Here is a 136,637-nt window from a genome sequence, read left to right as displayed (position 1 = left end):
CAGTGGACGAGCAGACCATTATAAGAGGGATCATATCACAGGGGATATATATAGGAGAACGGACGCATGCGCCGCGTGGCAAAGAAAGCTGTACCACAAGATGTCGAAGTAATACAGGTACAGATACCGCGTTTTTCTGTGGAGGAGTCGCATCCTCTTGTCCGGGCCCGTTTACAGGACCTCTAATGAAGTTTTTTGTCCCAGAGCAGCGCGCGGGCAAGAGTGTAGCGGAGTGGTACATCCAAGTTCTGCGTCCCTTTTCGGGGTGTACGACGGCAGAGTTCCCATCTTGTTGCATGCCATCCGAAGTTTTAGCGGTGTTCGAGGCAATCGGCCGGCAGAGTTTGGCTTCATGTTGGAAGTTTAGGAAGAGGCCAGTGCCATTTGGGAAATCTCTACGCGCACTGCACGCACTACGCGAGATTCATGGTGCACCGCTTGCGTCACCCGGTTATTTTCAGTTTTGCTGAGGGTGCCATCGCACGAAGCATCCGATAGGAACAATCTTAGCAAGCAAAGGTGCATTCAACCATTTGTGAACACATTCCTTTGAAATGTAAAAGCATGCGCTGTCACTCCAGCAGAGCTCCTCTCCCTGCACGTTTCTCGGGGCGTGTCTGGGTGGCTTGACGCTCCGGCGGAAGCACACGTTTGGGATTCTCTCAAAGGACCATTCAGGCTTGTCAACGGTGTGCCGATATTCAACTGAATTCTTACGGAGGTGCAGTCTTCATCCAGGGGCAGCGTGTAGCGCGTATGGGTTTCTACGCCGTCGTGTGCAGCGGTGACCGCAAGAAAGCCATACTATCCAGGATGATGTTTACGCATTGAAACGAAGCCTTTTTGTGTACGATGCAAGGGAAGACAACCCCATTTAATTTGATTTTCGTCAATGGCAGCTTGCCCTCTCGTATATACATTTCTGACATAGAACCGCCCGCCTGTTCTCCCTATCGAAGGCTGTGCAAGATGGCGCTGGGAGGCCTTAGGTGAAGTTCTCCTGGAGAGTTCTGTCCGCCGTAGCTGTGGGCTGCCGCTTGCAATGATTCGCGGAAACGATACTAAGTTGTGAACCGTATGTCAGCTTTCTACCCTGGCAGCACGACCCCCCACAATCCCGTAGCTGTAGGTCCGCAGGAACAAGTCTTCTGGTACGTATTCAGAAATTGCGCGAGCGGGTCTGTGGATCGGGCGACATCTCAACAGCACGGCTTCTGGTAATGTACACGCCTGCTCGACAGGCTACGCCGAAGGGACACGTAACCGAAGTCTGAAAATGCACAGCAAATCGTCATTGGTTGTGTGGCATTTCCATTGGCAGAAACAAACTGCGTCATGTGTAAGTTCCTGATTAAGCAAGACAGTACACGCAGACTCCTCTCAGACTCTAGTGTGGTAGCATAGCTCTTGTGACACAAAATGCCCAAACAGCCCCTTCCTGCAGGTGCCCTCGGGAGGTGAGCTGCTTCAGCCCGGGCTTGTTTTTCTCTTGGAACAACGGGAGGATGCAAGCGGTCGTCACGGTTGTACCGACGCGCTACAGAAGGGAGCCTTTGCCACAGAACTTTTTTGACACTCTCCTTAATCGAATGTCAGAACCGAACCGACTGCGATCATATTTTTTGATGCGACAGTAGGCCGGAAGCGGTTTACGGCGATTGTGGAGAAAGGCAGATATGGCCTGAATTACCATATCCTCTGTAAAAAGCAGGCACTAAGAACATAACCGAACCACCAATATATATTGGTACAAAGAAGTTACCATATTCTCCGTACAGAGCAGGCATTGAACATAACCGAACCACCACTATATTGGTACAAAGAAGTTACCATATCCTCCGTACAAAGCAGGCATTGAACATAACCGAACCACCACTATATTGGTACAAAGAAGTTACCATATCCTCCGTACAAAGCAGGCATTGAACATAAAGATCACAGCTAGGCCATGTATCGTTATTATCACATTATAAGTAGCTATCGTCTCTGTACAAATGATCCGCGATCCAGAAGACTTGGTATTCTGTTCTAATTCCCCGTGGTAAACACAGTCAACGAATGGTGGAAGGAGCATTCATATGTCATGCAGTGTCTTAGGAGAGAGACTCTACATTTAGCATTCCTCTACAGCTACGGTAACTGTTGTGTTTAAATAGCGGGCTCGTCACGTAACAAATATAAAATCGTACTGTAGATTCTATGTATGTACCGTAACTATAACCATGGTGACATCCAATGTTCACGCTCATGGATTCAGTGTCCAGGACTACCTGGCGCTTAATAACGGGCAATCTGGTATCCTTCTTGGCATAACGTTGTGTAGTTATATGAAGCGTACATTCCTTAATATCTGGAACAATAGATTATGGTTAGGTAGTGGAACAAGTAGAGCGTCTGTTGCCAGTGGGGTGGTGGTGTACTGCAATCATAAAGAACTTGGTTGTCTGTCTCTCATAACCGTAGTCATCTTCAGTATTCTAGGAACTAAGTCAAAGTTTAGCCAGGAAGTTAGCGTCTAAAATATATAACCGATAGTCTCAACTTAGATGCACAGATGGACATAATTAATCCTTGTACGGTTTGTACCTACTTGACTCCTCAGTTTAAGTTAAGGAGTCCTTTGTTTACAGCAAAAAATACCGGTGCTTCTCCATATTTGAGCTTCTAGTTTGTAGTTTTCTTAGGTAGTATCTTATTAATTTTCATCCCTGTGCATATCCTTGGTTTCAACTTTATGCCAAGAAGGATACCAGATTACCTTGGAAGAAGAGGCTTGATAGTACTACCGTAAGTACATAATATACAGTCCCAGCAGTGGCGGTTAAACTATAGAAGAGTCGAGTATTATCCATGCGTACCAGGCGTAAAAAGCGGATGTCCATCTGTGCATCTAAGTTGAGACTATCGGTTATATATTTTAGACGCTAACTTCCAGGCTAAACTTTGACTTAATAAACCAGCCTGACAAGGACATGAGTCTACTGGAATTTATAAAACAGGGTTGAACTGTGGGTTAGTTTCAATGCCCAAGGCAGAGCGATTGCTGACGCGGTGCTCCCCATCGAACGGCAGGGCGGTTGTCATACTGGAACATGGCTGTCACACCGTGTCCTGTGCTCTCAGCAGCGCGGGGTCCTGTGCGCTTCAAGGTCCTCAGAATCGCCACTTTCCGAGAAAGAGTGTGTGATATAAAATGCGACCAAAAATAACTCTGGAGGGCAGCGATGACGCGACCCACTTGAAAACTTCTACGTCACAGCGACAGGGACATGGTACACGACCAGATCGTTGCGCTGGCAAAGCACTGGCAAGAGAAGTGTCGCGGAAGCCCACGCTACCCAGCAGAAATCTGCTTCGTAACGTTGCTGAGCGCTTCTTGCGAATTCCTTTTTGCTGAAGGAGTCTTTCTGAATCAGGAAACGCTACCACCCACAGCGGGTGCTGCTCATCCTCATAAGAATGCCGAGAGTGGCTCTGCGTTGCGGACCGTCGAGGTTTTCATAGCGGTATGTGCCCTCCCCATCCGTGGCACATCGCCAAAGCGCCTACGCAGCACTACATTTGTTGAAACGGGGCATGACCTGTAGGCGTGACGAAGAGCCACACGAACATAAATCTGGCTCTGTCTCCGCAGCCAATGGGATTTTCCTCCACATATTGGTGCACAATATAAGATCGTGCCTTTGCCACATAGGCGACAGCCGACGCAGCCTAGGCTTTCGCATGCGTGCGGCTCTTTACCAAGCCGAGCGTAACAAGATTCAGTTCACCAGTTGTGGACCGTATCAAGAGTTTTCCTTCATCGCCAAGTTGAAACGGAGAACTATTCATACATGATCCACCGGGTCGTTAACTCAAATGCGCAAGTTCTGTAAGCAATCGTCTAGCTCGACGACTCAACTTCCTCGTTCAAATACCGGTGCAGCGACTTGCGACACACCAGCAATAAAATGCAAAAGCAACCGTGCGCGTCATCCAAACACTACAGCCCCATCAACGCTTCATCCCATGCACGGTTCATTCGAGCCCCCTCGGGTCGAGCAGCGTGACTGAAAATGCTTTCAAATACCCAACTAAATACCAGTTTACCCACGTACAGAATGTTTTACATCCACTCCTCAGTCAAGCCCTTCAAATCGCCTAATTAAATACGCCGGGATACGAACGAGGGGAAACGCCAAAATTGCTGTGGCATAGCTAGGTTGAGGATCCCGAATAGCCTCGCCGCGGAGGCTTCCAATCAGGGTCAAACGGTCTCCGCGCTTGACGCCGTTTCCTTCAACTTCCACACCCTGTCGAGCAGTACCACCTCGCGACTTCATCCCTCCTCCCTCCCGATCCATGTGGACTCGCTGACTGGCGTCGAGGCCTTCAGCGCTGTGCGCGCCGGCGAAACACCCGCCGGCGTGACTCCGATGTTCGACATTCACCGGTGCGCGAAGCTCGTTCCGCCCGTAGACGTCGTCGGCTTCTTCCCGCTGCCGAGTGATGAGCACCTGTGTTCTGGCTGACAACCGCGTTAACTCGACCCTCTCCGCCCACAACAGAGAAAGAATCATGTGATAGGCAGCGAATATGGCGAAACACACAAGAATCCCAAAGGTGATATCAACTGTGTAGTGGCAGAAAGAGAGGTCGATTATGATGATGTTTACAGCGCCATGGAAAATACAGTATACCCCCAAGAGATTCCAGTCGCGCATCCTTCTCCAGAATGCCCGCAGCCAAGAAACACATCCATTTTGGCTTTTCTTGTTCGCCTGAAGGGTGTCCGGGTCCGACCGAGGAGCCCGCGAACGGCGCTGTTCTGCGGCACGGCACGGACCTCCTTGGATTCCACCTTCATCACCCCGGTGACGGCGACCGCACGCTGCTTCTTTTTGCGAGAAAGTTTGGGCGCTTTTGGCGGTCGATGGCGCCGTCTGTCTTCCCTCGATTCGGTCTGATACAACCGAGGCACCTAGCTCGCACCCCTGAAACTCCTCTCCAGTCTCAGCCAAAGGGCAACTGGCGCCGCTTTTTGAGCGCGCCGTTTGCCCCGATGGATCACTGCATTCGATGCAAACCCGGACATCTGGCTCAGCAGCCACATCCGACTCTGTACGCGGGTCCTGTTCACCCACGTCGCCGCTGTTGCGCAGAATCTGTTCCCCACCAGCATCAGACTGGAGTGAGCGCGGAATCGGCGGCTGCTCATGACCACATACGGAATGTGCCGCGCTGAGGCCACGAACGCTGCCGTCCGTACTGCACACAGGCACCAGTTCCTTCGAACGCCCGTCTCGCGACTGCGCCGATTGTCGACCGCGCCATCGACGCCATGCATCTCTGAGCTTGTCCCGCAAAAAGTAAAACAAAATGAGGTCTTTCTCCGGGTCGTCATGCTTATTGCAGTTGTTGTAGAAAAGCCACATCGACAAACACAAACACGTGGTGAGAGTGTGGCCCGAGATGATCATGTCTGTACACAGAGAAACCTGGAAGGTGGCTGCCAACACAACCCGCTTCACGAATTCCTTTGCAGTGCTGAGATCCGGAGCCGTGCACGACTCGTCTGGCGCAGGCATCGTAGTTACAAAAATCGCTATCGTCCGCAGCACGTATACAGACATGAGGACGGCGACGAAGCGATAGATGATCATGATGTTCAGCGGCATGCGCACAAAGAACGCGTGTCGGACGCCAGTGATTACGACTAAAGCGACAGTCAGACAATCTGTGACCAGCTGGGGAAGATGCGAGGAGGGTTTGCCCCCCATAATCCAGTCGTGAACGCGATCCTTCAGCTTGGGCTGCGGATCAACCATATAAAAATAGTCGGAACTGACCCCCGCGATCGCCATGACAATATCAACAACGACGAAGTAGACAAATAACCAAAGAAATCGAACGACGAAGAAGCGGAGAGGACGCGCCGGATTTGGCGCAATCCAAAAGCATGGCCACGACTGTCTGCCGGGCAACGCCTCAGGCGCCGCCAACCCCTCAGGCGCCGCCAGCCCCTCAGGGGCACGCACGTGCAAACCGCATGGTTCGTCTGCTCCCTTGCGTCGCTTCTCGCTGGAGAAACAAGGTCGTAGTTTCCGTCCCTCTGCGTGGTCCGGCGCCGTTTCCACATGCATGCTCCACGAGAGAAGTGTTTCATCTTCAACATGATTGCGGCCCCCCGGCGTAGCCGCACACGTTTGGTACGACGATGAATACGGGGGGTTCTTCTGCATCGCTGACAAAGCTGAAGACTTTTCGTCTCCTCGCTCGCACGGAGCCGGCGGATGATCGGCGCTAGAAGGATTCGCCGTTCTGTCAAAAGTCAGCCCCCTCCCCGAGACACGCAGGAAACCATGTTGCTCAACAGAGGGCCCACAGGAAGATGCGACAACGCCGCAGGTCGCCTCCCCAGTGTGGGATGGGGCCCTGACGGCGTGTGCTCCGCCGAAGCACGCTATATTCGGCATTCCGGCACGCAGACGGCAGAGGAGGGCTGCCCGGGAGCCGCCAGGCCGGCCTCACGGCTGCATCGATAGAGCCGGTCAAGACGCTCAGAGGCAGCACAGCGGCAAGCAGCCCGTACAAGCTATGGGACAGGTGCGAGGCGAAGGAGGCGGCGAAGACCGCACTAGAAAACTCTGTCGGAACCTGGAAATCGCTTTCGAATCTGGAGTGGGCAGAGAGAGCTCAAGTATAGAGCCCTGCAGCCCGACGCGAATTCCTACTGCATACGAAGCTGTCGAAGGGATCCGCGGCAATGATATTCGCCCGCGAATCCTCCTCCTACGAACTAACAGACACGAATGGACACACTTTGCGGGTGACGTTCGCGGAGCGTCGATCAGACACCTGATTTGCCTTATTTTCCCCATCAACAAGTAAGAGCACGAAAGAGCCACTATTTTCCCTTTCCCCTCAAAAAACGACGCCATCCACTTTGACAGGATACGTTTGCAGCAGAAAAACCAGTTCTGAATTTCATACGAGACTGGGAGTCCCCTGGCCAAAACGTGACGACCGCGCCGAAAGAAGAGCGCGTAGACAGGCGTACGCGTGACTCTACCTCGGCGGAGTAACAACGAGGAAAGAAGCATCTAGTTTCCCCCGTAGTCACGATGCAGGCAGCCACTACTACAGAAAGTCATGCCGCTGCGCTGCTGAAGAAGTGTTAGGAAGTCATGCCGCTGCGCGGCTGAATAAGTGAAGTGTTTTCCCCCTGGCGGAGCACCGGCATGCGCGATGCTCGTCAGCTGGAAGTATCACTGAAGAAAGAGATGCCGGCGGCGCCTGGCCATACGTTACTCCCCGCGAGAGACACTTCGAACTGATCCTTCAGACTGACGTTGTACTGTCGACGAAAGAGTTTCGTTGCGTTTGCACTTTTTTAAGACGCGCGGATGCTCACAAATCAACGCAACGAGCATGGTAGTGTGGCCGGTGGTGCGCAGAGTCCGCCTGAGCAAAAAGCTCGACGAAGTAACTAACGGGGGAACCCAGCATACAGGGACGAATATGAACAGGATTCACCCAGTTTCACCACTTGTGCAACAAACACCGGAGGACGTGCAATGAGTTCTTACGTCTCTTCATACACGTGAACTGGGTACAACGTTTTGCTATGTGCTCCTCCACCCGGCATGAACAGGAATTGCCACCCCCTCTACCGGACAAGTTGACCAGTCACATTTTCAGGGCGCTCGCAAAAAACAAATCTAGCCACACCGCATGAAAGAGGGTTTCAATCTGCCCCGAGGCTGTGCAACGGAAAGTTACTCCTCCTGACTTCGTCCACATTCGCCGTCCTGGGCGGCGCACCGCGCGAACCCGTTTCTCCCGGGCATCTTGATGGCGAGTCCCACTAGAATGCCACGCCGCACCCCCCCCTCACACTCGCACCAACGGTGGACAACTCAACAAAAGAAGTTTATGGCGGAGTCCGTGAGTTTAGAAGAGGGGAAATGAATCAAGGGTCGGAACAAGAAAGTCGTCCAAGCTGCGAGGCAAGCTGCTTCGTTCGGCTGCAGGGCCGACTACTGCGAGAAACCGGAGAGACGCAGTCCATCCCGCGTCGACGCGGTCTTTTCCCGCTTCTCGTAGGACGTACTTTAGGGTTTTCAGCAGGTAGTATGTCTGCCTCTGCTGCGTTGCTTCATGTTCTGGACTGGAAGATGATATTTACGACTGTACGTCGAACTGTTGAAGGTCCGACGTACACCACGCACCGCGTGACAGTGAGTCCTCTTCGCCCTTCCAACGAGCAGAATTTCGTTCCGGGGCTTGAGGGATTCACACGACATCGCCACCCCGATTACTAGAGAAGAGTGAAACGGAAAGGGGCAGTGGAGGCTTGGTAGGATAATACGGTAAACAAAGTCCGTCATGGTATAAGCCAGTAGTCCAACCCATAGTATATACTTCGCAGAAAAAGCGTCTGCTTTGTACGGAGGACATTGTCACTTCTTTGCACCAAGTATATTGATGGTTCGGAAGTGAAATATCACTGCCAATAATAAGCAAGAAGATCATACTGGAAGATGCAGGAGAAAACTTACCGTGGCAACATGAGCCTCCAGCAGGGATGAGGTTCGATAACTGGCGTTTGAAAAGAGGAGGTGCACAGCGAGCGGTCCCATTTCTGGATTGCTACTGCCTAACTATACGGAGCTCCGTCTGCTATTGGCAACCCCCTTTGGTAGATGTCACGTCGGCGTAGACCCATTCCTTGCGTTGCATGCACGTGGACAGCGTGGAATGGCAGGGCCTACCCGGCCAGCCAGCACAAGGAAAAACTCTGACGGCCCTACGAGGGCGGCGTGACTGCCGACTGGGTAGGTTCGCTGGAGCGTCGTAGCAGTGGGAATGGCACGATGAGTTGGTGTCCTATGTTTCCCTTACAAGGCATTGTATACTGATAAACGGCTGCCACTACTGGCACAAACGTGCCGACGGCAAGTCCCTTTTTCGTGATGGGCAATAACACCAAGCGCCTGAAGGAGAGGGAACTCGCCACTATGTTTAAATATGCCTTTAGGCGTAAGTTTCTGGTTCTCCAATTCTCTAGCTTGCAGACGGCATCGAACTAGTGTAGGATAGGGTTATTGAAGGAACTGAGAGCAGAGAGGAACATCCCGCACACACCAAAAGAATGAGTGTAAGAATACTCGCCAGTGCCGCCTATCACATGGAGTGTGTCGAGAGCCTACGTAGGGGAGCCTTGTGTCATCTGTCGTCAGTCCTGTCCTCTGGAGGCCTGCTTCAGCATCGCTTGCGCCATCGAGGTCTTCCTCACAAAGATATACCTGTGCGGGCACTACCACGGAAACTACCGTGTAACACCTCCCGGCGGTGTAGCACGTAGGCACTCTCTGAGAACTCCAGAAGTTCGAAAGGGGTTGGTTGCCTTACAGAACTATGTGCGACACTGAAGATCTAAATAGCCCGTCGGGCGTGGGGTCCCGGGAAGTTTAGGGCTGCTTCCCCGAATCGCCAAGACACACTGCATTGCAGATCGGGTGGTGCGGCGTCTGCTCAGGTGTTAGCAGCGAAGAGTCTCGGCGCCCGTGAAACAAACTTGAATCGAATAAACGCTATCATCGTTCATAAGCGAGCAAAGTCCCCCACAATATTGGAAGGGGGCTCTGGCGCGACCACCCCGGCCGAATGCTGCAACCCAAGGGCACGCTGCGCCGCTATCTGACGCCCTTCCGGTCGTGTCTCGCCTAGCCGGTGGGCGCGAGCCCAAGGTGCGCTCGATGAAAAGAAAGCGGCCGCAGCACAATTCGTGACCACGTTCCCCATGTTTACACGGATATTACAATCATGTCACCTGCTCCCAGTGTGCGTGTCTGCGCTTCCGTTCCGGACAACCAGAGCCGCCACATGCGGAGGTCCCTGATCTAGCCTGAGGTGTTCGGGACACCGTGTCAACTTTTCCAGCTTCCGGTGTAAAAAAGCGACGTTTCCCGACGGTAATGACGGGGGCACCGAAACGTTTTTGTTTTTCTCTCCGACGACTTTTTTGTTTCCCCTGTTTTAGTGTGACGAGCACGTCAGCGGCCGATGCACACAACAACATGTGGTAAAGTTCTTTTCTCGCTTCTTCCAGGGTCGGCGTTTGAGAAGTCCTGTTGTATCGTATCCATTAACCAGCTGTGCGCATTGGATGACCTTCCAGTGACCTGTTACGTTGCTGGAACCAGATAGAGGCTCGTCGTTACGTGAGCCGTCGCGACATTTGTCATCGTGACCGTCAGGCGCGCTGCGTTGTATGTGTTGCTGAGTACAATTTTGTTGCCCTATGCAGTCCGTGTCGATTCTCGGCATTCGCGCCTGCTGCTTTTCCGCTCAGGTTGCCAGGGCCCGAAGCTTTTTCAAGGGTGCTGTCTCTCCCCTTCCGTCATTCGTTTGTAAAGCAGGGTATCAGCGCGGGGGTGAGCAAACGGCCGCCTTTAGCACGCGCCTTGAATCGCCAGCCTGCGAACCGCTGCACCTGACGCGATTCACTCGACACTTTCATCCGGCGTCGAACTCAACTAGGGGCGTCATGGCGTCTGAAAGCTGCCCGCGTAAAGCGGCCTGTCTCACTGGAGCCACAACAAAACAACTGCGGTCCGCCTTTGCATTGTGCTCGGAGACCGTTGTGACGTGCCTCGAGGCGCGGATCTCTGCAAAAAAGGCCTCCGCTCGTGCTCAAGAATCTGTTGTCGCCTTAGGCCAACAGGTGAGTGCAGCGGTTTCATTTCAGGGGAACGTCCGGTCCGCTTCAAGCAACACGAATCCCGCGTCAGCGCACTCACTGCGTGCCCATGCACGCACATCAGGTGGACGCGCAGCGAATGCACGTGTAGGCGGGTGCATTGAGCGAGACAGGTTGAGCACGAAAACGTGAATGGAAGATGGAAACATTCATCAAGTGCGTTCAGAGACGGATTCGGCCCTGGGAGGTCTCCCAGCAGCTTTCGCGTGAAAGCCTTCTGCAACTGCAAACAGAAATGTACACTAGGGCAGACACGCCCATCTGGGGCGAAGGCGAACCAGGAAAGGACGGTCGACGTAGAGTGACCGATGTGGGTGCGAGTACATCTGTGCGCCTTGTGACTGACAGGAACGTGTGTATTTTTGCCGTGAGCTACCTGCCTATCCTCGGTGATGGTATGCGTGCACGCAAGCGGTGTCTGTTCAGAAAATCCTCAATGAAAAGCGCTTCGTAGGCCTGACGGCAGGAGCTCCTGACTGCAGCTCCTTATCGACGTGGCCGCTCGGGGCCCTCCCGTCCCTCGCGGTGCTCTCTCCCTCCGGTAAGGCAACCAGCAGTGCCTGTCGTATTGAGGGTCGGTCGGAGCGTTAGAAGACTAGTACCCGCTGGTCTACCGCTGTTCGTGGTCTTCAATCGCCTGTAGCGGCTGATAGACGGGCAGGTAGGAGCAAGTGAAAATGAAGAGACTCACGACATTAGTTGGCGCGCGCGACCTCTGAAAAGCAGAATTCCGAGCATTCCATAGCTAGCTTTGCACTTCTGTGTTGGAAGGAGCTGAGACGCCACGCCTGCTAGGCGTGCGACGTTGCCCTGCCTGGTGTGTGCGCTTATGTGGAGCTTTTCCACCTGTACTCCAGTTTCTTTGCTGCCCGCTGCGCACGTAGTTGCTTGGTAGAGTGTTCTGCCACCTGATTGTGGTGCTAGATAAGTCTACGCGGAGCTATAGTTGGCGGAAGACAAGTGACGCCTGTCGCGTCACTTGTCTTCCGCGGATGTCCACGCTACACCGATCTACTGCGCAAGCCGTTTGGTGAAACATGCCACGCTGTTGGACGCAAGTGCGACGGCCACTGCGGGCGTCACACGCTGAAAGAGTCCAGACCCCGGGTTGCCACAACGTTCATGTCTCTTCCACGTGCAGGCGATTTTTTTGCATGCGTCGTCGAGACCTCGTCGCGCTCGAATGGCGAGCATCAGCCATCTGTCACGGCTAGTTCACAGCCTGAATACCGTGTCGAGCTCTTCGGCAGAGGCGCTGCCCATGTCGGTCCCGTTACTGCGATGCGGGCGCCAGCTGGTACAAAGCCGTGGCAAGGTTCCGTCGGTGGTGGCGCGTTTTGTCCGACAAAAGAGGAGTTGTAAGCCAGCGCCTTCACTGCTGCGCATAAGTGGGGCTTGGAGTCACGCAGCTGCTAGGAGTCAAAAGCCGACACGCTTGCCGCCTTATTCAAACCGGGAATCGCCGTCTGATGCCATCACGTGCGGGCTCGCTCAGGTTCATATACACGGCTGAGGCGCCAAAGAGCGACAGACGAGGTGGCTGCCCAGAGGCAGGTAGTGAGGCACGCTGCAAGGACGCGACATGCCCGGGCAGTGGTGAAGGCACTTTGGACGCGTACGAATATAAAGCAGACTGGGGCGAGCAGCTGGTTGGAAAGCGCAAGGGCCGCCTGTTTCTGGCTGACTTCAAGCGACGCAGCGTCAAAATGCTGAAACCGCCCACAGAGGCGACCGCTTGCGGCCAGGTGCGTCCGCTCATTCATCTGACTGCGTTTGACGTGCTGGTTTCGAAGAACTAGACCTCATCAGATGCTCTCATTCCAGCGGATTCTCGACAACCTGTACAGCTGTGTACTGTAGAACAGGGTCGCTGTCAACCGCTGGAGGGGGGGGGACGTTTGATTCCGCTCGAGGCTTGCCGTAAAGCGATCGTGTCGGCAAAATGCATGGAGATATCCCCGTTGTGCAGTCGTGTCTAATGCGCCTTATGCGTACAGCCGCGCTGGCTTTCGGATGGCTCCGGCGTCATCTGCACTAACTGGGATCTCGAGCCCTACTGGTGAGGACTTTTCGTTAGCTGGGCACGTGTTTCCAGCTTCCACCACAGCACTTTAAAGCGGTATATCGTATGCATGCTGTCATTGGCGATCACTGGGCACAGCACACCATCTACCACTTGCTATTTAGCAATACTTAGTATCTCACTGCTCCTGAGCGCGTTTATTCGATCTCGACCTGATCAACGTTTGGTGATATCTTTGGAATGAATGCCGCGCCTACTGGTCTAGATAGAAGTGTAACAGATGTACGGCTTTTTATGTGCAGCCTTGGTCTCATCTACTGTATGAACCGACCAAGCAAGCTTTACCTCGCGCAGCTCTCGCCCACGACTGCAGGCAGTCGTGGCCCTGAAGCCGGCGAAACTGCAGACGATGGTAGCGCAGAGTCCCAGGCGGAATGCAAATGGGTGCAGATATCCGGCGAAGAGGATTTTGCGGCCTGGAGCCCTTCTGTACTGCGAGACGCGACTAAGGATGACTCTAATACCCAGCGGGTCGCTTACCTCTCCCTTGAGAAAGGCAGAGTGAGTTACGTGTAGTGGCATGTTTAGTGAGGAGTGACAACGCGAACGTTCGTCCATCCCAGACGGCTCCCCAGAGCCCCGTGGTTCATCCCGGTGGGCACACAAACGGCACATGGCTAGTGCGCGGCTCACCCAACAGCGCCGTGCCGCAGCATCCAAAAGGCATGATTTTGGATGGGATTACTTTTAACACCGCATAATATCTTATGAAGATACCAGCAGACATGGAGCTCAGAAGTTACGAGCAAGTGACTGACAGAGTCAACCGAGGATCATGTAATGAGGCTGGAAGCAGGGCCGGCGCGTCGATTGCCACCATGAAGGCGGAAGCCTTCGAATCTCAGGGCTCCTCTCAGGGTGAACTGCAACCGTCGTAGAGATCTGGACCAGGCCGCCGAGTCCTTTCTTTGTCTCGCTTTCGCTAGCCTGTTCGATCTCGAAGCGGCTTCTTTGCAAGCTGGGTCGACCTTTGGTTCGTGTCAAAAACCCCTCATGTTGCTTTTCCTTGTTTCCGCAGCCGGAGACGCTTCCCCATATGTGTGCACCACGCATCAAGGCCTTGACTCTGCGCCGCGACGACGCCTCCTCAGCGTGGAAGGTTGTTGCACGAGAAACACTCGCCGAACCGCTCGCCATTGAGCCGAGCGTAGAGCCACTCTGGTCGTGCAGCCAGACTGCGTATTCTGGAACGTATACGGATCGTCTCGGCCCCTGGGTTCACGAAAAGTTTCTGTTTGTCAACACGTTTATCGGAGCGCGACAGGCGGTGGTAGTTGTTGATACCCATGGAGGTAGGGCTATCATCAGCGACTACGACACCATTCTGAAGTAGCGTTCGTATCCTTGAAACTTCGCATCCAGACGTTCGCATACAAGTTAAATATCTCCCTTGCGTCTCACCATGCATCACACTGGAAACTCCTTTTCAGTCAAGGTCGCAGCTTCCCCCCATTTGCCGTTGCATACGGGAGCGGGAGTGTGTGAGTCTCCATGCATGTGTCTCCTCGCTCTTCTCCGTCAGTCTGGCCGTATTGATCGAGCTGCACATCCAGCGCGCAGGTTGCCACGCGTCTTGCAGCTTGCGAAGCTTACAGTGCACAGTGCATATCGCTGGGGTGTGTGCCCGATGCATGGTGACAACAGCTGGCAGAGGAGGTAACGTGCCGCCTCTCAGGGCGACAGTCTTCTCAGGAAACCGAGCCGACTGATATTCCATCCAACTTGGTTGTGACAACAACTTTACCTCTCGGTGTTTTCTGTCGATTTTGCTGCCTGCAGAAGGGTGTTTGGGCGAAGTCCACTTCGACTCCACTTCGCTTCAGTTGAGAGCTCTGTCGAAACTTGCAGATGTCGGTCAAACTTGCTCTAGCTTCTCCTTGCGCCTGCATGATATCACACCTGACTGGCTGCTGCTTGAAGCGAGTTCGCTCGCTGAAACTCCTCGTCTTCTCCTGGCGAAGCTCTCCCTGTCGTCATCTGGCCTTGGCGTTGACGCCAGTCTTGCTGGCTCCATTTGCCTCGGAGGCTCGTCTGACCAGGTGCGCATGCAATAAATGACCTAGTGACAGGGCGTGGAGACTTAGGGGCCGTCGGAACATCATCGGTCCTATGGCTGCTTGGTGCGTACCCTGGGGGAGTGGTGGCAGGTTCATGAATAACCGTTCTCTGCCTTTTTGGTCTAGTCCCTACACAAAGCTATCGACTTGATCACGCCTGCCGCCGATATCACTTTTTCTCCAAGGCATGTTTTGGGACTGATCCACGTGTCTTTGCGTCGCATCTGGAAGCCCCTACGCGGCGTTCCTGCATCCTGACGGCCTGCTGAGGCTTGACACCTTCGGTTTGTTGCGGATGCTTTGGCTTCCATTTGATATCCGGTGACTCAACAGTTTCCTAGTCTCACCTTTCCGCATACCGGTTCCGTGTGAATTCGCTATCGCTGCGCTTGCATCTCTCTGTGCCTGTTGTTTAGGCGCGCCTCCCGTGGAGTCCTCAATCGTTGTTGAGGAATCACCTGAAGAGGCTCGAATGTCGCTACCTGTCCGGCGGCCGCCACACTCTCCTCAGGTGGAAGGAATCGCCGCGGAAAGACGGCAAGCGCGCCCTTGGCGTGGTTCTCCACGGCGGCCCTCACTCCGTGGCGGCAAACATTTTCAGTGCCGAGGCAACATTTCTAACTCTGATAGGTGAGTCCAGTGGCGTTTAGGTCCCGACCACCTGTTGCTCGGAGGCTCACGATTCCAGGCGTCGCACGCATATCTCTCGCAGATACCGCCAGCACGCCGCCAGGCGTGGGTCTTTGCGGCGAGCTGCGAGACAAGGCGACTCTGCTCTGCGTAAACGGTGCCGTGGAAAGTGTGATGAAGTCAAGCGCGTGACTCCAGCTGTCAGTGAGACTGTGCTGGCAAACCCTGTACAAGTGTTGATGCAGGTGCGGACAGGTTTCGTCAGCAACATACCAATTCCCGTATTTTATGAGACTTGTGAGTTCGGTTGCAGGCTTCGATGTGTTTGCCGTCAACTATCGCGGCTCTCTTGGTTTTGGGCAGAAAGAGCTGCTTTCTCTCCTCGGTAAGCTTGCAGGAGAATCCGGTTCATTATCCGGCGCAGGCTACATAGAGGGTTCATTACCCTGCATCCGCTGAGTCGTGGTGTATGCCGCATATTCGGGCTGTTTGATATGCCGTGTGTGACTACAGCGAAGTGTGGGTCCGATGTTTGACGCCGTTGCCCAGTTGCGGTGTGCGGTTTCGAACCTCACGAGTTCACCGTGCTCTGCCGTGAGTGTAGCACGTGGTGCGCGCCCTCAAGATGGCAGGCCAGTCCTTGTGGTTCCTCGATCGGATGGGTGGTCGGCCTGCACCTTTAGGCAACGTTGGAACGCAGGATGTGAACGACGTGAAGCAAGCAGTCGACGAACTTCTTGACAGGTACGAGCACACGTGGGGTGCTGTGATTCACGTTCGCGCTGGGTGTCAAGTTTGGCCGCTGACCAACTCATTAGACAACACCAAGCGTAGCTGCGGCACGGCGACGCGCCGTGCCCTCAGGGCTCAATCGGGGCCGGCGGCGAATCGTGGGCTGGGAATATGCACGTGAGTAAGCTCAAAAAACGAGGATGCCAGACCGCAGGATGTCCACGATTCGGACTGTCGAGCGCCTTGCACACCCTCCTTCAGCAGAGGCTTGCGCTAGTGGGCACACACAAAAGCCGAACAGCGGGGGGCCTGGCAGATTCACTGCATTGACCGGGACTCTCCGGCCTGGTCTTCGCGTCCCGCGTGTTGAGCGTGTCGAATGTCTCGCGGCCGTCCGTCGCTTCCTGCGCCGATCAGCGACCGCCACGCGTACTCAGCGTCCCGGACAGTCGTCGTGGGCGGCTCCCACGGCGGATTCCTTACGTGCCACCTCATTGGCCAGGCAAGTTGTGGAAGACGGGAAGGGAAGAGTGCCTGCATTTATCGCTTTGCAGGCTTGCTGAAGCTGCAGATCTCGCGGTTTGCTGCCCCGCTATTTGACAGACTTGGAGATGACACAAATGACCAAACAGGTTTCGACAACGCGGCGTGCAGCGTTGACCCGGAGGGCGAGCCTAGCGGTACGTAGGTCCCTTGTCTTCGTGTGTGCAGTTTCCTGACCTTTTTGCGGCGGCCTCGACGAGGAACCCTGTCACCGATTTGTCTTCAATGGCAAGAGCCAGCGACATTCCAGGTAAACAGTCCCTCTAGATTGGCACACGAGGATTCCGTCTGCGTGCGCCGTGCAGACGTGTGAGTGGAGAGAGCAGAGTCGGCAGCCACCAAACCAGCTATTCGGTCGCAAGGGCTATCTTGAGGCGATCCGTCCGCTACTCTCAATTATACATGTTTGTAGAGATACAGACTCTTTACTTCAGGACAGAAAGACCCCATGAGAACTTAATGCGTGCCCTGGCATATTCTACCGCCGTACGCGCTTAGCATATGCGTTGGAAATGCAAGTAACTGAGTGCGTCTGCTTCGCAGGGTTGCCGAGCCAGGTGCAGGGGGGCTGAGCAAGATGTTTTTTTTTGCCCAAGAGAATAGTGTACTGTAAGCGTACGCTTTGGTATTCACTCCAGTCCCTGATCCTCTAATAAAACGCAGATCGGTGACGATGGCCGCGAGGAGCGGTGGGAGCGTGTGATGAGTCATTAGCGCTGAAAGCGTGTCTCGAGTATTGTGGAGTCCCGCAGATTGGTGCGTCGCTGAAGGGTGGGGAGAGCAGTTTCATCCAGGCAGCAACCTCTCCGAGAGTCAACTTGCAGCTCTGTTCAAATCGTCGCCTATCGCACACGCACAGCATGTCAGAACGCCTCTGCTTCTCGGCATCGGAGGGTCTGACAAGCGAGTAAGGATGGGCAAACAGGGTTCGCTATTTACGTAGGGAGTAACGAGCTTCGATTGTGAGTGACAACATACAGAGCATGAGTATATCAACAATTTCTGATTGCCGTTGCAATCTGAAGGTTGTTTGGGTAGAGGGACTTGTTGCGTACTGGTACGCATCGCATCCTAAGTCCGGCTCCTACCTACAAAATGAAGTGAGGTGGTAAAGGGGCGTAGCCAGGAAGACAACGCTTCTGAAATGGGCAGACTACCTCGGCTGCTTGGTGTGATTTGGCTTGTATGTTGTAGAGCTCTTTTCAAGCGCGTCGTCGTGCTTTTTGCGTCCGTGTCATCAGGTTCCGCCCTTCCAAGGCGTCGTGTTCCACAAACTCTTGCTTGGACAAGGTCAGTCAACTAATTTTTCATGCCATGCAAGCGGCAGCAGGGATACCCGAAACAGTGAGGTCCCATCATGTTTCCTGTGTCTAGTAGCGTCGCCCATCTTCTGTCAAAGAAACTTTTTTCTGCTCATTCAATCGCTCAATGCATTCGTGTCTTCGCAGTTGATCGAGCGTTTTGGAAAACCTGTGTTCGGTTTGGTTTGTCCCGTATAAAACACGTTGTGGATATATATGATACAGGTTACACGTAGATCTATATGCAGATAGGCTAGCGCTTCTCTTGGCTATAAGCGGCTTTTCTGACGTCGCTGCGCCGTTTCTCCGATGCGCAAGCACATGCGGGGAAGCTGTTTCACATGTTCGTTTCAGGCAAAGTCAGTCGCCTGCTTTTTTATCCGGAAGCGGACCATCGAATCGAGCAGCCGCAATATGCAGAAGACTACTGGGTCAACAGCGCTATCTGGTTCATTGAACGCACCGGGGGCCCTGACGCGTTGAAGGAAGACGTGCTGCAGGCTGCGACGTGCTGAAAGAGAACACTACCAGTGCCTGGCGGCGAACAGCTCAAATCCTCTGTCTAAAACAAGCTGGAATCTCACTGCTAGTCTCGGCATGATTAGCGCCCCTCGCCCGTACTGTTGCGGTGCCATGGCTGTGCTCAGTGACTAACACGTAGTCCCCGATATTTGAGGTGTAGGTGCTGGTTTCATTGGCAAGCATTCCGAGTGATTCCATCAAGGGTCCATGCGGAAGAAAATGAACACCCACGGTTAACACTGTTCTGAAGTTGGGGAGCAACTGGCAGTGGGCGCGTGAGCCTGCACCGTTTTGCACTCAGCTGATGTTTTCGTGCTTTGTAGCTAAGGCAGTCGTCATACGAGGCATTGAATGAGAGCTTATTTCTATTCATGAGTATCCGCCACTGCTGGAGAGACTAATCCGGAGAGTCTTCTCAAGCAAGACGACGCTGCAGTCCCCACGGAGTAGTGCCTATACAGCGCTGGAGGCGCCGCGTGGAGGAAGTTGTGACAGCAAGCGGAGTTCCGTGTAGCCTGTTACCTTCCACACTTCCATAATTGTGTGAACCTTGGAAAGGCGAGCCGCCGGAATTGCGCCTGATGAGAGTTTTCTAACGTCGGACGGTAACATGGAGTGCACGTCACAGATGGCATGTAGCTAATGTATTCGCCGACGAAACCAGCATGAAAAAGGTTCAAAAGATGTCGGGACAGGCATCGTTAGGCTTCACACACACTACGCTATTGCGAGGGAAGAGGAATTCATGAGGCAAGGTGTCCTATCAACATTACGTAGACAGAACCAGGCATGTGGGGATATGGAGGACACTTCATCTCGATCATACATATGACTGGTCAACTTCACGCTAGCAGCGTGAGAGAACCTGTAAAGAGTTTCGGAGGCGCTGCCTATGGATTCTGCGACTATCAAAATAGTGTACGGCTCCTGCTGTCTTTCCGAGTCTGGAAGTGCTCTTCGCGCCCAGATAATTGTTTCCTGGACGGCATTGACCGCGTATGCGAGGAGTCTGCCCGCCACAGGCGTCCCCCGCTCTACCGTGCCTCCTCCCCCCCTTGCTCTCCCCCCCGCCGCCCTTGATCTGTGCTAACAGAGATGTTACGCGTTGCTGCGCGCTGCACTCGCTTCCCACCGCCCCCTGTATCGGCGGGGGCATGCGCTGCGGGGGAAGCTCAACTAATCGATTTGGGTGTGGTTCAGGCGTCTCGGTATATGGGGAGCCGCCATGAAAGCGCTGCTGACAGGAGCACGAAGAGAATGCGTAGACATGAATATGTTCCAAGAGCAGATGTAGCATGAGACGCGTACGCTGCACGTGTTCTCTGTACCCGGCGATGTGTTCCCTTGGTGCCCCCTGGATGAGGCGAAGAACTCCTTCCGTGGCTAGGTTGAATAGTGCAAAACGCATTGGTCTTCGACTCTCTGGTAGCAGACGCATTGTGAAAAGCTTTTCCCTCGCAGGCTGCAGAGGGATACAACGAGTGCCACCAAATCAAGTTGAGTTCTACCCCACCTGTGAGGGAGGGGGCTGCGACCCCGATCGCTTGAGATCAGCAGCGGAAAGTTGTGTCTGTGTTTGCTCCCAGCCATGTTGTATCGCCGCGAGCCAAGCCAGCATTGTAGGCTCTGCGTCATTATCGCATGGTGAACCATGGGACTGTCGGCTGTTTGCTTGCTTTTTCATATGAGAACAAACATGGTCGCGCAGATGTTGGAACATGCTTTTGCCGTGCCCACAGGAGCCGGACACGCTCAACGTTGCGGCTGAGTACCGACCATCTCATCAGTGGGAGGACAAACAGCTTGTCTATTCAATATGGTACATGCCAGCGTTTTCACTGTGAATGCTGAATGACAGGGCACCGCAAGATTTCACTAAATGCTTTTGACCATCCTCATCTCCGTCGCTCGCGTCTCATTTGCCTGAGTGTGCTTCGTGTTTGTATTGCAGTCCGCGGTAATAGGAGGGTGTGTTGCTATCGCAAATATGAGGGTATGATCTTTTTTGGCGCTTCATCATGGAACACGATAAGACCTCATCCAATGCTCCGTGAACCCGGACGGTCGCCAGTTGTTGGTTTTAACTGGATCTAGTAGATCATATGGGATTTGTTTCGTTTGTTTCCCCCGTCTTTAGACTCAAAGCCATTACAACCAGCCTTCTTGAATCTTCTTCCGTGACTAGTAGAAAATGGTAGGAAGTTGTTACTTCTGCGGATCAAGGCATATCGCGACATCTGCGTCCTTGCTGTCAGCAGCGTTCTTCTGTGAACTTCAACCAAGGGATTAGCATCGCCTAAACTGATGCTATATGCAGAGTTGCCCGGGAAACACAGATGAAGAGCACTTTGAGAAGACTAGTTCTGCATCTTTTCTCAAGGAAATCACTGGATACCTCCGATGAGGAGGGGGAGAGCTACGGCGAGGACAGTTGTGACGCCTCTACCTCTCCCGGTCCAACGCAGAGCAGACGATCAACAGCGGAGACAACCTCTACGTCTCCTGTTCGCCTAGACCCACCGGAGCCTTCTGTTGCAGTTCAACAGAGACCAAGATTGTCGTACTCATCTCGTCGGCGGCCTCGATGCCTCAGGATGGGGTCCAGTTCATCGTTTTTCGTAGATTCTGTCCGGGGTCTCGCTCGGGCCAGAAACCGAAGTTTCGGCGAAAACGCCCTCTTCGCATCTGCGCTATTCGGCAATAGAAGTGGTAACGGCGCGGCAATGCAGCACTGTTTATCATCGGAACACGAGTGCTGCGCTCTCGACTGCGAGTGCCTTCAAGAACTGCAGTGGTTTCTCGCTAACATGTGTCTCCAAGGGGAAGATTCTGATATATTTCATATTAGACGAAGCTCCCTCGATGAAGAGCTAGAGCAGCTGGCGCTTTCGCATCCTTCGTGGCCGTCCCATCATAGAGAGTGGGATCTGGAGGCTCACGACAGTCCCCAGCAAGCAGGGTCTGCTTAGATGGTGAGCTTCTTCACGTCTGAATTAAAACGATTGTTTGGCCAGTCCAGGAAAGCCACGTGTTCCCTGTGAAGAAGAACCACCATTGGCACAGGACTAGAAAGGCCATTCTCGCAGTTAGTAGCAGATGCTAGTGTGCTCATTGTGTGGGGGAGACACTGCCAATTCCGATGGTTTCCATCCGGTAGGCGACAATATTATGGCTTGGGAAGAACGCGGTGGTAATTGGTGATGACCTGCTGCCATCATCAAGAGCTGTCAAGCACATATTCCCCATGGGGAGAAACAACTTGCCAGTCAGCGGCTGCAGCCATACCGCTGGGCAGCGGCTCGAACCGCGGTGAAGAAGTGATTTCCGAGGAGTTCCTTCGCTCACGTAAAGACCGGCACTGGAGTGGTCGGCGTTGGTGGACACCAGAGTACAGCGGAGGAGGATAAACTGCCTTATCGGTGGTGTCGGTTAATGAAGAGTAGTATGCAGATTCAGGCCGTGTGGGATCACACGCGTTTGCCGTCGCGGGTTTCCCCACTTACCATGCCCTGGCCTTTTTTGGAGAGCAAATAGTGAAAAGTTCATCATTTTCTTTAATTTCTATCACTTCGCTTTTTGCTTCATCTCAACGCTGCGACCTGTTTGGCGTACAGGCTTTTGATGTGTGTCGGGTGTCAGCGACGTACCGGATAATTCAGTTCACGCCCTGCCAGCGGTGGTTTCTCAACATTTGTAGCAGCCTGTTGCTAGTAGCAGCGAGCCCGTTGCTCCTATGTTGTATTTAGGTTTTATGATGCAGGCTCGACGCAAGGATCTTGCAGCGGTAGACGGTTTGTGACTTTGTAGTTCTCGAATTCGTGGCAGTTGTGCAGTGGAATCGTGCCCTTCACTTGCGTTCAGTTCCGTTGAGGGGTAATTGCGTTGGAGTTTCGTAATGAACATCAAGGGCGCACTGCGTCCCTCGTGCTTGCTCCGGGCCAATCATTTTTCGATTCCCGACTGTGTATCATGTCCATCCCCCACTCGGTGTTGACCTGTTTCCGTTGTAACTATGAGTGGTGACGACGAAAGACATTCAGGTTCCACGACCGAGCAACCGAGTGGCGATGCGCCTTCGTCGTTTCGCTCGGGTCACTTCAGTGAACGGGTGACATGCACGTGCGAGCCCCTGTTACAGGCCGAGGTGCAGCTGCGCCTAATGTTGGCGTTGTAAGCTGTTGCTCACAGACAGCCATGGAAATCGAGTTGCCCATTGGGGGCACAAGTGAGTTTCGTAGATGATCGCTATTTGACACAGGAGTGCAAGTTAAAGCAGCCACACAGGACAAAGGGACTAGATACTGCTGCACACTACCGTAATGCATCCCTTTTTCGGCGCGGGGGCACGCGACTGACGTCTGCCTGAAGCCATATTATCGAGGGAGGCAGCATCGGTCACATTCGCACTTGAATCCAAACACCTCGAGGGCCTCCTCTCTGTCATCGTTTGACATTGCCTCGATTCCGTCGACGTAGGAAATGCATAGCTCTTCACCTGCCTGCACCGGCCTCGTGGTCACGAGCGCCGCTCGGTTCGTCCCGTGAGGAAAGATGACACGGACACTGGGAGCGCATGAGTGATTCATACGCGCAATAGATGGATAGAAGCCAGTCCCATGCACATCGGGAAAGGCATGCGGACGTATAATCGCTCTAAGGCCTTCCTCGGCCTCTCCACCTCCCCCTGTTGACCCCCCCCCTCCGCAGGCAGCAGAGCCTCGGACGGCACGCCGGCAAATCGTGTGGCTAGCATGCGTCTGCGCGTTTCTTTCTGATCGCTGCTCGCAGGCGTTTCACATGTGTCTTCTTCATCATCGCCATCGTCGTCGTCTCCGAAGACGCGTATCATCGCAGTTTCCTTCTCCCGTAGGATGAACTCCAGAGTCTCTCGTAAAGCCCCCGGGCCTCTCGCTTCGGGACTAGCCAGCAAGGCTCTGAAGTAAGCGTTCACGGGGGACGGCACGACGACGTGTGCGTTGTTCTTCTCGAACAGCCCAGCAATCCGTGAAAGAAGCTCACTCGAGTCCACGAAGAAGGATGCGACGATCCGCGCTTCCGGCTGGTGTTCGGGGGAGCCGCATGGCCCCGGCGTAGCGGGGGTCATGCGGCCCCCGCTGGAGAACGCCGCATGCAGCTGCCGTCGGGCTGTCTCGAGCACAGAAGCTCGCTCTTTCTCACAAGTGCCCTCGCGTCCGTCCTCGTCCATATCTTCGTCGTCGGAATCCTCTCCCAGCAACTCCCATCGCTCGTGCGCGTAGTCTAGCAAGACCCTGAACAACCGTTCAGCCTCTGCACGGATTTCTTGAGACCTTTCGACTACGAGTCGCCGATAGTCCGCGGGGTTCCCCTGCAAGAACTGCGCGGTATCATTTGCTCCCCCTGCGAAAGCTCCGGGGTGTGCGTCTCCCCGAACGGAAATGCAGACGTTTTCTGCGGCAAGAACCACAACCGCGCAGACAGCTTCGGCAGCAAGGAGAATATTCTCGGTCTGCTCGAGCGCCAGTCTCTTGAACACCACGAGCGGGTGCCTGTCGCCCAGAGGCCCAACGCAGAGGAGCCGATGGCAACGCTGCAAGTGGGCAGCCTGACAGTCTTGGGAGCAGTACGCCTCTCCACAGCCGCCAGGACACATGACGGCGGCGCTGAGGATCGGGTTGGGAAGGCTGTCCGCGGGCATCTGGTTCAGGCGCGCGTGAGCGTCGGGATTCGACGCCGCAAAGAAATGGCGCAGCTGCAGACCCACGTCACCCACGACGCGGTGGCAGTAGCAGCATGCGCGGATGAGACTCTTGTTCATCGCTTGCTGGAGAGCAAACACAGGGGCCTCCTCGTGAAACGTGAAGCCTGCCGGTAAGGCGGCAGTCGCGTAGAGTCCGAAACCCCGAGTCGCGCTCCTCGGGTGCTTCTGCACAACGAAATACGGGGACGAACAGACAAGCGCCGAGGCGGAACCGCAGTGCCCTGGCCCCACCCCGCCGCACGGCGAACTCTCTCCATTTTGAGCCGCCATCGCACTCGCACTCGAAACAGAGAAATCGGCTGTGCAAAGACTGCAGCGGCGAGGCGTGAGGCAGAAACCTAGATCATCCCGCTTCCTAACTTCTCAAGACGGCGGCGCGCGCACGCTGTGTAAGCCACTGACAGCGTGCTCGCCGCGTTCTGGTAAGGTAAAGAAAGCTCTGCTGAGGCAACCGGAAAAAAACAAACGAGGCCAACAGCTTGCCCTGCTAACTGTAACACGCATCCGAATACCACGGTACGCTGAAACACTACATTTTGCAAGAGGCCGCTCCAGAATGCCCGCGTGCGTCAAACTGAACTGGTCTCGATGTGCCCAGATGCAGCATATGCGTGCGCCGGAGGCTTGTCCAGCTCAAAAGCACTCACATGGGAGTCTGTGCAAAAACTCGAACAAAGTCCCGGTAAATAATCGGTAGTGTGCACTAAAACTGTGAAGTCCTGAGACGGAATTCAGGGCCTGGTAAGAAGCAGCTACGGAAGGAAACTGTGTTGCAGGAGGCGAAGGGCTCCTAAGAGCACTGTTGACCGTAGGAGCCATACGCGGGCACCACAGCGAGGATACGCGTATAGAAGGGAAGGCGATTGCACCGGAATCTAAACCCGTACTCCCACTCTTAGTATATAGTCCCCAGAAAAACGTAGGTTACATGAACCTATCCCGACGGCAGCATGCGACCTACGCAGGAACTGGTGCGGCGACGCCGCGCACGACGGATCGACCTCCTGTGGAGTTACGAAAAAATGGCAGAAGTGCCCGTGACCATGAAAACAAAGTATAGCTCTTTAGGAATTGATTCTGCGGTGCGGGCCCTTGCGGGTGAAGAATCCAGCCTGCATGCACGTGCAAATTTTCTTGCATGTGCAACGCATCCACCCGTCTGAACGGGTTTCGCGTGGTTCGCGCACAATCCGTACACATTCCGCACAGGCACGCCTTGCTTCAGCCATGTCTGCAGGTCCTAGATTTCATCCTGTCATGCCTTCCAGTGATAAGCTTGTTTTCAGCAGTAGCCTCTCATCGTGGACGCTGGCCTCCTTGACCCGCGGACCGCCCTAACATTCCGGCTAGCCAGTCGGCGCGTGGAATCGAGTCGCCTTTCTAACAATCCTCCACGCGGTGACCGTCCAGCTCTCTCTCCGCTGCCTCCGCATATTTCTCCCATCAGTGTATGCGCGGAAGTCGCCACCCTCTCTGTCTGCGCGCACTCCGAGCTCTTGACATACCGCACACCCAACATGGCGGCAGCAGGTGAGGCTCGTCTCCTCAGCACCGAAGGCTGTAGCGGCCGCTGCCCGGCCGCTACAGCCTTCCTGACAGACAGCATCTTCCTCAGGACAGGCGATCAACTTTTGAGGATCCTGGGCATCTTGAACTAGAGGTCTCTCTGCAGTTTAGAAGCACTCAGCTGCGACAAGTGGAGAGGCTTCTTGAACGTGTCACCTTGGGGGAGACGCCGAACCAGAAGGTGTCTGCTCTTTTCCGGCGGCCGTCTGTGACTCGCTCTGGAGATCGCCGTGAGACCGCAAAAATGAAATTCTCTTGCGGCGCTCGACACAACTTGCCTCTCGGCTTCTGGCAGTTCTCCCTCCGAGGCCCTGACGGAAAACCCTCGAAGGATTATTGCCTCAGGCATCTCCAGGCGACTCTTCTTAGTCGCCCGCCGTTCCTGCGTGCCCCTGGTCCTCGGCGGCCCTGGTTGTGCCTGTCGAGATGAGGACTTTGCCTTGAGAATCCCGCTACTGCTCACTGAGCACCCGGTCTGCGAGCTCTCCTCTGCGTTACCGCCTCTGTTTGCTCTCTCGCATTCTTCACTGGCTGGCTCTGCACTTCGCCACCCTCCTCGAAGGTGTGGGGTCCAATGAGGATCGACCGCGAGCCCCGTGCTAGGCCGAGCTGGCGCGTGAGAGCAGTCTGTGCCTCCCTAAGGCGCCGTCTTTTATTACGGACTCTGGACAGCCCTTTTCTGGCGCCCGTGCAGCATGACCTGCCTGCGCTTTGCATGGCGTCCCTTGGTGTGTCTTGCCGCTCTGCCTCAGCGCGACAGCACTTTGATCTCTTCGTCATCGGCGGCGGAAGCGGAGGACTCGCATGCGCGCGACGCGCAGCGGCATACAACGTCAGAGTCGGCATTGCTGACGGCAAACGGCTCGGAGGTACTTGTGTGAATGTCGGATGCGTCCCCAAGAAGGCAAGTTTCGACGGAGATGGGAGCAGCCGGCAGTAGGGCTCGTCTGCGTACAAATAGCCATTTTCTCACTCCGTCTTTCCGCGACGCACACAAAGGCCCCGATGAGGCGCCTGCACGGCGGGTTTATGAGACGCAGACGAACCAGGCAACAGTCACGCATGAAGAGGCAGACGCGCTGCGGCCGCACTGGCGCCTTCGGTGGATGCGCACAACAGAGCGGCATCAGGAGGAGGGGGAAGTCAAGCCGTCAGGAAGTTTCTTTCGCGAGAGTTGACAAGAGCGCAGAAGCGCGGGCATGGGGAGAGGCACAAAGACGCAGCCTTGCGTAGATGAGTGTTTGCAAGCTGTATATCTCAAGCTCTGCGAACGAAGACGGAAGTGGAACACAACCGCTGTCGCGTTCCTTTCTGTGTTGTTCGCCAGGTCATGTGGTGCGTGGCATCGGTCCACGAGACGCTTCACGACTTGAAGAACTTTGCATTCACCGTCACAGAGCAGCCGACGTTTTCCTGGAGCGCCTTGAAGACAAACCGAGACAACTACATCAAGAGACTGAACAACATATACCTGAACAACCTCAAGAACAGCGGCGTCACGTTTTTCCCAGCGTTTGCGCGACTCGCGAAGCCAGACGCGACGCCGAATGGAGGGCAGGCGCACTCAATCATCCTCAAGTCTGGCGACGGCAAGGAAGAAACGGTGACAGCTGACCACGTCCTCATCGCTTCAGGTAGCGACGGCACCAGGTCGGATACCGACTGGGGGGTTGAGGTCTTTGATCCACTCTTTGATTCACTCTGAGCTCTTTCCGGCTCCTCCTGTGGATGTGCGTGCTGCGAGAAGCCAGCGAGAATGTGTGCCTGGCTATCAGCATGAGTCTGCCGTTTTCGACGTTTTGACGCTACCGGGGGTCCTCGGCTCTCCTCTGGGAAGGAGAGCTTACAGCTGAGTCCATGTCCGTTGGCGGTGGAGCGCGGCTCGGTCTCACAGAGAGCTTCAGTTGGCGGGGCGTGTGGATTTCTGCCGATTGAGCGCGCTCCACTTATTCGTGTACCGGGGCTGTCCTCCCTCTGCGCTCGCGTTGTCCCAGGCGGCAGGCCAGTGGAGGCGGGAATCCCCGGCGAAGAACACACCATCAACAGCGACGGCTTCTTTGAACTGGAGGAGATGCCCAAGAAAGTGGCGCTGATTGGAGCGGGGTACGTTGCAGTGGAGCTTGCGGGAGTGTTTGCCGCGATGCGAGCGGAGACGCATCTCTTCGTCCGCAGGGAGTGCGCCCTTCGAAAGTTTGACGACATGATCAGCTCGCGCGTCGACGAATTCATGAAGAAAGCCGGTGTGCAGGTAGGCGCGGACAACAGGGGACGGCCTTCAATGGGTTGAGGCAGTATTCTCGATTCCCACGAGCGTCGCTGGGTGTTGTGGCAGAGAAAGCTGGCTGAGGGCCTCGTGCGCCTCCGCGTCTCTGCCTCTGAGTATGCGAAACCCATGACCTGCGCAGTGACGCGCTGCAATTTGAGCGGTAAGCGCACAAGAAGTCAGGTCCGTTCTATTATTTGCCGCTTTGCCTTCAACAGTCCTGCGTGAGCTCGTGGCGGCGTCTGCCACGTGGCCTCTGGAGGGACGCGGTTTTTTATTCAGGTACATCCCCACAGCAACGCCAAAGCTGTTCACAAAGACGCCGACGACTCGCTGACGCTGGAGCTCACCGACGGAAGGAAAATCGGAGGATTCGAGTCCATTATTGTCACGATTGGTCGCGTCCCTGAAGTCGAGGGCCTCGGCTTGCAAGATGTCGGCGTGAAGCAGGTGCCCGGCGCGGGTTACATCCAAGTTGACGAATTTCAGAATACCTCCGTCAAGCAGATCTACGCCTTGGGCGACGTGTGTGGCAAGGTGAGCGCCGCACGTGACAGACAGTGAATCTCTGCGAAGCGCGCAGACGCCAGTGAATCTCCATGTGAGCTGTACTCACCCTCTGCGAGCCAGACAGAGATACATATGGGGATGCGCGGCTTCGCCCCCAGACACAGAAGCGGGAAAGAGAAAAAATCGTATATCTGCAGGCCAGTTTGTAGAGGTGAGCAACCACGCTGACCTTCACACTGCCTATCATAGAGCCGGCGGCTACGGTTACGGAGCACCAACGCGTCGCAGGACCCCGGAGGTTTCCCGCGTTGTGTTCGTTCACTGACGCCATGGCCTTTCTTCTTTCTTCGACGTGTTCGCGTGCACCTTACGTTGATGTCCTCGAGATTCTCCTCGCCGTTTGGAATGAGCTCTCTCCGGTCTCTTCTCGAAATGCAAGCGGAAGAGTAGAATCTCTCGTCCGTCAGAGCCTAGGGCGCGCGGCGCGACGTCAAGCCTCCCGAGTTGCGCATGCCACTCCATCCTGCGACGCAGGGAGTCTCTCTGCTCCGCGCGGTGGCTTCTGAGCCTCATGGAATCGCCCGTTCTCTCCTTGCTTTGTCAACCTCTGCAGCTCGAGCTGACGCCGGTGGCCATTGCGGCGGGGCGGCGCCTGGCGGACCGGCTCTTTGGGGACCTGCCGAATGCGAAGCTTGAGTACGGCTGCGTGCCGACTGTCATCTTCTCGCACCCGCCTGCTGCCTCTGTCGGTTTGACTGAGGCGGAAGCGAAGGCCACGTACGGCGAGGAAGATATAAAGGTGAGGACGAAGCGCCACCGCCCCGACGAGCGACAAGGCCTGTGTATGTGAACATTGTGCGCACGGCGCACCATCCAGGGGGAGGGAGGCAGGCAGGGCCACCTCCATTTTCTCGTAGTGATGCAACTCCATGTGCGAGCTGGTCGTTAGGACTACGTTGCCGCCGATACGAGGGCGCCACTGAGACGAGACTGAAGGCCAGATTCTGGGAAGACTGCCATTCTTTGGCCTGCCCTCGAGGAGTAACGAGGGTCTACACGCATTCCTGGAGGTAGCACACAAGCACGCTTCGCAGTCAGACTCCCCGGGGAGCCAACTGGGCTTCCCGTCTCGTGCGGGGAAGAAACAAAATCTTTCGATGACTCGGGGCTGCACACTGACTACACCAGCGTAAGATCCCCTGAAGACACACGCACGGAACGAGAGTTAATGCCGCTTCAGGCCTATTCGTTCCCCTTTCAGTCGGGCGTCTTCTATTGCGCCATCAGGTGTACACGGGAACAAGCGTCAACCTGTACTACGGAGCATGGCCCGTTGCGCCTGAGGAGAAACCAAAAACTTTCATCAAAATGATTTGCGTGAAAAGCCTGTCAATGAAGGTCGTCGGGCTCCACGTCGTCGGCATGGGCGCCGACGAGATGATTCAAGGCTTCGGTGTCGCGATCAAAATGGTGAGAGAGGGAATTCTGCCGGTTTTCCTCATTGCCTCTCGTCATGCGGAAAATGCGTCTGGTTATCTGCGCTTCCTTCCTCTGGCTGCTGGCGTGAGAATCCTCTTCCCGTGAATGCCAGCGGAGTGTCCCTATATAGTGTGTGGGAGCTTTTTGCACTGCAGATGCTTCGCTGATTTCGCGTGTTGGCAAGGAGGCAAGTGAAATGAGGGAGAGGCGTCACGGGGCTTCGTGTCGTTCCGCATAAGCACGAGATTGGACCTCTGCGTGCACATAGGTGCGTGGATATCTAGACGCCCTTCTTGCATGATTTGGTCCTTTCTTTTCATGTGTATTGCAGGGGGCGACGAAAGCAGACTTTGACAACTGCGTCGCAGTGCACCCGACGGCAGCCGAGGAGGTCGTGACACTCGCACCTTGGGGTCTTTCACACAAAGGCATGTAGAGAATACAGTGAGACATGAGCCGCTCTGCTGCACCCCTCACTTCGAGGCCTCACGAGCTCTGCCTGACCGGTGGAAACTTGTTTCCATGCAACACTGCAGAGCGGTGCTCGTCGCACCTTTCGATAGGGGAAGTGCAGCCGGGGGCACGCGCCCACAGGCTGCAGGTTCCGCGTTAGGATTTGTTGATTGCCTCTGAACTCATCTGACGCCGCCTCGGCGTTGGAAACGAGGGGAGGACCGACAATTCGAAACTGAGCATGCCTCGCATGTTGAAAGGGCCTTTGGTTTGGGGTTAGACGACACGGGTCGAGAGGAGTCGCACCCGACACTGAGTGCGTGTTGAAGAGAACGCTAGTTTTCAATTAGACGGAAATGACAACTCAGCGCAAAAAACAAAATGGAGGTGAAGGACATGAACAAGCTCGACGATTCTTGCCAATGAATCCCAATATCCCTGTGCGATGTGTTGTAAGCATAAATCCCGCATCGGCATCCCATGCGGTCACAGGCAGCGGCGATCAAGAGAGAATACGTCAGGTCTCCAATTAAAACAGGATGCGACGGGAACGCCCAGGAGGCGACAGCAAAGGAACTTCGAAGACAGACGGTATTCAGGAAGACTGAGTCATGAGACGGCAGTTCGGAGGTTGCCCAGTGACGGGTGTGAACGAGGGGGAAAACCGTCAAAGGAGCCTGAGACATGCACGCAAATTCCCTTCGCTGTTAATTGTTCTCGATCCCTCGCTTGCGTCATGCGGCAGTTGGCTCAGCCGGCGGGCTGTGACTCAGTCAGCGATTCATCGGGACTTTGCCGTCCACTGCGGGCACCTGCCTAGTGCCTTTTGCTGAGGAGCGGAGGCGCTTCAGAAGAAGACGCCAAACAACCAACAGACGCGCCGATCCTGGCTTCGCGGGGCATTGTCGCTTCAACTGTGTTGTTTATCATGGAACTTCTACACTTTCCCGACTTTGTCTTTGTCACTTCCGCCCTGTACAGAGCGTTTCCGACAGTATGTCTGGGCATGACATCATGTACACCAACGTTTCACCTGCGGCGCAAGCTCGCGTCCTGTAAGCCCTAACTGCAGCCAGCGCACAGCCGCAGAAAATCGCCCCGCTGTGTGCGGCGGCGTGGTGAGGAGGAGCCAGCGCGGGCGCAGGAGGCAGGCGGAGCGGCTTTATCGCCCGACTGATGGCAGCGCCTTCTGCACTAGGCCGCAGAACTCCTCGAACGTTGCGGCGGTCTCCTGGTGACCTCGATTCAGGAGTTCAGACGCGCCGTCCACCCCCAGTTTGATGTCGAGACGCTCAGCAAACGTCTGGACTTCCCTAGCCGTCAGCTTCCCGTCCTTGTCGGTATCCATGTGCTGGAAGATTTCGCCGAGCAGGTCGGGAAGAGGCTTCATGAGCTGGCAGTCAATGAAACCGAGGAATGTGGGGAAGTCCACAGGAGGGAACGAGCCCTTGGTCGTTTCCACTGTCTTTCCAGACCCCCGCAACTCCATGATGATGGCTTTCACCTGATCGCGATCCAGCGGATAGTCCACGCGCTCTTTCATAAAGGCAGTCAGATCTTCTTCACTCAGTTTCCCGTCTCCGTCGATGTCCATTCTCTTGAAAATACTCTCCAGCTCAGCAGTGTGGGCGCGAAGGCGCGCAGGCACGCTTCCAGCCGATGCCGCTGTTGCGCCACCAGACGGCGCGCTCCGACTTTTCTGTGACATTTTGAGGCACGGGTGCGCGTAGACCAAACAGAGATGATCTCTCGAAGTGAAGCCACTGCCCTAGAGTGACGCGAAGGGGGCACGGACTTATTAGAGGCTGATTCGGTGCTTGGAGCAGCACGCGAGCATGCGAACGGTACCGACCAATCAGCCAAGACAACGTAGGCCGCAAAGACTTGCTGCTAGAAACGCGCTTTTAATAAACAGTGAGCGCCGGATTTGTCCTCGGAATCACACACAACGGTGCGAGCTGCTGGAGCGCCTTGCGCGGTCTTCGCACCCAGGAGAAGTGTCAGATGTCATTCAAAGCATGGTTCAGCAGTTCCGGAAAAAGAAAAAGCTCGAGTTCCGCCTGCGGGAAAGCTAAAATCCCGGACTTGAGAAGTTCGGCCTGGCGGTAGTAGCAGATACGGACATACGGTACGCAAGGTGGCAGTGGAATCTCCCTGCATGTCTTGAAGCGAAGCGCGGTAGTACGCAGCGCTACCGCCGTTGCCGAAAGTTATTCAAAGGAGAAAAGACGCGACAATCAAAATATGCAGAGTTTCCACCCTGTCACGGGTTCTTCTGCGTGGTGCAGCTTGGATGTGTCGGTCGTGGAAAACTCGCCAGGCGCCTCGACGGCCCCTAAGCTAACGGAGCCCTCAGGTTATTTTTCAGCGCTCTCTTTTCTCTGTCTCTGCCGGCAAGGTACGCAGAGAAGACCAGGTGGGGGTGTCGGAGGCGGAAATCGATGCTCGAGGAGGCGCCTGGCGCGTCGCTGAGCTAGCTGCGCGTACGAGGAACCTCTCGCTCTCAGGCTCTCAGGCCAGGCACCCTACCCTGTGAGAAGGGGCGGGAAGAGCCGCGGCAAACTCGAGCGCGAAGCTCACGCGCGATACAAACGCTTCTGCGCTGCCTCTCGCGCGTCGTAGGCGCGCGCGGCTCGTGCTCGAGCAGGATCCTGTCAGATGACATGTGAGCTTTTCCTTCTGAGCATGGTCGGGTTCCGCCGATGAGTCACCTCCCTTTCCCTGCAGGTTCGAGGTCAAGTTTCTTCCCCAGAGTGGCGCGCGATCCTCCGCTTCGGGGGCGCGATCCATGAAATTCCTATAGCAGGTAGTAGCACCGTTGAGAAACAACCGCGGCGCGGCGCGTGCGGTGATGTCATTTTTCTCAGCGGCACGCGCGGTACGGCCGGTGAGAACGTCTCTGGCTCGCCTCTCGCGCCTAACTTGGCGTATCGGTGAGAACGGCCTCCTCCGAAGCATCGAAAAAATCCGGTAGCCTAGGATTCTCGCGTTTCCTCGAGGCGTCGAGCAGATTCCCCTGACGAGGCGGCAAAGGTGTGCTGGCTGCACAGGCTCAGCGCGTCTCCATCCGACTGACGTGTTTCTCACGCCTTTCCTGCAATGCATCTGTTTTCCCGGCGTTCCTGGCCTTTCCTACATTTGTTGTGGTCCGTTCAGACCGCTCTCTGGCGCATCTTTTGACTCTTGAGCGTGTCTTGCACTGCGGTGCTCGGTCGGCGGCCGGCGTGCGTGGTTAGAGCTAAAGAATTTCTCCAGCCCCCCTTTTTTCTTAACTGTTGACGCGAACCGCAACTTCGGTCCCGCTCTCTGTGGCAGACAAGCCCGTAATCCACGCATTCATAGAGGGCACCTTCGTCAAAGTGCCGGCGGGGAGCTCGCCGACTCCCTTCTGTGCCGTGACTTCGCTGTCCGCCACAGCAGACGGATTCGGCCTTCGTCGTAGCGAACTCTGGAGATTCCTTTCCACAGCAGACGAATACAGGGTAGCCCTCATTTCACAGCAGGACATTGTTGGGACTGTCTACTTTTCTCCTATCGGCGCGATGGCGCGGATGAAGAATCCCTTCGCTATGTGCTTTTCGCGCGGAAAGAAGAACCGGCGCAAGTCCGCGGAACGGAGAGCCGCGCAGGAGATTCCGGAGAAAGAGGGAGAAAAGGAGCAGGATGACCCTGCCATCCCTCTCCGCTACCCCCTGTTCGATCCGCGGGCGGTGAAGACTAGGAATGAGGATCTGGGTGACGCGCCGCTCTCCCGGCCTGCCAGCATTCCTAGGGAGATGGCGACTCGCGAGCATATCGAGCTTCCAGTTGACGACGAAGACAGATTCTCACCGCGCAGTTCGCCGGAAAACGAAGAAACCCCGTCGTTGCCGGTGGAGCCGGCACAGGAGCACGAACCTTCGCCCGCTGCGTCCCTCCCTCCAGAGCCACGCGGAGATCGTTCGCCGGCAGTGAGTAAGCCTCCCTCTCGGCAGCCGACGACCGCCACTCCCCAATCACCGGCTGCCGAAGAGACGCCCGCGCCGCAGCCGGTGGCGCCGCCTCCCTCCCCTCCGCGGGCGGCTACGCCGCCGCAAGAACCGGAAGAAGTCAAGACGCCGCAGCCACCGCCACCGTCGCCCCTCCGTTCAGCCCCTCCCCGCGAAGAGCCAGGGGTCCAGCTGCCGACGCCGCAGCCGCGGTCGTTTCCCCCGACGGAGCCCCAGGAAAGCAAAGCCTCTACTGAGCGCGAGACGTCGGTTTTCGCGCCCCCCGTTCCAGTCGAGGAACCACAAATGTCGCCTTTCGAGAAACTGGAAAGCGCTCGGGAGTGCGCGTTGAGCGACAGCGTTCCTACCGCTCCTCACACCCCAAGGGGGTCGCCAGCGGACGACATGGCGAGGAGGATCCAAGCCAAGCTTGCCGAACTCGAGAAGATGCAGCTCGATGAAGTTACTTATTACCATAAGAAGAAGAGAAGACGACGTCTTTGCCGAATGCGCCCCAAGTGGCGTTGCGTCGAGCAAGCGATTGACTGCTACGCAGACGCCCACGAGAGCTTCACCGAGTACTGTCGGGAGAAAATGAAAGTTCACGAGAGAAAAGACTGTACGATTTGCAGAGTCTTTGACTTTTCAGATGTGCCGCTCCTCCAGTAATGCCATTAGATACAATGCCGGAAACAAACCGGAGAGAACGATGAAGAGTTCGGCTTGATGCCGTAAAGAAGGCTAGGGCAAGAGCACTGATCTTCAGGTAGAGTCTGCCAGTTACTGTCGCATCAGACTCCACGCGAACTAGCGAAGGAACTCACGGTTCTCTGTGAGACACCAGTCCCTTCGCAACCACATACAAGAGGAAGCCATCCTTTCCATGATGCTGTAACTGCTTGCCGATACCTTCTCCGCCGTGGATCGAGAGCGTGGACCTGGTAAACCAAGCTTCCGGTTGACTGGCGTCTTCCGGTTGCGATAGCCCCGAGATCGGTTGGATGGCGACCTTATCTGAGGTTGGTCGGGCTTCATAAACAGGAGTAGTCGCCAACGTGGGAGGAATTCATGTAAAAGATTCTGTGGGAGTCGTATGTCTGGTGCCTTTCGAAGGCTATGGAGAGAGAGGTCTCGATACCCATCTGCGTGTGACAGTTACGACGTGGCAACTGGGAACCGTTTTCTTCTGTCGAGCTTAAAATTCAGCTTCTACATCGGTGGGCGTTCCGCCGTGTTGATGAAATAGTGCGTCCCGTACAGCAGACGCCCATTTTGTTTGTGGCAGCTTCGGTTACGACTCACGTTCGTGTCTTGAAGTGGACCGCTACCTCCTCGAATAAGGGGCTGCTTGATTTACAGACTGACGCCGCAGTTCGGTCGCGCGTGCGGCACAAAGTCATCAACGTTCGCACACGCCTCACGCCACTAAGTTTCCGTATGTTTTTTTCGACTTCGAACACCCGTGGCAGAGCTCCAGAATGCCTCCGTGGCAGTTGAATGCGGGAAGACAGCGAAGGATATCCAAAAAATTGGCACCAGGCACTCTACACAAAATGAGTGAGCTGATTTGCCGGCAGCGATTGCTTTGTCTCCTATAGGTAGATACACGTGTGGAACAAATCTGATGGGAGGCGTTCATTTTCGCTCGAGCGTCAAAATCAGGTTGAAAAGATGCGCAGCAGCGCGGAACGACAACCAGCTGTGTCATCTGTGGCAGCTATCCAATGCGGTACATGAAGGCGCATGCTCCTCGCCGTTGCTGGCACTGCCTCCACCCCGTCGTCCGCGAGCCACACGCTGTTTATTCAGACTGCGTGCGCTTACACGTGGCAGACAGACGTAGGCGACGAGTCACTGAAGCATCGCAGCGGGCGGGAGCAGCATCAAAGCATCTTTTGAAATAGGAAACATACGGCCGAAGCCAGGCGAGTTTTGACCATGAAATAGTTGGACTCTGAGAAGCAATACCTGGTGCATGCTTAGCTGGGTGTAGAACAAACCATAGGAGCAGTGGCTTCCTGTTCCCGTGTAGGCTACGAGCCAAGACGAATCTCTCGCCCTCCGCGCTTCCTCAGCACAGCAGAGGCTCGCCATGGCCGTCTGAAATATACCTGTGTGCGCAAGCAGTGGGCCACGCATGAGCGTTGCACGCGGTCATCCCGTACGCGCACGATTCGATTATTCAGCTTATATCGGCCCCCGCCCCCCCGCGCTCTGTGGCTAGCCTTCACTAAGGTGCATATCCTCTGTACACATCTAAACAACGGCCTGCCAGCTGCGAGGCCCTACACTTCGCCAGCGGCGCGTGTGCCCGCTCGGCGAGCAACTCCGACCAGAACAGGCTGTAGCAAAGACCATTTCCTGCAGGTCGCGCGATCCGCCTCTCGTTTCTACACACCCTGCGGATATTCTTTCGGCTCGCGGTCGCCCGACATCCAGGAACCGGTGCCCGCCTGAGCCGTGGAAAGTGCTGGGACGAACTTGGGACGAGTCACGCGCGGAGGAGGAGCCTCCTGCCGCGGGATCCGCGGCGACGAGTCGGGCGACGCAGATGAGTTTGTGTAGCTGGCGACAGAGACCAAACGCAGACAAACATCCTCGTGAGCAGGGTTTCCGCAGGCTGATCCCAGTGGATCCAAGTTCTCTTGAGCTGTTCGTGACCATCATGGTAAGTGCATTGAGTATAGTGGTATATCCACCGGATATGTGAAAAGCCAACGCGAGCTACACGCATGCAGAGTCCCGTGAGGCCGCGTTAATCCTATCTGCATCCTCACCTGGTGTAGTCGCTATCGAAGGACCCGTCCGACAGAGAGTTATTGTCTCCGTCGCCCTCGTGTTCAACATGATTCAGCTCGGCGTTCTGCGGCCCTGCGCTGTCTCCATTGACTTCCTCGCCGCTCGGAGCTTGCGGCGAAACGACCGTTGAGGCGGGAAGTCCCGCTTGCTGTGTATGAGACCGTCCCGCAAGGGGGTGACTCTCTGATTCACCGCCTGCCGATGGGTAAGCGCCAAACTGGGGCGCAGATTTTGGAGGCGCGTGGCGAGCAGACTCTCGTCTGGAGGAAACTGACGACCGAGACGAAGATGTGCGACTGGGCGACAGCGCCCCTTGAGTGTTCAAGCTTATGGAAACGCGTTTTGCAGGCACGACAGCCCCGGAGTCGGGGAGGGCGCCTCCGCCTGAGCTGGACACGGCGGCGGGCTGAGAGAAGCCCTCAAGTGAGGCTGTCGGCGCGGGCACGCTATTCGGTTCTGCCATCTTCTGAAGAACCACGGGTTCCGATGATGGTCCAGGCACGATTCGTTGGGGTGCTTGCACGGTTTGAGCCATTGCACTCGGTCTCCTCCCCTGCGCCTGCATCGTCCTCTCCGCTCCCTCCTGGTCTGACCTCAGATGCGCGTGGACGCCACGAGCGAGCTTGACGCGCAGCAGCTGTGCGAGGCCGTGGAGCTTCCGGAGGCCTTTTCCCTCGGTGCAGAAGGGAGGGTCGCAGATCTTCGCGATTTCCTCATGATCCGCGGCGAAACCCTGAACAGTTTCGTTGAGCTGGCAGCAAAGCGCCCGAAACTCTCGGCTGTGGAATTCGCTTCGCTGGCGCTCCTTCTCCAGCTCGGCTCGACATTCATGGTAGCTGCGAGCGTACAACTCCTTCTGCCCCTGCTCCCGCGTCAAGACTGCCCGACTGCGACGAATCTCTTCTTCGAGGTAGCGATTGCGCGAAATCACCTGCTGCATCACTTGGCGCATTTCGACGACCAGTGCTTGGATTGTCGCAGCCTGCACACAGCACAGATCACCCGCCACGCGGGTGTCGCTACGGCCTCCCTGCCACGAGGGACTCCCACGCGCTGACAGCGCATCAGCCTTCCGTGAGGTTCCACAGGCGCACTCGTAAGCCGGTCTCCGCACTGTCCCGTCTATCAGAGTCTCTTGCGCTGTCCGCATTACGACCGGCAGTGGCGTGCCCTTCCCGCTCATTCGTTTCATCCAAGAAAAACCGAGTGCTCATGTACACACAGATGCAAGGACGTTACGAGGCCTACGAGCGACGTACATGCCCACGCGCGGCTGCGCCCCTCTCTGTCGGCCTGGGCGAGACTCGAGGGTTGAGCGACTTACAGCCGGATCTCGAGCGGGAATTTCGTCGTGGAGCCGCAGCGTAGCCCGATGTTTGCCTCCCTTCGACGCTCCATCATGCCCCCGCCGGTTGCCGGCAGGGAATTGAACGGTGGCGTTGGAATTGACGAGCTGGGTCGTCCTCTCCTTGGCAGCTTCGCTCCGAGCGAGGCCTGCACTGCTGGAAGCCGGACCCGCCATCGTTTTTCTAGGTGCAGAAAAGGGACACTAAGGATGTGCGCTTCGCACCGAGATGCCTTTCGGGCGAGGCTGGTGCTCAGAGGATACAACTTTTGCCGTCGTCGCTCTCCCGTTGCTTGGCGCGCCTCTTGCCAGGGCGACACGGCTCGAGTAAGGCGAAACAAGAAGGAATACAAATCTCAGGGCTTCGCAGCAAGACGATTGGTGAATCGCGCTCTTGTAGTTGAACTTGGAGTCTATCACGCTGCTACACTGGTAGAAGACTCCTGGAAAAAGTGGCAAGCAAGAGGTATTTGTGGCTCGACGAGTATGCAGGCCAGAGGGACGGAGAGTGTCGACGTTCTCCGCCTGTGACGAGAATGTTGCGGCACCGTGGCGGAGCTAGCTGGGCAAGGCGCTAGCCTAATAACAAATTCATTCATCGCCAGCCAGAAGACCGGGAGGCGGCGGCGTCGAAGAGCTGTCGAGAAACACGCCAGGAGAAAGTGCGTGGGTGTGGTTCTACAGCTTTCGAAAACAAGAGGCCGTTGGCAGGCTCCCTGAATTGCGCGAAATCGTAAACCGAGACCGTGCGCAGAAAACGTGATGCAGATAAATATGATCGCCGCAACCAATCATGAAAAAGAACTATGACGCTGTGACGGAGATGACCCCCTGATTGTGATACAGACAGAAGGAAGGTGCAGCTGACCTTCCAGTTTCCTGTTGGGGGAACCGCCGAGACAAGATCGCAGGCAGCCAGCGGGGACCGGGAGGAGGCCCCGCGGTTTGAAGGTCAAGAAAGTAAAAGTGGCAGGACGGACTTTGGGCGAGATAAACATCAACCAGGGCGTAAGTGGAAGCGAAAAAGAGAAATAGAGACACGGTATCGCCGATGAGCAAACACAAGGCAAAGAATGGCTTGCGAAGGCAAGCGCAATGTGAGAAAGGTTTGCCAGATTCACGCTGTCTGTCCGCTCAAAGCGAACCGGAGTCGAGGCCCAGCCACGGATGCTGAAAACTGATGCCTGTGTTTCACAAGCAAGCGACCGAAATTTGGTGTGCTGGACGAGTTTCTCTTGTGAAACGTGGATATGTCTTTCTTTCCGTGGTGGCAGGTGTAGCACGGATTTCAGGGCGCCAAAGGGACTCTAGACCACCGGAAGTTTCTCGCGGTGACCCTCAGCGCGTCTTCGCCATCCGCATGTGCGCCGTATCGCGCACTCGGAATGTGCACCGGTGGGAGAGGCATGCTCGTCGAAAGCTTCTTTTCGTAAGTTATCAGGGAAACCCGGGTCCTCTTCTACTCTTCGAACGGAAAGGGTTTGTTTTGGCAGGATGGCATTTTGCGCGCGAGCGCCCAGGATGCACGCGGCAGTAGAGTAGAGGGCAGTCGTATTCGGCCGCACGAGTCTGTTTGCGATGCAGGACTCGCTGCGCAGGCCTCTTCCTCGTGTTACCTGTACTCAAAGCCTACAAGTAGAAACCCAAGTCTGATGAGCATCCAGGAAGACGATGTTAGTAGATATGCCTTTCCCCCTTGAGTAGCGACTGTCAGTTAGCGTTCCGTCTCCGCGCCCACCCTACACGGATGGTAAACATCGTGTACGATGCGCTTTTCCTTACAGGCCGCGCGCCCCTGGTCACACTTCCCGTGTTTTGGCAGACGACAGCTACACTCTATGCAGCCCGATCATCTTCGCCCTCATGGTATTCCGAGTTGAACTGCATCCAATATGACGTTGGACGTAATCCAGTGTACGCTGGTACGCTAGCCACACAACTTCAGATCATTGTTAATGCTCACCGGTAGGATAGACACTTAGACCAGCATCGTTGCACACCGTCTATGTAGTTCATGCTCATGACAATAGGAGTACGGGGATCCCTCATGTACCCATCTCGAAGCTGAAGCCTCGTTTGTGATGTAGTCATTGTATCGATCTAGAATGTTTCACCGCCCTAGGCCCCACAATTAAAGGGCTATCTCAATCGCTTAGTCGAGAGCTTGTACACCACGTATTGCCCATGGGCGGTGCGGGATTGCGGCCTCCGTGCTGTTCAGCACTTTTGCTCCCTGCGGACCATGGCAACTTGCTATGAAAACGACGTTGACTTTTCTGTGGCGTCCCGCCCTGGTGTCGACGCGTTGGATGAACGCTTGAAAATGCAAACACCGAGGAGCATGGTGATTGGTGTGCCCTAGCGAGGAGAGCCCTAGGTGTGACACTGACTCATGGGATGCGTCTAACCAAGTACCTTAGCGATGCGCAATCAACACGCGTACACCACCCCCTCCGCTCTATCATCGTGTTTGTCAATTCACAATGCTTCCATCGATCCAGCACGCGTTCCTGAGGTGGGACCACAGGCTTTTTTCAGCTCCCAAGCGAAATATGTATGCAAGCTATGCAATCTCAGTACACGATATACCGCCTTCTAATCTGTATGCAGATTACGGTCCTACGTACTCTCGTCCGAGAAAATCCTCGCCCTGTGGTCTCCTACGACCGCCCAGTGGTTGCCCGAACTAGTTAATACGCAGAGGATAGAGAGCTCTCGGCGGGGCGCTCATGTCGAGTTGTACAGCCGTAGGCGGATGGTAGGTAGCTTATCCTCTGCCTGGTACCTTTCTTACGCTGACTGATGAAAAACAGACAATTATAAAAAGACGTAGAAGGAAATTAGAGCTGGGGTACGTGACGTTTCACGTTGGCTCGGCCGACCAAACAGGGTTATGCTGAAATAATCAATATCGCAACTGCCCAGTATTCTGCGGTTCACACCACCGCGATTTTTTCGCTGCGCTATGAGGCGCTCATTCGAATCTTGTCTCTGCATGCAGGGACGGAGATGCGTTGAATCCATTTGGACATGCGCAAAGATACAGACAAGGCGATTGAGGAAGCAGTAACTTTCCAGTTAACGTGACTTTCAAGCCTGCAATATCCCACAGTGTGTTTCTTGTGTACAGTTGTCGTCCGTGCCGCGGGTTGTGGCGCATCGAGTCCACGCTGCATCTGTTTTGTCTCCGCTGTGGCCTGACGAGCGACGCACGAAGCGGACGATCGGCACCGTTGTTCTGTTGCGCGTTTAGACAGCACCCTCTACGCCCCGTTTCCAGCGTCTCTGTGTAAGTCTTTGCCTTGTTGCTGTCGCCGCCGTGCGAGCTGTATAGCTTCCTCTTCAGGCGGTCGCCGTTCCACTGCGAGGGGAGCTGAGCCTGGGTGGCTCCCGTCCCGGCACAAGATGCTGTTTTTTCGACCTGCCTGAACCTCCTCGGCTGTTTCCGCGGAAAAAACGAAATGTCGGTTGCCAACGTGAGCCGGACACGGAGCACATCCAAGGCGAAGGAGAAACCGAACCGCGGATGTTTGTCTCCGGCGTCGGCGAGCCTGGTGGCGGCGTCCGTGCCCCAGCCGTCGGAATTTCCGTCTTGCCCTTTAACTCCTCTTTTTTCCTCAATTACCCTCCAAGATGGCGGCGCTGAGGACGCTGGCTTCGGCGCGCCTCCTGCGGGCGGGGCGGCGAGTGTCTCCGCCCGGAGCCCCTCCTGCGCAACTCCTTCAGGACTGGCGTCTGCGGTCACCGACGGCCTTCTGTTCCTGGGCACAGGCGTTTCGTGTGCGCTTCCTCAACTCGGGCATGTTCTGCCCATGGCAGAGCCATCTCATCCTTTCCACCCCTTTCTGCATTTGCCGATAGATCGGCTTCCTTCGAGCGACGTCCTTCACCGGCTGGCTGCCACGCACGCGGAGAAGGAGTGCCGGCGACAAGAATCCTCAGGAGACTCGGCTCGCGAAGCTTGTTCATCGCGCAGCGCGAAGGAAGCGGAAAATCCAAATGCGAGTTGTGGAGCGCAGGCGACCTGCGGCCCCCCGTCGTCCTTCCCGGGCACACAGGGCCATTGCGAAATAGGCGCCTCGCAGAAGGAAGATTCAGGCGCCGCGGTGGCGTGTGTGTCGTGTTTTATGAGCTGGAGGGATGCGAGAGATGCGAATCACCGGAACAACGTTTCAGCGGCTCTTCGAATCGGCGGGAAAACGATTCTCATCGACTGCGGCAAGACTTTTCGGGAGGCGGCGCTCGCATACTTCCCCCCCAACCAGGTAAGGTGCCGAGCCACGACCTACTCGCCGCTTGTTTGTTCCTCCATCGGCAGGAAGTGGACGGGCGTTGGCTGTGTTTGAACTGCTCGAGGCGGCGCAGAAACCGCGCCAAGCGTGTGCGCTAGCCTTCTTGAGTGCTGCGACCATTTTTCCTTTTTGCGCCGACGTGCGGTCACCCCTTTGCCTCTTTTCCTCATGCGCTTGCTCGCCGCTAGTAGACTGCAGTCCTTGAATAACGGCTCACACAAAGAGACCGGGATCCACGCATCGGGCATGCTTGCGGATGCCCAGCTAGGTACACCCGAGATGCACAGTTTCTCAGTGATGCACGCCAAGACGCCTAAACCTGCATTTGGCGCTCTCCACACAGATATCGCCCCTTTCGGGCTTGCGTTGGTGCGTTTAGATTTCCACGCTGGACGCCGTCCTCTTGACGCACGACCACCAGGACGCGGTAGGTGGCATCGACGACTTGCGAGATCTTCAGCACTTCACGCGTCCTGCCCTGGTGAATCCCGGCTCCCTGATGCCAGACGCACATGCTGTTGCTCAGCGGGAGCCCCGTGGCTCGCCATCTTCTGTTTGCGAGACCGATGGCGCGACGGGCTCGTCTGGGTCCATGACGCCGCAGGCTGCGCCGACGGAGTGCATTCTCGAAGCTGGCGAGAGCGCCAGGAAAGACGGGCACATGCGCAAGGCCCTCGGCTACCGCCCCGAAGGGCTGCTCGAGTGCTTCCTCGGGACGCGGACTCTGCGGTCGCTCTGCAGCAAGTTCAGGTACATCGTCGAGACGTCTTGGCAGATGCAGCGGTGGCTCATGGAGCAGCCTGCGGCGGTGCCGGAAGGAAACACGGTCGCGTCGGGCCGGAAGCGAAGGAAAACCGACGGCAAGAAGGACTCTGCAGCCCTCCTGATTGTCAACAACGACGAGACGAACGTGCACGAAGAGGTCGTCGCGGACTCGCTCATGTCGCTCGACTGCGCCTCGGCTCCCGTTCTCGAACGGAAAGTCGCCTGTCTCGCTTTTCATCTCCTCAACGACGTCGCACCTAGTGATGCGTCTCTCTCGAACTGCGCGAAGAGTCCTCGTCGACCGGCGACAGAGAACGAGGAAGGAGCTCCTCAAGCGGCTCAAGGCGGTCCCACGGACTTCTCCGGTGCCGCCCCCGCTGCTGAGAAGAGGAATGGAGGAAGCCGAGAAGCGACAGCGGCCTCGGGGGCTCCTCTGCCCTCGGGGGACAAACACATCGCAGCGTCGTCGAGCGCCAGCGAAAAATCGAAAAAACGGGCCCCTGACGATCTGGAGGCGATGTGGGAGCGACTCCCTAAGCCTGTCGCTGACGATGCGGGCTTCTCTACTATCCGGATATCTGGTAGGCTGAGAGACAGCAGCGTCGACAGATAATGTTGCTTCATCAGCGACAGCTGTGCCGTCCATGAGGAGTGACAGGAGAAAGATGTGGCGCGTCTGCGGAGTCGCCGCACGTGCGTATCCTCTTATGTTCACAGGGCACCGGTGCAGCGGAGCGCTTTGCAGGTGGCAGGATGAACACAGAGGCCATCCGCCGCATTCACGCACACACACACACATACACACACACCGGGTCTCTCTTTTGCGACGTACTCTCAAGCCCTGCTAAGATGTTTTGCTGCGTGCAGAATAACAGTCCGTCCCTGAGTCTCTTCTTCTTCTGCAGGCGTCCCTGTCGCGATCTATTCTTTTCCAGTTTACCACGGCGGCCCATACGTCTCTTTGGGCTTCCTGGTTGACGGCCGAGAAAAACTCGTCTACATTTCGGATGTGACCTCTTTCCCGGCGCCCGTCCTGCACCGACTGCGCCATATGGAGGGCTTGGATGTAAGTTGCGGCACAACTCCGGCTTCCGTGCAGTCTCTTTCCGGCGCCAACGTATTCGCCGTTTCGGTTCGCCGCGTCAACGGCGCCGGTTGTCCGTAGAGGATGTCACACGGGGCCGTGCAGACTCTTCAGTGGCGGCGAGACAGGTTTATGCTTTACGAAAACGGCGCGTTGATCTGTGCGTGCTGTGGGATCGCCCCCGATGCCTTTGGATGTGTCTGGGTCTGCGTCTATTCACGGGTTTATGTGTCTTTCGAAACGGGTGGCAGACCCCTCGGCCGACTCACGTATTTCTGTGTGCGTTTTTTATATCTGTGTAAAGCGTGCCCGGGGACTGCGACAGTTCAGGGGAACCTCTCTGAGTCTTTGTGGTGTGCGGGCTCGTCCTGTCAGACTCTGGTCGTTGACGCAATCGGCGAGAAGCTTCACAACGCGCACTTCTCGGTCCAGGAGGCGCTAGCCTTGGCCGTTAATCTGCAGCCCAGGAACGTCTTTTTCGTAGGCATGTCCTGTTCGCTGGAGCACGGGAAGACCAACAAGCGCCTCGCCATCTGGCTGCGCCGCCACCGGGAGCTCTTCCAGCAGAAGTATGGCAGGGAGTCGCGACTCGAGAAGGTCGTCCTCGCTGTCGACGGCCTCTTCGTGCCCATGGCGTTTTGAGGAACGTGACAAAGGGAACACCGATAATCTTGAATGACATCGTGCACTATGCAACAGAGTGCTGATAAGAAAGAGAACAGGTTTCCTCTCCTCTTCCAAGCTCGGACTCGACACGCAAGTACCGATTGCGTACGTTTGCTGCGGGTTCCGCAGTTCTGTGCACTCACTGTGCGCACTTCTCAAGAATGTGTGTCTACGCCTTGCGGGCGAGGGGAGGGGGAAGGGATTGCAGGGGGTGTGGTGTTTGGCTGTCTGTTGTCAGCCACGTGGGTGGCGCACGAATTGTACAAGCCTGTGAGGGTGCTTTGTTCTATCCACCGTTTCAAGCTCCAGAACCAACGTGGTCACTGCTCAGGAGAAAATTATTCCTGGTAGTACGCCGTTCATCACGGCAGCGTTTTTGTGCAGCAGCGCACTCTGTGTCGGTCCTCCCAGCAGAGAGGATCGCGTCTCGCCTTTCTGCAAGCGCGTCTTGACATGCCTGCTGGTCGTGTCCCTTCTCACGTCAGCAAACCCCCGGCGCCGCTCTCTCTGCGCCGGCCGTTTGCTCGATCTGCCTCTCTCTTCCAAAGATGGTATCACCGCATACCGCGCCGAGCGGCTGCCACGCAGGCAGACGAGCTGGTGAAAGCGCGCCCACGAGAAACGCTACAGCGAAGGCAGCGTCGCCAGCGTAGAACAGCAAACCAGGGGGAACAGGAGACCAATGGCGTGCGAGTCTACAGGACGAAATCTCTAAACTGCCTAAACCTGCAGCTTCTCTGACTGCCACTTGGCCTCTGTGTCTTGTTCGAAGGTCGAATGAGACCGTTAAATGCGATGCAAAACCATCAGTTGCCACACAGGTCTAGCCTCTGATTAGACGATGCAGTTGTAGGATGACCGTTAGAAATACGGAGACGCAGAACAGTACCAGAGAGAGACCTGTACCAGACAAATAGTCTATTGAGGTCATACAACTACGACACAGGGCGCGCACACACAAATGGAAACCTGATTCCCACCCTCAAGTATAACAGTTCCTCCATCAAACGAGCCTCCAGGTTACTCGCCGCAAGCTTTCAGGTAGCTTCCGTGGTTGTCAAGACAAGAAAATATCCTCGACGGAGACCTCGGGGGCCTCCTTCGTACCCTCCTACAATCCTGTATCCTGCTGCAGTCGTCCCATCCAATCCTATCGCTGGATCTACCCCCCCACAGATCCTGGGTTGCCTAATAAGGCCCCGGTTGTCGCACGTTCTCCGCTCTCTTCCGCTCTCGCGAGGCAGCTTTACGCGTGCCTAAAAAAACCCCTTCTTCTTGCCTTTTTTGAAATGTGGAGGTTTTCCGGAACCCTTCCCGTCCCTCCTCCCTCCCGTCTGCTGGACAGTGAGTCCTGCAGCGGTCAGACCGTGGCTGAGGAACGCCGCAGGAAGCCAACTGAGTTTTTGCTTCTCGGTTCCAGAGTCTTCCGTGCCGCTCTCCGCACCTGCAGCAAAGGACACTTCCTTTCTTCCTTTCTTGCTCTTCTCAGCATGTCTGACCTGCCCCCCCTTCTCCCCCGATGCAGGAATCGGAGCACTTTCAGCAGGTGCCGCCCCGTGCTTGTCGACCTGTGCGATGCCAGAGGACGGCGTCTGATCAGGCCGCTGAGATTTCTTGTCCTTCATGAATTTTGAGCGCCGCAAGGCTGCGTCAGGTGCGAGGAGCGGCAGCTCGGGCGTGCCTACGGTGCATGCGGCCTGTGCGAGGGAAGCCGCACCGGCCGCGCGCAAGGCTGCGCCTCCACCGCGTACGCCGCTTGCCTTTGCGTCTTCTGCATTTCTCTGTGGAATGGCGGCTGGCCTGCCCGCCCCAGACTCTCGGAGCTTTTCCCCCTGCTCGCTTGGTTTCTGTTTCCCACATTTCCCGCGCTTGCGGCCTTTTCGTTTCCACTTCGTTTGCTGAGACACAATGACAACGTCCCCCCCGGTGTCGAATTCGTTTCCTTCTGGCGCGTCTCCGTCGTTGGCGTGCGTCCCTTCCGCTTCGCGGTCGGACTCAGAGCGGCCTGCCTCTTGGTCGCGCTCGGCAAGAACGCTCAAGAGTGCGGCTGGAGGAGGTGGAACGGGGACCGCACACAGCAAAGGGAAGAAGGAGGAAGAACTCGAAGCGGATGACGCATCGTCAGGCGCCACGGCGCATGCGCCCGCTGGTCCCTGCTCTTCGTGGCAGGCGGCAGGAAGTGCGGCCGCGTTCGCTTCTCCGTCCGCCCCTCCGTCAGCGTCCGAGAACGACGAAGCCGGGAGACACAGACACGAAAAAGGGTCGCCAAGGACCTCGTGACTCACAAGCAAGTGATGCCGCTCCACCAACTTCATCTGCTCGTACACACGATGAACGACCTCATCGGTCGAAGCTTGCTTGCCTGAAGACTTCTGCACACGAAAGCGACAAAGCAGCACGAACACAGAGGAACGCGCGTTACACACACTCACCACCAAGCTCGGCTCGTCCAATTGAGCACCCCGATGGATTGATCAGCTACTTCAGAAAAGCACAGGAATACTGGTCAGCCAAGCTGTGGCGCGTTTGAGCAACGGCCTGTACGCCAGCGCGCGGAGTCATACACATATGCATTCCTCCTCAAGCATTTACGAGTGTGCATGCGAAACCCCGGACACGCAGGCACCCCCCGCACTTACAGACATAAACACACATACGATGAGGTTGAGAATACATATTACACGCGCATACGGACATAAGATCAAATGCGGCCGTGTAAAACGCCACGGGCTAATGCTGGCGTCATCAGATCGTGACCTACCGCATCTCCGCGCAGCCTACAGTTGGCAGGCGCAGAAGCGAAGTTAGCAGAGCGTTGTCGGCCGAAAAAGTCTGCAGCGGTGAGAAACAAAAGAAGAACCGAGTGCGCACATCGTCACTTTGCGTCGAGGTATGCTCGCGCCTAATGCCCGCTTGACCGATCTCGGGCACGCAGCTGAAACACAGGCGCTGACCCCCGTCGATCACGCCCCTCCCTTCACCGTATTTGGCTACGACGGACTGCAATGCACCCAGCTAGCTCGCCACCGCTTCCACACATTTCTCAAGATGTCCCCGTAAGCGCGGCACAGCTGCGCAAACACTAAACGCCATTCACAGGGGCAGTTTCGATTAGCTGAATAGGGTAAGACGCCGTGTCGCACCTGGATAAGCGGCTGCATCCACTGAAGCCAGAGGGACGACTTTGACCGTCACGCGCGGGAGCTCGACTCGTCTTCGTTTGTTTCCGAGGGAGGAATGGACGGTGACCAGCGATTCTCCATCTGCGCCTGCTGCAACAATCAGCCCGCAGCTCTGCGCCTTTCGTCCCCGCGGGCGCGCAACCGGCTTCGCATCGCCGTCCCCGGTCGCTGTTTCGCCTTCGCCCGTGGGCGCCAGCATGCCAGAGCCTTCGCGACTCTTCGCGCTGAGCGAGGCACTCTCGCACGCTCCCGCGGAAACGTCTCCAACTTCATCTGCGGAAAACTCCTTCTTGCGGCATGGCGAAGAAGAGCCAGAGGCCTTCTGCGCAGCGTCCAGACGCACCTTGCGCGCCGCCTGCTCAAGCAGAGTTGCTTGTGGAAGAAGCGCTTCGTCGTCGTCACTGCTAGAGCAGCTCGGGGAGTCGTCCTCGTCCGGCCTGCTCTTCCTCTTTCTGCTTTTCTTCTCCTCTTGACTCGCCGACCTCTCGATCGCTGCCAGTACGGGCTCGGGGCTGCCGGGCGCACTGGGCGTCGGAGGCAACGACGGAGACAGACCGACGGCGTTCGCTGCACGCTGAGCCGCAGCCGCGTCAAGCAAGCTCTTCTGCGAAGACGAGAAACACATTCACACACACGCACACAACCCAAGACGCATGCGTTATTGCCACGGAAGAGGGCGCGCCGAGGGTCGCGTCACGGGACGCGGCCAATCGACAACACACAGCGAGAAGCCCAGCAGGGCGCCCCGACACACAGACGCCCAGAGCAGACCCCAGAACACTCGACGTGTTCACGGGTCCCACAGGAACCTTCGCCCGCACGCATGCCGAATGTGCAGCGCATACGCTGCTGACCATTCAGACCTCCGAACGCGAGCCGCATCTCGGTGCGTTCTTCTTCAAGGCGCCAGGAGAGCGGAGAGAGAGGAGACAAGGCAGGTACCTGGACAAGCTGAATCAGTTCTCGCGTGTGGTGGCGGAGGGTTGGCGGCGCCGGTCGAATGGCCGCGTTGAACTCCATCGTGGACGTCGGGCGCTGCAGGCCCACAGCAGAGCGCAAGCGTACAAGTGTGGATGACCGGTGGAGCTTGGGCTCCGTGCGCAGGACCGAGTGAACGTGCTGCTCGCCTGACTTCGCCGCGGCCTGCACTTGAGGACACCCACAAAGAAAGACTCGACAACCAAGAGCCTGCGCAAGAAAGGCTCTCCTTCCCGGTCTGAGCGGAGCCTGCGCGCTGGGCTCGCCAGACGCACGCGAAGGAGGAGGCTACAGGCGAAGGCATCGGCACGTCCGCATGTACCTTTTGCGCGAGAAGAAGCAGGTGGGCGGGCGTGGCGAGGGAGACGGGACTGCGGTCTTGACGCCGCGCCAAGTTGTCCCGCCATTTGAGAAGCTCGATCTGCATCGCAACACAGGACACAACAACGCACGCAATTCAGTCACATGCGAGTTCCCCTCAGCTGGATGTATACAAGCGCACTTTTACGCAGCTGCCTGTCTGTCGAAGACCGCCGCCAGCAAGGCAGACGCATAAGGAGCTCGCAGAAGCTCATGGTGAGCCTGAGAACCTGCCTAGGAGCATACATCCGCTGCCGACGAATGCTACCTGTAGACGCACTGCACAGGCCGAGCCTGTAGATGGCCAGACCGCGTTCCCTGCCTCCACCCTCGCTACATGACTCCACTGGAAAGATCCTCCGCCACGCGTCGTTTTCGTCCTTTCGCCTTACAAAAACAACGTAGGAGAGAGGCGACAAGCCAGCGCGATTTCGCTTGAGCAGCAGCTCCGCCTCGGTCGGGGCGTCGAACGGGCCCTGCACGTGGGTCTTCAGGCAGATGTCGCGACTCCGCTCCATGGTAACCTGCATTGCCTGTGCGCCTGCCTGCGAGGGAAAAGAGGAGGCACGGCCAACCAAGCCAAGAGAGACAGAGATGAATGAGTCGCCCAAATATCAGATGAGAATGGAGCGACGGCTACCGAGAGCAGATGAGCAACCCCAAAGTGGCCAGAGGAGACCGGACAAGATGAACAGAGGCCGTACCGAGCACGCGTTACGGGTAGACCTGAACACATGGACACGAATAGCGGAAGGCTGGCGGGGTAGGCCGCATCGGCTCCACGCGTCCTCCAGACGCATACTAGCACCGCGCCTTCTCACGTAACATAGGCAAATACCTATACGTATGTATTTGCGTGCATGCATAACCAAGCCGTCTGTCTTACCTCAGTGACTTGAAGGCCCTCCTCTAGTCCGCTGACCGCTGGGCCTTCAACGGCTCCTCCCCTGAGCAAACGACAGAGAGCAGACGGAGAAGGGAGTTCACTTTTGCCTGTCAGCAGCAGCGCCGCATGCGCACGTAGCTGAACAGTTGTGCTTACGGCGAGAGCCATGCCACTGCGTAGTTTCACCTACACAACTATGTATTTGTATATACATGTATACAACTATGAATAAATTTATCATAACTAAGCAGGCGAAGAGCCTACGCATGCGCTTCGAAGCAGACACTCAGTCCTCCCTCCGCGCGACGGCTTACATGTCGGGCCTTGACAGCAGCTGGTTTTTCATCACGTCGAAGATGTAGGGCAGGTAGTGGGTGTCGCTTCGGGCGTAGAGCTCCAACTCTGGAGTCAACGGGCTGCGACACAAGACGCCAGACGCAGGCGGGAACGACTCGGCCCCTCGCTGGGATCGCGGCGCCCCAACGGCACCTTTTGACTATCCGCAACTCGCCTTGCGCAGAACGAGTTTCGAACAAAGCAACGGGATGCCGTGAGAGCGCTTTGCTCAAGGTCACCTGCGACTTCTCTCTCTACGGGCGAGCAAGGCCCGAATACGGCGGCCGAGGAAAATCGACAGAAGCGGCAAAGCCTGTAATAAACCATCCGCGCTTACCGCCGACGCCAGTCGGCTAGCTGGTACTGCTTGTTGGCCTCGACGTCGCAGTAGGTGTGCAGGAGATTCGCCAGCGAGGCACCACCCGGAAGCGCAAGGGCGCGCGCCGCCACGCACGTGTCGAACATGTTCACGACGTACACGCTGAAGTCTCTCTGAAGGAGCGCAGTAGCACGCGACAGCCAGGAGCGCGGTTCCCTCTCACGCGCTCCGAAGCTACAGAAAGCGGGCGCGAACACGCAGACAGACCTACCACAGGTTGGCTGCGGAGCACGGAGCTGCCGGAGCCTGCACAGCATGCTGCTGAACACTCTCGTGATACGCGATACACGCAGAGGCGACCGCAACAGTGAGAACAGATCCACGGATAGGCGGAGAGCTCGAGCCGCCGTCTGTCTCATTCTGCTTCAGCAGCAGATGCAGACGCGAGCTCACCTGCAGCCAAATGATGTCGCTCTCGGAACCGTGGAAAATTTTCAGGATTCGCGGATTGGCAGTGACGGCGTTGAGGACGTGGAGTTGCTCGAAGAGCGGGAAGGGATCTATCAGATAGTCTTTTTCGCGCGTGCTCAACTGTATCAGACATGTGAAGCCTCGGTAGGAGTGGAAGGAGTGGTGCTCCAGATCGATGGCGACCAGTGGGTGAACTCCTGCAAACAGAGCGGCAGCCTACACAAATGCACTTTTGTGCAAGCAGGTACTTCTACTGTACAATCATACTTGGAAATGAATGAAATTCCACCAATAGGATATCATTCCCAGTTCTGCTCAGCACTACAATTGACGACAAATGAAATTATTTTTGATATGAGACTTCTATTTTGAAAAATGGGAAGAAAATAAAAAGAATAAACAGCTGTGGCTTAGCGACAAAATACATATAGAAATATATAAGTTCAACCATTTGTGGGTGGGTACACAACTATAACTGCGCGTATGTGGTGCTCATGCCGCCCTCGCCGCTGCGTTCCGTGGCAAGCGCACGACGAACCAACCAGCTTGGCGTAACCTTTGTCCATTGCAATGATGCTCGCAGGCACAACTGCCGATGTGGAGGGACAGACGCCTCTGTTCACCACAGTAACGCTGATCATGTGCCCTGTCCTCGAGAGTCTCAAACTGGAACACCCCGGCGCGCAGGGCATGGTCTGGAATCTGTGAATCCCGTTTCTTCATGCAGTCGACCGTGGAGCCTTACCACTCGAGAGTTCGTCCACAATGGCCTGCAGCTCCTCCTTAGTGGAGATGCGCACGAGCGGAGTGTCCTTCAGCGGCTTCCACCGACGAGGTTTGCAAATTTCAAACAAATCAGAGCCTGGAGAAGGATCGCACACCCGCATATGATGCCGCACACCCCGTCATGTGTACCTACACAGTCGTCGTTCCGGTACACGCAAAGGGGCGACTCTGCCGCGGAAAATGTCGTGATCTCTGATTCAAGAGACGCGCGTCTTCCAAACCCGCAAGGTGGTGCGAACCCCGTCCCGGTTCCGAAGTTCCTTCTCGCAGCTATATCTGCAAGCACACACTGCGTTGGGCGCCTCTACTTACCGCCGAAAATGCCGTCAACGGCCTGCCCGTCCTCGCCTTTCCATTGGAGTTCCGACAGTTCAGCCTCGTAGACGTGCGGAAGGGGCTCTGTCTCCTCGCCCTCCACAGACCGCTTCGGCGAGGCCCCCTGACCTGGGGACTCGGGTGAGCCCGTGGACTCGGCGGACGCGCCTCCGGAACCGGCGGTCGGCAGAACGCCGCGTCCGTGAAGGTGAAGAGACAGCGACGGCGGAAGCACAACTGTCGACGCCGCGCTCTTCCCTTTTGCCTTGGTCTCTGCCTTTCCAGCGCTGGCGGCCGCTGCGTCGCGGCTGCCGTTATGCGGTCGCTCTGCGGCGTTCGCCGAGTTGGGCGAGTCGGCTGAAGCCTGCGACGGTTTGTTCTGCGTCTGTGGCGCATCGTCGAATCCGTCGTCCTCGCCATCCAGCAGTTTCCGCAAGCGCCGCATGCGCTTCAGCCGCACTGCCTGCGCACGGACAATGGCGGGATGAAGCGGCTCTCTGGCGTGCGGCTTGTGAGGCAACCGCGGCACGAAACGCGGCGCGAAGTTGTCGATGAGGTGGAGCCACTGCCTCTGGGGTCGGTTCCGGACTGCGCTCGCAAGCTCCGCCAGGACCCCTGGCCTCGCCCCGCAAGCTGCCAGGCTGGCGCCAGCCCGAGGTGACGCGCGCGCCGCTGCAGACGAGGAGGACGAGGAAGCCAAAGACAGCGCAGTAATGTGGCCTTCAGGGAAAAGAGAGTTCGAGGCTCTGCCATCTGACGCGCCGGCGTCTCCGCCAGAAACACCGTTGTTCTTGAGTTTGTTCGGCGGAGGCAGAGGTGCGTTGGGGTGGCGTTCGTGGAACGCAATGGCTTTGTCAACATCGTCCAGGAGGTCGTCGAGGAAATCCTGAAACGCTGGAAAGAGATTCCTGCGCTCCTGGGCTCGCTCGACGTTCGCTGCTCCCGCGTCCCCCGCGGCATCCCTACCGACGCCTGAGAGATTGCGATGGACATAGATGTTCGCTCGGCTGGCGTCAGCGAACCCCGACCCAGGCAGCCCGAGACTCGTCGCCAGCGAAAGAACTTCTAGAGTCTCCGCGGCCGCCTGGTGCGTCTCCTTCGCCGCCTCCGCGTTGCTCGTCCGAATCGAGTATTCGTCACCTGCGGGAATGGCTTGCGCGCTGCGTACGAGGCCAGTGATGCTGGCAAGCAGACCGTGGAGGGCGTTCGCCTGTCGCTGCTCGCTGTGTCCCTCGGTATTCCTGCCTTTCGCATCGGCTGGCGGGTGAGCCCCTGACGAAGCTCTTTCCGCCACAAGGCGGTCGAGCGCAGGAACTGAAAAGTTCATTGTGGCGAACGGAATACGAAAAAAGCCAACACAGATAGTGCCTCAGCCGCGAGGCACAACAAAGACGAGCTGACAAAATATAGAAAACTATATATATGTGTATTTGCAGTCAGAAGAACCAAAAGACAAGTGAAGAACGCATAGCAAACAGTGTTTAGCAGTCCATCGGGGTTCGAAAACACACTGAAGAAAGACGGTTGCTGCTCTAGCTGATGCAAATCGGTAACGCCAGCATGAGGTCTGCCCGTCGACATCGATCGATATCGACAGACAGACCTCGGGCCTAAGGCGGCTCTTCTCCCGATTCCCTCGTCCTTCCTCGACTCCAAGAAGGTAAAGCCTTGCTTGATCGGCGCTTCCTTCTCCTCTTCTACGTCGCGCTCTTTCCTTTCCACCGTTTTTCCTCTCTCGTCCGTCGATGACAGACAACAGCAAAGCCGTTCTGAAGGTCCACGGAGCATCGATGGCGTGCGAGTCGGGACAAACTTCTACGAGTGTGGACCCAGCTGCACGTTTAAGTTTGTAGCTCAGTGAAAAAGTGCCAAATTAGTGGTGAGCGCGGAATGCTTTTCAAGGAATCAGAATACAAGAGGGCGACCAGTGTCCATCTCCGAGGGAGCCCCCGTGACATAGGACGCATGCGGCTGCTTTGGGGAAAACCGAAAGCAGAGCCACAGGGGACTCTAGAACCCGCAGACTGAAAAAAGGTACACAAACGTGTTCCTAGTTAGAGGGACGTGTGGGGTAGAAAAAGAATGGATTTTTCCTTCATTTCGTCTCAGTTGGATCTGAGAGCATGCATGCAGACGCATGCTTTTCGCGGCACTACAGAGCGGGACAGGAGCAAGACTCGCCGCTACGGCGGCGATGATTCTTCCCTCATTCAACAGACTCACCACTTCGTCACCCCTGTATTCTTCTGCAGGCTTGGATAGCTTTTTGGATGAACATGAAGAGGCCTCTTATGTGAAGGCGTAGCATCGATATGCGTCCGTCAACCTCCAGCGGACGCCGACGTTGTGCATGTCTCGCAATCGTTCCCGCCCGCCAGACGGCGCTGAGAGTTACTTCCCGAATGTGTCCGAGAGCCTATGTGCCTTTGATGCATAAGACTTTAGACACGCACACCTTGACGTGTTTTCACGGCTGAACACCACATGCGGCGCAGATGAGCGGTAAATATGGACAGAACAACTGGCTGGCTGTGACCTCGTACGCTCGCAGAGACCCATAGAGGACCGACCTGTGGAGGCGGGCGCTGCGCACGGGAAGCATCTACTTCGCACCGAGTCCAATATGAGAAGTGACAGGAACTGCCGGAACAGTGCAGAGGTCACGACCTTTAGCAGGCACCAAAAAACAGAAGCGGGCCGCGTTTCCGTACAACTATATCAGAGTGTTTGATGCATTGATCACACCGGAGGAGATGCGGCCGATGTCTTACGCAAAACCGGCTCAGGATATGCGTCGATCTACACCGTTGTAGGTGTACTACCGAGTCACCTCTAGAGCCGCTCGCAGGCGAAGCTGTGCTAACGGCGCGACTAGTTCGCCATTGCAGACAACGCCGCGGTGAAGTACGGAAACGTCCGATGTTGACGTTGCGAAAGTGTATCGCATTTGGGAGACCGTGGGACGCCTGCTGCCAGAGGAGATCCTAGTGAGGCGACATTCGAGCAGGATAGGGACCGCACTGAGTGAGATGCCACGTAAAATCGGATGTTTTTCCTTTAGCGCAGCGCGCCTACTCCATCAGTGAGCGGGGCGAGCTGTTTGCCGTGGCGTCTCTCAAAGACGAATGGAGCACAACGCCCGCTAAATGTGAGGGTCCTGTAGAGCTCTTTTTATCCGCCCACGTGCTGTTTTTCCAGCTCTTTGATACATGCATGCTCGTCGAAGGGCACGCTTGCGCTGATTACACTCGGTGCCTGAAGGAGAGGCGCTGCTAGGGGCAAAGCTGGGCGGTCGCGGAGCTACATGTGCATGACAAAGCGGGAGAGACAGCCTCCCTCACAGTGATGCCACGACGGATTAGTGGCTTTGTGGCTGCAGGTCGCTAAAGAATATGAGGAAGGAATTATTCAGTGATTGACAAGTGCTCATAAATGCCGTAGTCGCGCTAAAAGCGTCCACCACCACATAGGTCCCGCAGCCAGATGAATTGGGAAGAAACTTGCCACGCCACTCAGCCAGGCGTTCACTGGTGTGCACACACTGCCAGAGTCACGTAAGATCAGCGCGACCTCCCTCCGTGATCCACCTTTTGAATTGGTAATGCCGCAGACAGATCAGCCAGACAACATGTGCGGAGATGTCAATCACGTAGCGACGAGCACCGCCAAAGGTTGCGGGACCTAGATCCAGGAAGACACACTTGGCCTCTCGTGCTCCAGTGACACCCCAGTTTTTGCAGGGTCTTAGGTGAGATACTCTAGATTTAGCGTTTTTCAAATATGCGCTGGATACCACTATACTTAGTGCACTCAACATGACGGTCATTGAGGAAGGTACGCTTAGATTATTAAGAGAAGCAGGTAGTCATCCCTTCTCTGCGGAACTGCCCTTCACTAGGACTGAGTGTGGAGCCGCACGCACTCGCTGTGGCTCAACAAGGCAAATGCACGCACTCTGCTACTCAAGAACCCGTTGCGCTTACCCACATGAATTCCGACGCCCCCGCCCGTGGTGCTAAAAATGAAAACAGAACGCTGGTCACTTCTCAAGCAGCGCTTCCAGAAGCGAGCTCTGCTTAGCGTAGTCGAATGACGGCCTGCCGGCGGATTCGTCGACATGACCCTGAACCAACATCCGCATAGAGCAGCAGGCAACATTAAGAGAATGCGTGGAGCACATGCCGCCAGCCTCGACGTGGCTGGCAACTAGACGACGAGTATTGGTCACCGCTCTTTTGTACCCTTGCTAGTCTACATGCAGGAGCGAAACTACCGGTGGGACCAGTATTCGCAGGTGTACGCGAAACCGTCTCTCGAGAGCTACCGCGCGCCGTTCGCCGCACACGATGACAGCGGGTTGCGGCTGCTTCGTTTGGCCGCGCGCGACTGTGATGTCTATCGTAACGAGCTCATTCTCGGGATCAACGTAGCACGATCGGAGGCGGGATAAATCATTGCGGAAACGCGACCCGCGTTTTCAAATTGCGTTGAGGCTCCACTGCACCGATGGATTCTGAGCGAATCCTCAACGTGTTTCCGCGTGGCGGGTCTTGAGCCTGTATGTGCGCCGCTCTACAACTGTGCGACATACCCCAAGGTGTTTGCTTTTCAGCAGCGCGTAGAGCTCCTCGTTTGTAATAACGTCGGCTGGGTCAACGCCTTCAGGAACTCCTCTCGAGTCTTCGCGTGATGAGCTTGGCTCTCCAAGGTCCACCTCAACGTCCCCCCAGTCGTCATCTGCGCCGTCGGCTAGGTGTTCCTGCGCATACTTGTCGATTGTCGCTTCGTCAACGACTTCAAACGGCGCGTCCTCATCGTCCTTACCATCAGAGTAGCTTCCTCTCCAGCCCGTCTCGGTCAGAAACGGAAGTTGGGCGTCGTCCGGAGGGCTCGCTCCGGGTCGCATGCAGCGACGCTGAATCCGCATGGGCACCTCGGCCAAAAGGCGGCGCCAGCGCTCGTCACTCCCGAGTCCGAGCCTTTCTCCGGCCTCGTGAAGCTGCACACGCACAGAAGCCGTGGGAAAAAATCAATTCAGAAGACGGCACACTGACTCCGCGCGCTTGCTGCTGCGGCATCTAGACCGCGGTCGAAAAATCCACGCCGCGTTGGCCTGCAGTGGCTTGGAGAAACGAAGCCTGCCATGCGCGTACCTTCGCCCAGTCAACGCCATCAATTTCCTCAGTTCGCGTTTCCGCGAAGCGTAGGAAGCTCTGAACCACGCCGTTGTCTCTCCTGATCAAGCCGCTTCGCGCCTGAAATGGAACCCGGCGCGCGGGGGCAGAGAAGACAAAAGAAGCAACAAAGCATTCGCGTGGCCGGCATAAAAACGTCGATGGTGACAACTACCTATGAACAGCATGCAGCGAGTTGGCAGCCTTGACGCGCGATCCTTGAGCTGCTCCCCAGACGCGTTCGCGCTGAGAGACGTGATGCTGGTTGGCTTTGAAAGACAAACGCCACAGTCCAGGCAGTTACGCGGCGGCGGCACATCGAAAAGCTCCTGCGCCCACACACATCCCTGACATCAGTCGTGTATCCCAAAACAGACGAGTGAGAGGCCTGACGCAGCGACTCACCAACGCGCCGGCAGCGTTCATGAACACACTAGGCTTGAGGGAGGCCGGCGAGACCGATGTAGCAAATCGGACTCGGTTTGCCACCGCGGGGGTCGCGGCCGCCGATGTAGACAGAGCCAGGCGAGCATCGCAGAGCGTGGCGGCTGCATGCGGCGCCGACGAGCCGCCTGAGACGCTCATGGCAGCCTGCGGCGCGTGCGACAACTGCAAAATAGGCAACGGCGGACTGGCGGAGGGCCCCCCGGAGGGAAGCAGTGAAGGCGACGACGGGCTCGAGGGATTCGATGACGGTGATGACGCAGGGAAAGCCGCGGAAGGCGATGAGGATGAAGAAAAAGAGCCGGGCAGCGGAGGCGCAGGGGAGAACAAAAGCGATCGCACAAGCTCCAGAAGGCGCCGCGTGGACGGAGATGTCCGCTGGAGAGAGGGCATGAGGTGGACGCTGAAGAAGAGGAACGATGTGAGATGGACGAAAGAAGCGTCGTCCCAGGTCTTCCTGAGAAGGTTCACGCAAGAATCGCACAGACACATAGTTGCAGCAGATACAGCAGGCCACTAGGAACACAAGTCTCGTGTGTGGAACGGCAACAGTCTGTCCCCCCATCCGGCCGTCGCTCACGACACAAAGAGGGTTCGCGCTCCGAGTTTCCTGAAAAAAGCTTCCTTCGCCTACCGTTTCTCGAGACAGTCAGCAGTGGAGGAGAGAAACGCCTCGTCAGCGGTGCCCAGATGCGCCAGACTAGCTGTGATCCACACAAGTTCTTGCAGGGAGCACCTCCCTCGGGAAAGCAGCGTCGGGACGAGACGCAACAGATCTGCAGAAAACAGGCGCACGCTCCAGGATCGTTTTGCTGCGGGTCAGGAGCCGCTGCGAGTGTTTGTCTGGCGCGGCACCCCTGGCGTCCGGCCTGCCTGCCTGACCTCTTTCCGTTGACTACCTGCTCTCCCAGCAGCCCTCTTGCCCGCCCACAGCCGCGCCACCTCACTGCATCGGCCTTGGGAAAGCCTGGCTCTGTCAACTGTCTCGCCCCGCTTGCCCGCGCCGCCAGCGGCGGTTAGCTAGCATGGAGTATGCCGCCGCGGCGGCCTGTGCACTGGCTGCCTCTTGCTGGATGCCACAACACGAACAAAACACGAGGATCTTGCAGCCAGAACGCAGTGTGAGCATCGAGTAATACCCTATCACTACATCAGGGGACTTCGTGTTATGACAGACCTCCCCAACTTGGCTCGCGCATGCAAGGAGCCGATTGTCAAACGCAAAGACTCGCAAGTCACCTACGTTCTAAAAGATCTACGTCCGTGACGCCGGCAAGGCTTGATGCGTGAAGGAGCATCGCGATATCGACCGCGCGAAAGTCTGCATTGTCCCTGAAATCAATGCACATACGTATCGTACAACACCTTGGCTCCAGTGACTGCCGCAAGACGCGCATGTGCAGGACTCGATGTCTCGACTGTGCAAATCTCTACATGACGAAGCTCCCTCCCAGACACCCTAAGCGGATGCTAGCGCCCGAGAGCTACAACCCTTTACAGAGCGTCACGGAGCGTGTTGTTCGTTAATTCCGGTTATCCAGTGGAGGAGCATCCAGTGTGAAGGTAGCGTTTTTGCCGATGTCAGAGGCCGCTCGTCTCCGTTTGTGCGTGACCAGGCGAAATGCCTTTTCGCAGCTGGTGTCTACTGGAGCACTGCCCTGTCCCCATCAGCGAGCTTCTCACTTTCGCCGTTTGAGCTCAACAAAAACTCTCCTTGCCAGATTTTCTGCTAAACGACCGCGGACGCGGGCGGCGCTCCACAACAGAATAATCAAGTCCTGCCGCCTGTACCCCTGCAGCGGCGCTTCGTCCAGCTGCATCCGCTCACATGCACACCTCGGGAAACCAATGCATTTCAAGTTGAACGGGGATCTGCCTACAATCCACACATGCAGTCTTCGTCGAACCATGCGGTGATCCACATGCACAGGAAATAGTGAAATGCAGGGCTGCGCGTCTTTGCTGGGACAGCTGCATGTTCACCCTGCACTTCGTTTTTAGACTTCAGGAGAAGCACTGGGTGAATACTGCAGTATACAGACACTCACGATCTCATGTACGCCCGTGCTGGTCTGAGAGCCTCAGTTTCTACAGCACATATCACGCAAGCACTCGTCTGCTGCCCATGTTGCAACGAGCAGAACGCCATCTCCCTCTGAAGCCAACTAAGACGTACCGCGGGATAGAGGAACCCGCTAAGACGCTGGACCGTCGAGTGGCGCGGCAACTTGGCGATCGCCCACGCGCAGAGCGAGAAGGTTTCCCTGCGAAACGACCCGATCTGCTTGACCAGAACATCCGTGAGCACTCCGAGGACGGGCTCGTCCAGGTAGCCAAGCCGAACAAACGCATACAGCAGGATGGTCGCCGTCTGCAGTTCAAGGGGCACAGAGGCACGGAAAAGAAAGCGCAGCGAGATCGCAAAAATTAGGAGCATCAGATGCAGTGCAGCAGAGCACTCAGTCGGCTGTCACAGGGAAAAAGGGACGCACTGCGCAAGGCGACCGGCAGCAAATGTAGCTCGCAAGAATCTGAAATCAGCACCGAAGACGTCTCCTGGGGCACACCCCGCAACGTGGCCAAAAGCTGTGCCAATCCTGAGACCAAGCCGCGGGAGGTAGCTGTGGTCTCTGCACAAGCATGCGCCCTCGGGCACTATGCATTGCCGCGAATCACAACTCAGCCCGATTCCCCCACTCGAAACGGTCACCGCCCCACTCACATCGACCCCGGCGTGTTACGCCTGCAGATCTATCTTTGGTGTCTCGCGCGTTGCAGGGGAAAGTGTTTCTCTGCTCTCAGCGCTTTGTGCTCAACCTAACGGCTGCGGGTGGTCACGAAGTGTTGATGCGAAATGCCACCGCGTCTCTCGCCGGCGGCGACGGTTTTTGCTCGAGCGGCAGGCCCTTGGCATTCGGGGGCTCGCGGCCTCTTCTCTGATTGCAGCCGGTCATCGGTGCAGCGCGTACCTGTGCGTCGAACTTGTGCCCGCGGCGACGGATCTCGGAGGCGAGGCCTTGGAAGAGGGCTGCGCTGGGGTACCGCCACTTGGCAAAGGCCCAGGCGACGCTGCTCAGGCCTTGCGCCGCCATGTCCGCCAGTTTCTCAACACATGCGCGGCCAAGCGCTCCGACGGCCTCGGTCAGAGCGTCCCTGTCTGGGCTTTCTCCGCCGTTCGGGCGCTCTGCGGAGAGAGACGAATCCTCGCCAAGACCTTCCCTATCCGAAGAGCCGAACGCGTCCGCGTCGCCGCCTTGTGGGCGCTCAGGGCTGTCAGCCGAAGCGGACAGGCGGCCCCCGTCGAGCAGCGCGCCGCTGTCCTGGACCCCGCCCTCCCTGTTCCAGCTCTCAGAGAAGCGGAAAAACGCAGACGAGGCAGGGGATGCATCCACTGCCGGCGGCAAGTCGGCCGGGGCCACAGCCGCCTGTTCAGCCGCCACTGTAGCATCCGGAAGCGCATGGCTCGAAGGGCGCGGACGGAGGCCAGCGTTCGCCAGGGCGTACAGGCAGATCGACAGCTCCTGCGCGCAGAGACCGCGGCCCAAAAGACAGTTTGCCTGCCACACTTCCACGCCGCATGTATGGGGACGCACACGGGCGGTGGCGACCACGAACGAATGGACGCGAGCTAGCCCCACGCAGAAGCTCCTCAAAAGAAGACACGCACAGGAGGCAGAGGCTCCGCTACAAGACGCGGGCACTCTGACAGCGGACACGCGAGACAACGTCTGATTTCTAATCCAGCGACACGCCGCCACGGTCCTGCGGAGACTGCGAGGCAGTCGCACGTAACGCGGAACAGCGTAGAAACTAGGGCCTGACTGTGTTGAATGCGTCGTGGTTCGCGCTGAACTCCACCGTGTAGACTGGCAGCCGAGTCCTGAAAGCCGCTCACTGCTTGAGGCGGCCATACACCGGCTGATGTGCACTCTGTGTCAAAGAAGCAAAGCGCCGCTCGGCAGCCGCCGTGGACGCCGTCAGCTCAGAGCGCGGAAAAGCGTCCGGATTCGTACCTTGGGCGACAAGAGAGCGGCTCGATCGCGGAGGAGCGGCGCCAGCTTTTCCTGCCAGAAGGACTGGTTGGTGTACATACACTTGCTGGCACCCCAGACCAGGGAAGTGAACCCCGAAGGCCTCAGCTGACGCAGCGCGCAAGCCCGCTTCGAGTCGGCGTTTTCCTTGAAGCGCCCGCCTCGTCGATGTTGGCGTCTCACACTGGCGGGCCCTGCAGCCGCACCGGGACTCTCTGCTGGCGCCTGACTTTCCGCGTCTGTGTGCACGTCTACGGAGCGGAGAATTTGCAGAAGCAGCGGCCGCAGACTCGGCAGCAAATACAGGCGCAGTTTGGCGAGTGACCAGGGGACGTACGCGAGGTCCATCGTTCGAGAAAACCCGCGAAGCTGAACTGTGAGCGCAAAGTCTTCGAGAAGCCGGAGAAAGCTGAGAGTCGCCCGGCACAGGCGCAAGCAGAAAAGCGACCGGACAGCAAGCCAAGGGCAGCAAGAGATGTGAGCGAATTTAGCCGCATTCACCGCGAGGAAGCATGTAGGGATTCGGGCGAGAGCGACGAGAGAGAAATGATGTGACAGAAAACGCGCGCGCCAGCAGTGTGAGTGCGCCTCCTCGACAAACTGGAGACCTCTCACACGCAATGAACGAAACGTGTAGATAAAACGGGGAACAGTGCCGCGAGAAGAGAATCCGAGCCGAACAGCGATGGGGAGATGTATCCACGACGCACAGGCGCGCGAGAAAAGGTGCTCTACTAGGCGACGCTGAGAATTCGACTCGTAGCCGCAAGCCCGGATGAAAAACAGTTACACCAAAGAACGAGGCTTCAACAAAGCCAGAATCCCAGCGTGTTGACACGGCACTCGCGCCTGCAGCCAACACCGTCTTCGGTCTCCCAAAACCGAAGCCAGGAATGAGCAGACTGACTTCCGCTTCGGACATACGTAACACGGTTTCTTCCCTCTTTTATACATGCAAGTCGCGCCAATAGCAGATATGGAGGGACGCAGGTATGCTGAGACACCCGGAGCGGAGTCAGCGGCACATGTCTACCTAAGTACGCCAGTCGACATGCGCGCATAGAGGACCGAAACGTTGATTAAAACACACAGACACACTCTCCATATCTGTGACCTCTTGAAAGACCGGTGACACGAGGCTAACTGTTCCCGCCCTCCCGACATCACTCCATAATCCACGACGTCGGCTCTATCGCCAGCGCAGGCTTACACGGGATTCGTGGCAAGCTCCGACAACTCCTTTTTCGGGTCCCTCTGGTCTGCAGCGGCGCGACCTTTGCCGCCTCGGCTCCCGGTTGCCTGGCGCGGCTTCCAACCCCTCGACCTCGCAACTTCCTCCTCGTGTGACGCGACGATTCTGGCGAGGCTCCGCAGCGCAATTGCACCATGCACATCGTCCATGCGTGCGCGGTGTCGCGCGACGAGACGCAGGACTTGGTCGACGTGCCTGCATGCCTCAAGGCGATGACTCAGGTACCGGTAGAACGGCAGAGTCTGGGGGTTCGGTGCATTTGCCGCGGAGGCCTGCGGGCCTGGTGAGACGCTCCGCTGAGAAGCGAAAGCGAACTCGCCTTCTGTCGCCTTCGGCTTGGCACCCAGCGCCTCGCCGCGGGCAGGGTTCGCGAGGCCACGGGACCGAGCGAGACCGCCCTCAGGCCTTCCTGGCCACTTCCCTCGCGCCCGAACTTCCTCTCCTCCACGCCAGCTGTCGACGGCATCGCGGGCATCGTGCAGCGCTTCTGCTTCATCGTCGACCTCGTCTGCATCATCCTCCGCCTCCTCGATAGCTTCCAACAGCTCCGGGTCTTCCTCTTCATCTGCGGCGTCGAGGCCAGGGTACAGAGACCGCGCAAGCAGGCCGGTGCGGGCGCGGCCTGTCCCCAGGCCTGGAATCCGCCGTCCCCACTCGGTCCTGCCAGGGCGTCTCCGCGCTCGCCCGTGGGCTCCAGAGGGAGCGGGTCCTGCGCACAGGTGGTCAGAGGCGTCGCCCCCGCATGCTGCGGCTAGCCGGCCTGCCGAGGGAGGAGGCCGGACGCTCTCCAGGGCAAGCAGAGGAACGCCGCTGAGGCGCGGCGGCAACGAGGCGAGCGACCAGCGAGGACCCCAGTCGCGTGTGCCTGCAGAGGCTAGAGAGCGGAACGGTGGCAAAGCGTGGGTGCGAGCGGAGAGGAACGAAGACGGAGGAGGCCGCAGCACGCGTGAGAGAGGAGCGCGAAACGGAGACCGCCCGTGCCTGGCGCGCCGGCAAGCAGACGGTGTCAGGTAACGGGCGCATAAAGAAGGCAGGAATTTTGGGGGCGCGAAACATTCTGGAGGCACCAGCATACACGTGTAGAAGCACTGCTGTCCCCCGCCAGACACTGAATGAGACACCTGCGTCGCTTGACTGTGAAATGAGGGCAGCGGGGAGAAGAAAGCCTGATGCCGCAGAGCCCCTCGCCCCGGGAGAGGAAGAGAAGCGGCTGAGCACGAATAGCTCCTTGCAGAGGCGCGAGAGCAAAAGCAGGGGATCAGACAGAGAAGCACGACGAAGAGAGCTAGCGGTGACCAATTTGTGCATTCCGAAAGCAGCATTCTGGAGCTCTGTGCGCGGTGCCTACTCCAGAGAGAATCGTAAGTCCTTCCGCCGCTTCCAGAGGTAACCGCGCTGTCTAGCCGCTTTGCATCCTGACAGCAAGGGCGGCGTGCGAACGCGGGCGCGTTTCTTTCCTCGCAAAGGACCGCCCCGCTGGAGGCTGCTGGGAGTACGTGTCTTATCTTTGTTTTTGCTCCTTTGTTTTTCGGCCTCCCATTAGACCCTGAGAGGGCAGTGGAGATTCGGGGACCCTGTATCCGTCGCCGAGGCAATGGCCGCTCGGTCTGGACATCAGCCGGTCGGCAGAAAACTTCTCTCATTCTAGCCACAAAGGACTGAATAAGAGGGTCCGGGAAAAAAAGAACGCCCAGCAGGCAGCATCCCTGTTGCATGAGAAAAAATGCCGGTCTCTTCTTCTGCATTGAGACAGCCGCTGGAGAAAAGAGAACAGGGAGCTCTCAGAATGAGAGTCCAAGACCCATGGTTATGTGTGCCGCCATGGAGCCTCAAACATTTTTGATGCCTCTGCTCGTCACGAGGGAGAAAGCAGCTCACCTTCCAGCAAGGCAGAGTCACGGCGCCCTCTTCGAGCTTTATCGGTCCCGGGGCTTCCCAGCACTGATCGGGAATAGGAGAAGGAGGTGAGGTAGTGGCATGTTTGCTCAAAGACGCTCAGGGCCCGCCAAGAGCAGAGACGCAGTCGATCAGCCACGGCACACGCATGTGGGCTCACACGAAGTCGCTTGTGTGCTGCATGATTGACCGCACAAGAACCACGCACTGTGCAGCAACGAATACAGAGCGCTCCTGGTTTATAGGTTCATCTGGAAAAAAGCCGTGGTTCTACTCCACTCCAGGCAAAGCATTTATCAATTCTCTCTGGTGTGTCTTGTCTGCATGTGCATGTAAGAAACCGTTTAAAGTTGCATGCGACAGATCTTCGCGTGTCTGCGTATCACCATCGGGACGTTGGTGCTTTTCGGCCTGTCTCCGGCTGGGCACGCTCTCAAAAATTGCGGAGAAGCTTTCCAGCGATGCACATCAATTGATGCTCTCCTGTAGCGGCTTCACCGAACTAGTAGGAGAGACCTACACCGCCGATTGGCTGTCAGCGATACGCAACCTGCAGAAGCAACTATCTACCGGTGACCTGCGTCGTCCTGCTATGGGTAGGCGCACCGTTGGCTGGCGTCGATTGCAATGTACAAAGCTCGCTGATCGGAAGCCGCCATTGCCCGTTCAGAACTCGTGCGGCGGGAGGGATGGGTCGCCTTCTAATCCGGATGAAGCAGGAGCCCTTCCAAGGTCTCTGACTTGCTCGAGGGCACAAATGAAGATTCCATGACGCTTGAGTGGCGAGACTGCCAAGTCTCGTTTCAGTCCCGAGATATAACCACGTTGAAGCGACTATCAGCCGCACAACGCACAGAATAGTTCAGGATTAAGTTGCGCTACACACGCCTGCGACAGTGTGCACTCTCAGGCCGCTGAGGGACTTCTCCTCCGTACACTTTTGTTGGGAATCTACAGCCACTAAAAAACGACTTCCTAGGCCCCTACGAGCTCTGCTGTGCTCCTCTTGGTACGCGTAGGCACTCGAGGTCTCTCGGGGTTCTATAGCTAACCCCTGTCAGATAGCTGGGTGCGCTAGTTCCCCTCTGACACTCGTAAATTTCTGTAGCCGTTCCGAGCCAGTGCTTATTGACAGGTAATTCTTAACGGCAACCAGTCCTGCTTGGACGTGCAAGGCATCTGAGGATACCAGCGATCACCGCCATGCCGCCAGGGGCTGTCGCTTTGTCCCGATGACTGGAAACGCAAAATGTTCAGTGCTCGCTGACCACTCTGCTAGAACTCCTACTTCACGGTCAGTCTCAGACGGGTTTCCCCTGGGGCTTCTGCGGGCTGCTGCGCGTTCAAGAAAATGGTCGCGTTCCGATGGAATAGAATGCGGCTTACGCGAGTGCCACGGGGCATGCAAAAACCTTGTGAACCCTAGACTCTCTGTTTGAACAGCGGAAAAATGTACTCAGGCACAATTATGCTTCGAAAACACGGTGGTTCAAGAAATTATCCCGACAAACGCGAAAACACTCGCAGAAGCCAAGAACAGATCAGCACCTCCAGTGGCACTGCCACAGGGGACTCAGCTGAGGACAAAGTCGACGCTGTCTCGTGTCACGTAGACCGTGCGAAAAGGTCTATTCTCCGGAAAACTCCACACAGAAGTCGCGTCTAGCAAGTGGCTTTAGCTGTACCGAAGACGCCACCAGATCTCCGGAATAACTCGTACGCGCAAGGGACACGCTTCTGAATCACGGAGGGCCTGCAGCGGCCGAGCGAAAAAAAAACATTTTCCTCCAGATGTTGGGACCACGCACGCAGGCGTTGCGTGCGCGAGACGCGTGATTATCCTGAATTCCGCCGGCACACAGGGGACTTCACTTCGCATCTGGGCTTTTCTCTAGGCCGCGGACGTCGCGCCCGCTATACGCCGTTGTGACCGCGGAGAGAAAAATCCAGAATCCGTCTTTGGCATCTCGAACGTCGGGAAAAAAGGAGAGGAGCAGAGGAGTCCTTCGGCCGAGGAAACTTTGCGCTGCCGCGTGGTTCTAGAGCTGCTCCCCAAGATGCAGCGCTTCGAAGGCCACAGAGCCGAAGGTGTCATCATCCAGGAATCGTTCCTGCGCGTCTTTCAGCGCCTGCTTGGCCGTGTCAGGTGTCCACACTGCCTCGCCTGGATTCTCTCCAAGCTGTGAAATAACGGCAGCCACAGAGGCTGCGAACTCGCTTCGAGTCCGGCACAAAAAGCCACGCTGCGCCCGACAAGAAGTCGCCGTTGCGTACGGGCACGGGGCATTGTCACCTACCGCTCCGACCTCGTCCTCCGGAGGGCTCGACCGGAGCGACTGACCGGTCGCCACGAGGATGTCGTCACGCGGGCCTCCGCTGTTGTGCGCCACCACGCAACACCCCGCCAGCAAAAGTTGAACAACCGCGATGCCAAAATGCTCTTCTTCCATCGTATGCAGACCGACCTGCAGCGGACACAGGAAGACGCGGCCCCTACAGGTGAGCCCTCAGGGTCTTCACGTCGTGAAGGCCACGCACATGCAATACAGCTACGTGCCAGCAACCATCAACCGCGTACGCAGCACGGTGGGCTCAGTCGAAAGCAGAACGGCGACCGGTGCGACGAGCCTAGACGGCCTAGACGCTTTCGGCTAGTGTTGGAGAACTCTGTCGTCTGTACGCTGGCGTAGCGGCCAGACGGCATTCATCCTATCGACTGCAGGCCCGCACAGCAGAGACGGGATCCGTCGAGGACTCACTGCTGCGGACTGTGCCATTTGACGAAGGATGTCCGCTTCGGCGTTCACGAGGGCGAAGACGCGGTCACCCCAGGCTTCTTCCTCGTGCTCACGCAGCTTGTCTTCTGCGTAGCTCCCCGCTCCGGAGGCACGTCGAGTTCGGCTCGCAGCCTCTGCTAGCTGCGCGTCGATGAGCTCCTGAGCGGCCGCGAAACTGGGGACCCACTGAAATCCAAAACTGCTGACGACGGTTGCACCACTGTGGCGTTTCAGGGCCTGCTTCCAGGCAAGCAGCAACTCTTCTCGCGCCTCATCGCTGTCCGTGTCGGCGCCCTGACACCGGCGTTCGTGGCGTTCTGCAGCGGCCGCCACTGGCGGGCTACTCCGCATCCAAGGCAGCTCGCGCCAGCTCGTGCCCTCTTCAGCATCTCCGTCGCTTGGTGATGCAGAAGGTGACCGCCTGCGCCTTCCGTCAAAGCGTCTGCGTGACGAATGCCGAAACGCTGCGTCCCAGGCCGCCTGCAGGAGCCGTTCGTCGGCATCCCGTTTCACCGCTCCCGCCACAACCAGATGTGTCCGGTGCGGCAGCAGGCGTCCATACAGCCTGACCATCTCGCCGAAGATGAGGACTTGCTCTTGCTGGCGTTTCTCGGGCCGAAACTGGCCAAGCGACATGATGCGCGGCGGCCGCTCGCTGAAGAGCGTCTGCGGCTGCGCCGGCGACGACATCTCGACGCGAGACGACTGGCACGGAGGAAAGACAACGGGAGCCCGATAGACAAAACGAGGTGTCGCGAGGCCCTGACGCGGGTCTTGTGTACCTTCTTGTATCCGCAGACGTAGCTCATCCAAGGACGCCCCGTTCATCAGCGCCTCCAGATGTCTGCGAGTCCAGCTACTGTTGCAGCAGGAGACGCTAACTGCATCTCCCTGTGTCGCGGCGTCGCGTCTTGCTGCTTTGTCTCCTCTCCGTTGACCCCAGGCGGCTCGAGCCTTACCCGCCTGCTCCGCCTCGCATCCGTCGAGAAGGCGCTGAACAGGCACACGGGCTCCCCTGAAGGCGAAGCGAAGGGAGGCAGCATACGCCCAGGCTAATCCGCGGTAGTATCGCAGCTTGGTGGCGCTGCGGAGCCGCGCCACGCACCCAGAAGCAGCCAGAGGCGAGCACGTGCCACATTCGTTTCGTCCATCTCCCTGTCTCTGTGTTTCGAAGGGGGCGCGGCCGCTCCCTCGGCGGGCATGGCGTTCACCTTGAGAGTCTGCGCAAGCTGCAGGGTGTCCAGCGTCCCGATTTGCTGCGGCGGACTTCCTCTGTTGGCAGGAAGCAGACCGTGCCAGAGTCATGCTCTCTCTCACGAAAGGGTAATGTACGTACACCCGCAGCCGGGTCAGACGCGGCCCATCGCGCGCCTGTTTGCCGCGCGTCTCCGGGGGAGTATTTTTGCGAGATACCAAGACCGGTTTCTCTGTGCGGTCTTTGTCGGGCGCTCCCTCGCTCGCTGAGGCTCCGTTACAACGTCCCTCTGGGTCTCTGGCGCCAAGAGAGAAGGACTGCCTCCTCTGCAAGGCCCAGAGGACAAACGAAGCCGCGGGAACGCCCACGGTGTCGACGAAGACCGTGGGGACCAAACCGAGAAGCAGGACCTCGAAAACCGAGACGGCGCCCGCCACCAGCTGGAAAAACAGCGTGCCGAAGGGATAACAGGAAGCTCGCAGCAGGTCGGAACACCGGACTGGTACAAACACGAGGAGGCTGGAAGCCTGCGGGTACTCGGTTGGGTGCGTGGGAAGAGCGAGTGAGGACGCGGAAGCTGAGCACGCACCAGCAGCCGCTGTGAACGGCGCGAAAGCAGAAAAATCTCGGGAAGATGCTGCTGACTCGCGTGGAGCTGGTGGTAAGAAAGGGTCTAAGTCGATGCCGAAGGAAGACTGAACATCCCGCGCAGGCACACTTCCCGCCGTGACCACGTAGCCGCTACGCGGCGCGTGGAAGCGGATGCGAAGCACGACAGTGAACACACCGGAGAGACAAGAAAGCACGGCCCCCTCCAGCTTGAGAAGGACCGCCCGCGGCGTCCACGCAGGCGACCCCGGATGCATTCTGCTGTCAGGCAGACGCACCGGAGTCAGAGACTGAAGCCACGGAGAGTCATGGCGCAGATACACGACCACGAAACGCTGAGGGTTCACAGGCACCCGCCCCCGGCAAGGGACTTCAGCATCTGCTTTCTGCTCGGCGAGTTCCTGCCTCGACGCCTCGTCAGCTGCTTTTCGCGCGCTGACGCCACTGCGCTCTTCGTGGAGACGGTGAGAGGGCACGTCGGAGAAAGGCTCCTCTGTCTCTGTCTCGTTTTCCCGGTACTTTCCCCTCACGCCTCCGGTGCGAAGCTGGTGCGCCACCAGGCTCCACAGCACGCGCTCGCCGCCCGCCCCGCTGTCGCCGTCAGGATGGAAGAACGCTGTTGAGTTTGACGGCGAAGGGAGGAGGCAAATGAGGAAGAAAAGCGAAAGGAGAAGCAGAGGCAAGGCGAAGGCAAGGAAAAAGGAGACGAAGTAGACCGCTAGGGGCGCCCCGAGGGCAAGGGCGACGGGAATAACGGCGCTACGGCCAGAAAGCGAAAAGGCAGGACGCAACGCCATCGCGAGTGAAGACGGGAGGCGGAATGATAGTGGAAAAATCTAGAGAGAAGCGGTCAGAGTCGACGGCAGGAAGCAGAAAGCCTGAACAACGCAGCGGCACGACCCGGTGGGACTCGGCCTCGGCAGGCTGAGTGCACGCGATTACGAAGTAGGAATCGAAACAGTTCGAGAGTGCACCTCGTGGAGGCGGAAAAGACCGGCACGACGAGCCACGTGGAGGCGGAAAAGACCGGCACGACGAGCCACAAGGCGACAATGGAGACTTACTGACGAGTGGACAGGGTCTCTAAGTCTCTGGGAAACGGCGAACCCCGCAATCGGGACGAAGAGGGAGAGGAGTTCCAGCACACTGACACTGCCTGGATGGGCTCGGATCGGCATGGGCTGGCAACATGGAATCAAGGCAGAAATGAGATCTCCAAGCGAATGTGTGTACAACGGTACACTGCTTTCGTGCTACGTAATGTCTTGCGGAAAGCGCGCAGAGTCCGCAACGCCCCACAGAGCTCGCTCTTCTCAGGGCCTTCCCCCCGCTCCGGAGCAGAACACTGCATCCGGTTCAGTAGCGAAAGCAGACAGAGAGACTGGAGAAGCATAGTCTCCCACAGCCTTTACGGAAGGGTGGCAAGAGCTGCTGGTTGTGTCGGTAGACTGCTTGACGTCGAGCGACGCTGTTCTTGAGCTCCAGGCTGGTCCGTTGTTGTACTCCGCGGTCAGAAGCGCGGAAGATCTGACCGGGAGCAATGTCGGATAGCAGCGTCCGACTTCGAAGCGGCATTGGGTGTGCCAGGAATGAAGCTCTCTCGTTCCTTCAGATGCAATGCCTAGAACCCTTGATGTTTTTCAAAGGCTTAAAAGCGGTCAGTCGCTTCACGGCGCCAGTGCCGCCGACGTCGGCAAGTTTCAACCCGCTTGGCTCCGCCAGGGGACTGGGACGCTGACTTTGCCGCTTTTCATAACCTGCGCACTACAGCGGCAAGCACGGAAAAAATCACCTCATCCACTCGAATCTCGAAGCGCCAGATGCCTCATCATTCAGTATCGAGCGTCTTTTCTCCCCAGCTGTCTCGCAGACGTGCCTGTCCTGTCAGCTGCAAGAGAGAAAGCGAGTGACGTCCCGTGCGGCGTGGCTCCCTCCAGCAGTTGTCTTGTTTGAACATGCAGTTGACTGCGCTCGACATGCACAGCTCGAGGTTTGTCATGTCAGGACGAGGTCCATCCAGGTCGGAGAGAAGACTCATCTAGGGCGCGAAGTTCTGGCTCTTTTTCAAGATTTTCGCCCGCCTTTTACCAGGTCGCATTTTTTTCCGGGACCGCTCATGCGCTCGTCGTGGAAGCGAGCGACACTCGACGCTGACGAAGCGGCCTGCAGTTGCCAGCGTCGCCAAGACCTCGACTGTGCGACGGAGAAACCATCGTCTGCGCGGTGCCGCAGATCTCTTACCGGCAAAAGAACTGAGCATTGATTCACAGAGGGCGCGCGTCCTTCATTCCCCTCACTGTTTCTGTGCAACTGCTCAAGTGTTCAGGCCAAGTGGCCTAGATAAATTCCCAGCCTCTCTCTGCCCCCGCGGCACGGTCTGCCACGCGCCACGGCCAGTGAGGCAGTTCAGCGTTTCGATTGCTTCGGACGAAGGCCGGCAGGCGAGCTTCCAAAGGCGCCTCTCTCTGGTTTGGTGGCTGAAGGCAGCTGCAGTACGCATCTAGAAGGCTCTTTCAAGCGACGAGTCTGCAACGAGTCACATGGCCGTGTATCCTGTGTGGCTCGCAAGCTAGCAGGGCAGGAAGCCGTTCATCGGCGCCGAGTAGAGCATCCAACACTGCGCTCTCCTTTCTTCTATTCTGATCGTTTACGGTACCCAGCCCCATCCCTGGATCCTGAAGAGGGGGATTCGTCTTTAGTCCGCCGCTTCCTTCTTTTTCCGAGGGCGGAGGACTCCCGCGGAGGGGGGCGAAGTCCGCTGCGGCTTCGTCCTGTCGCGGCAGGTCTCGTCGCGCGACTCCTGGAGCTGCTGACCAACTTGTCTCAGCCGTTCAGTGTTGTCGTCGTGACAACTGTTGCCACGACCCCTTGTATGTTTTTCGACTGTCGCCGTTTTCTTTGAACACGCCTCTCTTCCACCGTCTCAGTCTTCTCTGGTTCTTAGACGCTCGCTTGGCGTCCTCGTCCTCCCTAGTACTATGCCTCACCTCGTCAGCCGCGTGGCAGACTCGTTTTCCACATTCTTCTGCGCTTTCTGGTCCTCGATGTTCCGCCAAACCTGAAAAATCCTGGACGGCGCCGGTCCGCTTCCCCCGCTCGCCGTCGCGGTCGTCTCACCTGTCTCTCTGTTCTGTCTTTCGTCTTTTGTTCGTTGGTCTCGCCTTGTGCATTGTTCCCAGCGCACGCGCTTCCGTTTTTTCACTCTACCCTGCCGGAGGGGCGTTCATCTTCGGCTGACAAGGGCTCCCGCTCTAGCCGCGCTGCAGGCACGATGGAGCAGAGCCAGGCACTCGTGTCGAAGCGTGGCGCCGGTCCGCCGCGCCGGCAGAAGTCCCGTGCAAGTGAGTCAGCCGCAGAGGCCGACGCACCGAAGGCGCCGGAGGTGCCTTCACTTGTCGATGAGGGGGAGGAAACCGCGGAAGGGGGTCCTGCCGAGGAGTTGAAGGAAAAGGCGGAGGCGGAGACAGGCGAGACGGCTGCCGCTGCGGGAAGTGAGCCAGACAAAGCCGCGTTGCCCCCTGAGGAAGTCTCGAGACAGCCAGTCAAGCGCAGGTCCTCGGCGGCGGCTCGCGCGGGATCTAGCCAAGTCACCGGCTGGGAGAGTGAGCGGGCGGCGTCCTCCGACCGGACAGCCAGCGCGGAAGCAGAAGACGCCGAGGCTCGGAAGGTAGAAGACCAGGTGCGCGCGCTGCTCGCAGCCGCCACTGCGGAAACCGCTGGCATCGGCGGCTCGGCCAAAGGTCGCAGCTCGCAGAGAGGCTCTGTGATGGCTCTCAAGGAGAAGGGACTCGTCACGCAGCTTAAAGCTGACTTTGCAAAGTACGCACAACTCCAAGACACAAAGGAGATCCACGGCGATGCGATCACCATGTAAGCGTCTTGCTGCTGGCACCGCTGTGCCGCTGATGCGGTGGGTGCATACGACAACTCATGCAGCAGCGTGTGTGTGTGTGTGTTTCTTTTTTGTGGGGAAGCTTGGGGTCGAGGATCGGCTCATAGGGTTAACGGTTTACGCTACACTCTTGTCTTTGTTTGTCATCCTGTGCTTATCCAGGCACCGGGAGGGCGGAGATCTCGATAGCGACGACGGCGACAGGGACAGGAGGCGAGTAAGTTTCTAGGTTGTTTGGTCCCCCTTCATTGATTATGCGCTGGTAGCTCCCGTCTACGTGGAAGTGCGGACTGGCGGATACCGGTGTGATCTTGTGTGTGTATTTGGTCGGCGAAATTGTTTCTGTACCGCAGTGCCGGTACATCGCGTGTTTCCCGGCGGCGTGGTGTTTTCGCGTACTGTTGTGCGCCCTCTGTGTCGCTCAGTCTCATACCGTGGAACCTGGCGAGCACCAGATCCTCTTCATCTTTTTCTGCGTAGGAAGGAATCTGCATGTGAACAGGGTAGCAGGGGCATCTTGTTCTCTCCTGTTCTGCAACATAATCGCCCCTGACTGACGGTCTTGCCTTTTGCGTGTGGCTGGCAGCTCGGTCCTGTTTGGACGATGCCCTTGAACAGGAACTCTCTTGGACTTGTAGTGCTTCCACCTCTTCTCGTGTGCTCGCAGAAGCTCTGTCGTTGTCAATGTCTGTTCCCGCCGCGTTTCGCGCTTCTGGCGTGTCCCCACGTGTCTCGTCTTCCTGGGTCTCCGTTCGCCGCCTCGCACATGTGCTTCGCCCGCGTTCTCCCGGTGCCTTGGCTTCGTCTGCAGTACGGAGCGGATCGGCGGCGGCGTCTGAGCGGCACGAAGCTGAGTGCGGATTTCGAGGGCGTGTCCCGCAAAATGAGCAAACGCAGCAGTCGGCGCAGTAGCGTCGGCTCTGCAGGGTCTACCGAGGGCGTTTCTCACGACAGCGCGGACGACAGGAGAAGGCGGAGCGTACGGAGGCACAGTCGCAGTCTGAGGCCGGAGGAGAAGCATGCCAGGCGGAGTTCCACCGGTCGAAGCGAGCGCTCGCAGGGTAGAGAGAGACGACGCAAAGATGATGAAGATGCGTCAGGGGAGCGCGAGAAGGCGGAGCACAGCGAAAAGGCGACGAAGCGTGTGCAACTTCTAGAAGCGAACGAGTTCGACGCTCGCAGACAACTGGATGGAGAAGATCGGGGTTCGTCGCATCACCCTCGAACAAGGGATGGCGGAGATCGCGACAACGCCCCTCCACAGAGAGGAGAGCGAGACGGTGAAGAAGACAGGGGCGCCTCGAAGGAAAGGCGACGAGACACGGCGGATGGAAGTCCTGAACGAGCGATGTCAAAGAGAGACAAACCCTGTAGGGATGAAGGAGACACGTCGTCTTCGATCTATCCAGGCGAGGCGCGACGAACAGACAAGCTCAATGTCAGCCTATATGAAGAAGTGCCCATGCGGACTGTATCCTTCGCAGGCGATGGGTACGTCTGGGTTGCAGCTCTGCCAAAAAAGAATCGTCTCACGTTTTCCTCGTGACTTTTACTTTCTTGCGACCGCGTGCTTTTGCCTTTCGGAGATAGGCTTGCTGCTTCTCGACAGAGTGGAAGAAATCTTTGAAAAGGATGCGTGTTTCGGGTGCCGCACCTTTAATCTGCAGCCGCGAAGCATGCCGATAGTCGTCACTCATGTCATTCCATCGGTTATGTATTGCGCATCTGCGGTTCTGTGGACGCGGAGCCCCGCGGCCTGTTTTAAGTCCCTGACACTTGGAGGATAGCGGTTGCTGATCCTTGTGCCAGCCTCGTTTCCTATCTTCCGGCTTCGTTGTCATTGGTCTGGCTCTCGATATTTTGTGCTTCGAAGCCATAATCGCCTCCTCTCTTTCCGTTTGCCCCTTTCGCCTTGATTTGGCGCCGACGCGGTGTTACAGTCCTCGTTGTGACAGTTGGATCGTATTCGATTGGCAACTATCATCGGCGTAAGCCGTTCTTTCTCGCGTTCGCCGCGTTTGTCTGCTTCTGTGACCTGCAGCACCGGCGCTGTCTTCCACAGTGACGACCCCGTAGAGCTAATCAAGAAGGTGAGTGTGTTAGGTTCTCACGGTGAAAAAAGCTGCTGTGCTGGCTGTGAGGCAGAGCGTGCACATGCTGGTCACGTGGAAACACCGCGATAACTTGTGGAGAGGCGGTTTCATGGCCTAGTTCGGAGCCCACGATATAGGCTCGCATGCGGCGGAGTGTTTGTTTGCAGAAACGTATGTGTGTAGCGCCACGCCGCTCCATTCTCGCTGGGGTTAAGGTGCGCGGTTAAAGTTTTTCGTGCTGAATGTCTTGCACCTTAGGCGGGGGATGACGCCGGCAAAGTGAAGTCGAAGGTGTCTATCGTCTGGCGAGTGTACGGCGTCCTTCGAGCTTTTGGTTTGTTCAGACTCCTCAGTCTGGCGGCATTCTAGTGAAGTGTGTTGTGTCCAGGCCATGGAACAGTTACAGGGGCTCGATGCGCTTGTTCGGATTCCCGACGGCTTCGCGCGAAGCGCGCTTGTGTCAGCTCGGTACGCCCGTTTGAGACTTCGTGCGCACGTAGGGCTCTTGGTCGCTGTCTGTACGCAGTTACAAGAGACTTCTCTCTGTCCGAACGGGGGGAGAGACAGATCGCTTGAAAGTATCGGGAACTTAAGCACAACTTCAAAATACAAGGGAGACACGTGTGTGTTGGTTCGCTCGACCAACAGACCCAAAAGGGAGCTTCTCGAGCTTTGTGTCGTATCGGACAGGAGGCGAGGAGCGAATCGTATGCTGCCGCTGTGTTGAAGAGTTTTGGTTTTCCTGTGATGGATTACCAGAAGTTGCTGTGATGCATCGTCTCTCGTGCAGCGCCTTTCCGTGGCGGTAGTGGCTTTCGCTGCTTCAGGTGTCTGTGCGCCGGTTATATAGTGCTAAAAATTTGACGGTGGCGTGCCGCACGTGATTGGCATGCGCCCTGGCTTGCGTGTTAGCGAGCCTGTTGCTGTTGTAATCTGTCGTTCCGTGTTCATGCTCACGGCGCTGTATTCGACGTCCCTGTGAGCCCTTCTTTTCTGCGGCCTCTTTTAGTTCCTGAACCAGATCCATACGCTCTGCCCTCCCCCTTGTGTCGGAATTGTTCGCTTGTGGTAGGTTAACGCAGTCTAGACTCGAACACGATACGCGGCGGCTCGTGGAAGTGCTGGAAAGGGCAAAACAGGCGCGTCTTGAAGAGGCCCAGAAACAGTCAGATGCGATCGGTGCCAGCCAATATAATGCCGACGCAGCGCCCCCCGACAAAAAAGAGAAAAAAACAAAGGGGGATCTCACTGCACAGCTCGACAAGGCTTTGGGAGGTAAGCGAACGCGGCGTCCTGTCCGCGCGTACGAGCACGCAGCCACGGACATGTCGGTATGCATTCAAGTGTGAACCGTGAAGCAAAAGAGCGCACGCTTGACCGTTTAAGACGGAAACGAACGGCAGAATAAGCATGTTGGCAGGAACTGCAACACGGGCCCCAATTCGGCGCCAGCAAATACATTACTAGGGTACTGAGAGGAGGAGAATGATAAGAGATGACGGAGCGATTTGCAGATGATTTTAGTTCGCTAGATAGGCCCACGTGCCGGTCGCGGTGGAGAGTTTTCCGCAAGCAATAGCGCTGTGTGCTATTGCTTGCTACCGGAGTGGAGCAAGGACACGGGACATGAAACACAACGTGGACTCCGTAAGTGCGCCGCTGAGCGACTGCGCTTGAACCTCGGTTTTCCCGGTGAATAAACGGCGACATGGTGGGAGCTCGCGGGCGCGTATGCGACGTGCTGCTCTAAACCGATGCGCTGGTTTCTGGATTCGAGTTAGCTGCTGTGGTCAGTGTTTTCTTTTAGCCGGTCCTTCTGCGTGTTCTGTTCTTGCTCCCTCAGCGAAGCCGACCGTAGCGGAACGTCAACTGGAGCAACTTGCACAACTTCGACGGAAGACTGTAGAGCCTTCCCTTGCGGGAGGAGCTACGGCACCCAAGCTCTCCAAGGCCTCCAGGAGAGCGTCTGGCCTCTCCACTGCCGCGACGGTGTCCGCATCGTACGTTCTCAAAGCGGGATCGAAGCTGGAACATGCGAAAACGAAATCAGGGTTCGATCAAAAAACTTCTGCGCTCATGGTTCGGCCTTCGTGAACCATCGCGGCTTTTCTGTGAGCAACCGTGCCTTCGTGCTTCTGCAGTCAAGCTAGTGGTGAATTGGTTGATTTGTGTGTTCTCTCGGGGGCAGTGGTGCCGGTTCCTCCTGCTACAGGGCATATATGTGATCCGGGGCCAGCGGGAAGGCAAAGGAAAAGTGTTTCTACAAACATTTTTGATTTAGCCTCTGAGGTGTTCTTTACAGAGAATTAAGAGGGGCTGCGGAAGGTGGGCTCTTTTATGTGGCTCTTTGTCTTTCTCCACGATGGTCTCCACTAGAGGCATCTGTTTTTGCAGAGCAACCAGTGAGCTTTCGTTACACTACAAGGAGCTCCTGCCTCTGCAAAACGAAGAGTACTGCAAAGAAAGCTTGTATATGCAGATATCCTTTTTTATGCATTGCGCTACGGTCGGTGATGCGGCGACGGGAGACGTGGGCGGTGTATTCACTGCATACATCAAGGGCTGTGCAGCGCGTCGCTAATGCAACGAAGGGAGTCGTTGATGTAGCGTATTCACCATATACGTCAAGAATGCCTGATAGTACGGTATTATGTGTGTATATATTCGGCGAGACTCAAGACCCATCTCGCGCTGAAGCAACATTTTCGAAGGTGTGGAATTCAGAACCAAAGAGCAACGCCAGGCACGTGCCTCCGTTCCTTCATCGCCGCAGGCCACTCTACCTGAAGTAGCAGAATTATCGTGCTCAGGCGGCCGCTTCCGGCACTTCTTACACAACGTGTGTTGAACTCAGTATCGCCGTCATGCAGCCGTGTCGCAGACAGAGAAGACTACTAGATCTACAGGTAATACAAGGTAATACTATGTTATCGTTTGTCGTTTCAAGATCAGATACGGGTGAATGCCAGCTCCCGACGTCTTCAGTTTGGAAACTAATTGAGACGGTCCTCAAAGTGTGTGCTAAGATTAGGTGGTTAAAGTACCAGCAGCATCAGCAGCTTGCTCTGCCGGCAAGCGGGCGGGGGTGTGTGACGGGCAACGCGCCATTAAGCGTGCTTGGCATTCGAGCAAGCAAGTACCCTCCACGTTTGGTAGGCGTCACTGTTAACCGCGTTGGCACAACTCAACGTTGTGTGTCAACGGACTGACACTCTTAAGTCCAGGCGGTTGCCACGTACACATTAGAACGCCTTCGGTTGCTCATAACGTGCGCATCCTAACACGATAACGACTAGCAACACGGAGGCCACGACACTACTTATATCATCGCCACCCCTCTTCATTCTCTTGCAGGGAAGCACAAACGTGTACGCGTATGTGGCTACCTGCTGGATCACCCGCCCGTGAATCCAGCCCAGAATTTAGCCCCCGACCGCTAGTACTGTTCGGGAGTTCAGAAGACTACAAGAAAAGATACTGAGAAGGATCTCATGTGACAGCGTGTGTGACTTCTTAATAGCGAACTATCATTTACACGGGTATTTCTAGCATCATGCGCATTTCCTCGAGTCCTTGTTCCCGCCTTCATTTACCGCCTTTCTCTGCCTGATTACTCACTGCCCGTGTTTTCGTCACCCTCTCTGCAATCCTATAGAGACGACCCCGTTTCTCTTCCAGGTTCAGCTCCTTGACGATACATAGCACGAAAGCTCTCCGACGTGATCTTCCCTTCTGATTCGTCTATTATCTCCATGCTGCTGCAAGCGGTACTCAGCAGTGACGACACTCCCACACCCTCCGAACCGGAGCGGACATATCTGTTGCTGTCTGGCCGCCGCACCGAGGACTCCTCGACCGGGCCTTCTGTGGACGGTTTTTCAGTTCGCGACACAATCCTCAGCTCGCTAGAGACAGAGTCCTCGTTTGTCGTGCACTCCTTGTTCTCGCGGGCAGTTTGCTCGCTGAGTAGAATGGTTGCCTTCGACTTGTGTTCCCCAGGAGGTAGAGCGCCTCGCAGCCCAGGAGCGTACGGGTTGAAATCCTTTGTTAGTTTATCATACAGTTCTTCGCAGGACACATCGGCTTTGCGCTTTCTGGAAATCATGGTTGGAGCTGCATCTCCCTCCCGACACCTTCGACCGATCAATCGCATGTGCATGGCTTCGGCGTTTCCCACATTGGTCTTTGCAAGGCGCGTTGGAGACGCTGGTGTGTTGGTCGGATTCTCGTCGCCGGCATACGTCTGGTACTGGGTAGCTGAGCAACCTCTTACTATTGCCGGTCGGGCTCGTGTATTCGTACCGGTTGATGACGCGCGCGCAGCGATCTCTGCGAGCCCTCTGAGGCTGGCCACAGGGCGAATCTCCGTCAGATTCCTTCGAGATCCAAAGATCGATTCTGATGTCGTCTGCGTTCGATTCCCGAGGGTAGGTGCCGCCCCAGCAGCTGACGGCATTGTCTTCCAAGCCTGCAGATTTTTTCCACCCACGAGTCCCGCGTCACCGCCTAAGATCTTTGATGCAGCATCTCCCGAGCTTACCCGGTGTCTGTTTCGTGGCACGCTGCTGTTCTCTGAGAGTGCTGACGTTCCACGAGTCACCGGTTTACGTACACTACCAACGATAGGCCGTCTAGGTGAAGACTGCGATCCACCAGGCGTCTCAAGATCCGGCTCCTGGTCTGTGCCGGTAATTGGCACGGTATCGCTGGACTGCATAGGCTCAACTTCAGAGTGCGCATCACCAGACAGCCTGCGACGCGCGCGTGTACCGCTACTGTCTTGTTTGTCTTCGATTTCGATGTATGGTCCTGCCGCTGATACCTGGTCCAAGCCCCTGGAGTTGGATGGCTGGCTCCTAGCCACTTGTCTGTAGTACGTCATACGCTGCTGTACGGTCATGAAGGCTTCCCTCGGTCCATGACCCGGAAGAAGGGCCCCCTCCTCCAATAAGCTTTTTCGTTTCTCCAATTCCTATGCAACATAAAACAAAAACGAAACGAGCCGCCTCTATCTGACGCAACAAAGGAGTGAGCTTGCAGAGCACTGCACGGGTCGAGCATTTGACGCCAGCGCAGTTAGGGCTGTACAACCTCCAACGGGGACTCACTGAAAATGACTGCGTCAACGGCCCTGCGGGACCATCTTCAAGTCTACTCTGGTGAGCCGCGTAACATTTGCGTCTCCCTCTATCCATTCCTAGCGCTTCTTGCGCATACCTTCAGGGTCATTGTCGGGAGAAGAAATGGTAGTGCAGCGAACTTGTTGCGAAGCCGAACGGCCTCGTTGTACGCCGGGAGGATTCCTCGTAGAGAATGAAAAGAAATATACTTCGTGTCATGCCGCGTTAAAGACACACGCAAGGCATACTCTCGAGGCGCCCCCTGTTTCGTACTATCACCAGCTCCATCCGCGGGTGTTGACGAAGGTCTGTGCGCCTTCATTTCCAGCTTGATGCCGGTCGGCAGCGGCTGAATCAGCTGGATCATTAAGCTGTCGAGAGAAGACGCAAGAACAGAAGAGCACCCCGCAGGTGCGGACGGAAAGCCACTAGCGGTTCGACATGCTAGTTCGTCACCAAAATACCAAGAATGGAGCATGAGTCGTGTCACGTGACAACAGCTGCCAGAGAGTAACTATGAGACCGCTGCGGTGCGGGACATCTGAGTCTTCCTCCTACGTCTTTGCATTATATCGAGCAAAAAGTGAAGTATTGTCGTAAGCAGCGCATCTGCTTACCAGTGTGGAAACGGATCTTCCGCGTGGCGAACGTTGCTGCCGCGGGAGTAAACAGAAGTCGAGAACCCGAATTCTCCGGGGGCGGCAAATCCTGTATGGCCTTGCCCCCATCCTTCTGAGTTCAGCAGAGAAAACGGATGAATACGGGAAAACCTTTGTACGCCCAATTCTGGGGAGCAAGCACACGGGGCACGATGTCTTATGCACGACAGCGAAGGAAGAAGCCGTCGAGAAGAGAGAATGATCGAAACCGGCAGATGACAGGAGCTACTAGCAACATCGGGGCACGGAGCGAACGAACAGCATCGAGGGAAGCCGTAAAAGAAGTGAGGGCTGCCATGGCTAATGCGTGTAGATACCTCAGCGCTTATCATGTCCTACCATTCGAAGGTTCTGCAGTCGGATTCCCCGTTTGTTGGGTGTTTGCTACGCCATGTAGTTGGGGCCGGCACGGTTCGTTTGACGGGTCGTCTAGAAGCTTCTGCGACTCGCCTTCTGCCCTTCCTGTCTCTCCGTCGCCATCATAGCGATCGGTATCAGGGTTTTTGATTTCCTGTATGGTCCGATGAACATCAGCCACACACGCAGGAGAATGTCTATCTCACTCTGCACCCAAGATATGCCTTGACTGAAATAGACAAGATGCTATCAGCCACGTGAGTGATGTCAGGAACTGCTTTAGCCCAGGGGCTGACGACAACCCTATCTGTCAGAAACTTTTGACACGATGGCTAGTGGCATATGAGCCTATATCTGGCAGTCGATCGTACACTCACGCGTTCCCGAGGAATGCCGCATGGGGTCCCTGACCCCACAACAGAAGAACCGGCAAACTGGTTTGCAGGCCGGATTAGTGATGCAGTACTGGATTTGCAAGCCCCTGCTCCCTGTCTTTGCCCCGAAATGAAAGAGAATCTCGCTCCCGTGCGTTCATCTCTTCGTGCTTCCGAGCTGCTGTGAAGCACATCAACTCGTTCCTGACCATCCACCGTGGGGAGTCTGCGGTGATGCGGACTCCTCAATTCAGGAAGACCCTGATCGCACAAGTAATTGTCAGCAAATAACGTGGCAACGTAACCGTTCTGTTCTACACTCCGGTCAGAGCAACCTTGTGACAGGCTGGCAGGAAAAACAAAGGCGCAAAGGCTTACCTGGACGAACTGTCTGTGGTGCGGCAACATCTTGTTTGTCAAGTCCCCCAGTTCATGTCTCATAGGCGTGTCATCCGGCGGCGGTGTGCTACTGTGAACCACTTCCCTCGGTTGGCGAAGACCGCCTGTTTCTTCGCGCAGCTTCTGATGCTGGCGTTGCAGGTCACGAAGCCAAGAGGCCATCACTCGCTGGCTCAGGTGCTGGCGCAGAAGCAGATCCATCATTATCGAAAGGTGGCTGTGCAGGTCAGCCAGCTTGTTGACTATACTGTCAACCACAGGCTCCCGTGCTGCCACAGCCCCAAGGCATGTGGGACAACTCGCAGGATTGCATGGGAGCTCGAGGAGGAGCTTCTCTACCGCTGATAGGCTCACTTGCCCCTCAGCACTTGTAACGGTGCGACCTTGTTCACAGGCGCCCGTGAAAGCTATTGTATCACGCAGGCCCGCTGATTCGAGCTCTCCTCTCGTGGCCATCCCCTCGCCTGTCTCTACATTCCTTTCTTCTCTTTCTTCCCCCTGCGTCTCAAAGTTTTGACTGTCTATAGTCTCTGCAAGAAGCGAGTAGAGCGCCTCGCTCACCGAGGAAAGGTCTGGAAGGGCCTCCTGAGATTCGCGGGTAGGGACGCTGTCATGCGGGACGGGACTGTCAAGGCCAACAGGAGCAACACCAGAGCCACGATCGTCTGTTGCTTCAGGTGCCACGCAGGGTTGTGTCTGAAACGAATCGGGCGTTGATGAAATCGGCGTCGAGAGAAGCCTGAGAAGGGCGTCCTGTGCTGAACAAGATCTGGCATGGTCACTTGCATCGCTGGCAGTCGCTCCGGCCGACGACATCACCTCTGCGGGAGTCACTGAGGGTATGCGTAGGTAATTTCCAGTGGTGTTGTTGTGAATGGAGGCGGGTAGTGAGAAAGTCCCCGTTAAGGCAGAAGCAGCCGCATATAGCAGCTGTGCCTGCGCTGCCGCAGGAGCTGAAGAATTCGAAGACGGCACTGGGAGGACGGCCTCATCCACCTGGTCAGTAATTCCGCTGTCCGCCTCTGCGCCAGATCCGGATGTCTCTGCTGATCCCGCTACTCTTTGGAACAGTCTCTCGGCTTTCCTATAGGCGGATGCAGGTACCACGCCGGTGTCTCCTGACGACGACGAGAGCGGCACCGGCTGCACTCGAGGCGGGTGCGGTATCAGCGCCTTAGTTCCTTTCATAGCTTCTCGCAGATCAGTCGAGAGCGGCTTAGCTACATTCGGTGATGAGATGCTCTCTATATCGCTGCTGGTGTTGTGAGCCTCTAAAGCCCCGTCATGGCATAACGTTTGTCGTGGAGCCATGGCACGAACACCTGTGGCCGGCGTGAAGGACCAGTACGTAGAAGGATGATTGCAAAGCGCTCCCACGAGAGAGGCGTTTTCATGGTCGATGCAATTATTTTGCTTCTCCTCCTCAGCTGGCTTTTTTCCCTGCCTTCGATTCTCCTCCAGTATCTGCCCAGCGCCAGTGATTGCACTCTGCTCAGTATTGCTAGGAATTCCGCCGAAATCTCGGTGCCCTGCACAGGACCCGCGCTCGCGTCTGTCACGCATCGCTGCATTTGGAACGCTTCGTACCTGCTCATCCGTGGGCTGTACGCCAGTTGATTTGGGGGTGCCGAGTTGCTGCACAGCCTCCTCGAACTCTTGCATCTCCTGATTCTCCTTATACGAGGCCTGACGCCCCGATGCTGGCGTCGTCGCCAGTGTGCGGTACTCGGGGACGATCTCTGATGACACGGATTCAGACGTCGAGGGCAGTAGAGGAGTTCTCAAACCAGGAGGGGGGCCTGCCGAGTACTTGCCCACCTCAAATAAGTGGGAAGCAATAGGCGAAGACGAGAGACTTGCAATTGCATGGGCGCGTATGGCCGTGGCGCCCAACGGTTCCTGCAATTGGCAACCGTCCGACTGTTCCGCCGCCATGCCTGTTACATCGCATGATACACGCAAAAAACAGAACAACCATAGTGTCTGTTGTATCCGTGAAAAACGCTGTATGTTTCGGCATCGGCGCGCGATTCCGGTTAGTTTCGGAATCCCTTCGAGATACGCAGACGGCCCAATGCATCAGCACCGAAGCATCGCATATGTCTTCATGTGTGAACTCCGCCGAATTGCGCGCTCTATATTCTCCCTCCTGCTGTATATCTACGGATATAACCAGCAAAAATAATGCCAGTGACTTCCTCATGATCCCACGTGACAGAAAGGTCTCCCGAGCATTTGTGTATTACGACGCAACCATCCGTCGCAACAGGAGCATCTACAACCGAAGCAGTGTCAGACGAAATTTATCGTCGAGATCCATTTCAGGGTAGACGCCAAGAAAGATGGTTATTTTGATCATCCGATTTATTATCACATTTAGACCAGGTTCTGTATACGTTGCACTTCTCGGAAAGCGCATTCTCTCCTCGAGGCAGCTGGCCACCACCGTGTGCTGCGTTTGCTCTTGAATGGGACCGAACGGTTTCAGTCTTTACCCAATTCCAGACACAAGACGGCGCACCTGTCAATCACTGTACTCGTTCACCAAGCACACGCTTTACCACAGAATACAGCCACCGCTTGAAGCACCCTGTAATCGAGGACGCGGACCTGAACTCACGGGCTCACTCAAGAGATATCCTGTGACACGTGCTGGTCAGGTACCCGTCCGAAATATCTTGGTTATAAGCAAACTCTCGACGAAGGCGTCAGGAAGAATTTCTGCAGCCGCGAACGCCTCAGAGCTAGCTTCCGGCACACCGAAGGAATGTACACTCCGTTACTGGGGCACGGTGCCAGTCACGGACAGAGCAATCAGCTCAGCTAGTCCTGCGAAAATGATAGGCACCCGCTGGAGGTTGGACGAACTCAAGGGCGACGAGACGCCCACACCATTAAATGCTACAATAATACCTGGCGGGGAAAAAGTTGTAGCGACACAACGAGCTCGCGCCGCCAGGAATGGCAGCTCAGACCCCCATCAAGGCATTGTCAGCCAAAACGAGAGCGGCGTTTGCCTGTGCTTAGTCGAGACGAGAAACGTATGAATGATACGCTTTGCAGCAATCACCCATATACTGAAACACAGCAGTCGTTCGTGCTGCGTCAATCCACCTAAAATCCTCTATATCTGCCTTCTTGCCAGCCGACCTTTCCCCACGTAGGCGAGGTCGATCACAGAAACACATCACGCAAGGCAGACGGCGTGTGTTTCTTGTGCACCCCTGCCGCTCCTGGAAGCTATACACTTATGCCAAGCCAGAAAATGGCACAGGAGGCCATCAGCCACTGCTTTTGAGACGGACTGGGCAGTGCCTTAAATCAGACCCTCACGATGGCATGACCAATTTCCAAATGATTTCAATCGAAATTCCTGAAAGCTTAAAGCAAAGAGATAAAATATGGCTGTGTAAACTATGATTTGGAAGACCAACGTTCAGACCGGCTATGCTTCTGCGGCACACCGCCGAAAACTGCTCGGCGGCTTGGTCAGCGCCGTCATTGGCAACGCGAGCGAGACCGAGCAGCCGCGAGGCGTGGGTGCCGCTCAGCCGTATAGGGTCAGCAACGTTCTAGGCAATAACTAGTGCGCGCCGGTGTGCTCGTTCGCAAACATTTTGTTGACACGGGGTGGACTAGCTGTGGCAGTCTAGACGCGTGCCCCGCTATGGAGTGACGTTTCGCTAGGGATCGCAACGGAAAGTGTGTAGCGCTGCACAGTCTGAATGGTAGCTGAGCCCAGGAGCTGGAGACGCTCAGTCTGTAGTCAACAAGGAAACAGCCTGGCTGTTGTTGACACAGGCAGGCTACTGTTGGATCACGGGCAGCTTTAATATGGCTGCATCTGCACAGGGACCCTGGCCGTCAATGTCGCTTACTGCTGTAAGGGTCCAGCTGTTCGCCAGATGTATGGTTTGAACCGGCCCCTTTAAGCACGACAGGACTTTATCACTGCCTGACCTGAGTCCTTGACAGCGACCCAAAGGACAAAGGTAGGGGGGAGCGCGGGCGAGCATGAAACCATCGACCAAGCCTCACGCACGAGGGCTACACGTGCTGATTTTGTTTTGTCTATAGCCACCGTACGCTAATGTGGGCATGCAACACCTTCAGCAATGCAAAGAGACCTCTCCCTAAAAATAAAGAGCAGGTGTCGCTTATTGACATATGCGCGATCCACCGCCTACAAGCGCAAACCACATTGCAAGTTGCCAGCCTCCAAGAACAGAGGCAGACATCCTACTAAACAGCCACGATCTAACACGGAGGAGCGAATGCTTCCACCGTCCAACGAAACTTGCTTGGGGTAGTCACTGCACACCCAATATGCCAGTCGCCGTCCTTTAACGTAATAAGGAACAGCCACGAACACAAACACGATCAAAACGCCAGCAAGCCCGACTGACTGACCAGTTGTTGACTGTGAGGTCTTTTGAAGAACGACAACTAAGCACCGCGTCCACACGCTGCACGAGCACGGGGCGTACCTGTACATGCCAGGTTGCCGCATCAGTGCAGGACGCCTGCCGCTCATCTGACTCTGTGCCAGTAGTGGTCACTCTTCCCCCACACAATAGCATGCTATTAAGAAAATTGTTCGAAATGTTCCCCGACCTCAACCTCAAAGGCAGGAACAACCCAGACTTTCGGTAGAGATAGGAAAACGGAAAGGTCACTGCTGCGCGACTCCTTCACGCAGACGGACGCGTCAGGCAGGCCCAGAGGCCAGGAAAGCATGGGCAGGCAGTGGCCTGTATCAGTGCCATGCTCGGCTGAACGCTTGCATTTGGCACCTCGCCCTCAAAACGAAAGTGGTGGTAGGGAGGGGGGACGGCGGCACTCGAACGGGCACGCTGAAAGCTCGCCTGTGCTTCTGCCCTTCGCTGTTGAAACGGAGGATCGTGCTCCGTTTACTTGCACGGAGCCGATGAAACTATGTTCTACGCTAGCTGGAAACGTTCAACCGTTTGGTATGGCATCTCGCCTTGAGCCGCCTGTTTCCTGAGAATGGGCAAAGTGCAACGGCAATCATCCGCCGTACAGAGCACCACTACTGAGGCATCAGGATGCTCTAGTCACTGAAGTTATCAAGCTGTGCTGCGCGAACCTAACATTCTAAAGGAGAGCTAGCAACAGAAAAGGAGGCATGCGGAGCTTTCTCTTGTACGTCATGAAGTTGCGGCATAGCGAGGCATCCAGCTGACGCGCCCCCCCCCCCTCCCCCCCTTTCGCTGCCCGCGACTGTTTTCTCGCCACGAAGACACTTAGAGGCGACCTCAGATGATTCGATCGTCAGTGGACGGTTGATGGAGATCTTTCCCGCTGATATGATTCCGTGCCCTCGAAGTATTTCCGTTGCCTTTTGATGTGCCACTTTTAATATGCCTCGCAAGACGTCTCCATGGTCCTGAAAACACCAAGTAGCGAAGAGCTTCTTTTCCGGAGGCCCTCCTTTGCATGCCTTTTCACCTCGAACACTGTGTGCCATCACAGGCGCATTCAGTTCTCTTTTTTTTCGTCGCCTCTTGTAGAATAACGAGGTAGTTCTCTTTTCTTTGGCTTTTCGTTGTGTGCGCTGTCGTTTTTTGTGTTCCCTGTTTCCAGATAACACCGTCTCTGTCTCGCGCTCCCTCCTCACAGAGAAGGCAGAGGTGGTGGCCGCTTGCAACGATGATTTTTATCTTCCTTCTCATTTTTTCCCTCGCCCTCGCGGTCTTCCTCGGGTGGCTTTTCAAGCGTCAAGCTCACGGCGTCTTCATAACGACTGTTCGCCCCTTCCTTTCCCCGGTTAACAACGGAGAAACAAAGACTTCGCATTCCGCGCACGGCGAGGTGACCGGGGGTCGCGGTGACTCGGCGGCGTGCGGATCGGATGCAAAGGTTGAATCCCAGGGAGGATCGGAGCTAAGTGAAGGAAAAGGTGACACAGAAAAGAAGATTTGTGGCCTTGTTCCGCCGCATGAAGAAGAGCTCGACGCGGCGGTCGCCGGCGGCGTGCGGGTGGTGGCCTCCGCTTCTTCGTCGCCTGACGAGCTCTCCTGCAACGTGAAAAACAACGGGCAGAGCAAGGATGAGAGAGACGAGAGCGAAAATAAGAGAGTGGCAGAAGGGGAGGATAAGGTTCGAAGTGCACGGACTCTGTCCGCGGCGCCCACTACCCAGGGGGCCGCGCCTTCTCCGTCTTCTCCCCGGCACCCATCCTCAGACAGCGACCGTCAAACTGGTTGGGAAGGAGCGCAGGACGTGTCTGCGAGCGCGACAGATTGCCTCCAGGGCGAAGCGACCCGCGAGCAGAGACACAAGAGCGACGTTTTTCCGTCTCCGGCTTTGTCGCCCCTTCCGTTATCTCCGCGGGAGGGGCCTGCCATGTCTCTTCTCCAGGATGAAGAGATTGCCCGTCTCACCCCGGCGGAAGAAGCTTTTCTGCGCGACCAAGACCGCCGCGTGAGGGGATCTTTCAAATACGACTACCCGACAGGCACGGTGCCTCCTCCGTCTGCTTCGGGTTCACCAGCTTCTGCTTCAGTTCCCTCCTCTGCTCCGCCTGCCGCTGCTACCTTGTCGTCTGATTTGTGGCAGTCCGACCCGTCTTCGAGTTCTCCAGTTTGTGGTTCCGCGGGTCAGGCAGTAGAGGCCAGCAGTGAGGCAACAGAAGCTTCTGAAGCGCAGCCAGGGGGAAGCGGGGAAACGCAGGAGGAGCGTGGACCGGAGCCGAGTCCCTCCGCACAGGACGCTCGCGAAGACAAGGCTGCATCGTCGTCTCCGATGCCGATGCATGCAGAAGCGTCGCCTCTGGATGCAGAGCCTCTCACACACCATCCCGACGTCCAGCAGGCTGATACAGACAAAGAGGAGAGGGGCGCGGCTGCAGCTGCGGCTCAGGTACATGCGAAGCCGGAAGAGCAACAGGCAGTCGTCGAGGCTAGGGTCGCCGAAGAGGATGCGCCATCTCCTTTTCCAATGGAGCGACCGAAGGAAGAAGAAAGTCGTGTCGAGTTTCCAAGGGAGAGAAGCGATCTAGCGTCCGAGTATGTGAGAGGCGAGGCGCTCGCTGACAAGATTCGAGGGGTCGCAGAAGAGGCAGGGAACTCCGCTTCTTCGGCGTCTGTCGAAGGGGGCAAGGACGACGAAGCGCAACAAACCCAGGCGAACGGCGAGGAGGACAGAGGGGAGGCAGCGAAAATCGCGCACGAGGATGACGTCCAAGCCGTGGGAACAGTGAAAGTAGAAGAGGATGAACCAGAGAAGGCAGAGGCTGCGCCTGACACGTGGGATGGAGAAGAGGGCGACGACGAGAGGGAAGAAGAGGACGAGGACTCCCAGCCGAAAGTTGAAGATCTAGGAGAGGTCGTTCCGGAAGAAGAGAAGCCCGACTCCCCGCGAGTTGAGGAATTTCAAGAAGAGAAGGAAGAAGAAAGTATGGAGGGCAAAACGGCGGCGGAACTCAAGGAACTGGGCAATCGCAAATTCCGCGAAGGCAAATACCCCGAAGCTCTTGACGTGTACACGGAGGCCCTAGACAGACTTGATGACGAGGAAGACGACTGGCTGGATGAGTTCGATGCGATTATGCAGGCGAAAGAAGACGAGCTAGAGGCAGCTGAGAATGTCCGGTACGAGCGCTCGCGCAGCCGAGGGCAGCGCGCGAACGGCGAGAAAACCGACGCTGGAAAAGAACTCTTCGAGGATGCGCGAGAGACGGCGGAAGAGGACAGGGCGCCGAGGGACGCTGACGCAGAGGCGGTGCCCGCGGCCGCCGAAGAGAGTGAAGCGGCAAAGGCAAAAGACGGCGAACCGAAAGATAAGGGAGAAGATATGGGCCGTGATGAGGGTGAGAAGAAGCAAGATGACGAGAAGCAAGACGGCGAAGCTAAAAAGCGAGGTGACGCAGAAGAGGAAGAAGAGCACCTTTTGACTGAGCGTGAATTCATCCTCTTCAAGGAAGAAAAGGAGCGCGAGCGCGAGGCCAAGGCCAAGGAGTTCAACGAGTTAAGGGCCGTTCTTCTCTCAAACAGGTATTTTTCATTCTGGCATGCGCCTTCCAGGTGCGGGACACAGCCAGCGCGCTCTTCGCGCTGCGCTGGGGCGAGCGCTGAGATCGTCTTATTTTCGTCCCTGGTCTCCTTATATTCCGTTTGTCGGCTTGCGCTCTTTTTTCTCTGCTCAGGGCGGCGTGTCATCTCCACGGAAAATGCTATGAAGCCGTCATCGGGGATTGCACGGAGGCAATCCAGTGCCACCCTTCGTACGCAAAGGTAAGACTGGCTCTTTGCTCGATGACTTCGAAAGGGAAGCGTCGTATGACCTTCGAACTCGAGACGTGCCGCCAGCTGGAAGCTTTGAGGCGTGTTCAGCGTCGCTTCACAAAATCCAGTTGTTGTGACTGATCCTGGGCTCTCAGCCCTGGCGCACGAGCGAGTGACCGACTGTCTATTTTGCTCGGCGCGGCTCGGCGTATAGACTGGGAGCACCCGGGAGGTGTTTTGCGCCATCTGCTTCACAAACATCCCTGCGGAGTTCTCCATACCCCACTCCTCTGTCGTTCTGTCTTCTCTTGCAGGCGTATTTGCGTCGGTTCACAGCGCATGAGGCTTTGACAAAGTGGCACGACGCTGTCGCAGACATCAACAAAGCCCTCGAGCTCGATCCGTCCCTCGAGTAAACGACTCGATTTGAATTCTTCGCGTCCACACTTTTCCGATGTCCCTGTCTTCGTTTCGCGCATGTGCTGAAAGCCAATGTGCGTGCACCTCGTGCGATACGTGTCCGTGTATATCTGTGTGTCCGTGTATATCTGTGTTGGTTTTTTATTTAGTCATGTACGCAGACACATAGATGTATACGAATCTACACGCATGCGTAGCTGTGGGGTCTAGGGGCAGTGTATGTCTTCCAGGTCATGCTTTTATGGGTGTCCGGCTTGCGCGGTTGAGTAGAGATGAGCATTAAGCCTGGCGCCAGCGACTCTCGAAAGGCCGGGTTCATCTGTCTCGACTACCTTGCGTTTTCCGTATTCACGCGAGTCAATGCGTCTGGCGTGCGCAGGCTTGCATCGACCGGATTCTGCTTTGTTTTTTCATTGCATTGCTGGCGCATGCGCTTGTGTGATTTTGAACACCATATCGGCGTAGTGTGCCGCGCTCTGCTCGCCGGTGTTTTGCAGACCGCGGTATCGCGGAGATCAGGCGCGAGTGAAGAAGAAGAGCGAGGAACAGTTCGAGAAGGAGAAGGAAGAGATGCTTGGGAAACTGAAGGACTTCGGGAATTTCGTACTCGGGAAAGTCGGTCTCTCTCTCGACAACTTCAAAGTCGAGCAAAACCCAGACACAGGCTCCTACAATATCTCCTTCCAGCAGAATGCGCAGCCTGCGACAGCGGGCCAGTAAACTCGAAGACAGATAGCAGTCGATTCCGCGGGGAAGTGACGGTGAACGAGGGCCAGAAAAAGGATCCGGGGGGAGAGTGAAAAGTGTGGCGGGTGTCAGGCAGCAAAGGAATGCGGAGAAAGGGGGAATAAAGGAAGCAAGGAAGAACTGGCGTTTCCTGCGGTCGCGGGGGAGTCGCGGGCTGGCGGCGCACTTAGGGGTATGTTCATTACACCAGCCGCTTCTACCTCACCGGGTTCCTTCAATGCAGTCTTTCGTCGTGCACAATATGACGGAAAGGCGACAGAGTGAAGGAGGAGAACAGCGTTCTCACTGTTTCTCTTTTTTATGTTTATCTGATTCGTCTTTTTCCAGAGGAGGCCGTGCGGCGCCACGCTGCTCCACGGTATCTTTTCATTCTTGCTTTCTTGCTATCGTACTTTTATACAAGCTTTTTGCACAGCGTGTGCCTCTTCGGGTTTTTTCGTTATTCTGTCATCTGCTCTGCAGCACACCAAGAGGTTTCTTCGCCTCTCTCTAGCTTCTAGCGCCATCTGAATCAAGACGAAACAGGGAGGGCATTGTGACTATGTGGTGCAGTTTACACACTGCTGGTCACCTTGCCGAATCGCATACATAGGAGGGCCGCTGCAGTCAGTATGCAGAGAAATGGAAGCCTACCGTAACCAGTTTTTTGGTGACGAATACGACAGGACATACGACGTGGATCCTCTTTGTTTCAGTAGGCGGAGTTCTGGGGCAGCTTCGACGTCCTGTTTGACAACCTCTAGTAGACTGGGGGAGTGATTTTCCCGGTAACTGACTGCGTGTTCTTCGTTTCAGCAGGCCGGCTTGAGACTTCCTTTTTTGTGTGCGTTTCCTAGCACCGAGGTAGTGTGCGCCGAAGAAAAAGTGACCGGCTCTCCGACTGTGACGTATCTCTGCGTCTCATGCCGTGGTAAACCCTTGGTTTCCTTTGTTCCTCTTTTTCTGCGTTCCGATTTGACTGACTGGAGTGAATAATCGCTCTACGTTTTGAACGGAAGCTACTCACACGGAGGCGTTTCGTATAGCTGTAAATATGGAGGCAGATGGACATACCTATTTCGCGAATGTCATGGGGTATCTCAGTTGCATTCCTCGCTATACGCGCAGCAGAGTCTCTTCTGCTTATCCTACACTGGCTGTGCCCGCCGTGCGGGTTCTCGAAAGTTAGCTGCCTACTGAAACGATAGAGTTTCTCGTCCGCCGCGCAATTCTCAATGTATCAGCGAGGAAGCGAATTTCTAGAACATGGTGTTGTGAGAGAATTCACTTCTCTCCGGCGTGGGTGCGCGCAACGACGCCCTTCCACCGCGGTCAGCCACCACTTCTAGACATCACAGCTCGCCAAAACGTGGGCGTTCGTATGATCCACGGAAAGCCCAGCATCCGTGGAGAGAATGTGGGTGCTTCATCTGCCCCCATTCGCGGGCTTCCTCCTCCTCTGGGTGTTGCAGAATGTGTCTGTCTGTTCTGCGGAGCCCCAGATGGCACATATCGAATTGGTCGTCTGCACTCAGAATTTGCATCCGGCGTTCAGGGGCATTGGATTTAACTGTCCGAAGACTATCTGTCGGATGATGCAGTGGAAGCGTGGTGGTGACTTTCCCAGCGAGAAAGCGGAGCGTGTGGCAAATTATCCGACTGGCTCGCGGAGATCGGTCAAAATAAACTCATCGGGCAGTTGCCTTCCGCGTCGACGAATCGTTAATTTGCGCTCAGTGGAGAGCTGACGAGGAAACCTGCGTGCTGTGTACTCCTCGTTCTCGAGACATATTATGCAGTGGGTATTCATTGATTTGGTCTCCGATTTTCGGACTCGACGCACGCCCGCACCCACAGTGGCCGCTGTCGTCTCCTAGGTCGATTTCTCCATATAGAAGATCAGACTTCAGGGTCGCTACCGATCGCTGCGATGGGCGTCCGATGAGCCGACAGAGAGGCTTGTTCATCTCCCACGCTTATTGTTTTTCGCTTACTAGGAGAATCCGGATGAAAAAGAAAACTAACACCGATACGTGCAAGACAGCCCCACCGACAGTCCCGTTTTTTTCATCAGAAGTGCGGGGTGCCTTAGCTGGCTAGTGGACGCCTCTTGTCGCCAACACAGAACGAAACTTGCATAATAGGCAGAAGCGCTAGTCTCTCTTGATGTATATCGCAATCCTTGGGGCTTCGCAGTGCAAATGTAGCGTGTGAACCAACCGTGCAGCGCCAAAGCTTCGGCTGCCTCCACACGCGCTCGCAGAGCTTGTAGGTTCGCGGTTTCCGTCGTTCCCGAAGAAGGGGAGGAGCCGCGGGCGCATCGCCACTTCTTGAGACGTGTCCACGCTTTGGTAAGCCGTCTCTCAGGCTTTCAGCCTCAGTTCTTTACTGTCCTGTGCCTTCCGCATCCGCGTCACTAACTGCCCGTCTGCCTCTTCTTTAAAGATATGAAGGACAGCGCACGCGAGTCACCTCGTCCAGGGACCACGGAATCACGAGCTGGCCGCAGAGATGTGCGGAGAACGGCTGATCTGTTCCCTTTAATTCGCCCAGCTGGCTTAGCTTGTGCACACGATAACTGCCAGGCACGAGACTGTATTGAGCCAGACTCGGAAGCGCAAAAACTCGTATGTGATGCCTTCTGTAAAAGCCACAGGGTTAGACCTCCGTGGCCAACGCGTCCACCTTCGGCAAGTGATGCTGTGCGAAGTCAGGCTGACAGGGAAACTTCAGTTAAAAGCCTACTATCAAACCAGGTGCCTGAGAGCGCACGCGGGAGGTTCTTATTAGAGCGCAGTGAGAAGGTGTATAAGAGCACATTCAGTAAGCCCCTCGGACGCAGCTGTATTCGTGGGCTCCAACTGTCAGACGCCACACACGCGCCTAACTTCCGGTTCGGGATAAAACAAACTACGGATGAGACGAACGCTGCTAAGAATCTCATCTTCCCTGAGAACGGCCCGTCGAACTCGGAAGACGATCTGAAACTCTACCAGAAGACGCACCACGATTATGCACCGGGGCAACCTATCGATCGCCGCTATGTCGTGAACCATATCAACCTGCATGAGTATCGTTTTGGAAAACGCTACGAGCGGGAAGCCAATGGGGCAGGAAAATGCTTGTCTGGAGACAACGACCTCGAAACAATGGACGTGGATGTGCCCCAAACGGTAAAAGACTATCGCCGAATTTGCCACCCAGAAGTTGGCAGGACAACTTGCTCTGTAGCCGGGCCGCCGAACGTTTCTTCGGGCTTCAGCTTCGGAGCAGCAACGCGTCACGATTTCGCAAGCGCTGAAAACTGCTTGAAGGGGTTTTACTCTGTAGCCGAGCAGCTGCCCGACGTCGATCTAGGCAAACCGGTTGCCCTCCGGACGCTGGCACGCGGCATCCGTTCAGAAGACGATCCAGCCGATGCCGTATCAGGTCACACCGCGGCATTTCAGCGTTTCCTCTCAAATCCAGCGCGCCGAGCGCAAGAAGACCGGAGACTTGGCGTCCCCAGTTGCCGCACAGACATTGCGGCGCCGAAGAAAAGACGCATCGATGATCGTGTCAACTACAACGATGAACCCTCCGTTGGACAGCTCCTAGCCCCGGGACCCTTTGAGGAGCTGGGGGTGCTGGATGAAGCCTTTCTCATTCGCAGAACTCGCGATGACCTTCTCAGTCTTGTTCAAAAGTCTGTCAGTGCTACATATGCCGACAAGCGGGTTCTAGAACAGGCTGTCGATACTGCTTTGAAACGAACGGCGGAGGAGCAATCCACTTCAGCGATGAATGAGAAGGAAGCCTCTGCTTCTCTCATGGACGTGCTTGATGTTTTTGTGGAAATACTCGGTGAGCAAGTCGCGCGGGAAACGTGCAGCTGAACGCACGCCACACGCTCGACGGTGCGGTGCTGAATGAAAGCCGCGTCCGAAGACTACGCGCAAGAGAATCTGTTCTGAAAGACTCGTACGTCCAGCCGGTCTGCCTCAATTTCCCGCGCGCAACAGCAATCCGAGGCTTTGTCTACTGGCGTATTGCTCGTCTGTCTGGCGAAGCCAGGCTCGCTTGCTCAACGATGCCCGGTGGTCGCGGAAGTCACGTGTTGTGTACAGGGTCAATAGCTACTGTACGAGACTGAAAATCGTTCGGACGTGGCTTGCTCGATCCGTTTGACCAGTGAATCGTGCCTGGACCTGAATTTCGTGAAGAGGAAATATATCGGAGTGGGTGCCGGGGACTACTGCTATGCGTGAAATTCCTACTCAAAAACCTCGAATCAGCGCACGCTACTCGCCAGACTCCACGTCACACCACGCTATTTGAGGTACGCAACTTATTCAGTTACCGAGCCTGTAGAGGCTCCTTTTGTCTAGCGTCCTCTCATCTGCTCTCAAGTGTTCGCGTAGCAAACAGCAAAAGCAAACATCACCGACGATTCACGCAGCCGCGCGACTGGTGCCACGCGCCTGAGTCCACGCGCGACAGAAAGGTATCCAGAGGGTCAGTGGCTCCCCCCAAAACGAACAAAACAACTTCCCTGTACAAACGCGAACCAGTCCCTGCTCCCTCCATTCCACACGCAGGTAACACCTCTCGTCAGCCTCAAGATATATCCTACTTCCTCTACAGTCACCGCTTTCACGCCTCTCTAGCAGCTCATCATGGTGTTAGCTCGCCGTCGTCATGCAGACAAGAGCACTGCGCTCAGAGAGAGAGTCGACAAGAAACGTATCGCGGATATCATCCGCAAGAAAACCGAACGTTCTCTTTGAGCGTCAGCTGACTCTTCTGTGCATTCAGTTCTATACATGCGCGCGATCCTTTCTGCCGTACACCTCCTACGCCGTCTCGGCACCGCTCATTTATGACTGTGGCTCTGCTCTGTCGTCCCGTCTGGAGCGTCCGCTCGCGTCTCTCTCCTGCTGGGATTCCTGCATGGTAGCCCTCGTTCCTTCTGGTTGCTTCCGGACATCGATGTCACTGTTCTTCCTTCTGCCGCACGGTACCTGCTCCGCACAACGCGGATGCGAGTCTGAAGCCGCATATTTCGCGGCTTATATTCGGGCACTGAATGGCGTAGTGTTTCGTATTCTCTCGTGTCTTCCATTGAGCCAAGTGTTCCGCAGAGAGCCGGAAGGCGGCTGGCACTCCGGAGCCACGGGAGGAAGACGAAGGAGATGGAGACGAACCTGCCGACGCCGAAGAGGCCGCCAGGTGAAGAAGGAGTTTCACCCCCCCCCCCCCCTCCCCACTCCGGTGTAGGCTCGGGTTCGTTTTCTTGAGCTGATGCGGAAAAGAGAGGCGCTGCTGGAGGATCGCTCTCACGCCCGAGTTCCTTCTTGTTTCCCTCTGTGTGAGCCCTCTCTCCCTGGCGGGCGCCGTTCGTCTATCTCGTCATCCAGCGTCGTGATCCGTTGCTGCTCCTTCTGCAAGCCGGCCCTCAGTCACGGGCTGACTGACCGAAGAGAGTAACTGGGAAAAGACCTCAAAGTTGACTTGAGACGCGCTCTCTTCGACTCCACTGGCGCTCATCTGACTGTACCCTTCCCGCTCCTCTCGCATGCCCCATTTCGACAGCGCGCACGAACTCGTGTCGTCGTCTCCTCGTTCGCCGTTTCCATCTGCCCCCGTTGTCTGCATCGTCCTTTCTTCGCCTGTCCACTGACCGAGTCCGCTGTCATTGCCATTCTCCTCTGCGCGCGGCGGTGCCTCGCCTCGCGCGCCGCCAGCGAAGGACCGCGACAAGGGAGTCGAACGCGCCGGTCCCGTCTTCTCGCACCGCACTTTGTCTCGTGAGAGGAGCTGGCAGGCCTCACTCTCGTCCGCATTCTCTCGCAAGCGCAGCGCCGCTCTTTCCACCTCGTCGTCTGGCGCTCGCATGTTCGACAGGAGCCGCGGGAGCTGGTGCTGAATGAGCCGAAGCGACTGTGAGGCATTGAGGGCCGACCGCCGCGGCGATGCAGAGGCGGACTGCGCGGACGACGAGGTGTCACGGGATTCCTGCAAAGAAGAGGTCTGCGAAGCATCGAAAATAGTATGTTCCCTGCATGCGGAACCCTCGTCAGGAGCCCGTCTCGCAGCGGAAAGCGCGAGAGGAGACGAACGAGAGCTGCGGCTGCAGTCTCTGGGCCCCTCTCCCCGCTCGTCTGGATTCTGATTCTCTTGGCTTGATGCTGGGCTTTTCAGCGCCGAGTCGAGCAGCAGATCCAAACCAAAGTCAAAAAACATAGCACGAAATCGGCGTGTCTTTGGCGCTACGCTTGGTAAACAGCCGTCTCGCCTCTCCCCTCTTGTATCCGGAGGAAGGCCTGAGGAACGAGACGCAGCGGATGCCTCAGGAGCTCCCAAAACAGACGACGACGCCGCATGAGAAGGGGAAGCAGAGAAAGAGGACTCGCAGGCTTGCGAAGGCGGACAATGCGGAGACGAAGGCGGAGTAGGCGCCTCAATGGGAGTGCCAGACGGTGTGCAACTTGGAGAGGGGGAAGAAGACACTGACGAAGACGAGGGAAAGGAGGGACGCGAAGAGCTGTATGGGGAAGAAGCTGACGAACTCGGACACTCATGCGTGCTAGACGTTGGAGAGGAAGGCAAACGAATTTCATCCCTCGCCTTTTTGCGTACGGACTGCTTCTGTTGTCCAGCCAAGGCGCCGCCCGCTTCGCCTGCGACCACCATGGCCGCCGTCAACCGCGGAGACACACTTGGAGAAGAAGCTCGCGGCATCTCGTCGCAGTTCTCCATCTGTCTTTCTCTTCGCCTTTTCAAAGAGGAGGGAGCTTCCTCCCTGGGCAGAACCCCCGACGAGCTGTTGAGGCAAACCTCCGGCCTGGCGTTCTCTTCTTCCCCTTCCATTTCTCTCACTTCCTTGGTCCTTCTCCCCCGTTGCTATCTCCGCTCTTCCCTGATCTTTCCGGTCCCTGCTGTGGCCAGATAGGCAGGAAAGAAGGACGCAGATATAGAAGCAACAGGACAATACAGACAACAGCTGAGAAATGCAAAAACGTATATATATATATATATATATATATATATATATATATATATATATATAGTTGTAAACGGACATATATATATGTATATATTTGGCAGTGTGTAGTAATGAGCGAGAGGTACGGAACGAAAGAGACCATACAGAAGTGGTGCAAAATGCATCGGCTCAACGAAGCAGAGAAACGAAGCGATGTGAGAAAGCGATGAAGAACAGCAGAGGAACCGAGTAGCCAAGTCTACACAGCACATCGCGAGTGATGACAAAGGTCACCACGCCTCACAACGAAACCGCCAGCGGACGGAGTCATACAAGGAGAGGGATTGCAGACCGAGACAGCGACTGCAACCGGAAAGGATGAGCAATCGAGGGAAGATGGGACGCAACTGACGGAGGACACAGGATTAACTCCCACACAAGACCGGGGCCGGTGTGCCCGTCAGCACGGAGAGCCCCGCTTGGTCTTGACCCCCCGGCAAGAAAAACCTCGAGTCGACCATGAACTCTTGAGGATTTGCCAGCACACTAAGTTGAACAAGAGAGGAAACCCACGAGAGAAAACACACGAGGCGGCGTCGCCTTCCACCGTGCAATTCATTCACTTTATCGGCGCTCGATACACGTGCGTTAGCTTGTTCCTCAGCGTTGCAGGTGTATGTACCGCACATGCACACGGCGACAGAGAACCATGTAGAGAAAACTACATGCAGATCAGGCAGCACGGGCACTTCGCAGCTATTTGTGTTTTTTCTTCTTCCTTGCCCCGACAGTGGAATTGATCCTTCTCTTATTTACAAGGTAGTGAGGGCCACGTTTTCCTCATCTTTAGTGAACTCGTCGGCGCACTTCTCTGGCCCTGGGATTAGACGTGGTCGTCTCGTGGTGTTCGGGATCTCGTCTTTCTTGCCTTCTCCCTGTTGTTTTCGTTTCGTCCGTTTGGTTTTCTGTGTTCCGCATCCTTTCTGTGGAGTATTTCTGTTTTCTTTCGTCCTCCGTCTGCGTTCATGTGTTTTGTTCCTTTCCTCTCGCCCTCTATAGCTTACCATTTCCGCTTCCTCGTCCATCTCGCAGACTCGCGGGCGGCCTCCTTTGAGTCTTCAGATCCAATCTTCTTTGTCCATGAACCCCTCGAATCAGTGAAGCCTGCTTGCTGCGTAGTTTTGCTTGTCTGTATCCCTGAGCCACAAAGGGACATATCTGCCGTCCTGGCCTCTTAGGGCGACCACGGCTGTACAGCGGCCCCAGGCTGTTTTCAACGTTCGACGCCTGTAGTTGATTTCTTTCGCCCCCTCCACACTGCCGGCCCAACTAGACTCATCGCTCTTTTGTTTCGTCTCGCCTCTGTTCCCATTCCTCCGGTTGTACCTTCGGTGTGGCCAGGGGGCCCGTATACCAAAGAAGTTCTTTGTGTCTCCAGGAGAGAGTGAGGCACAATGGGGGACAGCAGCGACTCTGACGCACCTTTGAAGAAGACAAAGACCAAGAATGGCCCGAAGAAGGGTGAAGGCGAGGACTCCGAAGATGCGATGCCGCTGAAGAGAAGGAGGGCGCCGGCGGCCAAGAGGGCGGGGACGTCGAAGAAGGCCGAGGCGGAAGAAGAGTCGGAAAGCGAGGAGGACGATGACAGTGAGCACGAAGATAACCCTAAGAAGAAGAAACCGAGAACCCAGGCAGCCAAAACGGTAAGGCGCTTTCACTTAATGTCTGGCCACTGCAGGGTCGGTGCTTGAGTTCAGGCAGCGGACGAGAAGAGAAGGATTTATCGGCTTGGAGGGGAGCGCCGTGTGCGTTCGAAGGCAGGGGTCGCGTCTGCCGCGAGAGCGAGGCATGCCCAAGGGAGACCTCTACATCAGGCGTGCCCGCGTGTGCGTGTATCCGCCGGCGGATTTTGTGCATACGTACGCCACCTCCGGAATCTGGGGGTCGCTGCGTGTATGTGTGGTAGCGGGTTTCTAGGGAAGACGCTGCGCAACCTTCACTTTTCGGCGTGTCTGCCGCCGGCTCGCCACGCACTGCCTTGGTTCGCCTTCGTACCGAAGAAGAGTGTTCATGTGGCAGTGCCCGCGCTCCCTGTCTTCGCGCGAATAGGGTGCGTTGCCGCTTGATGCGAAGCGGCAGTCTGTTTCGCGTTGCGTTGCCTCTCGGTGCTGCAGACGGCTGCGAAGAAGGCAGGGACGAAGAAGGGCGCCGTGGCGCCGCGCCCCAAGGCGAAGGGAAAAGCCTCGAAGTCGCCTGCGGGCAAGGGTCGCGCTCGGATCGCCGCCAAAGGTGGGGTCGCTGGCGGGGCCCGGGCGAAGAAGGAGAAGAAAGAAGAGGGCGAGGAGGAGGAGGATATTCCCAACGACGCCAGGAAGTACTTCAAGGAGGGCCAAAAACACATCACGCCTCCGAATGTAAGGTCGAATGTAGTCCGCTGATCCGTTGACTCACGCGTCTTCTCGTGATTTCGACGGGATACGTCCCTCCATAGACGTATGTTTATGCATCTATATATATAAATCTGCTTTAGTGTTGCTTCAGAGACTGCTTTCGTGGGGCGCGCCATCTCAGTTGCAAGGGGAAGCGTTGCGTGCGCGTCTGCTGCACAGGGCGAGGGAACACGCGCGTTCTACGAGAGCCTCTATGAGGAAAACCCCAACAGCCTGATTGCGTTGAGGTAAGCGAGTTTGCCACCCATATATATATATATATATATATATATATATGCATACATGCATTTATACGTACATCCACACATATTCTCAATGTGCGGATTTCAGGAGTGTGGATTTGTGTCCGTGTAGGTGTACATCTCGTGGCGTGTGTTGTGTCGCTGCTTTGCAGGTATGTCATCGAGTACGGCGTTTTGACAGGAACAAAACTTCACGAGTCCCTCCCGAAGTATGCGCTGCTTCGCGAACTCGGCGCCTTCAGAGGAACAGGCGGAGGCGTCCAGCCCGACTTCAAAGAAGGACTCAGCGAGCAGCAATTGAAGGCGGGCCGCAAAGCCCTGGAGGTGAGTCAAAAAACGTGTTTCATATGGTGGAGCTCCGGGCCCCGGAGCGGCGGCCCCCTGGGGAGGGCGCGGGCCTTGCAGACGGGTCTGTGCGCGTATCCGGCTGCGGCTGCCGGCTGAGACCCCTGTGACTCACCTGCTGTTCCGTCTCTGTATCATGGATCTTTCCGGTATTTTGTGGTTGCTGATTCCCGCAGGCGAAGGGATGGGGAGGGCTGAAGAAGAAATAGGCCCGCAGACGTTCATGATGCCCGCCAGCACTGCTGGAGTTTCTGGGGAGACCGACGCTGCAGATCGCCGCGCGCCGCTTCCAGACGTCTAACTCTGCTCTTTCACTCGTGTTCGTCTCAGCGCAGCTTTTTCGCGCACGTGCATCGAAGTCTTTGGGGGAACACCAAAGTGTATCTCGACCGAAGCGACACGTCGGCTACCCTGAAGGCGGCGTGTGCGACACTTCAGACTCGCTGGCTCAAGACGAATGCGTCAGGCCGTGTTTGCTGGTTTCAGTTCACGAATAGAACTTTCGAGCACGTGACGTCACTTTTTACCGTGGTGCATGTGAAAGCGCACTAGTGCACGATTCTTTTTTTCGTCGATGTATTCGTGCGTGGGCACAACGCACTGCATGTCATCGGGGAATACGGATGCTTTTCTCCAAGCGCCAGGAGATTAGTGGCAGCTGCGATCCGCTGTTTCCGTCGGCTTGTCGATAACAGCGAGAGCAAGGAGAAATACCCGCTGACCACGATTCTCATCCGCTTTTCGGTGGCAATCTAGCAATCAGGACCTTCGCAGTTATGGTGGGAGGGTTGCGGAAGAGAGGAAATTGGCAGCATCCATATTTCAGAGGGCATTCAAACGAAATCTTGGCGTGACTGCCGCCATACCTCCCCTGTTCTGGCGATGCCGAGACACCGCTTACAACGCTGTTTGCTCAGTTCTGCCGCTCGGACCGAGGGGGCGCTACAGGCAGGGCCTGCTCCTTTTTAGTGCTGCTTTTCCTCGAGTGTGTCTTCTCCTGCGAATCTAAAGCCCCTTCTCGTGCGAGACCGAAGCGCGAGAGGTAGGGCGTATCAGGGTCTCGCAAGGTGCAGCGAAACTGTGGCCAGAGTAGTTCTTCGTACTCTAGCGAGGTTGAGGTAGCTGGACACAGAAAGCTGCTTCGGGACAGATGAGAACGATATCTGGGAAGCATGACGATGACCTTGGTGAGAAGGGCTGTCTTATGCTGACAAAGGCGAGAAACTCACGCAAAGAACAACAGTCTCTTCTCACTGGCAAGTCGTCTGGCGTTACGGTCGTCCACAACGCCATCTACAACGCCGAATAGCACTGCTTTGAAAGTTCTGAAGCCGAGCTGCGTTTGCGGAGAAAAAATGGCTCTGGCTCATTCAGCAACAAGAGGGAACTCCGTGTTGCCTTCCACTGTGAAATCTGCACAGTTGCTTCCGGCAAGGCAAACCAGCGCCGAGGAAGTCGTCATTTCCTGGAAACACCTGGTTCCCAATCTCGCTGTCGTCCAGATTCTCAAGTCCATGGTAGATCCGCTGTCGCCTGACGCCAGCTGAAACGAAAACTATGCTCTAGCGTTCCAGCAATAAATAATACGATGCGATTCGTGACTGGAAGAAGCGTCAAGGAGACGAAAAGAGTGGAAGGGAAGGCGCGGGGCGTATCTGCGGAAAATGGCCCGGCGTCAGAGGAATGACTTCAACAAATATCTGTATGCTGCATTCCCGACCTAGTGATCCTTGCCGTTTGTAGAACAGTCCCTTGCGTGTCAGCGTTGTATGTGTTTTAGGTCCATGCCTGGCAAAGGGACACCCCAAGCCTGCATGGTAGAAATTATGGTGACTTGTTCACCGCCTTGATTGTCTTCAATAAACAGCCATAATGAGCTCGTCGTGCTAAACAGACGTACGGGCAGCGGGACAGCTGTTGAGGCTAACGCTCTAGCCGACGCAATAGGTCCGGGCGTTGCAAGCAAGGTTATATCTGAGCATATGCCAGACGCCGACGCAGCGTTGTCTGCGGGTCCGGAGTTTGTAGCCGTGCCGTGGTGCGGACAGAGGTCATCAGGAGTAAGGTGCAACGTGTGCAATGGGGTTAGCAATGAGACGTCTGTAAAATCTAAGGTAGGCAAGTCCTTGTACACGTGAATCGTGGAGGGACCGTGCCGAACCTGAGACCCAGCAAACCATTCCAAAGGAAGGCAGAATTGTTTAGCATGGATAAGGAGCAGGGCCATCCTGCTGGAGACACGAAGAGAGGATTTCCTCTCGCCGATCGAGACGTGACCCCTTCGATGCAAACAGAAATCTGTATTGGATGACGTGTGGTATTCTCACGAGAAACACCCCCCCCCCCTCCCCCCGGCCCTCTCCCGCTTTCGTGCTCATAGGCAGCCTAGGAGATTTGGCGTACTAGAACCGTTAACACGTTTCGTGAAACACGGCTACCCGCATATGTGGAGAACTTCTCCATCTCTCAGCAGATGAGTACGGTCTCGTTTGCCGCATATTTTCGGTCGCTGCCCGGTACGCCAGTGCCTCATATTTCAAGCAGTGGTATGCTGTACAACGTCCGTGCGAACCTGCACATTCGCGGTTATATCGTCGAGGAAGCTAGTACCATCCACATCTTTACAAGCGCATGAACGTACTCAGGAAGCTGTGTGGGCCGCATCTACACAACGGTACATTACGTTTTGACACATCTGCTATTACGTACCGGAGTGTCTTTGTACCAAATTGTTTTTCAGTCGCAATCCAGAGACAATGTGCAGTCTGAGGCAACCGTGTATGGCGGGATATGTTACATAGTATTGATATCACGCAGTGCATTGCCATTAACCAGCAATCTACCTCGAACCGTACACCGTGGCCAGAGCAGATTCGACAATGGCATGCGGCCGCCTGGCAATGATCAATCTAGTTGCGTAGCTCGTCATGGCACTGCAGTCTACGGGCAGGAAACCTTACCATCTCAGGTTCGACTCCAACTCTTATACCCATCAGTTTCACTTTTCGACTAAAGGGAATATGAATGATTAGCTGAGCGTCGTTTGCGCTGGATACGAATTTCTGGCCTTGCCGAGGTCGTCCAGCCCTCCAGTCGCGTGACGGAAAGGGATCTTTGTGGCTGTCATTCAAGCAGTGCACATTCGTCCAATCCACAAAATGCTCGAATAGATTTACGCATAGTTGCTCGTTGATTTGAAATTTGGCGTTATGCTGGAGACCAGAAAACAGGTACTCCTCACGACACTTCTCTTCACGGGCCGCCGCAGACGTTTCCCCTGTGGGTGACGACTGGGCGCCATTATCTGATTCGCGCTCGCCCATCCGTGAAGACAGACAAGACCTTATTAGACACATCAACCGTGCGACCTAGTGACACGAAAACAAGGCGAAATACGCAGGATGCAACAGGAGACCCGTCGTTCAAAAGGAGAACAGCCTGTGAATATTGGCCAGGTGCACAAGCCTCTGGCACGCACCAAAAATATGCACGTTACTCAAGATGGCAGTTCCGGTGTTCGAGCACTCACGTTGCTGCAGCGAGGCAGAAAAAGACGTAAGAGACGTGCCGAACGCTGTGCCACTTCAGGCAGATACGATGGTGTTGGTGAGGACTTGGAACACAGCCGAGCTCCCAATATACGACAATACCTTCACCGAGGGATATGCAGGCCTCCCCTTAGCACACAATAACGAACAAATCACGTTCGCACAAGGGTATCCTAATATACGACAGACGCCTACCCACAAGCTGTGGTTTTTGATACCTCTTTGCCCCTGTGTACGGTCGCCTCCTCCCAGCAAGCTCACGACGCCATCCATTGCCAGCGTAGCTGCCGCATTTTCCCTACGTGGCTTTTCCCGTGGCACGTTGCCGCCGATAGAGAACGCCGCAAGCCGCAGCCGCCGGCAACAAGTTGTGCAAGTGCGATAGGAAGTGGGATAGAAGGGTCTGCAGTGTTTTATCCTGTGTGCCCTTCGTCTGTTTGGTCTCGCCATAGTTTTTGGCCTCCTCCCCACCGCAGAACCGCAGAACAATCAAGGCAGTACGGGCACCCTGCAACCCTATGTGGGCAATTTCCACTCCTTACAGAGACAAATTTCATTTGCAGTTCCGCCTAACATATCGTGGGGAAGGGAACGTCCTCGATTAAAACACTGCTAGAACACATGAGCTGCCTCCTTCAACATTTTCGTCACGGGTGGGCCTTAAACGGGATGAGACAGGGGGGACGCAATGGCAACACTAGTTCCTCCATACGTTGTGTCATTAAAAGCACCGCACCTCCCCCAGAGCCACGATACGAAAAACTCCGACCACGCATATTGGTTCTCGCGAATCAGGAATCCACATGCGCCAGATGGAACCCGACTTTGATCCACGAACACCCCAGCCTGAGCCGAAGCTCGGGTTGTCTCGTCCACGTGATGCGCACGATAGCGGCACGCCCTACAGGGAGCTTAAGAACACAGCGTTACTACGGGCGCAAGCAAACGACTTACAGCTCAAATCTCTTCTGTACGATCTCTAGTGTTCTTATCGTCCAGAACCGGATGCAGAAAACAAACGGCTGCATGGTCGGTCTGTGACCCGTTTTCTCTTCCGACACTACCGCAGTGTGACTGCACCCCGGCAATCCGGGCAGTTCTGACACACTGCGTGAAAATCCGCAGCAATTTCTAAACGTCTTTCGGACGTTCGGTACATTGTGCTACGTTCTGGATGGAAAGCTGCATTAGTCAAGCACTTTTAGCAAAGGCCCTGACGCTAACGTGATGCGAAAGTTTATTGGCTAGCATCTGCAGCCGCTGAGACTATAGCGCGTCACCGTGACGACGTTGAGTTCCGTAGCCGCCCAAGCCCAATAGAGACGCGAGCTACGTGCCGCTGTGGAGTTGAGCCATTCAGTGCTGAACCGTACTACCTGGCGACGCCGTTGTTTTGAGTCGCGGGAGAGACACCAGCCGTCGGAGGGTCACGTTTGTCGTCATTCTGTAGGGCGCAACACTACACTGCATCTCTATGTAATGAAGGAATGACACCTCGGTCGCTACAGTATTACCGTCAAATGTGAGTGGCCAGCTTTGCTAGGAAGAAGTTGGAGAATTTCCTCTTGTATACTTGTGGCGCTTTTCCTTTCGCGGTCGTGCCTGGAGAACAAGGTCGCCTGGCTTCTTCCGCACCGACCTTCCCCATGTGTTGCGCTGTGTGCGACCGCGCAGATTTGTTTGTTCGCGACGACGTGTCTCTCAAATTCGTATGTGTGAAGACATTTCTGTGGTGTGACTTAGCCGTTCACCCCGGTCATATACGGCCAGATTCGGTAGCTCGGCGCACATCCAGACTCGCACGCGTCGTCTGGTTTGAGACGGAGTAACGTCAGCGATATAGCCTGTTGTATGCCGCCTTTGTTGTCATTCCGAGGCGGCACAAAGTGTGCAGTATTTTTCCCTTCAGTCTAATACGTCAGCCGGAGAACGTCGACGCACGGGAGCGTTTGTGTGGTGGGTGGCTGCGCGTCTTGCTTTCTGTTGGCTGGAGGCGCACCTATGTGTAGACACTCTGAGTCCCGCAGTCGTATTGCGAATCGGGGCCGCGTCGAACGCAACGTATTTGAATATAACGTGGAGTGAGTGGTTATTGCCGCGGACCCCGGCTGACGAGGTCCAAACAGTTGATCACAGTAGCTCACGTGCAGGGGGAGCACCTGGTCGAAGCCGCGCACTCGCACGGGAAACATATACGAAAGTTTTCCTTGGAGGAACAGCCACTCAGCGAAATTGTCTGCACCACAAGGGACGCTTGGCGACGGAGCGCGATAAGGCTGAAGCGACATTGATGTGGAAGGAGATTCAAGAGTTGCCATCAGCGGCGAATGCTGGCTGGGTTCGCGAGCAAGCAAACTACGCATCAATGACAACATGGCAGAGGCAAGCGAAGCACTTCGGTTTGTCGGAGAGGCTGCATGTGTTTTTCGCGATGTATCCCGACTTATCGAGGATGATCTCAAGAAGATAGAGGACGCCGCTCGCGTATGGGACTATGCAGTAAAGAAGATGAAAGATATGCTGGATCAGAATGCTAGAACCATCAAGAACAACGATGATACCATATGCCAAGCCGAACTCATTCTGAGATTGAATGAGGCAGTTATGCAAGAGCACGGTGCTGAGCTGGCAAAGAACGCACAAGAAATTCATTTGTTGGAGATCATTTTGGAGATGATGGATCAGGTATCGCCGCAGTCCCCGATGGGCGCTCAGCCTTGTCACGAGGGGCATTGAGCACCTGCAGTTGCTGCGGGAACCAAGATTAGGGGTAACTTCCGTGTTTGTGGTTTCTGACTCTGCGGAGGCTGGACGATGGAGGTACTCCACTGGCGGTAGTGTTTTTGTGGATGGTCGCGTGTTCGAAGTCGCCACCTCACAGGTTTTTCCAGGCCTGCCTGTGCACTGGAGTGGGTCTGTGGGTCATCAGGATCCGGTTAGAGGCATTGCCCCCAAACCTGATACGCGAACCGGTTGACAGGATCCGTTCGATGCAATTACGTAGCGGAAAACTGGTGCGCGATCTTTGTATACCAGGGGGAGCTATCAGGTTGTGTTTGCAGGAAGTGGTACTGCGCCAACCAGCGTGGCACCACGAAGCTTCGACATGCCGGGAACAATGAAATATTTTCAGAAAGGAGCTCATCTTTTTTCCGAAGGTTCAGACAGACGGGGGGGGGGGGGGGGGGGGGGGGGGGGGGGGGGGGGGGGGGGGGGGAAGAGGGCGCCGGACTAGTCCCTGCATTTTGCGTCTGTTATGGTAGCGCTGGACAAGTTAGTACCAGCTAGCATAACATACGGAGCGCCGCCAACGTGTCCACCAAGGCGTGTGATTTGCAGGGCCCAGCTGGTGGCAACATCGTATTGTGTCGACCCTTCGATAGGTTTTTCTGCTCCCCTCTCCGCACTGTGGCGGAAACCGGGTTGTGGAGCATCATACAGAGTTGTACAGTAGATGCAGCAGTGTGCCAATAGAAAACACTAGAGTGTGCCGAAGAGCGCGTTGATTTGTGGTTGTGCAGCAGAAAGAGGTGTGCGGTCGGGTGGACTACTGTAGCATGTTCACCGTATGCATGAGGGAATTAGGTGTGGACGGGGGTAGAGCAGAGACAAAGTTTCGGAAAGATGGTGGTCCAGTGTAGCTAGTGGGTTGTTTGATTCATCGGTCAATTATGCGGGAGTAAGATTATTTACTCTATACAGAAAACTGGTTCTGGGGCAGGCGGGTCAGAAGCCACCCCGGTAGATACGGCAAGATATTTCTTTTCCGCATTCATGAGCCTGGCTGATTCAGGAAATGTACTATTTTTTCATGCATCACGTCGAATGAAGGCGGATGCTTAACACCATGTGACCAAGGCAATGAGGAAGTCTGTTCTCAGCTGGCGCTTATACAGCAACCGCTCTGTGGACAATGTGGTGGCAGCGCCCTGCAGCACCGTAACTTAAATGACGTGAAACACCTTCTTTTGTTCGGCGCAATGCCGGTTCTCATTTTTTGACGCATAGTGTTTCCGCGCGAATCACTGTTCACTAAACCGTGAATAGAGCGTGCACAGTGTCTAAGGGTAAGGGTCTCGGAAACTCTGTCGGCGACGTGACGCATTGATAGAGGTGACGGGACGACTTTATTAGGCGGTCACTTAGTTTGAAAAAAAGTGCCTTCATTTTCTTTCTTACTGCGTACGTGGTCGGCGCCGTGGTCACCTGTTGGCTGTACAGATCCTGCTCTAGTGGCGTATGGACTGGTCTCCGGTGCTGTGATGAGAGCGCGTGGGGCGGTCAAGAACTCCCTCGCGTACTCTGTCTCTCGGCACTTCGTGCGTCGCCGTGAGTGAATGAAATATATGGTTTTCTGCAGTGGAGTGGGTTTCCTACGGCTTCTGAGGTATGTCTAGCATCGCAAGCTCACTACATCGACAGTAGCGGTGTGTGCCTCGCAGGCTATGACACAAGGCGTTCGTCACGATTGATTTCCCTGCGGGTACCTCGCCCTGCTGAGGGGGGAGCACATGATGCTGCATCAAAGAGCCAGCAGTCGAGTTCATCGCTCACGCACAAGCTCTTCACGTTGCACGCGTCTGTCAACTTGAGTGTTCGTGAGCCCACTGTCAGATGACATGTGAAAGTGTGATTTGTGTTAGTGTATGTTGCATTACCAGCCGTAGAGGCCGACTCTGGGTTATAGGGTTTGTAGTCTCCGTGCATGCTACAATAAAAATTGACAGCCTAGTATATATATGCATATACATATATATTCACGTAAATATATATATATATATATATATATATATACTCATGTATATCGCGAGCAGATGAATCCCCCCAGACGCAGTGGAATAACGCTGGGACCGTCCACGTGACTTAACCACCTGCATATTACAAACGTATTAGCACTGCTCTTCACCAGCACACTTCATCCCGTTCTCTGAATTCAAGACACACCAATAGACGCACGATTCTGCAATACGCCGTCCTGGCCCTGAGGATGGTAATCTACTGGCTGCACGCGCAGTTGACACGACGTCGAAGGGTTACAGAAAACAATGGAATTTCCGGCCCGTTGTCCTCGCCTCCCGCTATTCATATTCTGTTACTTACCGGCAGGGCGGCAGTTCACCGCGGGTAGAATGCTCGTGTGCTAGATTGATAAAGAAATCGGGTGGCAGAAACTTTGCGACAACTCCCGGAGTTGTCTTCATACAGACAAAGAATCAAACCAGGCTCCTGCGTTCCTGGCACATGATTTCGCCTTACCAGCAACTCCATCGGCCGCGGACGAAGACAGTGAGCGTATCGTCCTGGCGACTTCCCCACATCAAAAAAAGAAGAATATGTGTTTCTGCGAGGAGCTTGCTCCTCTGACGCGTTCGTTGTAGGAGGCCCTGGATGTGAGCGTCCGCGAAGGCATGTCGGTTTCTCCTCTTCTGTGGAGTTCCCCCAGGGATTTACTAACGCTTCCCAGCGGGCTTCCCTCGATGTCCTTGCATTCGCTACTTCGGTCCCCGCAACCGACATTTATTCAAGTGTTGTTTTGTGGCAATCGCCAAGGAGATTCTGACGGGTAGGAATAGTCCGGAGTATCAGGTGGCCAACATTATTAACTACGACGGAGGACGCGGAACGTACAGTCCTCGTTGGCGCTGGACATGCGAGAGAAAGCGTAAGTGCATGCCGCGGGCCTGCTTTGCGATACTGGCTGAGAGAGGGCCAGGTGAAATTGCAGGACAGAGCTCTGGCATGCTGGCAACGTGCGATCTGTAGTGAGCGGGTGGCCGTTGTGATCCCTGTGATAGTGTGACGGAAAGACGGAGGCACAACGCTCAGAAACGGACTCCATAGAACGCATCTGGCCCGTGTTGCGGTCGATGCCGCGGAACCAGCACATGTTGATAGCGCAGCAGGAACACTGAACACCCCAGTTGCGAGGGAGCACGAGGCACGTGAATAGGACAGCACACATGCTTGTCTACTGAAGCACGTGGAAGACACATGCGCCGCGCAAGTGTTTCATGTTCTCCGCAGCTCATTCCCCAGCGCAACTAGCAGAGTGGCGTTGTATATTTCACACTGAGCTCCTGTCGCTACAGGCTCAGGGCTGCAGCACGCCGGGCGAGGCCGCAGACATTCTTCTGCGCAGGCTCTCCAGCGCGTGGTCGCCCAGCCGTTAGGGCGGCAGAGAAGCTGTCGCTCCGCTCGAGGGAGCTGACAAGGCAATGATTTACATCACTTTCTCGAAGGCGGCCGCTACACGTTGTGCCTCCACCAAGCGGGTGTCGACGAGCTTTCTCAGGGCGACCGCGCTGGAAAAAAACCCATGTAAAACGCGGCGCTATTTTAGATGCAGGGGCTGAGAGCCGTGGCGAATCCGCTACCAAGAGCCTCGAGACCAGGATCCTAGCCTTTCGTGAGTCTCAGTGGAAAACTCCAGCCCCTCTGTTTCGCGGAAATGAGGAACCCTAGTCGGTAACACACGCGCGCCAGCTACTAAGAATGTCATTCTGCCTGTCTACACCCTGCTGCCTCGCCAAGAGTACTGCACACGGGTTTCCTCTCTCGGAACCGGCCGCGCTCTGCTGTCCAGCAGAGCAGCAGCACCCACAGAAGAAAACGCAAGCGCCTCAACACCCCTGTCTACAAGCGTTACTGCTGCAGCTACCACGGAAGTACATATAGTAGACGGCAACACAGGAAAGACTTCCGTAGCACTGCCTCCATGCCCAATCGCACCGTCGACACATACGAGACTCACTCAAATCCTGACGCAAACGCGACGACGGAGCCGTTCAACGACAGCCTGCAAACACTCGCAAACACCCAGAAAGACTTTGCCGTGAACGAGTCCGCTCATCCATTTCGCCCGCTTGAGGAAACGCAGCGTGTGTCGAAACGCTTCATAGCTCCCGCGCGTCTGGCGGCGGTACAGGCACAGCAGCCGGCACTGGCACCCGCCTGTGCCTCACTGGACAAGCGAAGGACGGTGACCATTCGTCCGCGTTTTCCACTCACATATCGGGGGCGAGATTCGCCAGCGTCGCGAGGCACTCCTCTACGACATCGAGCCGAAGCGGCAACTTCGATTTTGAAATGTACTGCTCGACAAGCACGCGCGTGTCAATCGTCTTGCGAGGATCCCGGTACACACAGGCGTCCAGGAGACAGCTCATAACCCACTTCACGTTCGCCCATTGCCTCGCGTCTCTGAAGAAAAGGACGAGACAAGAGATCGGCGCTTGCATGCTTCGCGCGTCTGCGAAGATACGCCCCTATCGCCACAGAAAGCCGGAGCCCCGCCTCCCGTCCCCCCACCTCCCCCCTCCCCTAAGCCTCTACGGTGCTCAGCCCGTGCGATGCATCTCTACAGATGGCAACTCCGAGGAGAGGCACAGGAGATTCCAACGCGACTTGTCTGCAACTGCGTCAATGCGACAACCCACAAAAAAGCCTTGCATCTGAAAATGGACACGAAAGGGCGGGCATGAACAAACAACGGAGACAGAAAGGAGGGCGGACCCTCAGCCCCACGGGGATAGTCAGGAGGGATCGAAAGGCAAAACGCAACGAGAGACGACGAAGGAACCTCCAAGGGACTGAAATCTGTCGTCTATTTTCCCCACCCAAAAACCCCGCCCCCTCCACTTACTGATGAAGACCCGCGCGCTGCTTCCGCATCTCTTCTTGTTGGAGCCGCGCCTGCCGTCGCGCCTCGGTCTGCAGAAGACAACACCGCACAATACGCCTCTGGAATCGCCAGCATAGGTTCATGACTGCTCGCCGCGTTGCCGCGCTGACGTGTTTTGGCATGTCTGCGTCATGCTCCCTTCACATACACATCCTCGTTGACCCCAGCGGACGCTCACTCTCCACGCCCAATCACATTCCTCTGCGGTTCCTAATAGTTCTGGCTCCCTGCTGAGGCTTCTCCTCACTAGGCGCTGGTTGTGGCTGTTTCGCCCCATCTCTGTCGAAATGAAGCCCGCCCTTCTTCGCCATCTGTGGTCTGCTTCTCGCATCAGGAGGGAGGGCAGCGCAGCTCGGTGCTCGATATGGCAGCTGCCTCCACTCTATCACTCCACACGTCTCGTCATGAGGCACGGTGCTCTCTCGTCCGTTGGCTTACGCGTTGTCTAAGTCTCTCTGAAATGGGGCTTGTGCCTGGAGACGACGCACTCCGCAGGCTCGAGGTGGGCGAGGCCACGGCGTCGGCTTCGCGACACGGTGAGTGGAGCGCCGCGAGCGCGCTTCCCTGCCTCGGAATCTTTGCCACAGGAGAAAGCGACCCTCGAGCTGCCGCGAGACCCGAAACCGCCTGGGCTGCGCCGTCAGCTAACATGTGAGAGGCGACAGACGACGCGGAGAGGCGCATATCTGCGGCCGATAGGCGGTACACCAGCGTCTCGCCCTCGCTCGCGACCGCCTCCGCCCCCCCGGCGAGACTTTGCCAACCAAGTCTCGCGCAGCGCGACCGGCACCAACTTTCACACTGCCCGCCATCGAGGGGGGGGTGCAGGCCGCCACGCCAAACAGGCGAGACGCGCTGCCGCCGCCGAGCGCCGCCGCCCCTCCGGCGGGGCGCCGGCCTGCGAGGCCCGCGAGCGAGCAGGAGGGCGAGTTTAGCAGCGTGCCCTTCGCCGGAGAGGCGACCGCGCTGCGTGAGAGCGGAGGGGAGGTGCCAAACATCGCGGCCTTCTGGGGACTGAGAGAGTCTGCGCACGCGCTTCGCTCGCGCGTGCCCACCGAGCCCTTTGACGGCGACCGCAACAGCGTCTTCGCGGGCCGCGCCGGCAGCGCGTGGAAGGGCGGAAGTGGGGCGGTGTCGGGATTGAAGCCCGACACCCAGCGGCCCTGCGTCAGCGCGGACCAAGCCTTCTCGAGCAGCGCAGACAGCAGCGAGACGTCGTGGCTCGCGCCTTGACTCGTCTTCAGATACTCCAGTTCGCACACAAACACCCACAGGACCAACACCCCTCTGAACTGCGCGAGACGCACCGTCGGGTTCGCCTCCCGGGAAACCAGGACCACCTGAACACACGCAGGCAACGCTCCACCGCCGCGATGAGGGATAATCGATAAACCGTGGATACACATATATATATATATATATATATATATACATACCTATTTTGATTCACATGCAGGTGGATACACAGGCAGCGGTGCTACGAACTCACATATTGGCAGCACCATCCTAGATCTGTAAAAATAACTTCTGCCTGTATGAATCAAACCACGGACACGCCCCTCCGTGCTCACTGGCCGACATGCCGGCACACCACATATAGGCATACTCACACGCTGTAAATGCACATACACAATCATATCTATCTATCTATCTATCTATCTATCTATCTATCTATCTATCTATCTATCTATCTATCTATCTATCTATCTATCTATCTATCTATCTATCTATCTATCTATCTATGTACTGGCATGTAAATGTCTATGCATGCGAGTGCGGTTTCGCGGGATCCCCGAGTCTTACCTGAGGAGGCAGCGCTTCATTTTCTGTCCCCGAAGGACGGCGCTCGGTGGTGTCGGCTGAGTCGCCTTTCGCGGCCACGCGCACCGCAGCGGCTTGCGCCTCTTCGGGCGCGAGGACGAATTCCAAAAGCTCGAGTTCGAGGTTGTCGGCGAGGCGCTCGCGGGAGACAAGCACGAGGGGATTTCTTCTTAAAGGGGACAGCGGCGTCTCAGTCTTCTGCTCCTCTCCCTCCCGGTCGTCGCCGTTCGAGCCCGCGGGGCGCAGTCGCCGGCTGAGCGGCGAGGCCGTGAGAGGCGTCGCGGAGAGACGCCCTTGACCCGCGACTGACGACTTGTTTTGCCGAAAGCGCCACCCGAAGAGGTGCGGCGCTAGCCACAGCATGCGAGCAATGTCCTCTTCGTTCAGCTGGCCGCTGCGACTCTGCAGCCCGTTCGCGGACGAGACGAACGAAGAGCCGCCGCGCTTCAAAGCCGAGAGCGGCGAACCGGAGGTGAGGATGGAGGCCGCCCCCGGCAGCGACGACGAAATGCCAGGGTCCTGCGTCAGGCGCTGAAGCGCTGGGAAGATTCGCGAAGACAAGCCCAGCGGCCGCGCCGCGTCGTGCTCGCGGTCGCACACAATCCGCAGAGTCCGAAAGTGCCGCCAGAGTCTCTCCAGCTCTTGACCAAGAGGCAGTCTCTCGAGAACCTCGAGCTTCAGCGACGTGATGGCATGCAGCAGACCGTTGACGCGCTCGCGCGCGCCTCCCGCACTTGGCGCCGCCCCGAGGCCGTCCTCCGCGCCAGACAGCGAAAACAACGAGGCGAGGAAGTGCGGGCCGCCATACGCCAGGGCACCGTCGTCTCCCTGGGGCGGCCGCGCGGCGGGGGCCTCAACGAGTCTGCTAACGAGCCACGTCGGACAGGGCCGGTCCCGCGCGACTGTGTCAGCCCCGAGGGCCCGCCCCGTTCGGCGATCCTCGCGGAAACAGGCTGGACTCTGTCGCACCGGCGTGAGGCGCATGGGCGACAGCACACACTGCCGCTTGCCCGTAATCGGCGACCGGCGGAAGGGGGACGCCGGCTCGAGGTCGGGTCGCTCGCGGCGCTCTCCCGTCCCCGCCCCGTCGCTCCCGCGCCCCCTGTCCCCGTCGAGACCCGCCGGCCCCACAGTGCTCGGGTCTGTTTGCGGGCGCATAGGGGACATGGAGTCGCTTCGGTTTCGCCGCTTCGAGCGGCTGAAGGGCGACGGCGTGGCGGCTTCATCGGCGAGCGCGAATTCAAAGGAGTCGCGCGGCCGGCGCGAGCCGCCAATGGGCGTCCCTTCTCCACTCCGTGGAGGCACAAGAGACACCGAAGGCCCCAGCGGCCCCACGGGACTCTGCCGGGGCGACTCTGGGCGCCCGAGCGGAAGGGCATCGTAACTCAGGAGAGACGGCAGACGCGAAGGTGTGGAGGGGAGGACGGCGTCGAGACGCGACAGAGATCGGCTGGCTTCCCTGTCTTCTATCCCTCGTCTCGGCGGCGTGCGACACCCATCTAGGTCCACATCCGAAGACGCAGAGGATGGGCCCCCTGCGGCGCCGCCCAGAAGCGAAAGGCCCCGGTGCGTGGGCGTCCCCCCGCGCGGCTCCCAGTGGCAGCTGTAGGCGACGTCGGCTGCGCTCCGCCTCCGATCGCGGCCCCGAGGGATGGCGTCGGACAGCGGGGGCGAAGCGGCGAAGAGGGCGCGCTGCCTAGCGAGTGAGTTGCCGGCGGAAGCGATGGCAAACTCGCGAGGGTCGTGGACGAGGGAAACAGGCACGGCACTCTGGAGGCGAGGACTGCAACATGGTCCATGTTCTTCTCAGCCAGCCCCGCGGCCCCCCTGTCGCACGTGTCGTCTGCAAGCGACGCTGTCGAGGCACCCAGGAGACTCCCGGGGGTCAAGCTGGAAACCGGAAGTCGCCGCGCGAGGCCCGGCGACGCAGGCCGGGCCGCGGGGGGGACGGAGGCCGGAGAGTCTTGCCCTGCACAACCAGCGAAGGCAACGGCGATCCGCCCGCTACTGAATTCGTCTCAGATCTCTGGCTTTGCAGAAGGAAACGGTCGTTCTCCGGTGAGACGCCTCGTGTCCTCGCGAGCGACGCCAGGCGAGCGCTCCCTCGGCTGGCGCCCGCCCCCGCCGCAGCCTGACCCTCAACAGCAGAAGCCTCCGCCCTGACTGCAAGTTTTTTCTTTGAAGGCGAAGCACATAAAACGTCCGAAGAATCTGCAGCATCCACACGACCGCGTTTCCGCTGCGCCAGCGTTCCCGATGGCGACACAGTCGACGTCTCCATCTTCCTCGACACCGATCTCTTCTCGGGGGACGACGCTGCCGGCACAGCCAGCATCCTCTCGGATGCGCAAAAAGAGGAACAAAAGGCCGCCAAAAGAGTGTACTTCGCGACAAAGGCAGCGGTGTACGTACACCTCCCCTTGTTTTCCGCGACAGCCCCAAAAGAAAGTAGTGGAGTCACACTCCGCCACCTGTTATGCTTCGTCTGGGAGCAGTCACAGCGGAAGAAAAAGCAAAATAATGCGGCTCCGCGTTTTACTCTTCCTAGAGTATCAGGGTCTACGCGGAATGCGCTGGAGCAAGAATGTGTGAGGCATCCATCCAACCGGTTCCTTGCTGTATCTACAAACTCGGTGCATCGACATTCAAGCAGAATTCCCGCGGGGGCGACAAGCTGCCGCACGATTGAAAGACAGGCCGTAGAGCTCGTTTTTTCATTAATTCGGCTTTTGAATGTAGTCGAGAAACGCGGTGACAAACAGGCAAACGGCGGGGGCGCCTTTCCACCGGAGCAGGGGAAGCAAGAAAATCAACGGTATTCCGCTTAACGACCTGGGCCTGTCAGGGACCGAAGCGTTTGCTACCGAAAAAGCGGATGCGGTATGAAAAAAAAAGCGATAGTAGTAGGAAAAACTGCGGTGAACCGAGAGGAAAAAGAGGACACAAGCACGAACGCACTGTGCTCCGTCTCCGCTCTCCCCAAAATGCCGTCGGCGCTTTTGGCGGACAAAAAAATCTAGGAAGCAACAGTGCTTCCCCGGGATAGTGAAGACCGTACCGACCCGCTTCGACTGCGGAAAACGCTTGTTCTCGCCCTTTCCATCGTTTCCTTTCCCCGCCTCTCCTCTCTTAGCTCCCTTTCTCTCCCTCTCTGCTGCCGGCACGTGTGCAGCTGGGGTATGCAGGATACTCCCAGCACACCGTCAGCACCGGGGCGAAGGGCGAAATGGCAAAAAGCAGCATCTGCCACGAAGTTGACCGCAACACCAAAGAAGAATTCGCTCCTCCTCTCTATCTTACTCTCTCCTGAAAGAACCCGTCTGCGGCGGGGCGGCACGGTTGTGCTTCTTTGCAAAGCACGAGACGGAGAGCGCCGTTGCGCTTTTTCCGCCCTCCGCTCTTCTCGCGCGCACTGGCGAGTATGTACACCGGGCCTGGGTGGCGGGGACTGCAACTTCTTGGAAAATGAGGCGGGCGCGGACGCCTTTTACGGACCGAGAGACGCTGCGGAAAACAGCGCACGTGCAACAACAGGCTTCCTACAGCGTACAATCGAAACAGAAAGACACAAGGACGACAAAGTTTTCCGCTCGACAGCGAGCGGAGTCGTGTGCCACGAATAGCAGCGCCCCTGACTGATGGTGAAGGGCGAAACGTGAGGCGGGCGGCAGTGTCGCCGCCCTATACGCGAGACACACTGCGCTCACGGGGGTGGCGGCACACAGGGAACAACATGCGCGTGGAAGGAGAAGACTAGTTGATGCAGCCGTGTGTAGCGCGCTGTCTTCTGCTTGCAACGAGCGCGGATAAATCTAGTGAAGGTAGAGCCCTGTTACACCACATCCTCTTTTGCTATTCTTCTATTCTTTAATGCACAAGATTCACAGGTTTCCTCCTCCTTGGCTGACTTCCCCTGCCTTGTTTGCGCGCTTTTCCGCCCTTTCAGCTACATGCAGCTACGGTTCGTGAGGCTTGTCTCCCGTCCTCGTTGAAAAATCGGCGCTGGCTGAGTTACGTTCTCCAAGCCGGATACCTGCCCTCAGCTCATCTTTTGTCTGTCAGAGATCCTCTGATTGCAGTTTCGCTTTTCGGGTCTCTGTACTGGGATAAGAATTTACCGGCGACCTCCTCTGCGGCACAGCGACTCCACAGACCGTGGATGGCGTGGCCAGCCACCCATAAGCTGCTGGACGGGCTCGTTCTCGTTCCTCGTTTTCATCTTTCTATCAGTATTTTTGGTGTGTGTACACTTCGCCTGTCTGTTGAGTGTAGGGTGCGAGCTGCGCAACTCTCAGCTTTCCCCGTTTCCAGAACTTAGGCGGGATATTCTGCCGTCCCCTGTCTTGTCAAAACACACGCCGGCAATGCCGACGACGCTGTTTGCTTTTAAGATAGATATTGTGTTACTGGCTTCCTGTCTTATGGCCATGCCGATACGTGCCCTTTACATGGCGGAAAGAGTGACTGCAGCGGCCGTCTGATTTTTTTGTCCCCTCAGGCCCAGGCCCTTCCGACACCCCCAGAGGCACGGAGGCCCTTGCCCGTTTCCCTCTCCTCTCCTGTACCTTCGCCGCCACTCACCAATTTGCTTTCCGTTCTGAAATATGGTAGCACTTATGACTAGCACCGCTTGCCTTGCTCTTGTCACAAAAAGGGCTTCTCGGTAGTCCACATTTGAACGCCCCTGTCCCTCTCAGCCGTCCCCGCGGCCCGTGAGTTCAATCATTGCGCGTCAGCTGGCCAGCTGCCTGGCAGGATGCTAGGTTGGGTTCCTTTCAGGTATTGCGGCCTCTTCTGAAAGAGGCGGAAAGCGGCCTTCTTCTGCTTGTCGCCCCATGGGGTCGTCGGAGCCGCTGGCCTATATGCCGGCCGGGAGCCTTGGGGGCGACGGCCCGGGCCCCGCCTTTGGTCGAGTTTCACAGACGCTTTCGGCGGCAGGCGAGGGCCGCTCGCCTTCTTCGCCCTTCCAAAACTCCTCGCTCTCCCTGCCTCCGCAGCCACCGTCTCCTTTCTTGTCGCCGTTGCCCTCGTTGGGCTCCTCGCCCCCTTCGACGCCCTTCCGCCGTTGGGCTGCCACGTCGCCAGAGGCGGAGCTAGAGCGGGCGGCGTCGCACCATCAGGCCGGCATTGAGCCGGCTGCAGGACGAGACGCGCGTGCGGATGCAGCAGATGTCTCCCCCCGGTCGCTTCTTCCTGCTTCCGCTGCTGCCTCGCTGCCCATTGCTTCCGACCCCGGCCTCGCCCGCGAGCCCGGCGCGGAGAGGCACGCCCGCAGCTCCGTCACGGCGCGCGACGATGAGCAGGCGTCTCAGTCGCGGAACTCCTTCTCGCTTCCTCCGGTCGTCCCCGAGTCGCCGTTCTCCAAGGTCGGTTCTTCTTCGCTCTCTCTCTTGCCCAAGAAGAAGTTCTTTCAGCCGCCCATCCGGCCCTGCGCGACTTCGCCCTTCGCGTCCGCGGCCTCAGGCCCAGCTCCGGCGCCGGGGGGCGAGGAGGGCGGCCCGACTTCGGGGGCCCTGCCTCCGCCTCGAGGGGCCTCGTCGCCGTTTCGTGTGGCACATTTTGCCTCGTCTCCCACGTCATTCTACGGACCCCACGGGACGCCTGGGCGGGGCCCGCTGCTGCTTAGCGAGCTCGATACGCCGTTTGACTTGGTGCGCATGAACAAAGGCACGATCTTCCTGGCGGGAAAGCACGCGAAAACCGCCTTTCAACCGGGACCGTCGCCTCTGGAGGAAATTGCGGAGACCAATCGAGAGCTTGTCGCCTCCCAAGACACACACGCACCACCGCCGGTCACCGGGGAGGTTCTTTCAAAGAGCCACGCACAAGCAGCCCCTCTTCAGCGCGAAGAGACTCTGGAGGAAGCGGAGGGAGACGAGGAAGGAGACGCGCTCGGAGGGGCGGAAGATGGCGACGGGGAAGGAGCCTTCAGCGACCCCTCGGCGGCGGCCGCAGAGGCGCAGGAGACGCGAGGGCGAGGCGGAAGACAGAATGAGGAGGGCGACCTCGGTCTGAGCACGCCTCAACATAGTCCAACACGGACGGATCTCGCCGAGGCCGCAGCAGCCTCGCAGGCGCCGGAGGAAGGAGCGAGGGAGGAGGAACGAATTGACAGACGAGGTCGTCTCGCCTTCGATTCCTCACACGCCTACACGCCCGCGCTGAGCGTGGGACGGCCGGCGGTAGAGCACGGAGGTGCCCTGCGACAACACTTTTCGTTGGGCAACCGAGAGAGCGCAAGGGGGTTCCAGGCTGCCCGGGATGGCGCAACTGACCCGGCGGGAGAGGGCGACGGCGGCCCTGGGGCAGATGGCCCCAGCGGAGAGAGACAGAGAGCCGCGGCGCGAGGCTTCGACTTGGCAGGTTCAGATGAAACTGAAGAGGCGGGATCCGTAGAAGAGGCGGGCGCCTTGCGCCTGTTCTCCCCGACGAGCGCAGCTGAACAAGAAATTCTGCGATCCCAGAAGCTGCTCCAGAAGGCGGAACGCATGCTTCGGGCCTCAACCCCGATCAACTTCGAGAGGAGCGGCGTGGACGGAGGCGGAAGAAGGAGCGTCAGCGAGCGACGCGACGACTTTGCAGCTTCTCCAGACGCCCCACGCAGGCAAGGTGAACGCGAAGGCCTCGGTCTCTCACTTGCTTACTGCGCACGCGCGCCGTCGAACCTTCCCCCCGGTGTACGTACACCTCGCGAGGGAAGCCCACCACGAGCGGAGACTGTAGCCCTACTGTCGGAGAGGCGGCCTTCGCGTGAGAACGCTTCGACTTCGCTTCGGAACGGCGTAGAGGCCGCAGAGGGAGAAAACGGAGTTGAGCACGCGTGCGAGGCTGCCGAATTCCATAAATCGTTTGGCCTGTCCTCTTCTTTTTTGGATTCGTCGCGGCACAAGCCCGACGCAATCATTCGTCCGTCTTCGGAGGGCGGGGGGGGGGGGCTGCCTCTCATAGAGGAGGAGGAAAACCTCTTTGCCGGCGAGCAGAAGCGCTCCAGAGGAAATCCGCTACTTGGCAGCTGGCTTCTATCGCATCCCGAGATTGAGCAACGGGAGAGGGAGACGCACAGCGAGGAAGGAGACCCCGAAGATCGCAGACCGGACGAGACGCCGCAAATCTCGACTTCCACACGCGAAGGCGCTGGGCCCAGAGGAGCCCAGCCGCCCCGGGAGCAGCCAAAGAGAGGCACAACGGCCGGATCTGGTAAGAGATGTTGCTGATTCCTTTTCCAGAATCCGCTAGCGAAGACGCACAGGCGTCGCCGCGGATAAACTGTCACGGGGAGACTCGAAGAGCCGGACACAGGGAGGTGAGACATCGTATCTCTCAAGACGCAGAAGGTGGCGGCTAATGCCTAAGAGAGCGGTGGGAGGTCTTCTAGCAACACGGCTGAGCACAGCAACTGCGCAGGCTTCTGGATCGCTGGGGGAACCCCACACTCTATAGGGACAACCATGCACCATCGGCAGAATTGGACTTACACCATAAATATGTATGTATGAATATAGATAGATAGCTATAGATGTAGGTATAGATAAAGATAGGCAGACAGACTTGTGAGAATGACCCTGTTTGTGGGAGATACATCCCTGTCCTTGGCCTCGTGGACTCAACGTCCTGCCATGAGAGGTCTTTCGTCCCCCGAATGGGCTAGTTGTTTGTCGGCGTTTCCTTCTCTTTTCCGCCTCGGCGTGGGGTCTCCGCACCACGTCTCCGGCGTCCGCCTACCTGCCGCTGCACAGACGTGTCGACGCAGCTGCGCCTTTTGTGTCTACACGCAGCTTCCTCTTCGTCCGCTCCCTGCGGCCCGAAGTCCGCCGCCCAGCGTGGGCACTTGTGGGCTAGCTCCGCGGAGACCTTGTTTCGTGCGTCTCGTCGGCAGTTCCTGCATGAGTCTGACCTGGCGTCTGGGCACTGGCAACCTGCTCCCGACGGCCGCGCGCCCTTCTTCCTCTCCGTGGACTCTCGCCTCGCGCATTTGTATGCGGAGGACGCACACAGCCATGCAGTTTTGGGGCGCGTCCCGTCCGCCATGCTCGCCGCCGCGCACCCTTCTGAGGCTCCGCAGGGTACAGAGGCCTCTGCGGCGTCTTCGCAGCTTTTTTCCGCGTCCGGCTTCGTGCTGCCGCCGCCGCGCGGCCTTGTAGACGGCAGGCCAAACGCCGTGGAGCGCACGGGCGCGCAGGGCGCCCTCCTCCCCCATCGGGAAGAAGACTTCCGGCTGCGGCAAGAAGGCAAGTCCGAATCGCCTGACGCGCGCCTGCAGCCGCGGCGCCGGGCAGGGGCGCCGGGAGTCACGTGGAACGTGGAGACGGGCTTCGCGTTGAAGAGTTCGAGTATCTGGCACCAGGGGCCCGCGGGGGGTCGCTCCGCGGCGACGCGGCGTGGGGAGACGGGGGCCGCGTGCAGGATAGGGAGACCGGCAGAACGTATGGACGCCCGTTGGCAGCGGGTCACGGGGAGCTTGAAGAGCTGCATGAGGAGGAAAGGCACGACGAGGACTCGTTCATGGGCGGCGGCTCAGACGCACATCTGCCTGCGGCGGCGCGTTCGCCGGTGTCCTCCGTGTCGCCGTCGTCGCTCGCGCAGAGCTTCTTCCAGGGTCAGGGTGTGCCATATGAAGAGCTACAACTGCCCCACGGGGCGCTAGAACGCAGGTCGGGAGAAGAGGATGAAGCTGTGCGAGGCAGGTTCCCTCTCTACGCCTCTTCGCCCGGCAGACTCCATCTCGTTCACCTTCCAGCCGACGCGCCTGCCCTGTCGCGCGGGCTCTACGCCTCAGTGCCTGCTTCGGCTTCCGGTTCGTCCTTGGCGGCGGGCGGCTTCAAGAGCGACGGCTACGGTGGCATCGGCGGACATTCTCGTCTGCGCCCATTCGCATTCGGTCAGGCACCGTCGTCGCCTTTCTCCCCTCCGCAGACGAGCGACGCGTCGGCGACGCCTTCGGCTCTGCGCCACCATCAGGGCCTCCTCGCGCAGCAGTTCGGCGCCTCGCCGGCCGCGGGCCCTTTCTTCCGGCAGGCGCCCTTCGCTCAGTCCCCCCACCGCGGCGTCCGCGCAGGCGACAATCAACTCGCGTTCACGGCGGACTTTGGGTCACCGGCGATCACCGACGCAGAGAATACGCCGTCGCCACTGTCGTTCCGCTCGGTGTCTTCGAAGAGCATGTCCTCCTCTCCCTCCTCGCTCTACTACCGCGGCGGCCTCGGCTCCCGGGGCCACTTCTCCTTCTCCTTCTCACCCGGGCGGGCGAGGGCAGAGAGAAGGCGCGAGGCTGAGAGCCACGTCCGCGCAACCGCTTCACCCGAGCGGGACCCGGACGCCGGGACAGCGGGCTCTGCGCCCTACCGTCCTCCGCAGACAGACGCAGATGGAAGAGGCCCGAGAGGGGATGCACGCACACTCCACGGCGTGCCTCTTGAGAGCCGGGGAGACTTTGCGCGTTTCAAAGCGGGACACCTCCCCTCCCACAGGGGGGCGGAAGATTCCTCCTCGTTCCACGGTCGAGCCGCGCGCACCTCCGCGGCAGAGAGAGCCGCGTGCGAGGCATTGCTGGGCTTTGTGCGCGAGGGCGCGGCGCCACAGGACGCTGCGGGGCTTCTTCCGCCTCACAGTTCGTTCGCTAGCTCTCGTCGTGAGGCTGCGCCCGGAGATTTAGCAGCTGACGGAGAGGCCGACCCGCCAGACGCGCACGCGAAAGACGTTCGGAAGTTCGCGTCGGCGCACCGATCGCAGCGCGAGTCCGCGCGTGATGAGGCGAAGGAAAACATGAGCAACGGCAGCTGCGCGCGCAACGAGACATTTCCGCAGAGACCGGAGGCCGCCGGCGCTCGAGTGCAACCCGACGAGGGCCCTGACGCGGCGACGCAGTGGGTGGGGAGGCTCGACACAGAGAGAGAGACCTGTGAACTCGCGGCGCGGTTTAACGAGGGCAAGCCGCATGCAACTGCAACAGGCCATCGTGGGCACCCTCCGCTGTCGTCCTCCTCTTCTTCGGCGTTTGCGCAGGGCGACGACCTGCGGGCGCGTGCCTCAGGCAGAGGGCCCGGAGACGCGGCGGACGGGAGGGCGGAGAGCTGGCGAGACGTCGCATATCGCCACGAAACGCTTCCCGAGGCGCAGGCTTTCGAGGAGAAAGAAGGGGCCGAGCACTACAGAAGGAGAGGGCAGGCGACCCACCTGTATTTCGAGGAGCGGGCGACCGCGTCGCCGCACGAGCGGGCTGGATATCTGGGAGAGGAACCTTCTCATGAAGCGAGAGGACATCTCGGCATTCCGAGGGGGCCTGCGCGCCGTAGCCCCGATACGCAGGGGTGGGAAGACAAAGATCGAGGTCGAATCACGCGGGGAGAGAGAGATGCATCCGTCTACGCCGACGCGCGAGAGCTAGGAACACTGCGCGTAGAGTTCACACACAGAGAGCGAGGCGCGCCTCAGGCTCAGGAGGCTGAATCGGGCGCGCCTCACTACGGGCTGCCCTCGTCGACAGCTGACTCCGACCAAGTGTACGGACAGCAGATGAGGGAGAGCGGACTCCTAGTGGACAGGGCCTCGCCGGCCGAAGAGCGAAGGAAGACCCAGGCGCGCGAAGTCGCGCGTTGGGCTGCGCGCCCGGCGAATCCCTTCGAACAGAGTCTGCAGGCGCTTCACGAGGACTTTGCATTCGATCGCGTCGCGCAGGCCTCGCCGGCTGCCCGCCTTGCCCCCTCGAGTCCCCGCGCCTCTCCAGACGCAGCGAGCCCGGTCGCGGATTCGGGCGGAGACGGCAGGAAAGCCGCAGCGCGGAGACACGCCGAGTGCGGCGGCAACGACTTCCCCGCGCCAACCGGTCTCACCCCTGGGCTCGCGGCGGCAGAGGGGACAAGCGAAGGCCTGCCCCCCTCCGCAGAGATGCGGGGGAACGTGCAGTTCCTCGTTGCCCCCCCCGCTGTCGCAGCGGCTGACTCCGCCTGCGAACCCGAGCGCCGCGAAACCGACGAGGAAGAAGACGTCGTGCAGGCGCTGCTGCCCATGGTGGAGTGCGTCAACGCAGAGCTCCTTGCCGCAGGATTCGAGACGTTGGAGGAGAGCGGAGTGCCGGTCACTGCGCTCGCGGTTAGGGGACTCGGGGTCGGCGGAGACCCGCATTCGGGGGGGCGGCCCTCCCAGCGACCGCCAGTCAGCGGCCCCCGGCGGGCAGCGGAGGCGCTGGGCAAGAGGAGATGGGAAGCGGAGAGGCCGCTGCATTGTCTCGAGGTAACCTTTACGCGGAGTCCAGCGCCGAGGAGGGAACGGGGCGGCGCAGAGGAGAGCCTGCGAGAGGCGAAACCGGAGGGGAAGAGGGGGGTGTCGCCCGTGCGGAGGCTTACTTCGAGTCTCCCCGACTCGCGGGTGGAGGCGAAGACATGCAAGAACAGCATAGCAGAGCGAGCGAGAGGAACGCGGAGATAGCCCCTCTGGCGCGGCCGCCGGCCCCAAGAAAATACACCACCACCGATGACGCCTACATCCAGGCTGACGTGTACGTACACCGCGTCCTGGAGGCCATGACTGACAAACTGCACGAAGTGCTTGCTGCGTATCGAACGAGAGGAGAGCGAATGGGAGAGCTCCGGCGCGAAGCTGCAGTCGCAGCCGGTCTGGCTGCGAAGTGCAACGGACTGAAAGAGGAGAAGGAAGATCTCGAAAAACAGGTAAGCCTGACAAAGAGGTGAGGTGGGCGTGGGGGGGGAGGCAACGCGCGTTTTACCCTGTATCCTGGCGGAGTGCCGACGCTGGCGTAAAGGGGGTTCCTACCGTTCGCCGTGTGTCGAGATATAGCCTTGCGTGAGTAGGTGCCTGTGTTCTTCGTCTGCTGTGCGTGGGCAACCCTGCTGCGTGCCTCGCATCGCAAGGAGGAACCCCTTCCTCGTCCTCGTCGTCCTTCTACTCCGTCTCCTCATCTTTCATCCGCGAGCTGGACGGCCCACGTCGGTCTCTTTCTGTTTGCTTCCGCGGGCCGGCTTTTCTCATCTGTGTAAATCTAGGGTGTATGGTTTCGGGTTGTGGGCTTGCGGCGTCTATGTGTGCGTGCAGCTGGCAGCGCTGCGGTCTCACGTGGCGGAGCTCGAGAGGGAGAAGGCGCAGCTTTCCGCGACGATCTCGCAGCAGAAGGGCTTCGCTTCGCGCGCACAGGAGGCTGAGCGGGCCTGCCAGATTCTGCGCGGCCAAGTGAAGCTTCAGAAGACGCAGCTGCGGCAGAGGGAGCTTGAAAAGACACGGGTCGCCGAGCGCCTCGATGCAGTCCTGCGCGAGGACCAGACCCGCGAGGCGCGAGCGCGCCGCACGCTCCAGACGCTGGCGGGTTTGAGGTCGCCGTCGTCTGCGTCCGTTTCTCCGCGCCGCGATCGCGGGTGGGAAAAAGTTGCCGCTGGGCCCTTCATCAAGCCCTCGGAGAAGAGCTTGGCCCAAGTCGCGCGGTACTACGAGGGCAAACTCAAGGCGCTCCAGCGAGAAAACGCAGGACTTGCGAACGCGCTGCAGGTTTCTGCGCAGACTCTCGAAACTGAGCGCGCAGAAAGGGAGCAGACGCACCCCTGGGCGGCCGACGGAGACGTAGCGGCGGAGCGCAAGGCCCGCGAGGGCTTCCCCACCGAAAGCCACATGCACTTCTCCACTGTGCGCACGCCGCCCGCGACTCTGCAGAGACTCGCCGAACTGCGGCGAGCGCGGCGCGGAGGCGGGGCGGCGCTCGCGGCCGTGTCGGGCGCAATCCCTTCCCTTCTGCCGGCTGACGGAGATGCGCAGGGCGACGACGCCTCCCCCTTTGCCTTCTCCTCGCCTGCGTCACGGAGGGAGGGGGATAACGAAGAGACACGGACGCGGGAGTGCACTCTGGCGTCGATGACAGGGCGGCGTAGAGAAAAAGTGGAGATGGACGCGCTCGCCTCGCAGCGGCGCTCGCGAAGTCTCGCGGCCTCGTGCGTGACTCAGAGCGAAAGAGACTCAGGAGCGGAGAGGAGAAAACGCTTCTCGCTGTCGTGCTGTTCTGACAGCCGGTCGCGGCGAACAGACGTGCTGGGCACGCGAAGCGCTTGCCTCACCGAGGCAGAGCTCAGCAACGCGGCAGCCGTTGCGAAACTCAGAGACGAGAAAATCCGGGTAAGCGACAGACGAATCCAGGGCGCATTCGCAGGAGATGCGTGTGGAGGAGGCGAATGCTTTGCTGTGGTGGCGCAGGTCTTGGATTAGAAAAACATGTATTCACTGATGACTGCCACCTCAACGGATGAGTTTCTCGTCTCCATCAACGGGCGCCTGTCTTCTCTTCAGAGACGACAGGCCGGGGAAGGCCTCACCCCGATGCATGTGTACGCAGTATGCACGCGTGTCCACACATATTTAGATGTATGTCTATATCTCTAGATCTACGTCAATATATATGCTAGTATTCGGCCTGGCGCCTGGTTGCACCGCTGCCGGTGCAGTGCTCTTTGTTACGCTCGCGCGTGAAATGTTTTGTTTCTTACTTCCTTTGGCCTTTTGTCAGCTTGAAGCACGCCTGGAGCAGTTACAGCGAGCCGCGGAGGAGATGCAGCAGCGCCTACGCATGCGAACATCAGAGGTAAATCGCTGTCGCGTTTTCAGCCTTCATGTCTCAGCGCCGAGAGACGCGGCGAGCTTTCTCTTTGACGTGAGGCCAAGTGCTCTCTGATTTGCAGTCAGTTCGTCGTTTTCGATTTCGCTTTCGCTCTGCGCGCTCGCTGGCGGGCAAGCGAGTTGCGTCTGGGCTGTCGTTTATGCCAGCGCGTCACAGTGCTACCTTTGATTCGGCTCTCGCGCCGCGGCCGCGTATGCCCTCTCTTCAGAGGCATCTGCCCCCTTCAGTGGGTATGCCTGCGAAAACTTGATATATACCTACACATATGTAGATGTGTCCAGGTACGGGTATGTGCATAGCATACGTATATATAGATATATATAGATATATATAGATATGCAGTTCCTTATCCAGTTGGGTTCCGTCGCGGGTTTCGTTTGTGTCTGCGGGGACTGGTCGACGCCTTCGCCTGCGCAGCCCGTGCAGTCAAATGTAAACGGCGGCTGTATGATGACGGACCAAAGGTAGGTAAATCCTTGTCGGGTAATTACCGTCGTGCGTGAGAGTTGGTTTTGTGGACGCGAGGATTCTTCTTCCCCGTTTTCCTTTTCAGTTGGAGAGTCGACTGGAGGAGGTGGAAGCGGACCTCGCGGCGCGGCCGACGCGAGAGGCGCACATGCAGCTGCAGCAGCAGCTCCTCGAGCTCCAAGTGAGTTCGCGCCTTGCGTCTTAGCAGAATTTGGCGCACAGGCCTCCCCAGGAAGATGTCTCTCCCGGCTGTCCACTGGCCGTTAGGCCTGCACACTCCGCTCCTCGCCTGTGAATTCACCTGCATATGCATATATATATATATATATATATATATATGTATGTACTTAACTGCACGTATATACATGTGTATGTGTTGGCGGTACGTGTTAGCTCTCTGTATGCGCTTGTGTCTCTTCGTCGTCGTGCGCAAGGAATTCCTGGCGGTGCGAGTGGGAGGTATTTAGCTCTGTCGCGCACCTGGATATGCAGGCTGGAGCGCCTGCGTCGTCGCGTATGCGTTTTATATGATAAACTGGAGAGAACGAGGCAAACCGGAGGGCTGCGGTTGACGGCGCAGTCATTCGTTTGTAGCCCTCTCGCGGCGGTCGTGGGGACTTTCGCAGTTGTCTGCGCCTTTCGCGTGGGGGCCGGGGCGTGTTTCTCTGTTTGAATGGCAGAATCCGTTTCGCGTTGTCTTTCAGGATGAACTGAACCCGAAGAAGCAAGAGAGCTGGAGGTGTGCAGACCCCCGCAGCCTCATGCGCCGCGACCGCTTGAAACAGAAACTCCACGCGTCGGCCGCGGAGATGGACAGGGATGACAACGCCGCGCTCTTGGAGGTTAGACGAAACTCCCCTCAGGATCCCCTCTCCCCTCTGCTTCGCCCGTTGCATCCCCCGCGGGAAGTCGCCGAGTGCAGCTCAGGCACCGCGATTCCGCAGTTGGTCTAAATTGCAAAAAAAAAAAAAAAAAACGTATAGAATATTGATAGAATGTGAAATTCAAATCACCGCTTTACGTGTACAGCACATTACTGCAATTCATATTTTTGCCATCATATCCGTCTTAAAAACATCTAGTTAAGAAGTCTGAGGGCGCGTTGACCGAGTCTCCTGTGGCACACTGTGCCGGCTCTCGGTCAGCGTGTCCGCAGGCAGACGAAATGCAGAAAAGTGCCGCGCGGTCGGTCTGCACAGCACCACCTGTATGACATCCACATGGCCGCGGATTAGATATTTCATATGCTGCGCATTCGGCATCGTGCGGGAGGGAGGCATAGACGTCCTCTCTGCTGTTTTGGCGTGTCTTCAAATTCCAGCACCCATCATTGGTCGCACGCTCCCTTTACCCGCTTTCCTTCTTTTCTTTTGTTTAGACCTGCTGCGTGACGGTCAACTGTCATCGCCCCGAGCTCCTCCCCGCTGTGCTCAAGCGCCTCACCGCTGCGACAGTCGACAAGCTTCCGGCGCTGGAGCGGTTTGTTGAGGTGAGGCACATGCGCTGCCCTCACAAGTTGGGCACGAACTTCATAGTTTCTCTCCCTTTTTTCCATTATTTCCTCCCTCTTCCGTCCTTGCCTCCCCGAGTCATCGTGGGCCTGTGCAGTGCATTGGTGAGCCTTCGTTTGCGATTTGTTTTTTTTCGTTTCCCTTTTTCCTCGTTCCCCTGCCGCGCGTCTTCAGTCTTTCCAGCATATGAGGCTTCGGGTTCCGCATGTCGGCGTTGCATTTGCGGTTTCTCCAGAGTTACGTTGGTATGCGACGTGTGCTTGTTCAGTCGGTCTTTCCTTTCTCAGCCTTGTTTCTTCCCGTTATCATCTTAATCTGGACGTGCCTGTGAAGAAGGGGGTGCCGTTCTTGAGCGCCATTTCCAGGTTCTCCGTGTTTTCTTCTCATTTCACTTTTCCCGCAGTTCGTCGCCCTGGTCGCCGCGGCGAAGCTACCATCTGCCGCAGAGGCGGACATCATTCTATCCAGTCTCTTGGCGATGAACCTCGCCCGCCACGCAGTGAGTTCTCGATTTCTAAGTATCGGTGTAGCGTGAAGCTTCGGCGGATTCACTCCTCTGCTTTCTGTCTAGTGTTTTTCTGGCGCTTTCATCGTCTCGGCTTCTCCCGTGAGCGTCTTCCTTATCCACGCTTCACGTTTTTCCTTTTTTTTCAGAACATCCAATAAAATAAATGTGCGTTAAAAGATGTTGTAGACAATAATTTCAAGTCCGTCTCTGTGGAGCTTCGAGAGATCATCGTGCGTCTCAGCCGCCGTCGGGGATCGTCTGCGTTTTGTGCAGGTTCTTGAGCTGGCTGAATTCGTGTTGCTTGCGTCTGTGCGTCCTCCCTGCGTGGTCGCCTGTCGCTTGCCTTCGTTGGGCCTTTCGCGTGCCCTCGCATTGTCTGCGGTTTTCTGGGAATCCTCTCTCCTCATACTTCGTGTCATACTTGTCCCGCGTGTCTGCAGCATCGGAACTACCTCCAGCTGCGGCAGTCGCTTGCGCACGCGCTGCACCAGAGGGCGGCGTCTTCTCTCTGTGTCGCCAGCTCCCCGGCCTTGCAGGAGGGGCGCGGATGGAGGGCGCTTTCGCCCCTGGCTGAGCAGCTTGAGGCAATGGAGAGGGTTCACACGCGGCAGTTTCAGCGGCTGCAGCAGACGCATCTCTCTCGTGTGTCTCAGCATGCTATCGGTCACGAGCGAGAGCGACGCGTGCGCGAGACGCTCGCCCTCCTTCGCGCGCAGCACAACGACGCGGTGACTCTCTTTCAAGCAGCCGCGCAGGAGGAGGTCCTCGCGCTCCGCGACCTCGTCTCCGCGGCCTCGCGCCCGGCGATTGCCGACTCGCCCGCCGGACCTGCCGCAGACGCGAGAGACGGCGAGCGCAGCAGCCTGCGCGGAGACAGGGAGCGAGACCAGACGGCACGAGAGCTGGTGGAGGTGCTGCAGAGGCGCCTGCAGTTTCGGACCTCAGAGGAATGCGCTGCCAAAGTGCAAAGGGCGCTCGGAAGGGTGAGGCAGGGGGATCCCGATGGGGAGGCAAAGCAACCAGACGCGTCGAAGCGCGGAATCTTTGCAACTGGAAGAAGCCTGTGCTGCTAGTCGCCTGACTATATATATATATATATATATATATATATATATATATATATATATATATATATATATATATATATATATATGCTTGTGGGTAGGTTGAGTCGAGAAGTTTCTTGCGTTGGGTCAAACGAGGTCCACGTGTCTTTCGCTTTTCACGGCAGGTCGACGCGCTCACGAGTTTCTTCCGCGTTCTCTGCGGCGTGCTCCACATCCCGACAGCCGTTGCAACATTCGCACAGGTAAAACGGCGTGAGGCGAACCTCATAAGCAGACAGCATCGGTGGACGGTCAAGCAGACCCACTCGCGCACCTGCTGGCGTCGTCCAGTGCTGTCTCGGTGTGTCCTCATTTCAACTTCGCATCAGTCGCTACGGTCGCACGCTGCGGTAGAACCCCACAGGGCGCTTCTGGATTTTTCCAGCGTCTTCTCGCTTCATCTGTGGATCCCCATCTATGTATCTCTATCTAGCTATCTATCGATATATATGTCAATACATATATATATATATATATATATATATATGTATACATGAGTATCTGCATATAAGGTGGTACGTACTACATGGCCGGCACTGGCAGTAGGTATCCGACATTGTGTGGGCGTGTTTTTTTCCAGGTGGAAGCGGCAGTCTCGACGTTGATTGAGGAGAGCCGGCAGCAGCAGGTGCTCTTGGAGGAACAGCAAAAGTATCTCCTGCGCCAGCACAACTTGCTGCTTTCTCTGCAACACTCGTCGGCGTACGCGCCTGCGCTGCCAACGATCTGCGAAGCCAAGGCAGAGGAAGAAGAAGAGGACGCGCGCAGCCCTGTGCAAGTTGCGCAGCCCCGTGACCGCGAGGCTCAGCAAGAGCGGGGAGACGAGCCGGCGGCAACAGGACGGGCCGCGGACGCGGGCAAGGACAAGCCCGAAGAACGAGAGAGGATTCGAGTGAAGGACCGCACAGCCGCGGCGGTGGCGACAGTCGAGGCTCTGCAGCGGCTGCTCAAGGTGGACCGTGTGACGCTTATTCTTCCCAAGCTCAGCGAGTAAGAAGACTGAGAAACAGATTGTCTGCTGGCCGAGGAAAACTCGAGGGACTCTGGCAGCTGGGGGGCGCCCTCGGACTGTTTAGGGTTTACAATTCTCGAACTCCATAAAAGCATTTGAATTTATATGCAGGATCGTCTGCGTGTGGCGCTGCTGTGCGCGCTCAACGGCGACTCTGTGGCCGTGTGTCTCTCGGAGCGAGTTGAGGTCTATTTCAGCTCAGAAATCAATTCTGTATTTAACTGTTTTAGAAATTCGTGTATCAAATACACTTCATGGAAGCATGCCATCAACTAAGATGAGAATATACCGAACGTTTGAATAATCTACAGTACGTTTTTATATTTCTTCATGGATCCTCAAAGATAATTCTACTTCAAAAAGTGCTCCGCGGGGGCTCACGCTCGCACGCGTTCGAGTTCGTTTTGGTCGTCTACGCGGGAAGTCGATCCGGAGCTGAGTGTGTGTTTCCTGCCGCGCCGTCTACGGTTGTTCGAGTGTCTTGTGTGCATACGCAGAATCCTGGTTCGAGTGCAGCGCCTCACCAACGCCCCTCCTCTGTCGCCACAGTGCGCCGAGGACAGTTGAGACAAGCGGAAGCAGCAGGAGGAAGCGCGGACGCTCCGCAACACCACAGCTCTCTGGAGGTCGACCTGAGGATGGCGGAGAAGCGAAGAGCTATCGGAACGGGCAGCGGAGAGAAGAGATTTTTTTTGCCAGACGGAGAGCGCGAACTGTGGAATGACGTGACGACCGTGTCGAGTTAAATGGTTATGTGGCGCTGGAGACTCCAGGGAGGAGCAGACATGCGAATCAAGAGAAACCGAAGGACGTAGCGAGCAGCGCAAGGACCTGGTGGCGCAGACTTTGTCTGTTGCTGACGCCACGGATAATAAAGGACGCACGTCATCGGAGCCCAGAGACGCGACACGCGAAGCGACGCAGTGAGCTGCGGCGTCTAGCGTTACACTCGCCTCAAGGCACGTAACGTGCACAAGACAGAAGGCGTGGGACACGAGAACGTAGGGGGTGTTGAAGCGACGCTGCGGGAGGACGAGGAGCCGCGCACGCGTATGGGCACGCTGAATATTTTAAGACAGAAGCATTCGACAGGTTCTGTGTATTTAACTCTCCGATGTGACCTTATGCGGCGGACAGTGTGCAAGATGCATTTATACCAATGCACGCGCACGCGCGGGTATGGGGGGGTCGCTGGCGCGTGTGGTGCGTGTCCGGCATCACTCTGCGACCCGACGAAGAGGGGGGAGGAGGGCCGTGGCCAGTAGCGTCGACTTGTCTTCGTGCATTTGCTGTTTTTCTTGCCATGTGGCAAACGGGAAAGACTAACGAACTGTAAGAGACAAGGTGGGCGCTTTGATAAATGTAGGGGCGTAGCAACGGGCGAGACCAAATGCCGGTTTCAGCTGCTGTGGGGAAGGCTGCCGCAGACCTATTCAATTTGAAATGATTTTTTGCGTTTTTCGGCGTCGCATATTTGACTGGAGATCCGTGCATTTTGAATCGAATGAAACGCATTTTCCGCTCTTTTCAAGACCGACAGGTGATACAGGACAATTACACGCCCACCCCGCCCTCGCAACGTACGGCTCAGTCGCTGTGCATCTGTGGCAGAGGCCACCGACCCCCGTGACCGACTGGAATGCAGCATTCCGCAACTACAGGTGTTAGTTATATGCAGCTAAAGCTGCCTAACGAGCCGGTCAGTCAGTATGGGGCATACCCGAGTACGGGGCATCCACGCGGAAACAAACCGTCAACAGAAACAGCATCAACCATGGCGAAACATTTTCAGCATATGAATTTCAGTGCAGGCGGCGAATAGCAGAGGATGCCATCGGGTTCGCTTCGAACTGGTTTTGTATATTTCTGAATTTAAAATCTTGAGCGAGAAAGATTCCGCCAACGCCATCATCCCTTACCCGTACAAAACCTGAAACGCTGTATCGATAGAAGATTCAGTCCATACGCACAAACGAAAAAAACTAGGCACAAAAAGCCGACGACTGAATAGGATGTCCAGTGGCCTGTTTCAGGCGTAGGGATCCACGGCCGGAAGCCATGCATTTGTGGTTGAAACTCCCTGCTTTTTGTGGAAAATGCTGGCTCCCCCCACAATTGAAGGAATTAGAACGGAAACTGCCTCCGTGCACGAATGCACACGGAGAAAGAAAAAACGTGAGAAACGGGACTACAGTCCGCCGACATGGTCGTATGCGGCGCTCCGTCCTCAATCTGAAATGTTTTGGTTGGTACTACTCCATCATAAGCTGTCCGGCCGCCTGGTAATGCCTCCGATGACTCGAAGAAGAAAAAAACCCCGGATACAGGCCAGGAACACGCGCCTCTCCTCTCCGCTGTCACAACGCCATTATGCCAGTTCATTGCTCACTTTCCGTTGCGCACATGCATTAGGTCTTGCCTTTTCTCTGTTTTGATCACAACACGCTTGCCCCCCGCGCACCGTCGGGCTTCGTCTTTCGGACCATTTTCCACTTCGCTGCCGTGTTTAAGTGTCCCTCCCTCGACTGAC

General features: G+C 56.9%; 21 protein-coding genes across 21 annotated transcripts; 10 read left to right on the top strand and 11 right to left on the bottom strand.

Moving 5' to 3' along the window:
- Window positions 1-4,118: 4,118 nt before the first annotated feature.
- On the bottom strand, window positions 4,119-6,221 carry BESB_006170 (uncharacterized protein; the record flags this gene model as incomplete). Its single annotated transcript, XM_029359372.1, has 1 exon — window positions 4,119-6,221. One exon carries the CDS (start codon window positions 6,219-6,221, stop codon window positions 4,119-4,121), a length of 2,103 nt encoding a protein of 700 aa, XP_029222285.1.
- Window positions 6,222-10,531: 4,310 nt separating this feature from the next.
- Window positions 10,532-18,605, top strand: BESB_006160 (putative acylaminoacyl-peptidase; the record flags this gene model as incomplete). The annotated part of the gene is made up of 16 exons (XM_029359371.1): window positions 10,532-10,708; window positions 11,171-11,285; window positions 11,886-12,102; window positions 12,240-12,489; window positions 12,742-12,803; window positions 13,070-13,328; window positions 13,846-14,119; window positions 14,607-14,866; window positions 15,301-15,514; window positions 15,828-15,899; window positions 16,198-16,258; window positions 16,664-16,748; window positions 16,958-17,039; window positions 17,542-17,696; window positions 18,031-18,079; window positions 18,445-18,605. 16 exons carry the CDS (start codon window positions 10,532-10,534, stop codon window positions 18,603-18,605), a joined length of 2,493 nt encoding a protein of 830 aa, XP_029222284.1.
- A 4,589-nt stretch (window positions 18,606-23,194) lies between these two features.
- Window positions 23,195-24,622, bottom strand: BESB_006150 (putative histone lysine methyltransferase, SET; the record flags this gene model as incomplete). The annotated part of the gene is made up of 1 exon (XM_029359370.1): window positions 23,195-24,622. One exon carries the CDS (start codon window positions 24,620-24,622, stop codon window positions 23,195-23,197), a length of 1,428 nt encoding a protein of 475 aa, XP_029222283.1.
- A 1,991-nt stretch (window positions 24,623-26,613) lies between these two features.
- BESB_006140 (glutathione reductase) lies at window positions 26,614-30,606 on the top strand (the record flags this gene model as incomplete). Its single annotated transcript, XM_029359369.1, has 7 exons — window positions 26,614-26,787; window positions 27,246-27,552; window positions 27,913-28,166; window positions 28,464-28,718; window positions 29,305-29,490; window positions 29,979-30,161; window positions 30,502-30,606. 7 exons carry the CDS (start codon window positions 26,614-26,616, stop codon window positions 30,604-30,606), a joined length of 1,464 nt encoding a protein of 487 aa, XP_029222282.1.
- A 1,179-nt stretch (window positions 30,607-31,785) lies between these two features.
- On the bottom strand, window positions 31,786-32,331 carry BESB_006130 (calmodulin CAM1; the record flags this gene model as incomplete). Its single annotated transcript, XM_029359368.1, has 1 exon — window positions 31,786-32,331. The coding sequence occupies one exon, from the start codon at window positions 32,329-32,331 to the stop codon at window positions 31,786-31,788; it is 546 nt and encodes a 181-aa protein (XP_029222281.1).
- Window positions 32,332-34,165: 1,834 nt separating this feature from the next.
- Window positions 34,166-35,260, top strand: BESB_006120 (uncharacterized protein; the record flags this gene model as incomplete). The annotated part of the gene is made up of 1 exon (XM_029359367.1): window positions 34,166-35,260. The coding sequence occupies one exon, from the start codon at window positions 34,166-34,168 to the stop codon at window positions 35,258-35,260; it is 1,095 nt and encodes a 364-aa protein (XP_029222280.1).
- Window positions 35,261-36,981: 1,721 nt separating this feature from the next.
- On the bottom strand, window positions 36,982-38,912 carry BESB_006110 (uncharacterized protein; the record flags this gene model as incomplete). Its single annotated transcript, XM_029359366.1, has 3 exons — window positions 36,982-37,156; window positions 37,369-38,372; window positions 38,715-38,912. 3 exons carry the CDS (start codon window positions 38,910-38,912, stop codon window positions 36,982-36,984), a joined length of 1,377 nt encoding a protein of 458 aa, XP_029222279.1.
- Window positions 38,913-42,196: 3,284 nt separating this feature from the next.
- BESB_006100 (uncharacterized protein) lies at window positions 42,197-45,518 on the top strand (the record flags this gene model as incomplete). The annotated part of the gene is made up of 4 exons (XM_029359365.1): window positions 42,197-43,000; window positions 43,407-44,373; window positions 44,698-44,858; window positions 45,252-45,518. The coding sequence occupies 4 exons, from the start codon at window positions 42,197-42,199 to the stop codon at window positions 45,516-45,518; spliced, it is 2,199 nt and encodes a 732-aa protein (XP_029222278.1).
- A 1,280-nt stretch (window positions 45,519-46,798) lies between these two features.
- Window positions 46,799-54,502, bottom strand: BESB_006090 (3'-5' exonuclease domain-containing protein; the record flags this gene model as incomplete). The annotated part of the gene is made up of 12 exons (XM_029359364.1): window positions 46,799-47,914; window positions 48,304-48,374; window positions 48,686-49,328; window positions 49,667-49,759; window positions 50,025-50,123; window positions 50,455-50,607; window positions 50,949-51,009; window positions 51,263-51,364; window positions 51,622-51,776; window positions 52,057-52,271; window positions 52,820-52,936; window positions 53,173-54,502. The coding sequence occupies 12 exons, from the start codon at window positions 54,500-54,502 to the stop codon at window positions 46,799-46,801; spliced, it is 4,155 nt and encodes a 1,384-aa protein (XP_029222277.1).
- Window positions 54,503-57,214: 2,712 nt separating this feature from the next.
- Window positions 57,215-65,149, bottom strand: BESB_006080 (uncharacterized protein; the record flags this gene model as incomplete). Its single annotated transcript, XM_029359363.1, has 11 exons — window positions 57,215-57,298; window positions 57,767-58,174; window positions 58,329-58,430; window positions 58,755-59,250; window positions 59,428-59,569; window positions 60,037-60,125; window positions 60,477-60,607; window positions 60,970-61,164; window positions 61,763-62,314; window positions 62,807-63,233; window positions 64,035-65,149. The coding sequence occupies 11 exons, from the start codon at window positions 65,147-65,149 to the stop codon at window positions 57,215-57,217; spliced, it is 3,741 nt and encodes a 1,246-aa protein (XP_029222276.1).
- Window positions 65,150-68,011: 2,862 nt separating this feature from the next.
- BESB_006070 (uncharacterized protein) lies at window positions 68,012-71,350 on the bottom strand (the record flags this gene model as incomplete). The annotated part of the gene is made up of 2 exons (XM_029359362.1): window positions 68,012-68,437; window positions 68,732-71,350. 2 exons carry the CDS (start codon window positions 71,348-71,350, stop codon window positions 68,012-68,014), a joined length of 3,045 nt encoding a protein of 1,014 aa, XP_029222275.1.
- A 2,474-nt stretch (window positions 71,351-73,824) lies between these two features.
- BESB_006060 (uncharacterized protein) lies at window positions 73,825-78,632 on the top strand (the record flags this gene model as incomplete). The annotated part of the gene is made up of 7 exons (XM_029359361.1): window positions 73,825-74,423; window positions 74,608-74,662; window positions 75,257-75,936; window positions 76,487-76,535; window positions 76,927-77,006; window positions 77,611-77,813; window positions 78,382-78,632. 7 exons carry the CDS (start codon window positions 73,825-73,827, stop codon window positions 78,630-78,632), a joined length of 1,917 nt encoding a protein of 638 aa, XP_029222274.1.
- Window positions 78,633-80,187: 1,555 nt separating this feature from the next.
- On the bottom strand, window positions 80,188-85,382 carry BESB_006050 (uncharacterized protein; the record flags this gene model as incomplete). Its single annotated transcript, XM_029359360.1, has 6 exons — window positions 80,188-81,510; window positions 81,756-82,029; window positions 82,276-82,390; window positions 82,657-82,828; window positions 83,052-83,309; window positions 83,427-85,382. 6 exons carry the CDS (start codon window positions 85,380-85,382, stop codon window positions 80,188-80,190), a joined length of 4,098 nt encoding a protein of 1,365 aa, XP_029222273.1.
- Window positions 85,383-89,117: 3,735 nt separating this feature from the next.
- BESB_006040 (tetratricopeptide repeat-containing protein) lies at window positions 89,118-92,833 on the top strand (the record flags this gene model as incomplete). The annotated part of the gene is made up of 4 exons (XM_029359359.1): window positions 89,118-91,462; window positions 91,615-91,702; window positions 92,008-92,105; window positions 92,611-92,833. The coding sequence occupies 4 exons, from the start codon at window positions 89,118-89,120 to the stop codon at window positions 92,831-92,833; spliced, it is 2,754 nt and encodes a 917-aa protein (XP_029222272.1).
- A 3,155-nt stretch (window positions 92,834-95,988) lies between these two features.
- On the top strand, window positions 95,989-96,714 carry BESB_006030 (uncharacterized protein; the record flags this gene model as incomplete). The annotated part of the gene is made up of 1 exon (XM_029359358.1): window positions 95,989-96,714. The coding sequence occupies one exon, from the start codon at window positions 95,989-95,991 to the stop codon at window positions 96,712-96,714; it is 726 nt and encodes a 241-aa protein (XP_029222271.1).
- Window positions 96,715-98,227: 1,513 nt separating this feature from the next.
- Window positions 98,228-99,688, bottom strand: BESB_006020 (uncharacterized protein; the record flags this gene model as incomplete). Its single annotated transcript, XM_029359357.1, has 1 exon — window positions 98,228-99,688. The coding sequence occupies one exon, from the start codon at window positions 99,686-99,688 to the stop codon at window positions 98,228-98,230; it is 1,461 nt and encodes a 486-aa protein (XP_029222270.1).
- A 1,569-nt stretch (window positions 99,689-101,257) lies between these two features.
- Window positions 101,258-103,049, top strand: BESB_006010 (putative high mobility group protein b1; the record flags this gene model as incomplete). Its single annotated transcript, XM_029359356.1, has 5 exons — window positions 101,258-101,506; window positions 101,978-102,217; window positions 102,413-102,480; window positions 102,648-102,819; window positions 103,017-103,049. 5 exons carry the CDS (start codon window positions 101,258-101,260, stop codon window positions 103,047-103,049), a joined length of 762 nt encoding a protein of 253 aa, XP_029222269.1.
- A 1,550-nt stretch (window positions 103,050-104,599) lies between these two features.
- BESB_006000 (uncharacterized protein) lies at window positions 104,600-106,163 on the bottom strand (the record flags this gene model as incomplete). Its single annotated transcript, XM_029359355.1, has 2 exons — window positions 104,600-105,001; window positions 105,801-106,163. The coding sequence occupies 2 exons, from the start codon at window positions 106,161-106,163 to the stop codon at window positions 104,600-104,602; spliced, it is 765 nt and encodes a 254-aa protein (XP_029222268.1).
- Window positions 106,164-108,389: 2,226 nt separating this feature from the next.
- BESB_005990 (uncharacterized protein) lies at window positions 108,390-109,124 on the top strand (the record flags this gene model as incomplete). Its single annotated transcript, XM_029359354.1, has 2 exons — window positions 108,390-108,469; window positions 108,710-109,124. 2 exons carry the CDS (start codon window positions 108,390-108,392, stop codon window positions 109,122-109,124), a joined length of 495 nt encoding a protein of 164 aa, XP_029222267.1.
- Window positions 109,125-112,608: 3,484 nt separating this feature from the next.
- BESB_005980 (uncharacterized protein) lies at window positions 112,609-118,225 on the bottom strand (the record flags this gene model as incomplete). The annotated part of the gene is made up of 9 exons (XM_029359353.1): window positions 112,609-112,690; window positions 113,140-113,184; window positions 113,397-113,588; window positions 114,031-114,098; window positions 114,508-115,035; window positions 115,125-115,409; window positions 115,873-117,586; window positions 117,727-117,859; window positions 118,027-118,225. The coding sequence occupies 9 exons, from the start codon at window positions 118,223-118,225 to the stop codon at window positions 112,609-112,611; spliced, it is 3,246 nt and encodes a 1,081-aa protein (XP_029222266.1).
- Window positions 118,226-120,725: 2,500 nt separating this feature from the next.
- On the top strand, window positions 120,726-134,674 carry BESB_005970 (uncharacterized protein; the record flags this gene model as incomplete). The annotated part of the gene is made up of 14 exons (XM_029359352.1): window positions 120,726-123,087; window positions 123,666-124,268; window positions 124,334-126,978; window positions 127,047-127,556; window positions 127,939-129,003; window positions 129,392-129,466; window positions 130,056-130,151; window positions 130,675-130,812; window positions 131,349-131,459; window positions 131,885-131,980; window positions 132,430-132,972; window positions 133,221-133,298; window positions 133,676-134,085; window positions 134,605-134,674. 14 exons carry the CDS (start codon window positions 120,726-120,728, stop codon window positions 134,672-134,674), a joined length of 8,802 nt encoding a protein of 2,933 aa, XP_029222265.1.
- Window positions 134,675-136,637: the final 1,963 nt, after the last annotated feature.

Source organism: Besnoitia besnoiti, chromosome I, assembly GCF_002563875.1.
Source record: "Besnoitia besnoiti strain Bb-Ger1 chromosome I, whole genome shotgun sequence".
In the NCBI taxonomy this organism is placed as follows: Eukaryota; Apicomplexa; class Conoidasida; order Eucoccidiorida; family Sarcocystidae; genus Besnoitia; species Besnoitia besnoiti.
This window is presented reverse-complemented; position numbering and strand designations above follow the sequence as displayed.